This window comes from Muscardinus avellanarius (genome assembly GCF_963383645.1).
Source record: "Muscardinus avellanarius genome assembly, chromosome: 7".
NCBI classification, from domain to species: domain Eukaryota; kingdom Metazoa; phylum Chordata; class Mammalia; order Rodentia; family Gliridae; genus Muscardinus; species Muscardinus avellanarius.
Window position 1 is genome coordinate 78,109,065 of NC_137793.1, and position 144,179 is coordinate 78,253,243.

Genomic DNA, 144,179 nt, shown 5'->3' on the forward strand with positions numbered 1-144,179 from the left:
TTAGTGAGGCCCTCCGCAACTCGGTGAGGCCTTGTTTCAAAATAAAAAAATAAAAAATAGGACGGGGTGTAGCTCAGAGGTAGACTGCCCCTGAGTTCTATCCCCAGACCCGCAAAATAAATAACTAAATAAGTAAATAAATTGATTCTCTCAGTTGTTTTGTCACAGTGACAGATACAGGACACGGAGGAACTGTACAGAATGAGCCTCGAGGCTACAGGGAAGATTTATCTGTCCAGGCCCCATCAGCTGAGGGCCACCCCCAGGCATGCTAAGTCCTTACAGCTGCCAGTTTGAAAATGGCTCGGGCAGCTCTGCTTGGCTGAGGAGCCTGGGGAAGAAAGTAGAATCAGACACCAAGAGATTACATGTGTACTGAGCTGTCACGTGTTATAAAATGGAGCATAAAAGATGACTGACACAGCATGGTCTTAAATAACGCTTCAGGCAATTACATCTGATGTCCTGGACAGAGCCTGCAGGCCCAGCCTCTGCCAGGCCAGTCATTTTCCCCAGCCGCGTGGGAGCCTACGCTGGCCTCTGTAGTAAACAAGCTGTAAGTGCACAGTGCCAGATCTCAGTGAGCAAGGCCGTGGTGTGCTCAAAGCCACCATCCACTTGCTGTGTTCCCCGGGCCATCACAGCCCAGAGCCAGGGCACTTACTGCCTCACGGGGACAGGGCTCTGAACATGGCTTTCCAGCTCTGACCTCCTTGAAGAGGTGTTTCCTCCTGAGATCTGACCTCAGTCCAGCATAAGGCAAGTGTGTCACAGTTCTTGAAATGACCCCCAAGCCAGGCTCTGCCATGCTGGACTCTGGCCCTCCTTACCACATTCCAGCTGCAAATGGGGCTGCAGCTGGGTCAACAGCCTTGCTTTTCCATTGTCTTCCCTTCCAGTCAATTCCTTTCTATTCCTACCACGTTGCTTGCATAGCCCCTCCACAGGGAGAGAGACGGAAAGCAGAAACATGGACTTGAAAGGCAGCATCATCCTACCAACTATAGGCTGTCCAGGAGTCAACACGGTTGCACTTGAAAAGTCTGGCAATCATAGAAAAGCATAAAGAAGAAATAAAGGTCACTCCTAACTTGACCATCCAGGGGGCCCATGCTGACATTCAGGAGGCTTCCTGCTGGGGCTATGCGGGAAGGGATACCCAGGCAGACAGAACACTTGACCAAGGACAATAAGAAACATTCACTCTTCCCGGTTAAATGTCTGCTTTATTCAGATCTGGGTGATTCTGAGGCTTCAGGCAGCCTGGTTTGCAGATCTAGCACCTGTCCTCCTGCCTTGCTCTCCCAAGAATTTGCTCCTCCTGCAGGCGGGACATCAGAACTCGTCCTTTATGTCAAAATGGGGCTGGTCTTCAGGCTTGAAATCCAGATTGGGGCTACCATCTTCGTTGAGAATTCTCCGGGCCGTGTAGCCAACGATGGGATATTTGGCTTTGTACACTCTGGTGAAGACGTCATCCAGGGACTCCAGCTCCTTGGCCGTGAGACCCGTCTTGGGGAAGAAGGCCCAAGAAACACAGGGGACAGGGTTAAGTAAACAGTGTGGGGCTCTGGCCTCTCTCCAACCCTGCCTTACCTTCCCCATCCCCCAAGTGCAAAATAAATAATATCTCAACATGCCCTATAATGGATAACAGAATTTTAAAGGGAAGCCCTGTGTGTGTGTGTGGGGGGGGGGTTATGATGTGGGGAAAGCAATTGTTTCATTGTTTTTTGTTGTTTGATTGATAAAGACTCCAGAAAATACTCATCTTGGAGTGAGGTGTCCTTCTGACTCATTTTACCACCATTTACACTCCTACTACACATTTATGTACATTTCCTGCTAGAGTTTGAAGCTACAATGTCTTTTTTACTAAAGGCCCACACGTTGAAGGCTCCAGGTTGGCGCTATTGGGAGATGGTGCAACCTCTAAGGGGTGGGGCCCGGTGGGAGATCTTCAGGTCACTGCGCCCTGACCTGTGGGACTCCTTTTCTTTCTTTTTGTCTTCCTGACCATGAGGTAAGTGGCTGTGTTCTGCCACATGCTCCCATCATGACGTACTGTCTTGTCACAGCCCAAAAGCAATGGTAGTACTCAATCACGAGCTGAAACCTCCAACACCGTGAGCCAAAATAAACCTTTTCTCTTTGTAATTAATTATCTGAGGTGTTTTTGTTATAATATCAGAAACTTATCAGCACGTTTTCCCTTTCTTAATGCCTTAGTTTGTTTCTGTTATGGCTTAAGAGTTTGATTCTCAGTTGGTCTCCATGTCAGTTAGATGTCGAGCTCAATCGGGGCGAATGCCAGCCTTACTGTGGGGATTACATTTTAATGCCGTTTTTTTTTTTCCTCCACAGAAATGCCAGCTTAGAGGTGACCTTGCTTCCCAGCCCAGGTTATTCACTAAGCTACAAGTGTGGCTTGGAGGCTAGGGCTCAGAGATGAACAGCAAACCTGAAAGGAGCTGAATAGGAGGTGCAGCCACGAGAAGAACCCGGCGGCCAAACTGAGAAGATCACTGAGCTGGATCACAAGTTCACAAAAGTTTGGGCTTGACTCTGTTGGCAGTGGGGAACCATGGAATCTTTCTGAGTAGACGTGACATAGGAAGATTATCTACTATGTGGACTGAAGGGTACATAGGCTAATTAAGAAGCTTTGCTATTTCCCAGAGATTTTTTTTAAAAAAAGTCCTATCTAAGGGTATGTTGCATTTTGAGAAAAACTCATAAACTGGCTCACAGTATCATGGGTGAGGTCTGCAGGATCCAGGGACATCTTGGCCACACCTCTGGTGGAGTCCTTTCCAGCCAAGGCATGGTAGGGGGCTCCTCGTCCATAAAACTCTGGAATGGAGAGGAAGGGAGACGTGGGTGTGCACATAGGGCAGCCAGGAGCCTGTACATGGGGGCGTTGGAGGTCCCGCCCACTCCTAAGAAAGGGTCCAGGTCTGAGGGCAAACAATGAAGACATGGAGCCCGGCACCCACTCCCAGCCACCAGACTAGGTTCCACTAATTCAAAACATGGAATAAATCACACACAGCTGAGAGTAGTTTCTAGAAAATACAGAATGAAAACAGTCCCTTGAAAATATTAAAAATGCAAACAAGAAAAATGTCAGGTCTTCATAAATGTTGGTGGAAACCAAGTCTATTTGTGCCTAGCAGTGTTTAGAATCAAATAGAAGAAGATCCAACCAGGCGTGGTGGCGCACGCTTGTAATCCCAGCGCTTGGGAGACTGAGACAGGAGGATCACACAGGTTCGAAGCCAGCCTCAGCTACTTAGTGAGGCTCTCAGCAACTTAGTGAGAACCTGTTTCCAAATAAAGTATAAAATAGGTCTGGGAGTATAGCCCGGAGGTAGAAAAGCCCCTGGGTTCCACCCCCAATACCACCAAAAATAAATAAATAAATAAAAGATCCATTACAAAACTACCTCCATGATATAATTTATCCTCCACAGAAACTGTAGTAACTATTAGGGAAATCATCAAATGTTATTAAAATTTATTCTATGGGGTCTATGATGCCAACTCTTTGCTAAGAGAAAATGTCTGCTGAAGTAAAACACTGACAATGATTAACTTTAGTCATTTAAGAGGGAAGAAATGGGCTGGCATGGTGGCACACACCTGTAATCCTAGTACTTGAGAGGCTGAGACAGGAGGATCGCAGGTTTGAGGCCACCCTCAGCAACTTAGCAAGACCCTCATCAACCTAGTGAGACCCTGTTTCAAAATTAAAAGGGCTGGGGCATAGCTCAGAGATAGAGTGACCCTGGGTTCAATTTCTAGTACCAACAACACACACCAAAAAAAAAAAAAAAAAAAAAAAAAGGAAGGAAAAGGATTTGGTCAATGCTCTCTCCCTTCCTTTGCATCTCCAAGTACCCACTTTGGCTTCTGAGCTCCCCAGAAATAAAGGCTCAATACGCCAAGCTACTCACCTTTTCCTGAAGTGACATCAAACACCACTCCCTTCACTGCCAAGTAGATGGGCTGATCTTCCTAGAAAGCAAGGGAGGAGCTCTGAAGAGGAAGTGAAGAGCCCAGCTCTTGAAGGGAGAGTCAGCAAGATCCCCTCCCAATCTGTACAGTGGAGACGGCCACAAAGCCTGGTCTTCAGCAAGCCTGCCACCTGCCTGGGCCATGCCAGGCCCGCCCGTAAAGCATGGGGAATTCACAGAATGTTGTGGCAGGAACAAGGCGACCCCTTCCTTTTGAAAAGTCAGAAACAACCGTGCATGGTGGCGTATGCTTGTAAACCCAGCATTCCGGAGGCTGAGCCAGGAGGATCACGGTTCAAGGCCAGCCTCAGCTACTAAGTGAGGCCCTTCACAACTCAGTGAGACCCTTTTTTAAAATAAAGAATTAAGAAATAGGGCTGGGGGTGTAGCATGGAGGTAGAATGCCTCTGGGTTCCATCCCCAGTATCGGAAAAAAAAAAAAAAAAAAGGTCAGAAACAGGAGCAACTTTTTTTTTTTTTGTATTGGGGTTCCTGGCAACCCTTCTACCTCTAGGCTACACTCCCAGACCTATTTCATATTTTTATTTGGAAACAGGGTCTCTTAAGCCAGCGAGGCTGGCTTTGAACCTGAGCGAACCTGTGCAATCCTACTGTCTCTGCCTCCCAAGCTCAGGGATTACAAGCGTGCACCACCACGCCCAGCTAAGAGCAACTTTTTACAGGTAAAAATTCAAAAAGCATATTAAATGATGATTTTAGTCCAATTTCCTCATCATCAATGAACATGCATAGATGTAACCAGTATAAGTGATCTATTTTATGTTTTGCTTTTTTTGAGTGTGTGTGTGTGTGTGTGTGTGTGTGTGTGTGTGTGTGTGTTGCTGGGGATTAAATCCAGGGGCATTCTACCACCAAGCTATTCCTTCAGTCCTATTTTATTTTTTATCTGGAAACAGGGTCTCGCTAAGTTGCTGAAGCTGGCTTTGAAACTGTGATCTTCTTGTCTCAGCCTCCCAAGTCCTGGGATGACAGGCATGTGCTTCCATGCCCTGCTACCATGGTTTGGTTTTTTTTATATAACATTACTGCCTACACATATTGGAAAATAATGTTTGTCACTTAAACAACTGTGTGAGACCCATTTTACATAAAGCGATAAGGTGCACCTGCGCGTGGAGTTATCTTCTACTTGGTATATTTGGGTATTTACAGTCCTTGGAACTATAAATGGCAGCATTATTACTATCTTTCTGCAAACTGCTTTCTATTTTGGTGAGTTACTTCCTTAGGGCTGTTTCTATATATGGAGTTCCTGATCTGAAGTAAGTACACCAACAACTTAATCACTTGTAATATTTTGTCAGTTTGTCCTTCAAAAACATCAAGCATGTCCAGTGCCAGAAATATGCCAGCAGTGTTTTTCACCCACAGTTCTACTAACAATGAGTTTTATAATTTAGTTTTGCTATATTAGCGGGTATAAAATGTTACTTCGGAACCCCACCACCATTCCGTCCAGTCCCCCTCAGGCTGCCATGACTGGCATCACTTCAGAATCCCAGGACCAGGTCTCCTCTCCATCTCAGCCCCACAGGACTCAGGGGACATCAGCCAGGAGAGGGTGGGAGTCACGGCTGTGGTTCCAGCTGCTAGGCCTTCTCTCTTTCTGTTCTTGTCCTTGTAGAGCTATGGTCCAGTGTTCCCATGACCACATTTAGCAGAGGCACTGAGGCCTAGAATAGTTAAGTAACTTACCCAAGGAACCATTTCCCGCTGCCCCATAACCTCTCGGGCCTCAGTTCCTCTAACATCCATGAGGATACCACTGGCCTGCCTCACAGGAACACTGAGGGCAAATCACACGAGCACCTAACCGGCACAGCACGGGACTCAGCGCACAGCTGGCTTTTATAGTCCCTGATTGGCTCCCAAAGTGTCCCCAGAACTTCCCTTGACTGCGCTGACACCTGCTGCGCCTCATGCACCTCACTACCGCCAGCTGCACTTTTCTTTGTAATGATTTACCACTTTCCTTCACTGATCACTTCTTCCTCAGCTCTGACTGCCTATCAAGTGGAGTTAAGTATTAATATCAATTTTTAAAATATATAATAAGCCAGGTGTGGTGACACATACCAGTAATCTCACTGCTTGGGTGATTGCTGAGACAGGAGGATCACAAGTTCAAGACCAGCCTTGGTAATTTAGCAAGACCCTCAGCAACTCAGTAAGACCTTGTTTCAAAATATAAAATAAGAGTAGTATTTTGTCAAATTTTCCATATTCCGAGCTGGGCGTGGTGGCACACGCTTGCAATCTGAGCTTTTGGGAGGCTGAGACCCAAGGATCAAAGTTTGTGGACAGCTTCAGCTACTCAGCGAGACCCTTCACAACTCAGTGAAACCCTGTTTCAAATTAAAGAATAAAAAATAGGGCTGGGGGTGTAGCTCAGAGGTAGAATGCCCCTGGGTTCCCTCCCCAGTACTGCTAAATAAATAAATAAATAAATAAGTGTTTATTTAAATTTTAAATTCAAAATTAAAAGGACTAAAAAAATAGGGCCGGGGGAGTAGCTCAAAGGGACAGTGCCCCTGGGTCCCATTCCCAGTGCCACAAAAAAAAAAAAATCCATATTTCATTCTGTTGCTTTTTTTTTTTAATATATATCTACTACTTTTCCACATGCAGTCATAACAGCCAGGCATGATGGCACACATCTGTAATCACAATACCTGGGAGACTGAAACAGGAGAATCGCAGGTTCAAGGTCAGCCTCAGTGACTTTGTGAGACTCTGTTCCAGAAAAATAAAAATTAAAAATAAGACAGGGCTGGGGGTGTAACTCGGAGGTGGAATGTCCTGGGTTCAATCTCCAGTACCAGGAAAAAAAAGTCATATAAACATAACATTCAGGTATGGAAGATATAAAGACCCACATTTTGTCACTAACACTCAGATTTCTTCAGTAGTAAAATATTTATCTCCTGGTGAAACGACAGATTGGAAATGTAGGCACTAAGAGGAAGTCAAGAGCCAAAGGGTAGAAGGCATGCTTAGCGCCCCCTTGAGGCATGGCTGTAACAGACACCAAGAGGTCAGGCAGCATCTAAACCCCAGTATGTGGTGGGGGAGTCTTCTCTGCTGAGTTGGGAATCCACCAACAGCAGCGCCCTGGCACAAGCTTTCAGGCCTGGGAAATGGCAATTGAGAGGAGAGAGGCAGGCAGAAGCTCCAGGAGCGTAAATGCAGGCTCAGGAAAAGAAATGTCTTAGAAACATGATAGAAACAGCCACTTGGCACCAGCTTCACCTTCCTGTTCTCCTCAACCCCTCATCCACCTGCACAGGTGAGATCGTCTGTGACTTAGAGGTACATACATAGAGATATCATTTTACATACTTATGCTCACAGCAGGTTACAGGTAATAGCAGGAAGGCTGTCTTTGCCAAGAAAGCAAAGGAGGAGTCACCATGATGCCTCCAATACATATATGTCTATGTGTATACTTTTTTTTTGGGGGGGGGGAACAAGGTCTCACTAGGTTGATGAGAGTCTCATTATTTTCCAAGGCTGTCCTTGAACCTGCAATCCTCTCTCAGCCTCCCAAGTACTGGGATTACAAGTCTGAGCCACCACACCTGGCTCATATTTTATATTTTGAAACGGGGTCTCAGTTGTTGAGGATCTTGCTAAGTTTCCGAGGCTGGCCTTGAACTTGTCACCCTTTTGCCTCAGCCTCCCAAGTAGTTGGTATAGACATGAGTCACCGCACCTGGCTTTGGTTATTTTTCTCTAAAGAAAATATTCTTGCCTTCCAGCCGGGCGTGGTGGCTCACGCTTGTAATCCCAGTACCTGGGAGACTGAGAAAGGAGGATCAAATGTTTGAAGCCAGCGTCAGCCACTTAGTGAGGCCCTCTGCAACTTATTGAGACCTTGCTTCAAAATAAAAGAATAAAAAATAGGGCTGAGGGTGTAGCTCAGAGGCAGAATGCCCCTGGGTTCAAACCCCAGTATCGCAAAATAAAACATATATATTTTTTCTTGCCGTCCAATGGTCTAAGGCTAAGGCTGTTTTTCTAACTACAAATTGGTAACCTATTTGTGGGTCATGAAATAAATTTGCGATTTATCAACAGATTTCTTTTTAGAAAATGAAATAGAAAATAGCAGGCAAGACTGAGTTAGGAGTTGATTTTTCTTTCAATATCCTCAATTAGCTTTAATAATAGGCCAATAAAAATAATAATAGCTAACATTTATTAAGGTTTACTATGCTAAGCATTATGTCAGGCTTGTGCTAGGCACTTGGTGTATCACTATCTCATTTAATCTTTCCAAAACACTTGTATGGAGTAGGAAGTCTTGTTATAGCCATTGTGATAGTGAGTTTTATATGTCAATTGGATAAGCTCTTCTACCCAGTTATTTGATCAAACTCTCATCTAGGTGTTACAATGAAGGTATTTTAGATGTGCTAACATCTACAATCAGTTGATTTGTATAAAGGACAGTACCATGGATAATCTGGGTGGGCCTGATCTAATCGGCTGGAAGGCTCTGAGACTTCCCTGAAGAAGAAGAAACTCCACCTGTGGGCTGCAGCATCGGCTCTGGCTGGAGAGCACCCATAAACCTTCCTGACAGCCTGCCCTACAGATGTTCAACTCTTTCGGTCAGCCCCTACAACTGTGTAAACAATTCCTTGCAATGAGCCATTTATCTACCTGTCTGTCTGTCACCTACTGGCTCTGTTCTCTGGCAGATCCCTGACTGATGCCAGCATCCTACAGATGGGAAAAATGGAGACTATTGAGGTTTAGTAATTTACCCAAAACCACTCAGCAGAACAGGGACGCAAACCCAGATGTTATTCAAAGGTATGGTGCTCCAGGGTAACCACATGATGTATTATACAAACTGTGACACTCTGTGAGTGAAGGAAGATGCTATTAATTATCCCTGGATGACAGGTGTAGACCAGAACCTCTGGGACAAACCTCAGTTCCACAGAGCTCTGCACAGCACCACCTCCCTCTCTTCCCTTGCTCTTCTCTCTCTCTGGCTCCTCTGCCCATAGACACCCTCAGGGCTCCACCCTCAACAACTCTTCCCTTAACCTGTTTCTGTGTCAAGCTTCTTTCTTTCCTTTCTTTAGCTAAGTATCAATCTGCAACATCAACATTAAAAAAAAAAAAATCAAACCAAGGGTCATTTCTCAGTTCTCATTCTGTCTTGTTGCTGCGCCCCCCCTTTTGAATTCTCTCTTCCTTGGATTCTGTGCTGGGGGTCCCCAAGATAACTCTCATGTATATGAGATCTCAAAGAACTCAGCACATGGCTGTACTCGTAGGTAGGACAGGGAAGGCAGCAGGAGTCAGGAGATCAACGTGCAAGCATTAGGCCTTCTGATTCCCTGCATAGATTCCTTTTTTTTTTTTTTTTTTTTTTTTTTGGTACTGGGGATGGAACCTAGGGACAGACATTCTACCTTCAAGCTACGCCCCCAGCCTTATATTTTTATTCTTTATTTTGAAACAGGGTCTCACTGAGTTGCAAAGAGCCTCACTAAGTAGCTGAGGCTGTTTTCAAACGGTGATCTTCCTGTCTCAGCCTCCCAAATGCTGGGATTACAAACATGTGCCACCACGCCTGGCTCTCCTTCTTAGATTCTTACCCCAGCAAAATATGCAGCAACCAGGGGTATTGTGCTGCCCATGGAAGCCCATCAGAGACTCAGCACCCAAGACACACAGCATAGGCTGAATGCCACCCTCATCAGTCAGGGAAGGGTGGGTACCGGGAAACACAGGACCACCCTGGCAAGAAGGCTGCTGTGCTAACTCTTCTGCATAGATCCCCTGGCTCTGAGGCATCTGGTTCCCTCTGCTGCCCCCGAGAAAGGCATCCCTTAACATCCAGCCACATTCTTGTCATGGCTCCCTGCTTGTTCTAAGGCATGGAGCCTTAGAACCATGTTCTAAGGCATGGAGCCATGCCTCCACGGGCCCATAGTTCTAAGGAAACTCTTACAAAGCCAAGGGCCAGGTTTTGGAGTCCCCTTGAGACCCCAGTCCATCTAAGGCCAGGGCTAGAGAGTCTCATCAGAGGGTTCCAGCAAGCCGACATCCTGTCTCCTCCTCCTCTACCACTGATGGGGGGGCATGCCTCAGTTTCCCCATCTGTAAAAGCAGGACACCGGTTCCCCTCCGCTCTGAAATGCCACTGTACTATGCTGTCCCCGCCAAACTCGGTGTCTTCACCTCCCCCATCTAATACCAGCCCTCCATAACCCTTCTCCAGAGCAGCATCCTGTTCCCACACTAAACAGCCATGCACTGGGCCCCAACCTTGATGGGCAGGTGCTTATGAGTTCCCAGGGGCCTCGGGACTACTGGATATGTGAGTGAGTGTGTGTGTGTGTGTGTGTGTGTGTGTGTGTGTGTGTGTGTGTGTAGGGGGGTGGGGTCCCGAACTTGTTTCCCCCTCTGAGCTTGCTCCCGGATCCGGGCGAGAGTTTGAGGAGTGGGCCGAGGAGGCCGGGGGTAGATCCAGAGGCAGGAAAAGGAAGTGCACGGAAAGCCTGGCTCAGCCCTGGACCTGCCCCGACTCCACCGCACCAGGGAGCGGGCTGCCTCCCTCCTGGCCATCCACTTTCCCCAGAAAGTAGGCCGAGTGAGCGCCCCCAGGAGGTGCTAACGTTAAAAACAAAACAGTCCTGAGGTTCGTCTTCAGACCAGCGAGAGGAGGCTGGAGGCGGCCTCCGGGCAGAGCCTGGCCCAGCCCGGCCGCCCCGGCGCGCCCCCCCGCCGCCTACCTCCTCCCCGCCGTAGCGCGCCAGCTCCTCCTCGGTGAACAGCCGCACCGGGGGCCCGCGCTCGGCGGGGCGCGGCGTCCTCCCGGCCAGGGCCAGGGCCAAGGCCAAGGCCAGGGCCAGGGCCAGGGCCAGCGGCCGCCACCCGGGCGCCCGGCCCGCCATGGTGAGCGCGCAGCGCCGGGCGAGGGCAGAGCGGCCGGCGGGAGGCCCGGGACCGCCCCGGGGCGGGGAGCCCCAGCCCCAAACCCAGCCCCAAGCCCGCCTCCCGCTCCACGCCCGGCGGGATCGCAGCCCCGGCTCCCTCCTCCAACTCCAGACTGAGAGATAGCAAAGACCCCCCGGTTTAGTTTCTTCCTTAGGCGTGGAAGACACAGACGCATGGCGGGGGGCAGCTTGCTCTTTGGGGCCACCAACATTTTGTGGTTTGCAGAACTGGCAAAAAGATCACAGAAGGGCTTGCTGTGCAGGCAGTGATCCCAGCAGTGAATGAATCCCAACTCATTTAATCCTCTCTCTATCCCTATAAGGACTACGATTGTCTCCCCTTTTACACATTTTGAAGCTGAAATGCAGTGGGTGATGAGCCAAGACCAAGGCCAGACGAGGTGTCCCCGGGTCTGTCTTTCTTTCTCTCACACCCACAACTAAGTCAGCAAATCCTCCTGGTTCTATTTTAAAAATGGAAGCCCCAGGCTGTACCTTCTCTCACCATAGGAACCAAATGTTTACCAGTTCAACAGAAGGGGCACCCAGTGCAGGCTGATCTCGACAGGACCTGTCTACTGACCCTCTGCCTCAGTGACAGGCCCCCCTCTTCCTGCATGGGATTGTGTTGAGACCAACAGTGATAACAGGTTTATAAACCATGCAGTGCGTTATCTAGTTACACCGTGTTACTGGGACTCTGCATTGGCAGAGGCCCTGCTAAGCCCCTGAGTACAGTATCACAGCCTTTCTGAGGCACGCAGTTCCTTGACAGTGTCTTTGCTGTACCTGTGCTGCTTCTCTGATGGGGCCCATTCTCTTTCTACAGTTCTGCGGGCCTCAGGACCCTCTTTAAGTTGAAAGATGTGCCCTTAATTGTTACTGATCACGTGTAGCCACCCCCTCTCTAGAGGGCTGGGGTGTAGTTCAGAGGTAGAATGCCCCTAGGTTCAATCCCCTGTATTCTCCCCACACCCCAAAAAGAAAAGAAATCCTGGTGATGGCTTATACTAGGATGGTCATGGCAGAGATAGTAAAAGGTGCTCATATTCTGACTACATTTTAATAATACAATCAATTGGATTTGCTGATTTAGTTGTGGGTGTAAGAGAAAGGGAGGAATTGTGATGACTCCAAGTGTTTTAGCCAGAGCAAATGGGACCCTGGGGTTTAAAACCATGAAGAGCAATGGCTTAGTGGTAGAGCTTGGCTAGCGTGGGTGAGGCCCTGGGTTCAATTCCCAGAGCTGCAAACAAAACAAATAAACAAACGCAGCCAATGAGAAGGTCCGTGGGTGGAGCAGATCTAGAGTAGGACTGTCCCCAGGTTGAGCTTTGAACCTTACAATAACCACTAACTCTAATATACTAGTTAACAGGTGCTAGATGGTGCTCTAAGTACTTTACATCTGATAACTCATTTAGTCCTCCCAGAGTTCTATGAATAGGTATTAATGTTCCTATTCTACATATGTGGTGACTGAGGTACAGACAGATTACACTTCCCAAGATCACAAAGTCAGGAAGAGGCCAGGCTGAGCCTGAGGACCAGGCAGTCAGGCCTCAGGGCTCCTGCTTTCAGTAACTGCTCTCTGCTGCTGCCAGGTGGGCATCCAGGGGAGCAGTGGGCTGCTGGGCGTGCCAGCCTGGGCCTCAGGAGAGAGCTGGAGGCTGGAAACAAGTGTTCACATACACTTTGTTTTGTTTTGTTTTGTTTTGTTGGTACTGGGGGTGGAAGCCAGGGGCTTTCTACCTCCAGACTATACTCCCAGACCGACTTTCTATTTTATTTGGAAACAGGGTCTCACTAAGTTGCTGAGAGCCTCACTAAGTAGCTGAGGTTGGCTTCGAACCTGTGCGATCCTCCTGTCTCAGCCTCCTAAGCGCGGGGATTACAAGCGTGTGCCACCACGCCCGGCTCATATCCACTCTGGAATTGTGTTGGTGTTCTAGGGTTGCTGCGCCTAGGATCACAGACTGTATGGTTTAAAACAACAGGAGTTTATCCTCTCTAGGTTCTGGTGGCTAGAAGCTTCTTTTTATTTCCTTTTGTGGTATTGGGTATTAAACCCATGGGGGACCTACCTCTGAGCTATATCCCCAGCCCTATTTTTTACTTTAATCTTGAAACAGAGTCTCTCTAAATTGCTGAGGCTGTCCTTGAGTCTGTGATCCTCCTGTCTCAACCTCCCTAGGACTGGTACTACAGGCTTGTGCCACGATACCTAGCTAAGGCTAGGCTTTTTTTTTTTTTTTTGGAAACCAGGGGCATTCTACCTCTGAGCTACACCCCCAGCCCTATTTTTTATTCTTTATTTTTTGAAACAAGGTCTCACTGAGTTGCAAGGGGCCTCTCTAAGTAGCTGAGGCTGTCCATGAACTGAGATCCTCCTGTCTCAGCCTCCCAAATGCTGGGATTACAAGCGTGCACCACCAGGCCCGGCTGAGGCTAGACATTTTAAATTGACATGTCAGCAGGGTTATGAACCCTTGGAGACTAGGTGGCTCTTTCCTTGCTTCTTCCTAGCTTCTGCTGTTGACTGGCAGTCCTTGGGACACTGTCTGTTGCTTGGTCAGGGAATGGAGCCTGGTCCCCAGAGCTGCAACCTGTAACCAGCACGTGAGTGAATGAAGCCATTCTGGCTTGTAGCTGCGTCCCTCCAATCCGTCTTCTGTCACCACGTGACACTCTCCCCATGTGTCTATCTTCCTATCAACTTTCATCTTTGTATAAGGACATAGAAAGTTTTCCTATTCCGAATAAGGTTGTATTCAGAGATGCTGAAGTTAGGACTTCAACATATTTTGAAGCCACACCAACTTAGAGCAGGAATCGCTAGGGTCTAGGTGGCAATTCGAGCCATGAGACTAGAGGGGACCACTTCAAGAGTAAGTGGTAAGGAGAAGGAAGAGTTAGTTTAGTCGAAGGCCACCTGATAGAGCTGAGAGGAGGAGAAATCGGCACAAGAGATAGAAAAGGAGCAGCAAATGAGGTAGGAGCAAAGCATATGGTGTCCTAGAAATCAGGGAGGAAGGATCAGTGAGTCCAGTGTAACAAATACATGGAGAAAGAAGCATTGGGAAATGGCCTTCTGAACTGACAACACCATTTGTGACCTTGACAAACACAATTTCCTTGGAAAGCCTGATTGATAGGTGCTGGGAGAAAGTGGGAGGAGAGGCCTTGGGGACATCAAGGACTGAAAACTATTTGTGTATGGTATTGAGGACTGAACCTAGGAGCATTCTACCTCGGAACTACACACTTGGCCCTATTTTTATTTTTATTTTTATTTTTGTGGGTCTCAGGATGGAACCCAGGAGTATTCGACCTCCAAGCTACACCCCTGCCCTATTTTTTATTCTTTATTTTGAAACAGGGTCTCACTACGTTGCAGAGGGCCTCACTAAGTAGCTGAGGCTGTCCGCGAACCACAATCCTTTGGTCTCAGCCTCCTGAATGCTGGATTACAAGCGTGCATCACCACGCCCGGCTCCTTTTTTTTTATTTTTTTATATAGAGTCTCACTAAATTGCTGAGAGACTTGCTAAGTTGCTGAAGCTGTCCTTGAACCTATCATCCTTCTGTATCAGCCTCCCAAGTACTGAAATTACAGGCCTGTGCCAGCATGCCCGGCTAAAAACTCTTATGGTCCATTTCTCCATGCTAGTATGGAAGAGCCCCAGGAGCAAGGTTGGTGGGGTACCTTATTCATTTTGTAGTCCAGGGCTTGGTACATTTTATTGCTAAACCAAGTTGAATACTGGATTATCTAGTATCTCCTTCAAATGTGGGAGCACATCCATCTTTTCCAGTTTGGTCACAATGACAAAAAAACAGAGAGGAATAATAAGACTGGAATAAATTTCTTTGGTTACTTCCAGCTTAAAATTCTGTGGTAGTATGCCATGTCCTATCAAGCATCCTTGTATTAATGTAGCAAGAAATGTAATTGTTGCTTGTTGTTTTTGCTTTGGCCAGCAAGCACTCCAAAATGAAATGCTAAAGTATTTTATTCATAAATTTAGCAAACATATGCTGACCCCTACAAATGTTAGCTGTGTTATATACTATCTCATTCAACAGATGTAAGGGATTTGGGGGTAAGGGAAGGTAGAGGGGGTGATGGGACCTCCCACAGCTAAGGCTCCAGAGGGCCCAGGGTGTTCTGATGTGCTTGCCAGAGGAGGGAAGAGGCCTGGTGGGCTGAGTGGAGGGAACTGCAGAGCTGCAGCTGCAGGGTTCACAGAGCAGCATTCAGAGGCCTAATAAGCAGCCTCTATCTGCTTTACCACTTAGCAGCCCAGGGTGGCCGCCCAGAACAGCTGTTCAGGCAGTGGGAGGGGAGGAGAGACCTACCCTTACATGGCCAGCACCCAAATTTTCTGCCACTTTTAGGGCTCAGGGCTTCTGATGTGGTCAAATAGCGCCTATGGGTGTTCGTTGCATGCACACTTTGGCCTCTCATAAGCCCTGTGAAGAAGAGCAGGGTTTAACAGTCGTGCCAAGGCCGGCAGGAGGGCTCTGTGAGTTGAAAGATCTATGGGTGAGGGGCTGATCCAGGAAAGGAACTTGGGCTCCTCACTCCAAGTGTGTGCCTCAAGAATAATGGAAAAGAAACATCGATTCACTCCTGAATGAAATCATCACTTGATCACCGCTCTCCTTCTATCTTATTTGAAACAAGGTGCCTCAATTTCTTCATCTGCAAAATAAAATAGGGAGAAAAATATTCTCCTCACAGGCTTCCTCGCAGGATCAAGGACATAAACAAGTGAATGTTCTTCTTAACATCCAAAGTGCTCTACAGGCATTTATCCCCAGTCAAGCTTTCTCTTGCAGTTACAGTTTAGGCGCTCCTACCCATTTGATCTGGCCTCCTTGTTCCATTTGGCATTCATTTCCTCCATCCCTCTCTCTCCAACGAAAAGAGGAAGTGAAAGACTAAACCGTTAGGGCTTTGGGCCAGGAGTCAGCCTGGACTCTGCACAGCTCTCCTGCTTAGGCGCCCCGCCAAAACTACATTTCCCAGCAGCCCCTTCGCAGCCCGGCGGAAGAGAGCGAGGCGCACGCGCAGAGCGCGCCACGCCTGTCTCGGACGCAGTTCGGAGCCCGCCTCGCTAGGCGGAGGCTGCAGGTCCAGGCGCTGCCGCTGCACTTCCATCTCTCGACGCCGCCCGGGCCGAAGCGGGCTCAGGTGTGCCTTCGCCCCACCAATGCCATGATCGGGCAGGAACTCTCCACATCCTACCAGGAGGTACGAAGGAGAAGGGGGTGGCTGCAAAATTTCTTGGGAGGCGGTGGAGCGGAATCTCGGGGTCTGGACCTTTGGAGCTCGGGGGACTCGGGCTGCGCAGCCCCGGGGGACGGGGTCAGCGAGTCCGCCGGAGGTCGCGGGGCACCCACGAGCCGCAGCGCCGGCAGGCAGGAAGGGGGCGGCCGCCCAGCCGCCTCCGGATGCTGCGGGTGGATTGGCCGAGGGATGGAGTCCCTGAAGCCGCGGTCTGTAACCAGCAGGTGAATGATTAAAACCACCTCGGCCCCAGCCAGTGGCGCGGCCCATCGTCCGGGCCTCTGTTCTGTGCCACGAGTGGAAACAGCTGCATCCTCCTGCGGGCGAGAGCAGATGCGCATTTGGCATCAGCCTTCCTGCAAGCCCAGGGCCTCGCGGCCACCGCGGCTAATGGCCGGGATAATTGCCCCTCGTCTTGGTGGCCGCCTACTTTGAAAAAGTGCCTCCACCGTCATTGCTGCTTCGCGCTCCTCTCAGTCTGACCCTTCTGTGTCTCCTCCTCCCACGACTTTAAGAATCGCTTTCCAGTTCTTTTGTCTCTTGCCTGACCTGCGTCCAGGCTGAGCTCCGGCTTTTCCTTAGAGCAGCTCTTCCTCCTGGCCCCCTCATCTCCCTTAGTGCCCGCCTGCCGAAAACCTTGGTCACCTTGGTAACCTTTCTCTCTTGCTCTCCACTGTGCTCCTCTCACTTGCCAAGGGTAGGAAATTCCACATTCTCACTCCTCCAGTTTGTGGTCCTGTGTCTGCTGTAATCACCTGAATGTAAATCTATGTTACCACTTCTTTCTTCAGTCCTTTCTTAATTATCTTCATATTTGTTTTAAGCCCTGGCCCTGACCCCAGAGCATTTTGTTTTCATAGTTCCAATGCTGCCCTCCTTCTTATCCAGAATAATCAAAACTCAGCAAACTCAGCAGTTTATTACCTTGGCTATCTTCCTACCCACCTAGGTTCTGCTGCATTGTGAACACACTGGTTAAAAGCGAATGGTACATGGAAAGTGCTTAGCTCAGTGCTTGATGACCCTCTGTGAAGAACAGGATGTAGGCAGCTCCTGCTTCATATAAATTATTTACTAAAATATAGGCAGCTATCTTCTTGCGGAGCAAGGCCACTGGTGAAGTCTGTTGCTCACTGGGGGTATCCCCATGGTGGAAGGTACTGGAAGGACCCTTCCACTTGACTTTTTAAAAGGCTGTTCTGAAGTCCCAAGAAGACTGCCCAGAAATGACCTGCATCTTTTTTAGAGCGGACCTAACTCTGAGTTGGTTGTCTGCTGAGGGGGGATTTTGGCTTTGGGGACAGGGCATACTGAGGATTTGGCCAGGGTAGGCAAGGAGGTGGGCTCATTATGGCTGCAGGTAGTCAGGAAGGATCTGGATGGGAGGGTGTTGCTACCTGGGTCAGGGTGAACCTAGATGAAGCTTGAATCAGATAATCATGTGTGTTTCCAGGACCAGTGAAACTGCACTGAAGGCCAAGGCCCTCTGTTTTGCCATGTCTTCTGGCCTGTGTCTCATGATGCCTTCTCCAGACTCCCAGTCCTCTCCTACTTGCAGTTTTTATTTTTTTATTTCTTTTATTTCTGCTTGGAGGGCTTTAAACTGAGGATATTTGTCTGATTTAAGGAGTGAATTCTTAGATAAAGGGATGGGAGCAAAACATATGCATATGAGCTGGGTTTTTTTTTTTTTTTTTTTTTTTCCGGGTCTGGGGATGGAACCCAGGGGCATTTGACCTCCAAGCTACACCCCCTGCCCTATTTTTTATTCTTTATTTTGAAACCGGGTCTCACTGAATTGCAGAGGGCCTCACTAAGTAGCTGGGGCTGTCCGCGAACCACGATCCTCCGGTCTCAGCCTTCCAAATGCTAGGATTACAAGCATGTGCCACCATGCCCGGTTTATATGAGCTGTTTTTTTAACTCGACTCCTGGAGATGAATTTTTAAGTGAAATATCTTGAAACCTTAAATGATGATACTATGAAGCTGAAAAAGCGCTTGGGAAAACCATTCTCTCTCCCAATTCAATGATGTATCCTCCTCTAATCTCTGACTTCTCTTGCCCTCCTTCCTAGTCCTGTGGAGCCTGGTGATTAAAACTGTATCCTTTCTGCTTTTCTCAGTGGCATGGTTTCCTCCATTTGACAGGTGAGAATGCTGACAAGTGAGATGAGGTTGCCTGTTACAGGCTGTTAATTAGCACCTGTCACCTGGACTACCCTTCCCACCTCCTGTCATTTACAGCCTAAGTCAGGGAACTTTAGCTGGAGTCTCGGAGAGCTCTACAACAACTTTACCATCCATCCCCCCACCTTTTCCCCTCTCTCGGCAGACTCTAAGTCATATTTCCTCTTCTTTTGAGAAGTGGTGAAGACCTTGGGCTTTGGAACTAGACCAACTGGGATTTGACTCCTACCTCTGTGTTGCATTGGCTTCATGGCCATGAAAAATGTAGTAGGTTGAATTGTGTTTCCCCAAAACAAAGATATGTTGAAGTCCTAGCCTCCAGTATCTCAGACTGTAACCTTGTTTAGTAGTAGGGTTTCAGTATGAAGTACTAACTCATACTGTTAAGAGTTAGTAGGGTGGGCCCCTAACCCAATATGACTAGTGTCCTTGAAGAAAATCAGGCTAAGACAGACTCAGGGAGAACACCTTGTGAAGATAGAGGCAGAGACTGGAAATCAGACGCATGTATCTATCAGCCAAGAATTGCTGGCTGTCACCAGGAGCTAGAAGAGAGGCATGGGCATATTTTCCCTCACAGCCCTCAAGAAGAAACCAACATGTCAACACCATCAGTGTGCAGCAGCTTCTGCTTTTCTATTTTAGTCTAGAAAAGCAAAGCAGATGCAGCTAACCTGTTCACTCACTTTGCTTCCTTCTCCCTTTAGCTGAGTGAGGAGTTGGACCAGGTGATTGAGAACTCAGAGCAAGCAGACGAGCAGGACAAGCAGACCGTCAAAGTCCAAGGTCCAGGTGTCTTACCAGGTGAGGAGGCTCGGTGCTGGGGTGGGAGTGCTGGAAACAGCTGTGCTCTTGCTGTGCCTGAGGACCTAGTCCAGGTGCCTTGCTGACTCTGGGAGTGGAAGAGCCCCTTGCTCTGCACCTTGGTGTCATATCTCAGGTATTGCCCTAGTTTTCTACAGCTATGCATATTTAACTAGCCGCAAGACAGAGGATACATCTAGGCTGGTGTCTGCTCCCTCCCTCCCCAAGGTCATCAGTTTTATTATAAGATTCATAAGGAATAGAAAAAAAATTTTTTTTTCCTGTGGTACTGGGAATGTAACCCAGGGGCATTCTACCTTCAAGCTACACCTCCAGTCCTATTTTTTATTCTTTATTTTGAAACAGAGTCTCACCGAGTTGCAGAGGGCCTCACTAAGTAGCTGAGGCTGTCCGCGAACCGCGATCCTCCTGTCTCAGCTCCTCAAATGCTGGGATTATAAGTGTGTACCACTGTGCCTGGTTAGAAATTTATTAATAACCATCTCAAGGCAGGAGGAAGTTTCCCAGGAAAAGGTCTTGCACTTTTCCCAGGTGGGGCAAGGGTGCCCCCTCATCTCTAGGAGGCTCCAGGTGGCCTGGTGACTGCAGTCCCTGTGGAGAAGCCTCAGGGGGTTTGTGTGTCCCTCCTGCAGCTGCCTGAGTCCAAGGGCTAGCCGAGGTCAGGGTCCAAGGAGTTGGTTTTGTCCATCTTAGTGGTCCTTTTTCATTGGAGACACTTTGATGTTAAATAGTCCGTGGCGCCTCTGTTCCCTTTCCACTGGAGCTGCTTGGTTGGGTCCAGGGTGTATCTTTGGGGCCAGCACACAGTAGCAACACATTTGTATGATGCAGGTCTTGATTCTCCGGGTTACCTGCTTCCAGCCCTGACTGCTGTCCTGGTTCTACACGGCAGGCCCAGCGTATATGGGGCTGCTGGGTGGAGGGGAAGTCTTTCTGCCACTGGTCCCTGGGAGGACCATCTGCTCTCAGCCTGCCCTATGCTGCTGCTCCTTGTGCAGGGACTTACTTGGGGTCCTCAGAATCATGCTAGGGGCTATGCTGGGACTGGGGGGGTCCTCTCTCCCTGGGCTGCATAGAACAGCAGGCAGACGATCACTACTCTCCCCCAGGCTGGGAAGGAGAATGGCAGGCAGGCTCTCTGTACTCTCCCCTGGGCTGCACAGGGGAACAGCATGCGGGCTGTCTCTACTTTTTCCCCTGGGCTACACAGAGGAATGGCAGGCAGCCTGTGTCTTCTGCTCAGATTGCTTGTTCTCCTCATTCAGTGAATGCTCAGAGGGCAAGAAGGGGGAGGTGTGAGGGGCAGGCTCTTGCTGTATTCTTTGGGGGGACAGTGAAGGCTGAAGGGTCTGCTGGGGATGGGGGCAGCCTAACTCCCCGATGCTTGGGCCCAAACTGGAATGAGCACCCTGCCCCCCACCCCCGGCTTGATTTGTTAGACAATTAAATCTGTAGCCATATCTTTGTCAAAGTAATGAAAATCATACTTGTCAGTCAGGAATCCTAGAGTCAGCAAAAGTGTCCTTCCCACAGGAGGAGGGGTTAAAGGCATCCCCAAATACTTTGGTCCCTTTATACAGCTGTAACAGAATACCGTAGGCTGGGTAATTTATTAAATTATCCAGATCAGTTATGAAATTGATCTCTGCTGTTCTGGAGGCCAGCAGGTCTAAGGCCAAGACCCCAGGATATTCAGTGTGTGGAGAGGACTGGCTTCCTCCTCCCAGCACGGTGCCTTGTAGCTGTGTCCTCACATGCCGGCAAGGCAGAAAGGTTGAACTCGGTGTCTCAAGCCTTATCCTTTTTTTCTCCTTTTTCCTTAGTTTTCTCTTTTCTTTTGTGGCACTGGGGATTGAACCTGGAGTATTCTACCACTGAGCTACATTCCCAGCCCTTTCTATCTTATTTTCAGAGATAGGGTTGCTAAGTTGCCCATACTGGCCTCCAACTTGGGATCCTCTTAGCCCAGCGAGTAGCAGGGATTACAGGCTTATGCCACCATATCTGGCTTAATATATATATATATTAAAAAAACGTGCGTGGCTGGGCATGTTGGCGCATGCTTGTAATCCCCACACTTGGGAGGTGGAGACAGGAGGATCGTGCAGGTTCAAAGCCAGCCGGGCTGGCTTAAGAAACCCTGTTTCCAAATATAAAAAAAGTATAAAATAGGTCTGGGAGTGTAGCCTGGAGGTAGAAGGGCTTCCAGGAACCCCAGTACCACACACACACACACACACACACACACACACACACACACACACGTGTGTGTGTTGCCATGCGTGGTGGCGCATGCTTGTAATCCCCACGCTTGGGAGGTGGAGACAGGAGGATCGTGCAGGTTCGAAGCCAGCCTCTCTGGCTTAAGAGACCCTGTTTCCAAACAAAAATATAAAATAAGTCTGGGAATGTAGCCCGGAGGTAGAAGGGTTTCCAGGAACCCCAGTACCACACACACACACTTTTGTGTGTGTGTGCAATATTGGGGATTGAACCAGAGCTTTGTGTATGCTAGATGTTTCCTTCCTCTTCCTTTTTTCCTCCCTTCCTCTCTCCCTCCCATCCTGGGGATTGACCCAGGGGTGTCCTACCTCTGAGTGACACCCTCAGCCCTATTTTATTTTTTATTTTGAAACAGGGTCTCAGTAAGTTGCTGAGGGCCTTGCTAAGGCTGGCCTTGAACCTGTGATCCTCCAGTCTCAGCCTCCCAAGCCCTTGGACTATAGTCACATGCCACACAAATAATCTTTTCTAAAGGTACGCATCCCATCCATCAGGTTAGAGCCTCACGGCCTGGCCACCTCCTGAAGGCCTCACCTTTCAATACTGTTGCATTGGGTTGACATTTCAGCAGGAATTTGGAGGGACACATACATTGAAACCACAGCACCAGATAAACAAGAGCCAAGGAAGTTGGTCACTAGATGTATCCTACACGAGGGGAGACTTTTAGGTTGAACTGAAGGACACCAGACAGGAACTCAGAGCTCTGGGATGGAGTGGAGTTGGGGATTCCAAAGAGGGGCAGCCCAGCCTAGCCCAGTGGAGGTTGGAGTGTGTCCAGGCTAGAGAAACTTTATCTTACATCACAGACACCAGCCAGGAGGTAGCCAGGAACCACTGGATGCATCTGACATCCGAGAGCTTTCTTTTTCAGACTTGCCTGCTGTGCCAGCTGCTGATCTCCGGGATGGTGCTGAGCGCTGTGGGCGGGGCTTGGGCACTGGGTTCTGGCAGCCCGGTGTTGCCCTGCTCCTGCGGGTGACCATCTTGTGGCTCAGCCCTGCCTCTTGGCTCTCCAGCGTCTCAAAAGCACCACGGCTGGTGCGCCAGCAGCTCCTGCTGCACCACCAGTGCAGGTCAGCTCCTGCACGTACTTGCTTGGCCCAGGGTCGGCACTGGCCATGGTCCCTGCCAGGCCGCTGTGGCAGGTGAGCAGTTTGCCTGCTCTGCTCTTTTTTATGTGTGTGGTACTGGGTATGGGTGTTCTACCCCTGAGCTATACCCCCAGCCTTATTTTATTTATTTTATTTTGTTATTTTTGCAGAACTGGGGATTGAACCCAGGGGTGTGCTACCTCTGAACTATACCCCAGCCCTACTTTTTATTCTTTATCTTGAAACAGGGTCTAGGTTATGGAGAGCCTCTCTAGGTAACAGGCTGGTTGTGAACTTGCAATCCTCCTCTCTCAGCCTCCCCAGTACTGGGATTACAAATATGCACCACCACCACACCTGGCTTATTATTATTATTATTTTTATTTTGAAACAGGGTTTTTTGCTAGTTTGCTGAGTCTCTCTAGGCTGTCCTTGAAACTACGAATCTCCTGTCTAAGCCTCCCAAGTACTGGTATTACAGGTGTGCGCCACCACACCTGGCTTTTTTTTCTTTTTTTCAGTATTGGGGATGGAACCCAGGGACTTTCTACCTCCAAGCTACACCCCAGCCCTATTTTTTATTCTTTATTTTGAAACAGGGTCTCACTGAGTTGCAAAGGGCCTCGCTAAGTAGCTGAGGCTGTTTGCAAACCTGGATCCTCCTGTCTGAGCCTCCCAAATTCTGGGATTACAAGAGTGTGCCACCACGCCCAGCTTTGCCTGCTTGTTTTGATACTCCAGTTCGAGCTAGTTCCTGAGGTCAGGTCATGGGATACAGTGGTAGATGTTTTGGGTCTTTGTTCTTCCATTCCTCCTGCCCTGGGAAGCTTCAGGTAGGAGAGCCTGTAATATCACAGCCCAGAGCCCTCTGGGAGCCGTCTCAGGCTGCAGTGCGCAGATAGCAAGGCCTCTCCAGTACTGCTGCCCAGATGGATAAGCAGCCTGTCAGTCAGCTGGCGTCTTACTGAGCTTCAGCCCTGCGGTCACGTCGACACAGTTGACTGCTTCTTTCTCTTGGACGCTCTCTACTTCCTTGGCTTCCACAGAGTACCTCTCAGGCCACTCTGCCCAGACTCCTTTGCAGCTATGCTCCAGTGCTTGGGTGTTGGGTGTTTCTTTGGCTCCTTCTGTCTCTCTAGCAGGTGATCCACCTAGGCCTGTCCCCTGTATCAGGCATCGCTTGCTCCTATGTGAGTCTCATGTTTCTGTCTGTCCCAGAGGTGACCCAGGAGCTCTTGGGCTTCCGGCTGATCGTTTTTCTACAGGGCCTTCTCTCAGCTCCTTGGGAGTCACTTATCCTGCACGCTTCTCCTTTGCAGCTCTTGCTTTTGCAGTAAGTAATATATCTTTTTGACTGCAAAATGTTCATCTCTTCTACTACCAGACGCTCCGTGAGGGCAGACATTAGTCTGTTTCGTTTACCGCTTTGGCCCTGGGAATAAAGATTTATGGAGTGAATGAATGGAGTCCCAGCTTGCCCCAGCCCCTTGAGGGAATTTTTGGAAGTGGGGTTCTGTTCTTTTTGGTATCTATATTTGTGTGAGAGAAAAATGGGCCATGAAATTCTATCATTCTGCCTGCTGCTTAATCAGAGAAGACTGTGCAGAAGGAAGGACACTTGAAAAGGCAGCTCGTGTTTCCTGAAGGCTTCTTCTGTGTCCGGTTCTACCAACTCCTGCCACATTTAATTCTCATGACAACCCTGAGAGTTGGCTGCTCTTTCTTCTTTTTTTTTTTTTTTTTTTTTTGGTATTGGGGATTTAACCCAGGGCCATTTCTACCTCAGCTACACCCCTAACCCTATTTTTTGTTCTTTATTTTGAAATAGGGTCTCACTAAGTTGTGGAGGGCCTCAGTAAGTAGCTGAGGCTGGCTATGAATCTGTGATCTTCCTTTCTCAGCCTCCCAAGTACTGAGATTACAAGCATGTACCACCACGCCTGGCTGAGAGGCAGTTATTATTTTATAAACAAGGGGTCGTGGATCAGAAAGGTTAAGTAAAGCAGGAGAAGATTGTATGGATGGTGAACAGACAGACTGAGATAAACTCTGTCTCACCCATACTTTTTCTACTCTACCAGAGGAGGAAAAGAGTCCCTCCCTCCCTCCCTCCCTTCCTTCCTGTGGTGCTAGTGAATGAAGAATGAACCTCACTCATGCTAAGAGCTCTCACCGAGCTACATCCCCAGCCCTTTTTATTTTGAGACGGGTCTTGCTAAGTTACCCAGGCTGTACTGGAATTTGCTGTTCTCTTGCTTTAGCCTACACAGTCACTGGGATTAGAGGTGTTCTACCACCATGCCTAGCTGCCTGAGTTTCTTTTACTAATCTTTTATAGGTTTCAGTGCATTGTAAATGGGATTGTTTTCTTGGTTTGCTTTTCAGCTAGTTTTCCGTTTGTGTATAGAAATGCTACTGATTTTTATGTTGATCGATGTTCCTTTACTGAATCCATTTATTAGTTCTAACGGGTATGTGTTGCACTAGGACTGTTCTACCACTGAGTTATGCCTCCAGCCTTATTTTACTTTTTATTTTGAAGCAGGGTCTCGCTAAGTTGCTGAAGGTCTACAGGGTGTGGTGGCACATGCTTGTAATCCCAGCATTTGGGAGGCTAAAACAGGAGGATTACGGTTTGTAGCCAGCCTCAGCTATTTAATGAGGCCCTTTGCAACTCAGTGAGACCCTGTTTCAACATAAAGAATAAAAAACAGGGCCGGGCGTGGTGGCGCACACTTAAAATCCCAGTAGTTGGGAGGCTGAGACAGGAGGATCTCAGGTTTGCAGCCAGCCTCAGCTACTTAGTGAGGCCCTTTGCAACTCAGTGAGACCCTGTTTCAAAATAAAGAATAAAAATTAGGGCTGAGGGTGTAGCTCGGAGGTAGAAGGCCCCTGGGTTCCATCCCCAGTACTGCAAATAAAATAAATTGCTGAAGGTCTTGCTGAGTTGCTGAGGCTGGCCTTGAGCCTTGAACCAGCAATCCTCCCATCTCAGGCTCCAAGTACTGGGATTACAGGCCTGTACATCCACTCCTGGCTCTTTTTATTTTTTTTTATTTTTGTGGAGTCTTTAGGGTTTTCTCTATATAAGATCATCATGTCATCTGCAAACAGTTTAACTTCCTCCTTTCCAGTTTGGATGGTCTCTATTTTTTTTCTCTTTCCTAATCTCGGGCTAGGACTTCTAGTATTATGTTGACTAGTACTATGTTGACTCGAAGTGGTAAGAACAGCCATCCTTGTTTTGTACCAGATTTTAGAGGGAAAGCTTTGAGCTTTTCCTTGTTCATTATTATGTTAGTTAGCTATGGCTTTTATTGTGTTGAGGTATATTCCTCAGTTTGAGTTTTTTTTAAGGGGGGTGTTAAATTGGCCCCCAGCCAATGGTTTGAATATAATTATTTACGTATTGGGGAGGTTCATCCAGTATGTGTCTTGTTCTTGTCAGGATTCTTCTTAGCTTTCTGACTGCTCTTCCAGGCCTGAACTCTGTCACCTAGAGCCCTGTCTTTTAGACATTGGCTGTACCCTCAGGCAAAAAGTTACAAATTTACAGATCTCACCAGGGACGGTTCTTCTTCTTCAAAGTTATGCTTTCTTTGAGTTCTGACCTGCTTTGGGCTGTTTTTTAGTTGAATTGAAAGTCAGTTAAATTGAAAGTCAATTGAAACTCAATTCAAATCTCAGAAAGTCAGATTGTCCACATTTTATAACTGCTATCTGTGGCAGGGTGGTATAACCAAGCTTCTCTGTCACTGTTGGAATTCAGAAGCCACACATACTTTTTTGGGCTAGCATTCAAATTCCTTCCTCATTTCCAGTCTTGCGCTCAGCTGTGTTACGCAGGGAGTAGGGCTTTCCTTCAGGGACCCGGTCAGGGAGCAGAGGGTGCACCAAGGGAACGTCAGCGCATGCTCCAATAGAAAGTGCCACAGCCTGGGTGTCTTAAGCAACACCGTCTGGAGGATAGGAACCCAAGATCAAGGTGCCTGCTGGTCTCTGGTGAGGGCTCTCCCCTGGGCTTGCAGAAAGCCACCCTCCCACTGCATCTTCATGTGCATTTCCTGTGTGTACACACACGGTGGTGGCCTCTTTCTCTTCTTAGAGGGACTCCAGTCCCACTAGATCAGGACCCCATCCCTACGACCTCATTTAACTTAACTAGTTCCTTCATGGCCCTATCTCCAAGTACGGTCACAATGGGGTTAGGACTTCAACATGGGAATTTGGGGGAACACAGTTCAGCCCCTAATAGAATAATCTACGGTCAGGATGATGTCTGAGCAGGTAGGGATGGCAGAGCTGTGTTGCAGGAATGACATCAGGACGCGTGTAGTCACCGTGAAGCACCAAAAATTCAGTTATGGATAAAACTAGTCTTGTTCTTGCCTTTATGGAGCTCTGAGGGTGTAAAAAATAGGAAAAAAATAGACATTGCTGTGTGATGAAATAGGGGATATGTAGGGCGTCCTGAGAGCACTGAGGAAAGGGTTACCTAAATGAAGTTAGCAGGTCAGAGAAGGATTCCCTGGGAAAATGCCTTTCTAAATGGAAACCTGCCTTAGTCGCCAGCGGTGGGAGGGAAGTGCTTCAGACCAGGCACAGGGAATGGTACCGTGAGCGGCTCCAGAGTCAAGGAAGACACTGGAGAACAGAAAGTCGTGAAGTAGAGTGGAACCGGGGGCCTGGGAGATGGCGTGAGAGTTAGGCCAGGGAGGTAGCTTGGGCCGCTCACTGTTGGAGTGTAACCGCCTGTCCCTGAAGAGAGTAAACTCCATTAACCAGACTCCATCACCCATGCTGTGGTGTCCTCTGGCGGTCAGGGTGGGCGTGTAGTGTTTACAGGTGCCCTGTGCTTTGGCTTGAGGGGGAGGTGGAAAGGCCGGTGTGGGGTGACCTCACCTCTTGCTGTGGACCTGGAGTCGCTGCCTCTCCCTGGCTGCTCCCCGTCCTGGGCCCTGCGTCACATCCTGCTGCTTGTTGTTGGCAGGTCTGGACAGTGAGTCTGCCTCCAGCAGCATCCGCTTCAGCAAGGCCTGCCTGAAGAACGTCTTCTCGGTCCTGCTCATCTTCATCTACCTGCTGCTCATGGCCGTGGCCGTCTTCCTGGTCTACCAGACCATCACAGACTTTCGTGAGAAGCTCAAGCACCCTGTCATGTCCGTGTCTTACAAGGAGGTGGATCGCTATGACGCCCCAGGTAGAGCCTGCCTGGGCCAGGTGCCAGGGCCCGAGCTCTGGAGCAGCCTCTGGTAAACCCTCCCAGCACGGGCAGTGGAGGAGCCGGGTGCCAGCGGGACTGTGGTGTGTGCAGTAGAGGCACAGGGCCAGGTGGCGCCTGCAGCACTGGGTGATCACCAGAGCTTTGCAGAGAGGTGGGGTTGAGCTGGGCTTGCGGAGCACTCAGTGGGCAGTGAGTTTCTGGGAGGAGGAGGAGGAGGAGGAGGAGCCAGGAGCAGGTGGAGGCTTCTCTGGAGAGAGCTGACAGGGCTGGCTGGAGCTGGTCGCAGGGGATGAGAGGTGAATTCCAGGTGGCAGTGGGTGGGGGAGTGGGTGGGGGAGAGGACAGGCCTGCCTGGAGAGGGGCTCCAGGCCACACGTATGCCTTTCCTGCTCCTTTGGGGTGCCAGCCTCCCAGGGGGAGTCATCTGCCACATGTGGACTGTGCTCTAGGACTGGGGCTGGCACTGGCTCTCTGAAAGCTTGAAGTGAATGGGAGCCCTGAGTTCTGTGGGCCCAGGCCCCGCCCACCTGCTGTGCTCCCGGATGCCTGCTCCCAGGATGCCTGCTCCCAGGTGGGCAGAGCCAGAGTCAGGACCTTCTGCCCCAGGACCCTGCCGGCGCAAGTGCAGCTGAGCCTGCCGGTCAGGACCTCCCCACCTGCACTGCCGTCCTGTTTGCCCTTTGTGTGCCCACTTTGGTTTCTGTCTACGGCTCTTGCGGCCTCTCATCTCTTGTCTCTGAATGTGACACGTGCGGCTCTCAGCATTTCTACCCTTGAGGTTGGAACAGCTCCCCCAGGAGAGATACTCGGAGCTCCCAGTCAGAGCAGGCACAAGTTCTGGGGAATCCCAGAGCCCTCAGTGGGCAGCAGGAGTGACCAGCGTGGGGCTGCAGAGCCAGGCTCTGCGAGCAGGCTCCCTCTGCTGGTGCCGCAGGCTGGGCAGAGTCTTTCCGAGGCTGGCGTGTACCCTCCCCTGGAGTAGGGCTTTCTCAGGGCAGCAGGTGTGCTCCTGCGCCGTGACTCTTCTCCCTTCTCAGCAGTCACTCAGGGAGGCTGAGATATGATTTCAGGTGTGAAATGATTTCAGGAGTAGTCAGAGGTTCAACTTCTGACATTCATTTTGCCCTGTTTGTGTCCCCAGGTATCGCTCTGTATCCTGGTCAGGCCCAGCTGCTCAGCTGTAAGCACCATTACGAGGTCATCCCACCCCTGACGAGCCCTGGGCAGCCCGGTGATACGAACTGCACCACCCAGAGGATCAACTACACGCACCCTTTCTCCAACCAGACCGTGGTAACTGCACCTCCCTGAGCTGGGTCTGCCGGTGTGCTCTGCCAGCCCCACACCTGAGAGCCTGTGACCTCCTCCTCAGGAAGCCCCTCCACCCTGCCTGTGGGCCCTGGTCCCTGAGCAGACGGGAGGCCATGTCAGTGGACACGTAGCTGTGGCTGGCTCACCCGTGTGCAGGGAGAACAGTGGGCCTTTGTCCATCTCTGTCAGGATCTATAATAGAAACTCTTGGACCCCAGCTCTCTCCATTCCGTGAAACACGGGTGAATACCCTTGGCACAGCCAGGCCCCTCCTGGGGACAGCCCTTCTCTTCTTCCCAGTGAATAGTAGCTTACCAGGAGTCAGCTCTCTCATTCCCAAATCTGTTTATGCCAGATGTACTTGTTACAGTAGTTCAGAATTTAAATATTATAAAAACTCAGGAAATATGGCTGTAAAGAGTAGTTTCCATGAAAATGAAGTTACCTGCAGTTACTGCCCTCACTCAGCTTCGAGTGATGGTTGGTTTTCTCCATCGTCAATTCCTTGTAGCCTGCGAGCTGAACTCAGAGAGGAGTTATGTCCTCCCTGTGCGTCTGTTCCCGAAGCCAGTGTTTAAACTGAAGCAGGAGGAGGCGGGCATGGTAGCACATGCCTACCCACCCAGTGCTCTGGAGGCTGAGGCAGGAGGGTCACTTGAGTCTAGGAGTTGGAGGACAGCCTGGACAACATAGCAAGACTGTCTGAAAAATCGCAGGAGGAGAAATAGAATCAGCGCGCCAGAGGGTCCTGTGTGAAAAGGGGCGTGGCCCAGGCAGTGGCCAGCTCTGCAGCAGTGGGGACACTGAGGCAGGACCCAGCCCTGCCTTGGTGCCAGGCCAGCTCCTTGGCTAGACCTTACTGCTCTCCTCTGGGGGACTCCTCTGGGCTCTGGCCTAGTCCCTCTGGCGGTCTACTCTGTTGTAATTCTCAGTGGCCCCGCCTGCAGTGGATGTTAGGAAAGCTGCCCTCCCTGGGGTCGGCACAGATTTCACCACCCATCCTGGCTGGTGTCATTTGAGACTCGCTGGGCTGAGATCGCAGAGGTGTGGAGGTGGCTTGTTAACACCCTCTCCTCCCCCCATGCCGCTGCAGTGAGCACTTTATAGAAACACACAGACCTCTGGCTATTTCTGTTGCGTTCAGATGAAAGTGACCCCCGTTGAGGGTCTCAGCTGGTCACATTTGGTAGGTCTTTAGATTCGTATTGATTTTTCTGGTCTGTCTGTCATGTTTTAAATCTGGTGATTGTTTATTTTTATCACATGCTTTGCTCTGGTGCAGTAAGGGGCAGGCTTTCCAGCCCTGGGATCCGTCTCTGTCTCCTTACCGCTTAGTTTTCTTGCCACCCGAAGGTTAAGCTGGTGCCTCAGTCTAACAGATTGTGCAGGTCAGAAAGTGAAGCTTTGGTGTAAAAGTGAAGGCTGCAGATGCAGCGGCTGAGAGACGCCACTTGTCAGTGGGTGGTGCTGCCTCGTGGGATCGTCTGACTCCAGCGCTGTCCTGTCCCTGTGCCCCTGGGTGTTGTCTTGGTCCACGTGGCTGGCTTCCTGGGCGGGAGTGAGAAGCGGGGCACGTGTTCCTCCTTAATGCGGTGACTCGGAACTACATGAGTCACTTTCCTGCATGTTCCGGGAACTTCATCACATGGCCAAATGTGAGGCCAGAAATGGGGCTCCAGGGAGGTGGCTGTGTTCTGCTGAGGGCTCAGATTTCTTGTATTAAAGGAATAAGTAGATAACAGAGACTGGGGGCAGTTAGCCTTCTCTGCTGCCCACTTAAAGGGACATGTCACGGAAAGATGAAAACGAGCAGGTGGACGAAGGCTCTCGGGGAAATGCAAGAGTCAGCAGAAGAGGCAGGGTGGCAGTATTCTTACCAAAGGGGAGTGCCGGATGCACAGGGTGAAAAGGGGTGGTGAATGTTGATAGAAGTTCAGTTCCACTACTGCCCACTAAAGTTTAAGTCACAAATCTTTATGTACAAAAATGAATGTTATTTTTGTACTTTAAGTAAAACTATTAGAAATAAAAAATACCATCATTTTAAAGTGTGATTTTAATGCCCCTCTCAGAAACGCACAGATCTCCAGTAATAAGGATAAGAATTGACTAGCACATTTAACCGAGTTGGAGTATACTTGTACACATATGTATGTGTGTACAAACCTTTGTACCTGGCTGTACACCCATGAGCCTTTCAAAGATCTGTAGAGCATTTGTAAAAGTTGATTTAAAGATATTTTTTTCTAATTGATCCATCATTTGAATTTCATCCCAAAGTCCTAATCAATTTTTTAGTTTTAAAGTACATTTAGCCGGGGTGGGGGGTGCCCACTTGTAATCCCCACGCTTGGGAGACTGAGACAGGAGGGAGGATCGCGCAGGTTCAAAGCCAGCCTCAGCTACCTAGTGAGGCTCTTAGCAACTTAGTGAGGCCCTGTTTCCAAATAAAGTATAAAATAGGTCTGGGAGTGTAGCCTAGAGGTAGAAAAGCCTGTGGGTTCCACCCCCAGTACCACCCAAAAAAAAAAAAAAAGTACATTTAGAAGAACATGTACAGTAATGACCCAGACAGAGGTGAGGTGGGAAGCCTCGGGAGGCTTTGGCCAGGCAGGAATCACTGTCCAATTATCGCAGAGATAGAGAAGCACCCTGTGGCTGTCTTCGAGCTTACTTTGCTTACTAGCAAGTAAAACTCAGACACCATAAAGAAAAATAACTTCCAGATTTCACCGTATTAAAGTTGAAGCATACATAGTAAGTAGAAGTCAACTTAAAAGCAAAGTAACACATCGAAGAAAACATTTGCATATACAACAGATGAAAACGAACGTCCTCGCTAAATAAAGATGAGCCTTCATAGCTTAGCCAGCCGGTAAGGAAAAGGAACAGGATGTGTGCATTCGGCTTGGCTCTGGGCGCTGCGCAGGGTCTCCAGGGCTGTGCGGGGAGAGGAGACGGGCTCTCTAATTTTGTACCATGAGACTAGCAGCCTGTGTGTCCAAGGCGAGGGTCAGGACCATGCAGCTCTCCCGGGACTGAGATGCTGACCTTTGTCTCTGCAGAAATCCGCTCTGGTTGTTCAGGGGCCCCGGGAAGTGAAGAAGCGGGAGTTGGTCTTCCTCCAGTTCCGCCTGAACAACAGTAGCGAGGACTTCAGTGCCATCGACTACCTCCTCTTCTCCTCTTTCCAGGAGTTCCTGCAAAGGTGGCCTTTCAGAGTTCACGGGGCTCTCACATCTGCTTTTTAACTTATTCTAGCCTTGCACATCCCCAAGCTGGGGGTGCAGGGTGAGGACAGGGAGAGGGCGGTGCTGCCAAGGCCCCACTGGTCCAGGAAGAGACCCCAGCGAGGTCAGCCTGTTACTAAGCTCATTGCAAACCAAGCAGACCTGGTGTGGAGCGTGTTCTCCTCCTTGCACGTAGTGCCTGCTCTGAAGACATGGTTTGGTCTGGCTGCTGCTTGGGGCAGCCAGGTGGCAGGGAGGCCACACCCTGACCAAACAGGAAGCCACTCCGCACACCACCCCTTGTCCTTTCCACCCTGGATCCTGGAGCCTCTGCCTTAGCATCTTCTGCCCCTATGGTTCCTCTCCCTTTGCTGTTTAAAGCTGGTCTGTCTTGCCATCCTTTTTTATTTTTTAATTTTTTTTTAAATTTTTTGAGGATCTGGAGATGGAACCCAGGGGCATTTGACCTCTGAGCTCCACCCCCGCCCTATTTTATATATATAGTTTTTTTGGTGGTACTGGGGTTCCTGGAAACCCTTCTACCTCTGGGCTACACTCCCAGACCTATTTTATATTTTTTATTTGGAAACAGGGTCTCTTAAGCCAGCACAGCTGGCTTCGAACCTGTGCCATCCTCCTGTATCCGCCTCCCAAGAGCAGGGATTACAAGCATGCACCACCACGCCCGGCTTATTCTTTATTTTGGAACAGGGTTTCACTAAGTTGTGGAGGACCTCACTAAGTAGCTGAGGCTGTCTGCAAACTGTGATCCTCCTGTCTCAGCCTCCCGAATGCTGGAATTACAAGCATGCACCACCAAGGCTGGCTTTAGTTTTTAAATTTTGTATTGGTGGATTGTAGTCATATATCTTAATGGAATATAAGATGGTGGAGACATACATGCACACATCACATCACCCAATTAGCCCTGACCCAGTTCCTGCCCCATTCCTTCCTTCTCATGTTTGGCTTAGTGATTGACACTGATATGTCTTGCCATCCTCCCAGAAGGCTTTTCATCCTGGGATCCTTCCATGAGCTTCCTCGTTCTGTATTGGGGTTTCTGCTTCTCTGCGCGTTGATGCTGCTGCATCTGTACTGCCTTAAGCCAGATGTGGTAGGCGTCCCATCTGGCTGAGCATCAAGAAACCCCCTTTCCCTCCCTGGACCTTCCAGAGGAAGCTGAGAAGCCAGTGAGAGCCACCTCAGGCTCACTGCGCTGGAGTTGTCTGCAGAGCCAGAGTGGAGCACCATGATGCGGGGGCTTCTGCAGATCTAAGCGCTGAGCACTGAGGCAGGAGGGAGGAGTGGGAGGGAGGAGGATCTCTCCCCTGGGGAGCTGCAGGGACCAGGTTGCTGCTCCAGGCTGATGACAGCTCCCCCTCCGTTTGGAAGCTTAATAGAAAGAAAGCAGGGATGGGCTTTGCTTTTGCTGTTGGCTGACAAATAGCCCTGTTAAGGCAACCAGATTTTGGAGAGGAAGCAGGGAGTGGGCAGCATCCTCTTGTGCCAGCAAATAGACCAGCTTGATGTAGGGGCTGGAGTTTGAGTCTGGCCATGTTTGGCTGCTGCTATTAGGCCTGGGTTAATGTAGACCTTTCTTCTTTTTGTCTCCCAAGCCCAGACAGGGTGGGCTTCATGCAGGCCTGTGAGAGTGCCTATTCCAGCTGGAAGTTCTCTGGGGGCTTCCGCACCTGGGTCAAGATGTCACTGGTGGAAACCAAGGAGGAAGATGGGCGGGAAGCAGTGGAGTTCCGGCAAGAGGTAGGCGGCCCTGGGCTTGCTTGGCACTACTGGTGGCTTTCCCACACTGGAGTCTGGGTGGAGAGAAGCTGTGCAGAAGAGAGTCTTTGGAGCAGGGTCTTAGGTTGAGTAGACCTTCACTGAAAGGAGATGGGACCCTGTGTAAGCTTTATATGCCACACTAGGGGCCTTTGTGCTCTCCTGTGGGGAGGGGTGTGTGTATATATATAATATAAAACAAGCTGGGCGTGATAGCACACACTTGTAATCCCAGTACTTGGGAGGCTTGAGACAGGAGGATTTCAGGTTTGCACTCAGCCTCAGCAACCTAGTGAGGCCCTCGGTAACTTAGTGAGACCGTTTCCAAATAAAAAAATAGGGCTGGGGTGTAGCTCAGAGATAGAATGCCCTTTGGTTCCATCCGTATTAAAACACACACACACACACACACACACACACACACACACACACACACACACACGAGACCAATAAAAATATGTTATATCACTTATAGAATTATACATTTAAATACATTGAATGCGTGCTCAGACTTTTTTTTTTTTTTTGGTATGTGGTAGTGGGGATTGAACTCAGGGGCATTCTACCTCCTAGCTACACCCAACCCCATTTTTTATTCTTTATTTTGAAACAGGGTCTCACTAAGTTGTGGAGGCCCTAAGTAGCTGAGGCTGGCCGCAAACCTGTGATCCTCCTGTCTCCGCCTCCCAAATACTGGGATTACAAGCATGCACCACCACAGTTGGCTGCTCAGATACTTTTAACAAAAAGGAAGTCTGATTAAAAAGCTTTCAGCCCACTGGCCTGGAGCCAGGAGGCCTGAATCTCTTGCTGTAGCCATGTGAGGGCTGGGCAGGACTGTGGGAAAAGGCGTGGTGGAGGTGGGCGGCCTGGGCTGCCTCCACGGGCTGCCAGTCAGTCATGAGTGAAAGCAGCGGCCGTTTCTGCCTCTGGGGCTTCCACCCAGGCAGTGGCTGGCGGCCCTCCACCCACGTCCACACTTGGAGCGAAAGCAGCCGAGTGTTGCAGTGGCAGTGGGAGGAGACAGCCCTTGTCACCCTTTGTCCCTTGTGGAAGGTGTTGTTTGGGCTGGACTCTTGCTGAAAGGGCTGGGTTGGAACGGAAGGACCGTTCAGTTGGGTGTCTGGCCAGAAGTCATGCTCTAGGCCATTTGGGGGCTGACTTGGGTTAATCTTGAAACTGCTCCTTCACGAGCCCTGGCTTCTCAGACTGTTCAAGGAACATCCTGTCATCCTGCCTTCACAGGTGACTGTTGCCTCTCCCTGTAAGTTCTTAAAATATTTGGTAAGATAACTCGCATCCAGATTTGTCATCTGTAGTGTCTTCTATACTTTGCTAACAAGAATTAAGTTCTCATCTAGCCCCACAAAGGCTCGGGAAAAGGCGTGTTGATGGCCTCAGTTAGGTGCAGCCTCACTTACTCCCATCTCCTGGCCTCCAATTGTGATCTGAAACTAAAGGGGTGAAACCCCCAGTGAACTTACACATTTGAGGATTTTTTTGAGCCTTTTATTATTGTCTAAATTGGAAGTCTTTGGGGGCAGGATCATGAGCTTTTTTGAACAAAACTCATTGTTACAGTTTAAAGTTGTTTTAAGTAGATTGTTTCATTTGGTCCTCATACCTTAGTGAGTATTTTGTCCTGTTTTATGGGTGGAGGAGCAGAGGCTTAAATAGTGGATGCAGGCCCTGGGCTGGGGCTGGCCTTCTGCTCTTCGAACCCATTCTCTCTCTCCTTCTCCCTCTCTTTCTTTGCCCCCACTCCCAGGGATGGAAGCCAGGGGCATTCTACCTCAGAGTTACACCTCCTGCCCAATTTTATTTTGAAACAGGGTCTCACTAAGTTTCGGAGGGCCTCACTAAGTAGCTGAGGCTGGCCATATACCGGGATCTGGTACCATTCTCAGTACCACACTGAAACAAAACACTTACTGTACATCCCAGATCCTATCTGTTTCCACAAATAAGTGTGGAAACCACAGTAAAGCCTTGACCCTTATCAATTTTAGTATCTATGAAGTTTTCAGTGCATGTATGCTTGCACTTTTCCCCTCTTTTTGCCCCACCCTCCTGCCCCTCTTTCTCTCCCTCTCTCTCCAGAAGATGGTGTCAGGAGAGCCCAAGTGTCAGATCCCCTTCCTACTGTATCCTCTCCCAGGGCCCCTGCAATGGGAGGCCCAGAATAGTAACACTTTCTCTTCTCTGTGTCTAGACCAGCGTGGTTAACTACATTGACCAGAGGCCAGCTGCCGAGAAGAGTGCTCAGTTGTTCTTTGTGGTGTTTGAATGGAAAGATCCTTTCATCCAGAAAGTCCAAGATGTGAGTATGATTTAAGACTACGAGAGAAAATTCCGTCCTGAAGCATTCTGGCTTATTCTTGCTGGCTTTCCACCTGGCTGTTCTCTTCTCTGAGAGCATAAAACAGCTTATAATTTGTGGCAGTGATGTCACTGATCTTCATCACTAGACTTCTGTCCCTGTAAAGGCAGGGCCTTTTGTCATTTTACTGTTACCTGGTACCCAGCGAGAGCTTAGCACAGAGGAGCTGCTTAGTAGTAATACTAATTGGCAGAATTAAGTAGAAAGACCCACTATATACATACATACATACCAGAATTCACTCTCTTCTGTTGGTTCTGTGTACGACTGGCACTTACTTGTGTTATGTCATCAATGTTAAATCTTCGGACTTAACATCACGGGAGGGGAGAGATAGTCAAACAGCCTTACAAAAGGAACATTGCTGGCACAGCATTAACCTAGAGCCAGGCCCAGATCTAATGGTCACACAGTGTCCTGACGTGATCATGGCTGAGACTCAAACATGTACACTGGCTCCAGCGAGGGATCCTGTGAGATGGCTGTGCCCGTTGTCACTGGCTACCACAGTCAGAACTGACTGTCAAGGCTGCCTACCAAGGCGCAGGCCAGAGGCTTGCTAAAGGCTAGGTGGAAGGATCTTAGTTTTTAGCTCTGTGTGCATAATGTGCGTGCAACTGGGGATTGAACGCAGGGGTATTCTACCTCCAGGCTGCACTCCAAGCCTTATTTCTTATTTTGTAATGGTCTCACTAAGTTGCAGAGGGCCTCACTAACCTGCTGAGGCTGGCCACAAACCTGTGATCCTCCTGTCTCAGTCTCCCAAGTACTGGGATTACAAGTGTGTGCCACCACACCTGGCTTCTGTACCATTTCTTAACGTAATGTATTCAGTATGAGGTGCCTGTAACAGGCCAAGTAGAGCCCCTCGCTCAAGGCCTGCTTTTCTTACGTTGTCACTCAACTTCACAGCAGTCCTGGGCACTGGTGGTGTTAGACCCATCTTGCATATGGGAATACTGGGGTTTACACTGTCTCAGGTCACCCTGCTAAACTAGGCTTACAGGTGCTTTATTTTTTACCATGCTTGGGAATTCAGAAATCAATAGACCTCCACCTTAGAACTTACATTTAGTGAGGGAGATATTTATTGCTTAAAATGACTAGTACCAGATAATAACTGTCAAAGAACTATAGGATACATAGCTCTGCTGGAATTCAAGAAGTTTAGTAGTTAGAGAAGGCACTGAGATCTTGCAGGATTAGTAAATCTAAACAGAGGAATAGATGACAGGCAGGAGCAGAGAGCAGTGGAGATAGGAGTCCATGAAGTCCGTTTGGGAGAAGACACTGGCAACTGAAATAACTGTGAGATGGGAAGAAAACAAGAGGAACTAACCTTATAGGTTGGGTATAATTTTAGGGAAATTTATCTCAAAGCAAAGTCACTTGTTAATGGATTAGACCACAAACTAAAAGCTCAGTACTGATTATCTTGTTTGTGCAAAAAAAAATTTTTTTTTTTTTTTTGGTGGTACTGGGGGTGGGAACCCAGGGGCTTTTCTACCCCTGGGCTATACTCTCAGACCTATTTTTTATATTTTATTTGGAAACAGGGTCTAAGTTGCTGAGAGCCTCACTAAGTAACTGAGGCTGGCTTAGAACCTGGGTGATTCTCCTGTCTCAGCCTCCCAAGCGCTGCGTTACAAGTGTGCACCATCACACCCGAAAAAAAGAAAACATTTTTTCTTTTAGAATCACTCTAAAGTGTTTGTATTTTTCTCAGACTGATCTGGAGACATTAAAGGTATATCCTGAATGAAGTACAGAGTTAGGACAGTTACAGAACACAGGTGTTTTTGTCACGGTCTAACTTGGGAGCGTTCCTTGATGATGCTAATCTGACTCAAGGATCAAGACTGAAGCCGGCCAGTAACCCCACTATTGTTTTGTTTCACAGATAATCACAGCCAACCCGTGGAACACAATTGCTCTTCTCTGTGGGGCCTTCTTGGCATTATTTAAAGCAGCAGAGTTTGCAAAACTGAGTGTGAAATGGATGATCAAAATTAGGAAGCGATACCTTAAAAGAAGAGGTCAGGCAACAAACCACATAAGCTGAAGAAGCCACCCCGTGCTGTTATAGAACAGAAAGACCTTACCACTTCTGTGCTGATACACAGCCACCAGCAATCCTGTGCTCACTTGAAGAAAGGGACCGTGCAGGGAGGAGCAGCCTGTCAAACTGGAACTTGTATCCTGGCTCAGAGAAAGACTATTTTGAGCCCAATAGAAATGACCCAGTGGATAACCTGAAAGTTGTTTAAGTATTTAAATTATCAGTGAACATTTAATACAGCTGTCCAATGACTTAAGAATGGGTTTATGAAGATGCCTTTCTTCTCATCTAGTTCACGGTTTAGTTAAGCCCAGTAGGATAATAATTAAGGCTCTACATTTTACCTTGGGTTTTTCCTGGAGGGTGTTTTGTGTGTTGGGACAGGGAGGGGGGCACTGGAGAAGGAACCAGAAGTGCTTTACCACCATTCCCAATCCTTTTAATATTTTGAGAGACGGTCTTGCAAGTTCCAGGCTGGCCTGCGACTTGGAATTCTTCTGCTTGCATCTCCTGAGTAGCTGAGATTACAGGCACGTGTCACTGTGCCTGGCTGTTTGAGGTTTTTAAAGTGAACAGAAAAGAGAATTATTTTCTTTTACCCAAATCCTGACTATCAGGATGTATGAGTACGCTCTGGAACCTATGCACTATACCCAAAGAAAGGCAAAAACTCTTGTGACTTGATATAATCTACCATATGTATTGTCCAGGCTCTGACAAGCTCTCATTTGTTAAACAAGACTAAAGGTTACTAGAAACTAGTGATTAAATTTCTCATGAACTAACTAGCCATCTTGTTTCCTGGCTGGCATCTGTGTTAACGAAGGTCTGAGTTTAGTGATTAACATGCAAAAGCACTACGCAGTACATTGTAGGGATCTACTCAGCGTGTTCTGATTTCATTAACAGGTAAATAAAAGTTGGGTTAATACAAAAGGAATGAGTGTGTCGGTATGAGTATCTGCTAAATCAACAGGCACCAAACCCTCCAAAAACAAGGTAGTGTGAACCTGGACTCACAATATGGATGGACCTGACTCTGAGGTATGTGGTACCTGCCTCCAGGGAAGGTAAGTTGGGCATGGCAATTGATGGCAGGTAGCCAGGAAGACGGATCTATAAGCCCGACACTGTCTAAAACCAGCCATCTGAGAAAGGAGGACTCAGTGGACTTCAAAGCTCTTGGCCTTGCCTTTGACAGAGATGAGTACCGTTTAAAACCTAGGTATTTTTCATATCAGCTGAGGATTATATTCAGAGTTTTAAAGTATTTACATGCTCACTGCATCCTCAAGAGAATGTGGTAGCATTTCTTGAATACACAATCTGGCTTTAGATGATGCAAAGAGAACTCAATTGTCTGGTCTCTAGTAGGATCATCCTTTTAGCTGCTAGCCTGGGGTAGTGGATAGCCCAGAAAGGAAACTTTGTAGGGACAGCCACAAGGCGGCTCTGTGACACTTGCCACTTGAGAATATGGCAACACGTGAGCCAGTGTGCTGGAAAAGAGAGATTCAGCCAGGGCACAGAGCAGAGGCTTGGCTTTCACAATGGCGTAAGAGTAGTGTACAGAGCCATGCTGGTTTTTAACTGATGTTAAAGTACCAGTTTTGGGGAGGCTGAGACGGGAGAATCGCAGTTTTGTGGCCAGTCTCGGCAATTTAGTAAGGTCCCACAACCTAGTGAGACCGTTAATAAAAAAAAAAATAAAATAGGGAGCCGGGTGTAGTGGTGCATGCTTGTAATCCCAGCATTTGGGAGGCTGAGAAGGAGGATCCAGGTTCAAGGACAGCCTCAGCTACTTAGTAAGGCCCTTTACAACTCAGGCCCTGTTTCAAAATAAAGAAAAAATAGGGCTGGGAGTGTAGCCCGGAGGTAGAATGCCCCTGGGTCCCATCACCAGTACTGCCAAAAATAAACAAAGGATTGGGGTGTAGCTCAGAATGCCCCTGAGTTCAGTTTCCAGTACCTTCCTCTCCCTATCTTCCCCCCCCACACACACACATGTGCACGTGCACACACACACACACACAGAAAAAAGACATAAATGTCAGTAGTTGACAACATACTATGTAAGTAATGTCTGGCTTCTAGCACAATCTCCTTGCCCTACAGAAAAAGTGTTATTATTTCTTGTGGATTATGAGAGTCACCTTCCTACATGTTTTAATTAAAACTAGCTTTAGAGTTAAACATGAAAGGAGAAGGACATCTTAGAATTTTATACAAATATTCTACAGGACAGATATGTATGATAAATGGCTGAAACACCAATCTGTGGCCTATGATCTTCCTATTTTCAACTAGAATGTATCTCACAATTTGTCTTAATTTTCTGTAAATATGTTTATATGTGTATGTTAAAGGGGAACAAGCTTCTCCTGGATGCTTAAGCTTAGAGCTGAAAAAAGCAAAGATCACATAAGGCAAAATACAAACATAGACTTTATTAAATGCTGCTCAATCCTCCAATGAAGATCTTTCATTACAAAACAGTTTTCCACACAACTGTAAGTTAAGAGATTGGAATGGTACTCTGATAACAAAAGATGTGAGAAATACGTGACCAGGTAAAAACATACAAGACCTCTATGTAGTCACCTTTTCCTGAACTCTAGAGGAAGCCTACTACGTTTCATTTCCTTTAAATAAAGCCAGGCAGTGACAAGTAGCAATTGCATCACCACACTGTGGGACTCCAGCCACCATGCCCAGTCAGGAGGGCCTGGGGAGGGGGGCGGTGAGGACTGGAAGGCCCTGCCTCCAGCCTGGGGGAGGAAGAGGAGGAATGAACGGAGAGGAAAGCGCGTGAGTGCTGACCTGTGCAGCCGCTAACCTTTGTTCACACTCTGGGGTGTTGCCGTTTAAGGGGGATGTACACGAGGAACAGTCTTAACAATTTTGGTTTACTTTCCCAGCTTTTTATTTGTATTTTGTGCTTCAAAAGGCTGGAGATTAAAGTTTTGCTTAAATTCCAGAGTATAGTAATACTTTTAATGAGCGGGCTTAGGGCAGGTGATCCCACCATCATGATTTTGGGGGAGACAAGGGTAAGAATGATACCTTAGTTTTATTTCAGGAAGTATTCTTTTTCTTAGGATGTAACTAAGGTCTGCAGCAATGTCAAAAGCACATTAAAAAAGGGAAAAAATATACAGAGCGGACTACTCGATCTATGTGCAACACAATCAAAAAAGAATTCAAGTCATTATTCTTACCACTCCCATAATTATCTCACTCATATCACAGATGATAAAGTTCATTCATTTCTGTGAAACTTCAGAAGGGACACAATAATATCAATGATTAGACAAAGGTTACAATATACTGTGGCCATGATATAGCACAAGGCTACATTTAGTCCATATATTTTTTCATTTACAGTTGCCAGAAAAAAAATTGGCCTTTTAATTATATTATACTGATGAGGTTTGCTTTGCAATTTACATATTTCAAAAAAGTGTACAAAACTGTGCCTACCCAACAGAGGTGGTAGGCTGTTTTTTATTCGGCACTTGTATTGCTGAGAATACTGTGCATGTTATAAGCACTGTTCTGTTTTTCTAAAGCCTTCTTCAGCTTTAGCTCCTCTAATTTTTTCCATAATTCTTCACGTTCCAATTCCTTCTTTTTCTCTCTGTAGATAAATAAAAATTTTTATAGTCAGGAATTATTTCAGAAGTGACGATGGGTGCTGTTGGACAGACTATTAGCAAATACCCTGTGCCCACATTTCACTTTAAATCCCTCTACTAACATGCTGATGTGCAGTTACTACATCACTCTTCCTACTGTAAGTACTCAGTTTGTACATTTCTTGTGCCAAATGAAAATGACTACTAGCTTTCCCCTCCACACATTCCTACTACATCTCAACACTATGCTTTATTGTAGACGTACATAAAATGTCTCACTTTAGCTTCTTGTGGTCACTGTAGGAGCATGGAACACTGTAACAAAGACCAATGGTGCTGGCACCAGAGCAATCTGGGGTTCTTTTTTTTTTTCTTTTCTTTTTTCTCTTTGTGGTGCTTGAGATTGAATCCAGAGGAATTCTAACTCCAAGGTACAATTCCATCCCTTTCTATTTTTTACTTTGAAACAGGGTCTCACTAGGTTGCTGAGAGTCTTGCTACCTGCTAAGGCCATCCTTAAACCTGCGATCCTCCTGTTTCAGCTTCCCAAGTGCTGGGATTACAGGTGTGTGCCACCATCCTAGCTCTGCTTGGGCGATCTGAACCCTCCTGCCCAGTACCAGTTGGCATCTTACTATCTCCTACCTCACACATCACAAGACAACCTCTAAGAATCTCTCAAACAAAACCAAAGTCAAAATATTTCATATATTGCTTAAACTACTTAATTTCAAATATAAGAAAAACATTCTGAATAACTTGGACCACACTATTCCCAAGTTATATGAACATGTAAAATACGACTTTGTATTTCTGTAGTTATATATAATTTAAAAGGACAAATCCTTTTATTAATTAAAAGCTTTGTCATTTTATGCAGATAGTAAGAAATAATACATTTTAGTCAAGTGAAATAATGCATTTTTAAAAAATCCAAGTTTCATATAATTCTAGTCATCTTTTCTTTCTTCCCACCAATTCCTAGGGCTCAAATCATGTACCCATTTCTGTTCCTGCCTCAGCAGCTACTGATGGGCTAGCATGGACTTCAAAAAGGCTAATTTCTCCTTCACAAAAGAAACCATGGCTAAGAACTTGTAGTTAAAAACCAGATAAGCTTTTCTAAACAAAACAAGTAATACAATTATTAGAAGTTGTAAGTGTTATCCTCAAATAATGGGTAGACTCAAATACAGTGGTTACTGCCCATCTTCTTACATTTTAAAAATCATTTCTTCATATGTCTATTTCTATTATCGTCATATGTCTATTTCAAAGATCATTTTGTAGTAATTTATAAATTTCTCAAAAAGTAATTGCTAAGCCATATTTCGAAAGGCTGTCCTCTAAAATATGATACAGGGAACAACATAACACTTGTAGCCAAGCTAGAAATCATTATGTGAATTACCTCTCACCAAGGGAGAACTACACTGACCTTAACCCCACTTTCTGATGATCTGCAGCATCAGAACTGTCAAAACTATCACTCAGGAACAGGTGAAGAATGACGCTCGCTATGGAAACCCATGTGGACAAAAGTGGTTCCCATCAGTATAAGAAACAAATTGTATAAACTGATACTGAAAATTAACCATAAATTGTATTTCACAATGCAGATGTTACCAGACTGATGAAATCTTAGGCTCAGAATGAGATAAACAGAATTTATGATCCACATTAAAATCATAATCTATCCACTAAGAGAAATAATCTATGTAATAAATGTCACTGCTGCTAATGCTTAACAAATGTATAAAAATACTGGAGGGCTGGTTTATCTGGAAATGACTCAAGCGTTCAGACTTTCAACTATTATGCCTAATGTAATTGACTTTACAGACATAACTCAGACGACAACCCTTCTGAATGTATTTACGTTCAACTAACTTAAAATGTTAGATAATTTTATAATTCAGAACATAAAATACCTCTGTCTTTCAGCTTTATATGAGCTAGTAAGGTCGTCAAAAAGCTTGCCATTCATTTCCATTAGGGTTTTCAGCACATTATATACCAGTGCTACAATGGTCCTAAAATGAAAACAAGTCAGTCCTGGGTTATTGATGCTAGCAGATAGGAAATATAATACTCATTTCTAAGGTGGCTGATTCACTTAATTTTATGATAAAACTGAGGTTCAAGAAGTTTGTAATGTGTTGACACAACCAGTGGCAGCTGCTGAGATAGTCTTATTCCAAAACTTACATCCTTCCCATGTGAACATCCATAAAATCTAGCTAAGAATATTCTGGTTATCTTTACTTCTGCTCTAAGGTCTCACATCTGAAACTCTGAATGACGACATTAAGAGAAGATGAAGTGGATAGCACACACTGGTAATCTCAGTACTTAGGAGGCTGAGACAGGAGGATCACAGATTTTCAGCCAACCTCAGCAACTCAGTGAGGTCCTCCACAACTTAATGAGACCCTGATTCAAAATAAAAGATAAATTAAGGCTGAGGGCATAGCTCAGAGGTAGAATGCCCTGGGTTCAATCCCCAGCCCCCCCCCCCCCAAAGTTCCAACTACTATAAATCAAAAGAAATGGAAGATAAAAGTAAATGAGGATAAAGATATACACATCACTGTCAGTCACCTAAAGCACTTCAGTTTCTCCTTGGGGCAGAGGTAAGACTACATACTAGGAGCAGATCAGCACAAGCCCACAGTACTCAGAAGTTTGTGTATCCACAGATGTTTGATGTTTGGCCGATTTCCTCAACAAAGTTTAACCACACACTGGAAGGTTACACCAAATGGTATTACCTCCAGGGAGATTTGCAATTTTCAACGAACTTTAACACCATATACCAAAGGACATACTAATACACTTAGAACTTTATAAAGCTGTATGTATATAAAACACAGAACAGAATAAAACTGATATATATAGTTTCATGTATAGATTAGATAATAAAATGGCAGATAACAAGAGTATGAAAGAAAATGACAAGAAAAACATGATCAACATAAAATTACTTACTGATTCCAGTGTTCTTTGGAAATTTTATACAAACTGGCAAACATAATTGGCAGAATTTTATCAATATTCTCCTCAATCAAACTAAGAATATATTCATTATTCCAGAAGTACAATGCTCTTTCTGCAACCTAAAACAGACATTCAGAAATGTCAAAACTCAAGAAGGAAGGAACTACTAGTATAAAATAAAAATGGCATAATAGAAAACATCATACCTGAAAATGAGAACTGGAGACACACTTGGATATCTGCTTAAAAAGTGGCTCTTCAATTTTTTTGAACTGTGTTGGTTCAATGACATCTAAGATTTCTTCAATTTCTCCTAAAAACATCACCTAGGTTAAAAAATTTTAAAAAACATAATAGGACATATTATATGTCAATACAGATCATTATCAAGTTAATCTATAAATTACATGAGCTAAAGGGTGTGGGTGTATATACTCTTGTAATGCAGAGCTGCCACACCAAGTCTCCCTACATCTGTAGCAGCAGCAGCAATACAGCCAACTCGAAGAAGCACAATTCATAGCCTGGGACTGATAGGTTCTACTAAAATGTAATACTTTAGTGACTTAGAACCCACCTCTTTCTGACTGCATGTTTTTGGCCAAAATTTCAGCAATCCTCTGATCACCTGCAGAAAAAGAAGAGTTCAGAACAAATTAAACAATGAAGCTAGAAGGATATTTTCAACTTGTGATTACATCAATATTCATTCTGAAGTAAAATATCTAAGTGTATACCCACATTATCTGGTTCGCTTTGGATATATTTAACAAATATTTACCTAGTGACTACTATGTAACAAATACTGTTCTACCTACTAAGAACATGGATGAACAAGAGATGAAGACTCTGATTTTCATGGAGTTTATGTTCTAATAGAAGACCAGAAAGTGATCAACTAACTATATAAATAATTGTGTGTAGCCGGGCATGATGCTTGTAATCCCAGCATTTGGGAGGCTGAGACAGGAGGATTGCAGTTCAAGGACAGCCTCAGCTACTTAGTGAGGCCTTTGCAACTCAGTGAGCCCCTGTTTCAAAATAAAGGAAAAAAATATGCCTGGGGGTGTAGCTTGGAGGTAGAATGCCCCTATGTTCCATCCCCAGTATACCCCTCCAAAAAAATTGTGCATGCACTCTGAGGGGGATTTAAACTGGACATTCTACCTCTGAGCTATACTCTCAGCCCTTTTTTGAGCTCCGAGCTATACCCCCTGCCCTATTTTTTATTCTTTTTTTGGGGGGGTGGTACTGGGGTTCCTGGAAACCCTTCTACCTCCAGACTACACTCCCAGACCTATTTTATACTTTTTTATTTTTGGAAACGGGGTCTCTTAAGCCAGCACGGCTGGCTTCGAACGTGCACGATCCTCCTGTCTCCGCCTCCCAAGCGCAGGGATTTACAAGCGTGCCCCACCATGCCTGACTCCTATTTTTTATTCTTTATTGTGAAACAGGGTCTCACGTAGTTGCAGAGGGCCTCACTAAGTAGCTGAGGCTGTCCGAAAACTGCAGAAAACTGCAATCCTCCGGTCTCAGTGTCCCGAATGCTGGAATTACCAGCGTGCACCACCATGCCTGGCTAGCCCTTTTGAATTTGAATTTTTATTTTTTGAGGTACTGGGGATGGAACCCAGGGACATTCTACCTCCAAGCAACACACCCTGTCCTATTTTTTATTCTTTATTTCTATTTTTTTCTTTTTTTTTTTTTTTGCAGTATTGGGGGATGGAACCTAGAGGCATTCTACCTCCAGGCTATACCCCTAGCCCTATTTTTTATTCTTTATTTTGAAACAGGGTCTCACTGAGTTGCAAAGGGCTTCACTAAGTAGCTGAGTCTGTCTGCAAAGGTGATCCTCCTGTCTCAGCCTCCCAAATGCTGGGATTACAAGCATGTGCCACCATGCCCGACTGCTTATTGTTTATTTTTGAAACAGGGCCTCAGTAAGTAGTAGCTGAGGTGGCCCACGAACCACCATCCTCCTGTCTCAGCCTCCCAAATGTTGGGATTACAAGCGTGCACCACCACTCCCAGCTGTCAGCCCTTTTTATTTTGAAACTAGTTCTCACTAAGTTCATGGGGGTCTCACTAAATTGCTGAGGCTAGCCTCAAAGCTGTGAACCTGTCTGAACTTCCCAAGTACTGGGATTACAGGTATGCACTACCACACCCAGCTTAAGTAAACTTAATAAGCAGCAAGTGCCACTTACTACTAAGAAAATATAGGAAGACAATGATAACCTGGTGAAGTGAAGAAAGGAGGTATCTATACTATGTTGAAGCATACACACACAGAAAGAACTTCCCAATTTATTTCATAGACAGCACACTATAGGTACCAAAATACAACAGAAAGGATACTATTTAAATGAACAGTTGCAAGGATTTCTATTAAACCAAATCCAACAATATATTAACAGTATTACATTGCTAAATATAACTCACTCTAGAACTGTTCTAAAACACAAGACTGTATAATCTTAAGTGATTTTAAATAGTACTTGATATGTTTCTTTGACTACACATCCTGATAAAAATTAAGCCAGAATAAGAGATTTGGGGGGACAGTACTGGGGCTGGAACCCAAGGGCATTCTACCTCCAAGCTACACCACCAGCCCTACTTTTTATTCTTTATTTTGAAACCAGGTCTCACTGAGTTGCAGAGGACTCACTAAGTAGCTGAGGTTGTCCGCGAACAGCAATCCTCCGGTCTCAGCCTCCCAAATGCTGGGATTACAAGCGTGCGCCACCACGCCCGGCTTCTTTGCCAATCTCTTAAGTTACATAAGAGTTTACTGTTCTGGTCCAGTATTGAGAAACCTGCATTCAAATTAAAACTGGGAACAATACTATTATGGAACTAATTCAGTAGGATAAAAAGAATTTGCGGGGAAATGGATGGAACTGGAGAACATTATGCTAAGTGAGATTAGTCAATCACAAAAAGTAAAAAAGCAGATGCTCTCCCTAATGTGCGGAAGCTAGGGAGAAAAGAGGCCATAGGAGGACCTCTTTGGAGGAGAAACTCTAGATGAGAGGAGGGAAGCAGGAAATTCCCTAATGTACAGGACGTACATTTACAAACATGTCAAAGTCATTCACTAAGCCAAACATGAGAAGGGGGGAAGGAATGGGTTGGGAATTGGGGAAGGACTAAACCTGTGATGTGTGTATGTATGTCTCTACCATCTTGTACTCCATTAAGATGTATGACTATAATGCACCAATAAAAAATTTAATCATATGATAATACAAATATAAAAAAATTTTATGAATGTTAGAAAGGAATACTGGAATCATACTTATTTGTCTAAATATATATTTATATACTTCCTAAATATTTAAAAACCTGAAGTTACTAAAATTAGTAGGAAAAATTCAGTATGTAGCCAGGTAAAAGATAATACATAAAAACAAATTCCTTTATAAAACAGTATTAGTAATAATCAGATTAAAATACTTTCAGGGAGTAAGTTTTTTTCCTTAGGATGACTTAAGAGATATATGCTATAAGTGATTTTTCTTTTTAGGTTTTTGGGTTTTTTTTGTGTGTGGTACTGGGGGTGGAAACCAGAGGCTTTTCTACCTCCAGGCTATACTGCCAGACCTACTTTACACTTTATTTGGAAACAGGGTCTCAACTAAGTTGCTGAGAGCCTCACTAAGTAGCTGAGGCTGGCTTCGAACCTGTGCGAAACTCCTGTCTCAGCATCCCAAGCACTGGGATTAAAAGTGTGTGCCACCACACCCGGCTTTCTCTTTAGTTTTATAAGGCATATTAAAAACAATGTATTTCGACAGGAGGATCTGGTTCGCGGATAGCCTCAGCTACTTAGTGAGACCCTTTACAACTCAGTGAGACCCTGTTTCAAAATACATAATAAAAAATAGGGCTGGGGGTATTGCTTGGAGGTAAAATGCCCCTGGGATCCGTCCAAGTACCACAAAAAAATAAATAAATAAAAATAAATATAACAATATATTTGAAGTTAAGGGAAAAACTCCAAGTGGGCAAAATTTTTTTTTTGCAAAATCTAAAAGTAGGGCACAGAAATATAAATAATTAATACACATATGAAAAGATGTCCAATCTTTATAATAAAATAGCTAATTAAAGTAATATTTCATATTTACAAACTAAGTTTTTTTTCCCGAGGTACTAGGTCAACTCAGGGTATTCTAACTCCAAGCTACATCCCCAGCCCTATTTTTTATTATTTTTGAAACAGGGTCTCACTGAGTTGTGGAGGGCCTCACTAAGTAGCTAAGGCTGGCCAAGAACCTGCAATCCTGTTTCAGCCTCCCACGTACTGGGATTACAAGTGTATGCCACCAAGCCTGGCTTAGTTTTTATTCTTAAGGTCTTGCAAAGCTGTTCACACTAGCCTTGAATCTGTGTTCTTCCTGTCTCACCCTCCTAAATCTGGGATTACAGGTGTGTACCACCTCACTGGCTATTAACCTTTTTTGAATGCATTTTTTTTCCCCCCAGTACTGGGGATGGCACCCAGGGGCATTCTACCTCTGAGCTACACTCCCAGCCCTATTTTTTTATTCTTTATTTTGAAGCAGGGTCTCACTGAGTTGCAAAGGGCCTCAACTAAGTAGCTGAGGCTGTCTGTGAATTGCGATCCTTTTGTCTCAGTCTCCCGAATGCTGAGATTACAAGTGTGTATCACCATGCCTGGCTTGAATGTAATTTTTTAATATATTAAAATTTGTACTTATTTTGACATTCTGACTTGGCAACACAGTGTGTGTGTGTGTGTGTGTGTGTGTGTGTGTGTGTGTGTGTGTGTGTGAGAAGATTGAACCCAGGGGCATTCTGAGCTACACTCAGTCCCATTTAATTGTGATTGTAAAACAGGGTCTAAATTGATGACACTGGCCTCCGTTTCATTCTCCTGTTTTAGCCTCCCAAATACTGGGATTACAAGTGTGAGCCACCACACTTGGCTCCTGATTTATTTCGTTTTGGTGGTAATGGGGATTGAACCCAGAGGCATTCTACCCCTGAACCATACACTCAGGCCCCCCCACCCCCCGTTTTTAATTTGTTTTGAGCTGGACTGGTGGCGCATGCTTGTAATCCCAGCATTCAGGAGGCTGAGACCGTAGGATCGTGGTTCGCGGACAGCCTCAGCTACTTAGGCCCTCTGCAACTCAGTGAGACCCAGTTTCAAAATAAAGAATAAAAAATAGGGCAGGGGTGTAGCTTGGAGGTTGAATGCCCCTGGGTTCCATCCCCAGACCTGCAAAAAAAATAATTAATTAAATTTGTTTTGAAACAGCATCTCACTTGGTTGCTAAAAGTCTCACTAAATTGCTAAAGCTGGTCTTGAAATTGTGATCCTCCTGTCTCAGTCTCCCAAGTACTGGGATTACAAGCGTGAGCCACCACACTGGCCCAATTTGTCTTTAAAAATTGTTTTCAGCTATTTATAGAAAGAAGTATGCATCTAAAAGTTGAACACCTAAAAAAATCCAAGAGTGGAAAAACTTTATCTTTTGTTCTTTTATGAAAAGTTTAAGTGAAAGGAAGATTACTTAAGTATGTAATTTTTTCAAGCATATCTAGAGAGAGCCTAAGATGGTTTATAATTTTTTTTTAATCTTGTAATTTTAATCCTTCAAACCTTTTGCTATTCTTTAAGAACTATCTTAGTTTAAATATTTATTTTTGTGGTGCTGGGAAGTGAACCCAGGGGCAATCTACCTCTGAGCTACACCCCTAGTCTGATTTTTTTTAATTCTTTATTTTGAAACAGGGTCTGACTAGTTGTGGAGGGTCTCATTAAGTAGTTGAGGCTGGCCACGAACCCTGATCCTCCTGTCTAAGCCTCCCAAATAATGGGATTACAAGTGTGTGCCACAATGCCCAGCTATTAGTTTAAATATTTAACTTAAAATGCCTAAAAAGCACTCCCAAAATACTTATTTCATCAAGGTTAAAATGTTTTCTGTTTTATAGTCTTCTTTTTCACCCTAGATGCTTTTTTTTGAATTTTCATAACTACTTTTTACTTTCTCCTAAATTTTAAATTCATTGACAAATAATAAGTATTAGAGTTCAAGACTAAATTGCTATGCTGACTTCATTAAGTAAACAATTTTTATTCTAAGATTATGCTAAAGGCAAGGAGATTTTTTTAATCCTATTTTGTGGTTTATCATTAATAAGAGGCAAAATCCTATTTCTAAAAGCAAAACAAAACTTTATAGGAAAAGTTTTCAGACCCTCACAGCATATTTCAATCCTAAAAAGTGAAGTGAAAAGATTACCAGTTAGCCGGGCGTGGTGGCTCACGCTTGTAATCCCTGCGCTTGGGAGGCGGAGACAGGAGGATCGCGCAGATTCAAAGCCAGCCACGCTGGCGTAAGAGACCCTGTTTCAAATATATAAAATAGGTCTGGGAGTATAGCCCGGAGGTAGAAGGGCTTCCAGGAACCCCAGTACCACCAAAAAAAAAAAAAAAAAAAAAAAAAAAAAAGATTACCAGTTAAAATAATATGTATAGAAAATCTCACTATGGTCATCTGATCCTATCATTAAACATTTCAACTATCAGTATTAATCTTTATTTACATTATTCAAGACACATCTGATAACTCTTGAACATATTCCCCTCCTGACCCTGTTCTCTGAATGTAAATTAACCTCACATTCCTCCTCCTAAATTATTTTAGCTTTAGTACACTATTACTACTGTTTGGTAACTCTATGAGGCCATACAGAAAGTTACAATGAAATGCTATTAATGCAGACCAAAAAACGTGAATGGGAATAGAATACTTACTGGTTCTGTCAGTGTTGTATCTTTCTCTAGGAACTGTACAACGCAGTACGCTAGCTAGAAGGTAAAGAAAAGTTTGTAAATATTAATGAAGTATCATTTAGGGATGGAAGTTTTTTATATTTAGACAAAAAAAATATCATTGATAAGTTTTATTCTAGTTTACTTCAACATATAAAAATGGAAATACAAATGCGACTTTTTAATCATATAAGTAATTTCTAGTTCAAAAAAGATTGTTTTTTTTGTTTTTTTTTTTTAGTAAAAATTTCTGACTATAAAGTTAACTGAAATAAATCTGGAACTAGCAATTTAGTTTTTTAGCATGTTTCTAACATGTATGCCTATGCTGAGAGGATACTGTTCTAAAATTTTTCTAACTAGTTACTCATGATTAGAAGTAACAGTCAATAGATATGTGGGATTCATTCAGAGTCAGGTGCAAATTAGGTCACAGCCTGGACCAGAACATAGGTAAACTTGATTTTTTCCCCCTGTATCTATATTTAGAGTACATTGCTCTTACTAGCTAATCATAATGCTTTTTTTTGGGGGGGGTGGTACTGGGGATGGAACCCAGGGGTCCTCTACCTCTGGGCTACACTCCCAGACTTATTTTTTTATATTTTATTTGGAGACAGGGTCTCTTAAGTCAGCTGAGGCTGGCTTCGAACCTGCACGATCCTCCTGTCTCAGCCTCCCAAGCGTGGGGGTTACAAGCGTGCGCCACCATGCCCGGTTTAATCATAACGCTTTATTTAAACTTAAAATTTTTGTTTTGAGTACTTTATAAAGCAAATTACTTAATTTTGCTTAAAACTATCATCTCAGTTATTTCTCCATTATATGTCTTTGCAAAATTCATTTCACTTAAACATTTTCTGAAACTTACCTGAGCATGAAACAGAGCTAATCCTTTTGCAGTATGCATAGGAATAAGAACCTTCATTAGAAACTGTTTGTGTTCTGCTTTCAGTGGCAATGCAAAGCCATTGATAATACTGGAGAAAGAAAAGGCAGGGCAAGGGTTAAGTAGTTAGGACTTGTTTCTAAAAATTACCCTAACCATGACTACCTAAGAAACAGTGTTTTGCTTCAATTCTGGTGTTGTATATTCATCTTCAAACTACTTTAGAAAGTATGAATTCTGTTTGGTTAAATCATTCAGTAATCCCAGAGGAACATCATAACTGCTAACTAATATTGTCATATGTAATACTGTTTCATTTTTATGCTTTTGCGTTTAGCTTTCCTCCGTAAAGCCACAGGAGAGTCATTTAAACAAGACCATTAGAATTTTCAGTTTTCTGAAGTAAATAGTTTCTCTTGCTTTGTTATTTAAAATTAAAAAGTAGTTCTCTTGCCGGGCATGGTGGCGCACGCTTGTAATCCCAGCATCTGGGAGGCTGAGACCTGAGGATCGCGGTTCGCAGACAGCCTCAGCTACTTAGTGAGGCCCTCTGCAACTCAGTGAGACCCTGTTTCAAAATAAAGAATAAAAAATAGGGCAGGGGGTGTAGCTCGGAGGTTCAATGCCCCTGGGTTCCACCCCCAGCCCTGAAAAAAAAAAAGTAGATCTTTCCATAGCCATTTCCTAAATATTAATTTAAAATATTAATTTAAAATATTAATTTAAATATTAATTAATATTAATTAAATAATTATCTATAGCCAGGTGTGGTGGCACACACTTGCAATCCCAGTACTTGAGAGGCTGAGACAGGATGGCAGGTTTGCAGCCAGCCTCAGAAACTTAGTGAGGTTCTGTTTCAAAATAAAAGAATAAAATAGGGCTGGGTGTAAACGAGAGGTAGAATGCCCCTGGGTTCCATACTGAGTACCACCTCCAAACAAACAAACAAACAAACAAACGAAACTCTACATAATAATAGAGGGTTCTAAATTCTCTCAAGCTGTTCATGCAAACTAAAAACCAAAACACTGAAGATTTTTCTAAAATAAACAGATGGATAAGAACGGTCTGTCAGCATCTCAACATCTGAAGACTTCCTGTAACTTCATCAAAGATTTGTTATAGCTGGGCATGGTGGCACACGCTTGTAATCCCTGCGCTTGGGAGGCGGAGACAGGAGGATCTTGCTGGTTCGGAGCCAGCCTCGCTGGCTTAGGAGACCCTGTTTCCAAATAAAAAATATAAAATAGGTCTGGGAGTGTATCCCGGAGGTAGAAGGGCTTCCAGGAACCCCAGTACCACCAAAAAAAAAAAAAAATTTTTTTTTTGTTATAGCTTGAAGCCGGGCATCATGGCACACACCTGTAACCCCGTACTTGGGCACCTAAGGTAGGAACACTGGTCTGAGGCCTCAGCAATATAATGAGACCCTCAGGAGCTTAGCCACTATTTCAAATTTAAAAATAAAATAGGAGCCGGGCGTGGTGGTGCACACTTGTAATCCTAGCATTTGGGAGGCTGAGACAGGAGGATCTTGGTTCGTGGACAGCCCCAGCTACTTAGTGAGGCCCTTTGCAACTCAGTGAGACCCTGTTTCAAAAAAAAGAAAGAAAATAAGGCTAGAGGTGTAGGCCGAAGGTAGAATGCCCCTGGGTTCTATCCCCAGTACTGAAAATAAATAAGTGAGTAAATTAAATAAATAAAAATAAAATAGGGCTGGAGGTGTTGCTCAGAGGCAGAACATCTCTGGGATTAATCCCCAGTATACTGCCCAAAAAAATTCATCATAGCTTGAGAAACTACATTTTGTGCTCTGTATTTATTTAACCTCCTTTTTCCCCTTGCAGTGCTAACGATTGAGCCCCAGGGCTCTTGCATTGTGCTCTATACTTAAACTCTAAAATAGGAAACAATTTATTCAACTCTGGCTAAGATTTTAGTACATGAAACATTCAAAATTAATTAGTAAAAAGAACATAAATACCTAACCTACCTTCCTAATATTTCAAGAAGTTCAGCAACACCATTGAAATGTTCTGTTTCATATATAAACCTGAATTTAAATAAAGATAGGTATAATAAGAATCAAACATCAGAAAACTAAGAGAAACAGGCAAGGAGATATATCAATCCAGTGGGCAGCAGTAAGAAACACACAGCATGCTTTAGGTTTTCTTTACAAGCTCTTTTGCTCCAAATCAGTTAATTGATAGCAATTTTAACAAAAGATCTAATTCCTACTAAATCATACAGCTCTGCTTAAAACTTGCCACATGTGAAGGTAACAATATCATTTCACCCGGAATAAATTTATTTAATGATCTATAAGAAAGGTTCTTTCAAAGCAAAACTCTTCAAAATAGGAAACCTCTATTCAGGGAAATCTGAGAAAAGGACCCATATATAATAAAGCCACTTTTGTTCAGAATTTCACTGGACTTCAAATGACATACACTGCATAGCTTTCCAAGACTAGGATCTCCTTTAAAACAGGGAACTCCCAGCTGGGCGTGGTGGCGCACACTTGTAATCCCAGCATTTGGGAGGCAGAGACGGGAGGATCACAGTTTGCAGGCAGCCTCAGCTACTTAGTGAGGCCCTCTGCAACTCAATGAGACCCAGTTTCAGAAAAAGAATAAAAAAAAAAAAAATAGGGCTGGGGTGTAGCTCGGAGGTAGAATGTCCCTGGGTTCTATCCCCAGTACAGCAAAAAAAAAAAAAAAAAAAAAAAAAAAAAAGGAACTCCCCCTCAAAAAAGAGAAAAACAAACAAAACAGGGACTATAAAATGACAACAGGACAAGGCAGGTGTCATACATGGCTAATGGATTAAGCAACGACTAAACAACTAGAGGGCTGTGGAGTGGAGAGGTGCTCTCTTTAGTGGAGGCAGCTATCACTCATCTGTTACTATTAAAATGTGGGAACAGCAGCCTTTTTTTTTGGGGGGGGGGCAAGTCTCCATCAACTCATTAAAACAAACCTGAAATGCAGGTGTTAATGTGAAATCTCCAATTTGAAGCAGGTATTTAACAGATTAGCATTTATAGTCAAATGATAGGCTTTGTAGAATTAGCCTTGTCAGAGAATCAAAAGTACTTCTAAGAGCTGTTGGTTTAAATACTATTTATACAAAGCTGGGCATGGTGATGCATTCTTGTAATCCCAGTATTTGGGAGGCTGAGACGGAGGATCACAGATTCAAGTCCAGGCTCAGCTACTTAGTGAGGCCTCCGCAACTTAGTGAGACCCTGTTTCAAAATAAAGAATAAAAAATTGGGTAGGGGGTGTAGCTCGGAGGTCGAATGCCCCTGAGTTCCATCCCCAGACCAGCAAAATAAACAAAGAAAGAAAGAAAGAAAGAAAGAAAGAAAGAAAGAAAGAAAGAAAGAAAGAAAGAAAGAAAGGAAGGAAGAAAGAATAAAAAATAGGGCTGTATGTGTAGCTCAGAGGTAGAATGCCCCTGTACCACAAAATAAATAAGATAAAAATAAATAAATGCTATTTATAAAGCCGGGCATGGTGGCGCATGCTTGTAATCCCTGCATCTGGGAGGCTGAGAAAGGAGGCTCTGAGTTGATGGACAGCCTCAGCTACTTAGTGAGGCCCTTGGCAAATCAGTGAGACCCTGTTTCAAAATAAAGAATAAAAAATAGGCTAGGGGTATAGCTCAGAGGTAGAATGCTCCTGGGTTTTCTCCCCAGTACCCACCCCCACAAAGTTATTTATACAAAAAACTTTTTAAACAAAAAAATTCAAAGAAATAGAAAACTAGATAAATTCACTCCTCAATAAATCTTAAATATGAGTAACACTGGCATTACCTGTAAAAAATTAACCTCATCACTTAGATAAATAACTTACTAATTTCTAAGATGCAATCAAACAATATCCACAAGAGGCGACAAATAATTCAAATAATATCTATTAAATTTGCAAATTTCAGATATTAAAAATTAACTTAAAAGAAATTTGAAGAAGGTAAAATATGTGTGTGGGCAAAGTGCTACCCAACTACTTTACCTGAGGAAAATGTTGTTAATTTGTTTTCTGATGAATGCTCTTAATCCAAGAAATTTTCCATAAATTCGATGCAGAACAGTCTTCAGGAAGTCACGTTCTCTGGGATCTTCACTATCAAAAAGCTCCAGGAGCTTTAAAAAAGATCTGAGAAATTACTTTTAAAAAATAATCGAGCTAAAACTTCACTTTATTCTGACTTTAAGTTTGTCCATGAAATCTTTTATGTTTTTCCTAGAGATTCTGCCTTATCAGCTTGATTTTTTTTCTTTGCTCAATAAGTGAAACTAAAGAAAAGCCTGAGTATTTCTTTTCATGAATTTCATTTTTAAATGGCACAATAAATAATATAAACACTTCAAAAAATTTTATCTTAGCTGGGTGTGGTGGCACATGCTTGTATTCCCAAGAAGCTTGTAAGCCTTGAGAGGCTGAGACAGGAGGAGCTCAGGTTTAAGAACAGCCTCAGCAGGTAGAACTCTCATCAAGCCAGGAAGATTCTGTTTAAAAAAAATAAATAAAGATAGGGTTGGGGGTATAGCTTAGAAGTAGAATGCCCCTGGGATTAATCTCTCCAGTAAAACACACACAGAGAAATAGTATCTTGGAGGGGCTGGGCATATTGTGGGGAAAAAAATTCTTTGCCTTGACCCTGATTTTTAAAATTTAGTCCTCTTGACTACTAAACATAGCTTATAATTTGTTAAAATTTAAGAGAAAGCTGGACGTGGTGGTGCACATTTGTAATCCCAGCGCTTGGGAGGCTGAGACAGGAGGATCGCATAGGTTCGAAGCCAGCCTCAGCTACTTAGTGAGGCTCTCAGCAACTTAGTGAGACCCTGTTTCCAAAAAAAGTATAAAATAGGTCTGGGAGTGTAGCCCGGAGGTAGAAAAGCCCCTGGGTTCCACCCCCAGTACCACACACACACCAAAAAAGAAAAATTTAACATGTTTAATGTTTTTTGAGAGCTTGTTTGGAGGTCCTAGCAGGGGAGCGCAGCTACTCTTACACCGTTGACCGAAGACTGGTCCTCCTCTATTCGGGGAAGGTCATTCACTTCAATAGCGCAGCTTCGGGAGGGACTCACATGGAGCGGTGAGGGAGGAAGGGGACACCAGCCTAGCCAGCCAGATCTGCCTAATCAACCTTGGCAATCAACGGGGTGACAGATGTCACAGCCAGATCGCCCTCACGTCCTGTTTTTTAATAGTAAGTTTAAATTCTAAGCTTTAAGACTGCAAGATATCGAATAAATAAAACTTACTTTGTGATACTGGGGATTGAATCCAGAGGCATTCTACCTCTAAGCTACACCACTAACTTTTTTTATTTTGAAACAGGGTCTTGCTAGGTTGCTGAGGGTCTCACTAAGTTGCTAAGGCTGGTTTCCCACCAGCTACAATTCTTCTACCTCAGCCTTCCAAGTACTGGGATTATAGGCATATGCCACCATGCCAGGCTATAAATAAAGTTTTTAAAATGTACATGTGTAAATATATGTAGTATTAGAATTGTCATGAAATTTTATATTCTGAACTTTGGTGCTGATAATTACACTAAATTTATAGGGAAAGCGCTCAACCTCATCCAAAGGTCTTATTTCATTCTGCCTTTAATAATAACCCAAGTATATATTTTGAGGGTAGTGATATATATATATATATATATATATATATATATATATATATATATATATATACACCCCCACAATAAGTGATCTGCTTATAGTTTACACTTTGTTGGCTAAGTTTAGACAATGCATGAGGCTCCAGTAAAAAATAATCATGGAGTATGCGAATTTATGTTAATAGACCAAATACATTCAGTTCAAATTATTCTAATTAAAATGACTAAGCTGGACTTCCGGGAAGATGGCGACCGAGAAAAGCGGGTCTTAGGAGCCCCGCTAACAACAAATCTCCATTACCACAAAATCAGCGCCTTTCATGGCCAGAAAACACCATCACCAGTGAAACAGAAAGTCACCAGGCTCCAGAGAGAAAGCGGACTGAGAACAGAGCCACAGAGGAGATACACCGGCCTCGCACCCGAGGACGTGGCAGACGCGGCGGCAGCAGCGCCATACTGCCGGCGGCAGCGGCGAATTCACTAGACAGCCACAGCAAGCCGAGGTGAGCCACTGTGGAACAGCTAGGCGAGATTTCTCCGCGCAGAGAGCATCTACAGCTCCCAGTGGCCGAGCTCAGCACACGCTGCAGGGATTCAGAGTAGAAATCAAAATCAAAAAGAAAAATGCCAGCCCCACAGCCGAGGGCATAGCAGCGGCGCCATATTGTTACCGGCGGCAGCAGCAGCGAATTCAGCGAGGCCAGTACAGCTACATCTGCGTACTCAAGAACAGTGAGTCAAATTGCGGGCCAAAGAGGAGAAATCCCTGGGACTTGACCCAGTGGGGGAGTGGCGGTGGCAGAGATATCACACCATAGGAGAACGTGCAACCTGGCACCCCCCACAGTCTAAAGCAGCCTCTATCGACTCTCTGGGTCGGAGACTCTGTCATAAAACCCAGTAAAGGAGTAGTGGGGTCTGAGATACTACTGACTCGAGATCCAGAACACCTTAAGGGAAGTCATAGTGACACAAGGGAAGAACCCAGAGAAGGCACAAACTTCCGAAATCATGGGAAAGAGGAATAATACTGGAGCAATGAATGCCCACAACCCCACAACATCAGAACCCGATAAAACAGAAAATCAGAGATTTCTAGAAGATCAAATCAGGAAAATAACTGTAGAAATAATAGAGGTGCTTCGAAAAGAACTCAGAGAGAGCCAAAAAGAGATAAAGGATGCAATTAATGAAGTAAAGGCCTCAATTCAAAGCACAAACAACCGATTAGAACACATGGAGAACAGAATCTTGCTCTTAGAAGATGAGCAATCCAAAAATGAACTCATAGTTTCTAATCTAGAAAAAAATATCCGACAGCAGGAATCTGATATTGAAGAAATATGGGCCCATTTTAAGAGAGCTAACCTAAGAATAATTGGAATAGAGGAGGGAAAAGAAAGTGATACCAAAGGGATCAACAATCTCTTCAAGGAAGTAATAGCAGAAAATTTTCCAGACATAGAGCAAGAGGTCGATACACAGGTCCAGGAAACTTATAGAACTCCCTTCAGACAGGATCGGAGAAGAGGATCCCCACGCCACATAATTGTCAAAATGACCAATGTGGAAGCCAAGCAGAGAATCTTAAAGGCAACAAAAACAAAGGGCCAAGTGGCATTCAGAGGCAAACCAATTAGAATCACTCCAGACTTCCCAAACCAAGTCATGAGAGCCAGAAGGGCTTGGAGTAACATATTCCAAACTCTGAAAGAAAACAACTTCCAGCCAAAAATTTCCTATCCAGCAAAACTTTCTATCAAATTAGATGGAGAAATAAGAAGCTTCCATGACAAACAGAAACTGAAGGAATTTATGTCTTCAGAACCAGCACTAGAGAAAATACTCAAAGAGATTAACTACAAAGAAGAAATAGGTAACACACTCCAGAACTAGAGAAACAAGACTTTCCATTCAACAGACAACTAAGATTGGTTATCTGTGGAGATTCATTATTTATGTTAGTCTTTTACCTATCTCTAAAGGGTATTGTTTGCCTTTATTGTTGTTAATTTTTAGGATTTCTAGTTGGAATATTAATATACCTTCAGATATAGCATTTGGAAATATTTTATCCCATTCTATTAGTAACTGTTAACTCTGTTTACATTGTCTTTGGATATACAATTTTTTTTTTTAGGGAGTTTGTATACTCCTCTGTTGCCTGTGCCATTGAAATCATAACCAAGAAATCACTGCCAATTTCAATGTTGTGAGGTTTAATGACCCAGATTTTCTCCTAAAAGTTTATAGTCTTAAGATTTATATTTAGGTCTATTATCTATTTTGAGTTAATATTTGTATATGGGATTAGGTAAGGGTCCAATTTTATTCTTTTTCATGTAATTATTATTTTTAACAATATTTAGTTAAAGGATTTTTATTTCCACCACCAAATGTTCGTGGAAACCTTGTCAAAAATAACTTGACAATATAGGGAAGAATTTAGCTCTAGGCTTTTATTTAACTCCAATGGTTTATATATCTGCCTTTAAAATAGTACTACACTGTTTCAATTATTGTAGCTTTATATGGTTTGAAATCAGAAAATATATATCTTCTAGCTTTGTTCTTTTTCAAGATCGTTTTGGGTACCTAGAGTCCATATTCCATATTAGGATAGATTTTTTTCTGAAAAATAAATATATAAATATATGATAGTTTCACCTAAAAAAAATAGAAAAAAATATTCTCTGGTAAGAAAGAAAGCAAAAAGAAATATTGAAATGTTATCTTTAAGTCATCAAAAGCTTGGTATCAGACAAATGAAACTGTTATGTGAGATTATCATTTTTAATTTTAGATAAATTGCCATAATACTAGATGTCAACTACTAAGCCAAGCATGGGAGGGAGGGACAGGGAGAGAATGGGGTGGGGATTGGGTGGGGGCTGACTGGGAAAAGTGTGCATGTATGTCTACAAAAGTATGTATCCTACTATGATGTATGAATACAGTGCACCAATAAAAAAAAATTAAAAAAAAAAAAAAAAAAAAATGACTAAGCTACTCATTTAACACTGAAATTCCAAGTTTCTGATATTGGGTTTACTTGAATATATGCTTGGAAATGAATAAAAAGGGCCTTAAACTGTTAAGGTCAGAATGCATAATTCAAGAATATCATTTAATACAAGTTGATTTTTAAGAGGGAAATATTATAGAACAGCTGTTAGCTAAATTTCAAATCTATTTAATCTATTTCCAAATGTTAAAATCTAAATGAATAATCTATTTAAAAATATAGTACTCACATGTTGAAACACACACAAAACCAATCATCAGGAAACGTCTTTCTTATTCTGGTTCTGATCCTAATATTAAGCCTCTGTGCCTATGTTTTTTCACTGATAAAATGAGAAAGGATGAAGCCATTTTTTTTTTTTTTTAATAGAAGGCACTGTCATGGCTAGAGAGTCAAGCTCAAATCTGTACTGTGCCATAGACAAGCTGTATGAAACTGGACACAGCCTAGCTCTTGCTCTTTATATGGAAAAGCACAGACAGACAGCACTTGGCACACAAGAATCACTCTGTAAGTATTAGTTTCTTTCCTTTGAAATTCTGATTTGAACATAAATTGAAATTAAGCAAAACATAAAAGTTGGATATGAATTTATTAAAGCAACACCTTAAGAATACCTCAGAAGTGATCTGTGAAAGCAGTGCCATATAAACTGCTAAAATCAAAGTACTGGGCTATAGCTTCTCAGATAAATCAGGTTCAAAGTAGAAAATAGGTCCCAGCCTCCAGTGTTATTCTTGCTACCCTCAAACCCACAGAAGAACCCAGCACCCTAAGTACCTCAAGCTCCACCAGTTTCCCAGACTTATCTGGCTTAATGCCTCCTTTTCAGAAAAATTACTCAGCCCCCCACAACCTACCTTCTTTAAAGCAAATAAACAGAATGATGCAGTAACAAATTCACATTTTTATGTATCTATACTTTGCTTCGGAATTCTCAGGGTGGGGATGAAGGGGAAGATATTGCCCACTTTGGGAACCTATGCTCCAGACTGAGAAAACACCAAAACAAGGTTCTTTTCAATCAGCTGTTTTCTGAGATACAACTAAATATGGCAATACCAGAGTTCCATTAATATATCCCACATAAGAACACAAAGAAATAAAAAATGTTTTCATTTGCAATTACCCAAATAACATAACTCCACTTCATCTGACTGATCTTTGCTTATGAATGAAAAGTACATTGTAAGCCAGGCACGGTGGCACATGCCTTTAATCCCAGTACTTGGGAGGCTGAGACAGAAGGATCACAGGTTCAAGGACAACCTCAGCAATTAGTGGGGACTCTCAGCAACCTAGCAAGAACCTGTTTTAAAGTAAAAAATAAGAAAAGGACTGGGGATGTAGCAAAGAAGCAGAATGCTCCTAAGTCCAATCCTCCATACCACCCCACACACAAAGAAAAGCACACTGTACTGTTAATACATACTTAATATTTCTGTATAGTTTATGAAGAGCTACTTGAATGCTGAGGGTGACAATGTTCTTTATTTCTCAATATCCCATAGCAACTAGTCAGAATACTTTACATGAGGATGAAAGTTATTACAAATGTTCAAAACTGAACTCCAATTATGTGGATTTCATGTTTGTAGAACCTTTATCATAGGGACACACAAAGGTGGTCTGAAAGATAGAAAAGGTCCTTAGAATGATTTTAATCCTGGCCTCAGCATCAAATTCCTAAGGATTTATATACTGACCAGTGTTTTCAAAGAGGAAATGGATCTAGATAGGTTTGGTCGGTTGCATAATTTTGTTTAAGGCCAGGCAATTCTAAATAGTTAAAAGGAGGCCTCTAAATTATTGAGAGGATTTTGAAAATAAAAGTACAATTAATGCCGGGCGTGGTGGCCCATGCTTGTAATCCCCGCGCTTGGGAGGCCGAGACAGGAGGATTGTGCAGGTTCAAAGCCAGCCTCACTGGCTTAGGAGACCCTGTTTCCAAATAAAAATATTAAAAAAAAAAAAAAAATAGGTCTGGGAGTGTAGCCTGGAGGGAAAAGGGTTCCATCTCCAATACCACCAAAAAAAATAAAGTACAATTAGAGAACACATTCTCAGGAACTAACTGGAATGCACTGTGAGTATGTAGGCTCCAAAAATAAGAATAACCAATTTATAGAAAGAGGTACTATGTTTTTAACTTTATCTTGTATACATGTTGGCAGGGGTGGAGATATTGAAAATTCAACCCAGGGCTGTTCTGCCTCTGAGCTATACCACCAGCCCTGTTTTTGTTTTTGTTTGAAACAAGGTTTCACTAAGTTGCTGAGGTTGACCTTGAACCTATGATCTTTTTGTCACATCCTCCCAAGTACTAGAATTACAGGCTGTGTCATCTTGCCATGCTTCCTTTTCTTAACCAATTTTATTGATGGTTTAGGATTTGGGTGGTTAGGATTTCTAAGGGGAAAGGATGAGGGAAAGGGAATTGATGACAGAACAGGAGCCCTAGGCTCCAACTCTTAACAATGACTAAATTTCCCTCACCAGTTCAAAATCTGAATGTTTAAAAAATTCCTCAGGTTAGGCCCAGCGTGGTGGTACAAGCTTGTGATCCTAGCTCCTAGGAGGCTGAGGATCACACTGGTTCAAAGCCAGCCTCAGCTACTTAGTGAGGCTCTCAGCAACTTAGTGAGACCCTGTTTTCAAATAAAATATAAAATAGGTCTGGGAGTGTAACCCGGATGTAGAAAAACCCCTGGGTTCCACCCCCAGTACCATAAATAAATAAATAAATAAATAAATAAATAAATAAATAAGACAAGTTCAAAGAGTTAAAAATTTAAAACAAAAGTTTTGCTCTTTGGATGAATGGTTATACCAAATGTTCTCAGATATTGAAGAAAGGATAGTTTTTCTAGTCTTTATAAAATAAGAGAATTTAGGACTGGATAGAATAATTTGATTGACTTCATTAAAATCTCAATCTTGGTAAAAATATTCATTTTCAAAGCTACTTCACTTTTATCCTAATTGTCTGGCAAGAATGTCAGGTTCTGTCAAATTAAAAATAGCACAGTTAAGTTTTGAAAGACTATTTTAATCATAAGTTAATAAAATCATTGCTAAGATGAATATAAGAAAATTTAAGACATATGAGTTCCTTACCTGTTGTACAAATTTCTGGTCAATGTATCGCTTTGCAATGCTAGGCTGGAAATCAGGGCTCTCCAAAAATCTCAAGAAGAATTCATATACCAACTATAAGAGAAAATCAAAGAACAGCAAGGATGATGCCTACTAAATTGTACCCTAAACTATATTTCATATAAAAAACACACTTCCCTTACCACCTTAGGGAGATTTCTGATTTTTCTTTTTTTTTTTTCAGTACTGGAATCCAGGGGACATTCTACCTCCAAGCTAAACCCCCAGCCCAATTTTTTATTCTTTATTTTGAAACAGGGTCTCACTGAACCCTGTCCCCAGTGTACTCTCTTATCCACCCCTTATCCAAAATTATTGTTTCTTGTACTTATCACACCCTGACATCGAAACTCTTTATTATTTACAAAGGTTTACATTGTAAAATATGTAATTCCACTCCACAAAGTCCTTTACACCCCCAGTGTTTAGAATGCCTGGCACACAATTGATACTCAATAAATATTTACTTAATGAATGGAAATTATAGTTATTGACTGTGTTTCTATGTACTGGGGTTTCTCTATGTTCTTCTATATGAAGAAATAATTTGCTCCAAAAATCTAAGAAACAGTATTGCAAAGAATAGCACACACTTCAGCAACGGATTCAGTTCACTAATTAGGAGCAAACTTCACATTTGCTTGATGTATGGCTGGTCCTTCTAGCTCTATTCACCAAAACATACCCTTAAAAATAACTAAAAAGCACTGGAAAGGAGGGTAATCTTACTATGCTGCTCAGTTCTAACCGTTTTCCTAAGAGTCAAAATAAAATTCTGGTCTTTCCCACTAGAAAGACAAAAAAACTAGAGAGGAAAAGACTGAAAAGCAACCTTAATGATCTATGAGTACACAAAAGCCTCTTTCTAAAGATTATGGTGTCCATGTGCTTTCTAACCTCTACTAAAAGAAAATGAAGGTAAAGAAGATTTTTATTTGATTTAATAGATAAAATAATTTATATAATAGTCAACATATATAGAACTATTTAAGATATTTCACATGAAGTCCCTAGAACATTGCCTGAGACATGGTGAACATGAAAAAAATCTTTGTTTTCTAAGTAACTGTTTTTTTCTCTGTAATCCCCATGAAAACAGAACAGATTCTACATGAGCCTTGAATAATTTAAATACAGTAAACCTAGGTTTTACCCCTCTGATCTTTTATCCATAGAACTAAAAAGATGCCAGGTGTGGTGGTACAAACCTGTAGTCCCAGCCACTTGGGAGTTCAAAGCTAGGGTCACTTAAGGCCAAGAGTTTGAGACTAGTCTGATCACCCAGTATGGCCCTACCTCAAAAACCACAAAGCTAAAAAGATAATAACTTCATAATTAAAAGTTTCAAAGATTTCTCAACCTAATATAAAAAATGACTTTATTTCTATGTCAATGTTAATGCACAGAAAATTACTATAATCTTGGTCTTCAATAAATAGGAATAACAAATAAAGAAAAAAAGTCATTTTAAACTGTTGCACATCAATAATTACCATGTAATACTGTTTAGTAAATTAAAAGACATAGCCAATCCCCTAATACTAAAGTCTTTTTGTTCCCTTCTGCTTTCTCTATTTCATTGCTCATTAGTATTTCCATTACAGTGTGAAAAAAAGTAGAAAGAAAAACTGTAAATGTATTATGAAAGGAAAACTGTATTCTTAGGAAATTTAAAAAGATTAAGGAAATAAAGGTTTGAAAGGTTCAGGGTTTACTATGATTACTACTCCTCAAAACTGTATTTAGTGTCTGTCTTTCTTTCTTTCTTTCTTTCTTTCTTTCTTTCTTTCTTTCTTTCTTTCTTTCTTTCTTTTTCTTTCTTTAAATTACTTGGGTTAGAACCCAGGGGCATTCAACTTTCGAACCTCAAACCTGTAGCCCTATTTTTTATTCTTTATTTTGAAATGGGGCTCACTGAGTTGCAGACAGCCTAACTAAGTTGCTGAGGCTAGCCACAAACCTGCAATCCTCCTGTCTCAGCCTCCCAAGTACGGGGATTACAAATGTGCACCACCACACCCGGCTTTTAGTGCTTATTTTCTACCCTTCAAATGAATGTCTAGCATTAAGGATCTGATAAGCTAAATATAAAAGCAGCAAGAGAAAAATGACTCATCACATAGATTTTAAGATCTTCAATACAATGAGTGGCTGGCATGTCATCAGAAAACTATGGACACAATAAGATGAACTTCCTCAAGGTTTTCAAAGAAAGACTGTTAGCCAAAATCCTATCCAGCAAAACTCTCCTTCAAATATAAAAGGAAAATTAAGGACTGAGGAAAGAAACAATTCAAATAATACTGTGGCAATAAAAATATTACTATCAGCTTTACTAACATGTAGAGGGAGAGTGAAGAGGGAATGGGGTGGGATGCAGAAGGAAATACAACAAGAGTTGTGTGTGCATATTTTTATCACATTGAACCTCACTATGATATACAATTGCAATGCACTAATAATGGTATTTAAAAAAAAAAAAGACATTCCTAAATAAACACTGAGTAAATCTGTCACTAGCAGACCTGCCCTATAAGAAATAGGAAAGGAATTCCTTCCAGCTGAAATGAAAGGATACTGTATGTTTTCTTGAATCCACAGAGAGAAAAAAAAGCATGTTAAAAGTAACTACAAAGGAAAATATAAAAGATAGTATAAATGTATTTTTATTTATAAAGCTCTTATTTTCCTCCTTTATATGGCAATAACATAGAGCAACTAATTACAAGATTGTGTTGGTAGGCATATGATGTGTGTGTGTAAAAGAAATATATATATATTTCTTTTCTCCAGGAAAACCACTAAGAGAATAACTCCAAAAAATAAACAGGGAATTAAAATGATACTAGAAAATGCGTATTTAAAGCCAGGTATGGTGGCACATGTAACCCCAGTACTTGGGAGGCTGAGAAAGATGGATTGAAGGTTCACAGCCAGCTTTAGGTACTCAGTGAGACCCTCTACAACTTAGTGAAATCCTGTTTCAAAGTAAAGGATAAAAAATACACTAGGGTATAGCTCAGAGGTAGAATGCCCCTGAGTCAGTCTCCAGTACTGCAAAAAATAATTTAAGTAAAGCCAGCCGTACATGTCTGTAATCCCAGTAATTGGGAGGCTGAAACAGGAGGATCAAAGGTTTGAGCCCAGCCTCAACAAGTAGTGAGACTACCATCAACCTAATGAGACTGTTTCAAAATAAAAATAAATATAAGGCTGGGGGGCTCAGAGGTAGAATGCCTCTGGGTTCAATCCCCAGAACCATCAATCAATAAATCAATTTATTGATCAATCAATCAATCAATGGTTTAAGTAGTCAAAGTTATTTTAAATATGTTTTCTTTATCACAATAAAAAATAGTTGCTGGGCATGGTGGCATTGTAATCCCTGCGCTTGGGAGGTTGAGACAGGAGGATCGCACAAGTTCAAAGCCAGCCTCGGCTACTTAGTGAGGCTCTCAGCAACTTAGTGAGACCCTGTTTTCAAATTTAAAAAAATATAAAAATATAGGTTGGGAAGTATAGCCCGGAGGTAGAAAGCCTGGTTTCCACATCCAGTACCATAAAAAAAAAAAAAAAAAAGTTATTTTGGGAAAAGAAAATAATGTTAAGAAAACATTAGAAGTTAAAAATTTTAAAGACAGAATCAAATAGAGTGAACCATTATTTTTAGGAGAATATTGAAATGTAAAAAGAGTCAATACATAATTATGTTCCATACTTGTATGTGAGGCCAAGATGCCTCAAGCGTGGGTTCATCCTCTTCTGGATCAAAATCTGGATTATCACTTGGAGGAAGAGTACGGAAGATGTTAGCACTGATCTGTAAAGAAAAATAAATTTAGATTTATGTTCTTTGATGTGTAACTGCATTCAACAATGCAAAATTAAGTATTTTAAGACCATTTTACTTAAGAAACAAATTGTGGCTGGGCATGGTGGCATGTGCTTATAATCTCAGTACTTCTTGGGTGGCTGAGACAGGAGGATCTCAGGTTTGCAGCCAGCCTCAGCAACTTAGAGGCCCTGTGGAACTTAGTAAGACCCTGTTTCTTTTTTTTGTTTTTATGCTTGTTTGTTTGTTTGTGTTTGCGGTACTGGGGATTGAACCCAGAGACATTCTATTTCCAAGCTATACTCCCAGCCCTATTTTTTGATTCTTTATTTTGAAACAGGGTCTAAGTTGTAGAGATCTCACTAAGTAGCTAAGGCTGGCCAAAAACCTGGAATCCTCCTGTCTCAACTTCCCAATTACTGGGATTACAAGTGTACGCCTATGAGACCCTGTTTCAAAATAAAATAATAATAGGGCTGGGGGGTATAAGACAGAAGTAGTATGCCCCTGGGTTCAATCTCCAGTAAAACACACACACACACACACACACACACACACACACAGTGACTATAAATTTAGTTCAAAAGATATGAAGAAAGCAAGTATTTATTTCTTTTCACTCTGCAATAAAACTTTGACTTCCTAAAGCTACAAAGATTATAGATTACCTTTTTTGTGTGTGGTATTGGGGATGGAAGCCAGGGGCATTCTATCTCAAAGCTACACCACCAGCCCTATTTTTTATTCTTTACTTTGAAACAGGGTCTCACTGAGTTGCAAATGACCTAAGTATCTGAGGCTGTCTGAAAACCGCAATCCTCCTGTCTCAGCCTCCAGAATGCTGGGATTACAAGCGTGCGCCACCATGTCTGGCTTAGATTTCCCTTTCTTCAATTACCAGTTGTTCTTTCCAAGTTTTGCTTAAAATGAAGAGGGGAGGAAAGGAGAGAAGAGAGATGTGGGGGGAAATTACTAACTTTACCTATCTCTAACTTCATTCTTTTCATCTTCCCACAACTCTTCACATATCCTAATCCAGCCATATTTTATGCTTACAACACAAGAGTTGTATAAAATATCTCCATTCTTATACATACATACCACGCTAAGATAAGAGGGAGAGGGAGAATGCCTTCACTGTGATTACAGACATAGTTTATAATAACTCTGTCATGATTTACTTTACTGTTATTTCATCTACTCTGTAACTTTAAAAGTACTTATTCATCTCTTAAATCAGAATTTGCTTTGATATTCCTTATTTTTAGTTCAATGAAATATGGTATTTACAATTTCATCTTTTGCATCATCTGTTTCAGCACAAGGTAACCCATACATCCTTTTCTACAGAAAAGGATAGATTGTGGTCGTAACCTCACATTTCTTTTAAAATGATGAACAGAGTGACAGACCAAATAGTTTAGTAAACATTTAAGGCCAAACTGTTGAGGGGCTGATCATCTGAGACAAACTACCTAGGGGATAAAAGATAAAACAAGCCACATTTGATGGTGCAGACAAGTTCCAACAGTTTTCATGAAGTGGTATCTATGCTGGGCAAATAAGTGCTAATAGTATTACTTTAACCTAAGACATAGGAGGTAATACTCTAGACTTTGGTCATCTAGAATTCAAAGTAGTACTCCAGGGAAAACCCAATAGTTTGATGGGCATTCATTTCAAAAAGAGTAGCAGCAGAAAGTGACAGGCTTTGAGAACAAATACATCTCATAATTATCAAGAGTAAAAAGAAAACAATCAACCTTGTAGTCACTAATAAAATTACCTAACTGTAACAAATATTAAGAGCTTTGGCCAGGCATGGTGGTACACACCATAATCCCAGTACTTGGAAAGCTGAGACAGGAGGGTCACAGGTGCAAGGATAGCCTTAGCAACTTAGCAAGACTCCCAACAACCCAGCAAGATCCAGTTACAAAACAAAATTTAAAGGGGTGAGGATGTAGCTTAGAGATACTACGAGAGAGGAGAGAGGAGAGAGGAGAGAGGAGAGGGGAGAGAGGGAGAGAGGGAGAGAGAGAGAGAAAGAGAGAAGAAGGAGGAGGAGGAGGAGGAGGAGGAGGAGGAGGAGGAGGAGGAGGAGGAGGAGGAGGAGATGACGACGACGACTAAGTGGAAAAATAACTCAAACATTTTTTTGAAATTAAGTACCCAGAAGTTAAATGACCACAAAAAACAAACACACACTTTTGTCCTTGAGCAAAGAAATTAAATTCCAGAATTTAATATATGAGAAATTGTAGAATAATGATGCAAATATATAAGTATTTTCAATATCTACTAAGTTTGTAAAGATTCAAAATAAAGTATCTTTTGCAGGATTTAAAAAATTCCTGAATATAAACCATTGTTTATTTTTTGTACTAGAGGCCTTAACAACCCCGGGCATTCTACCTCTGAGCTATACCCCCAAATTCTATTTTTTTCCTTTTCTTTTTTGGGGTACTGGGGATTGAATCCAAAGGCAGGGGCATGCTACCTGTGAACTATACCACAGGTCCTTTTAATGTGGTGTGTGTGTGTGTGTGTGTGTGTGTGTGTGTGTGTGTGTGTTTGGAGTACTGGGGATTGAACTCAGAGGATTCCACCTCCAAGCTATACCCCCAATCCTACTTGTCATTCTTTATTTTGAAACAGTATCTCATTTAAGTTGTGGAGGGCCTCAGTAAGTAGCTGAGGATGGCCAAAAACCCATGATCCTCCTGTTTCAGCCTCCCAAGAACTGAAATTAAAAGCATGTGCCACTACGCCTCGTCTAATTTTTTGTTTTTGAAACTGGGTCTTGGTAGGTTGCTGAGAGTCTTGCTAAGTTGCTGAGTCTGGTCACAAACCTGAGATCCTGTCTCAGCCTCCCAAGTACTGGGATTATAGGCATGCACCACCACACCTTGTTACTCTTGGATATTTTTAAATGATAAAATAAAAATTTTAGCTGGGCATGGTGGTGCACACCTTGTAATCCCAGCATTTGGGATGCTGGGACAGGAGGATCACAGTTCGAGGACAGCCTCAGCTACTTTGTGAGGTCCTTTGCAATTCAGTGAGATCCTGTTTCAAAATAAGGAATAAAAAATAAGGCTGGGGAGGTAGAATGCCCCTGGGTTCCAGATCTAGTATCACAAAAGAAAATAAATAAAAATTTAAAATTTAAAAGGACATCAATGTTTAATATTTGTATTTTCAAACTGTCACTCCCTTTTTACTATCTATATAAGCACAGGAAGTCAATTTCATTTTTATTTAGCTACATTTCTGTAGCTAATCTTTGAAAAATTTTAAGACTTTTCTTTTAAAAAAAAAAAAAAAACCAAAATTTTCTAAGTCCTTTTGATAGGTCTTCTTGTAAACTGTGATGAAAGAAAACCCAACTACTATATTAGAGTCAAATTTATCTTTCTCCTACCCATTTTGCTCTTTACCCAGAAAATATATTTGACACGAAGATAGTAATCAAGGCATCAATAGCTTATACTTGCTATTAGCTTCTATACTCTGGTTTAAGTTCAAATTATGTACTGAGCTACTCTAATTATCCCAACTAAAGTTTTGTATTATATTAGTATACAATATAAAAATCACAAATCTTAGCCAAAATTTCTACCATTTGATGGAGAATAAGGTTGAATTACTAAACAGACAGGATCCTAAGCAATCATACTTTAAAGTTGGCAATGATTAATTTTTTGCATCACATATTCCAAACAATTTATACAAGCTGAGTATACTTGATCACCAAAACTCTTAGAACAATAAGTGTTTTGGATTTTGGAGGATCTGTATATACATACTGAGATATATTAGGGATGGGACCCAAGTCTAGACATAAAACTTACTTATGTTTCATATATATCTTATAAACAGTCAGAAGGTAATTTTATACAATACCTTCAAGTACACTTGCGTTTGCACTTCAATCTACCATTGAGGTCAGGTGTGGAATTTTCCTCTTGTGAAATCGTATCAGTGCTCAAGGTTTTATACTTCAAATTTTGGATTTTCAGATTAAGAATGTTCAAAAAGAAGAATTACTTAACTTCTTAAAGGTCCCAACTTTCAATTAAAGTACTATAGACGATAATATATTAAAATGTCATAGGTAGGACTCCCTCGTACACTGCTTAAATGTGGAGCTTCCCAGAAGTTTTTCACTGGTCTTCTCTTCCCCCTTTACAAATTCTCACTAACTATTAAACTTAATGACTTCATCTATTAATCTATATAATCTTGAGCCTACATCTTTCTCGTAAGCTCAAGATCTGTACTATCCAATATGACAACCACTAGCCATTGTGGCTACTAAATTCCCAAAGTCCTAAAAGCAATGATAGCATCCATGAAATGGATGGATAATCTTTCAAAGGGACTATTTTTAAAAACATTCTTTTGGGCATACTAATTATTTTTTACATTTTATTAAAAATCAGTCTCTAGTTCAGAATTATACCTCAGATCTTACTTTGAATTTATATAAATCTGAGGAACATAAGTCTAGAGGCTTACCATTTTTACTATATCAGAATACGCTGATTCAACAATTACACCACGATTAGTTGAAACATACTCAACCAGTTCATTCAGTGTTGCTCTTTTAATTTCTTTGCTCTTCAAGTCTGAAACAGAGTCCATGAAATCAAACAGTACACAACACTGCTGCAACTTCTGACAGAAAAGCTCTTGTTGTTCATTTGAAGTGGCATCTATAAATAAAAACAAAAAAACTTAGAATAACCAACTCAAAAATTACCTTTATATATTGTTCAAGTTATTCACATATATAAAATAAAACTCTCATCTAATCCTATCGTTTAGGGATTTATGCTGGTCTCACTGCCCACAATCTATTACTAAATGTTACTGATGGTTTAATATATCTGCAATCCATCCTTGTCATTACCACTGTCGTTTTAGATCCTCATCATCCTTGCCTGGACTGTAAATGACAACTTAATTGTTCTTTTGCCTCATCTTAAAACCACTATCATTTCTGGTTTATCTTCCAAGCTACTTAAAAAAGCTAAAATAAGAATCAGTACGATAATACTCAATACTTTTCAATGGTCCTCCACAATGAAGAGAATGGAATCAAACTTCTCTGAATTGTATACAAAGTGCAGCTGCCTACTGTCAGTCCTCTCTCAACTCTCTCTAGTCTGCCCCTTCACTCTGGTTAAACCATACTCCCTGCAGTTTCCTCTGTGTGACCTGTCCTTCCCACCTTCCCATTCTGGAAACTCTACCCATTTATTAAGTTTCAGCATAAATTCTTCCTCAGAAGATTTCCTTATGGCACTGACACTAAACTGGTTGGTTAATCCACTATCACTCAAATGTATTTTAGGTATGTCTTTTGTATTTACTGTGCTACACAAAAATTGTATTTTACATATCTAACACTCCTAGACTATATGACCCTAAAAGCAAGAACTAAGAGTTACTTACCTAATTATCTCTATCTCTTTGACTCTCTTTTTAGTGCCTAGGACTGTGCCTGGCACACAATAGGTACTCAATAAATCTACTGTTTAACTTTCTGCTTATTACAAAAACACAGGCACATTAATTTGATTCTAACAAATATTTTATGTTTTCCAACATTCAAAAAAATAAAATTTAAAGTTTAAAACTTCAATCCATAAACAGTTCGATTATCTGTTTTTAACCTTTGATACGTCAAATCCATTAATAGCTCAATTACCTAAGTAGTATCTTGGGCTGAGATTAAACTTTGTTAAACCATACATTTTAACACTAATATTTAGCTCATACTATGCTAAACGATTTCTCTATTCAAAATCAGTACCTACTTTATATAAAGATAAAAGTAAAAGTTTTCATAAAGGCGATAACCTCACCAAAGATGCTTTTTAATTTGTCTGGGGCAGGAAGCTATAAGATGGCTTTGCAACTATATTCAAGTTATTGATTTTAAAAAGCTGACTTAGACAAGGTACTACTAAAATATAGCATGTCAGATATTCTAAGCCCACTCAAACAAAAGACAAATACAATACCATCTTTCATTGATCAATTTTACAAAGTGATAATTTAAAACAAAACTTTTACCAAAACATTGTGGTTATATTATAAAGTAGCATATTTCACATGAGTTTAAGTAAAAAAAAATAAAGATTCTAAATAAATTTTGAATTTGCTGCAGCCTGTTTATGGCTATGCCAGTAAAAATTCTTGTAAGATAGCTGCATACTTACAATGAACTTGTATAGCATTCTCTGTTTCAGAATAATGACCTTCTACTTAATGAAGGGTATCATAAGATAAGCATTCATAGCCCATATAATACTGAGTAAGAATATATCACATTTTTCACACCATTTTGATGAAAGATTTCTATTTTTTTGTGGTACTGGAAATTGAACCTAAAGACATTCTATCTCTGAGCTATATACCCACTCTAGTTTATATATACCCACTCTAGTTTGTTTTTAATTTTGAAACAAGGTCTTACTATGTTGTAGAGAACCTCATTCTAAGTTGCTGAGGTTGGCCAGGAACCTGCCATCCTCCTCTCTCAGTTTCCCAAGTGCTAGGATTATAAGCATGTGCCATCACACCTGGCTTAGAGTCACCTTTTGTGAAACTGTTCTGAAGTGGGAATTATTTTATGTGTTCTTTTTAAAGACTATTAAATTTGCTGTTTTAAATAGCATTGGCTGTTTTTAATACAAAGTTTGTTTATTTGCTTGGTTGGTTTTTTGGTGGTGCTAGGGATTGAACCCAAGGACATTCTACCTCTGAGGTATACCCCAGCCCTATTTTATTTTTCTAAAACAGGGTCTATTAAAATTGCTGAGGCTGACCTTGAATCTGCAATCCTATCTCAGCCTCCCAAGTATTGGGATTACAGGCATCCACTAAGTATATCTTAAACATCTAGCTCTAAGTAATATCTTAAACAGTTGTCTTTGCCCCACAATTAAATATCATTCTGTCAGGTGTGAAAATGAAGCACCATCGGACATATGTACTACCTAATCCCAACAGCCCTGTATTTATTATCATTGTTCATCCCAAAATGACGCTAGGTCACTAGAAGCAGAATCTACTCATTCTCTGTGTAAATTATATTCTGAATTATCCTTTATTTAATCCCCCAGAGTTTTTGCCCATAAAGTTACAATGGTTAGATGCATTTTAAATTAATAAATGATATACTCTAATACTGACACCTAGTTGATTTTAATTAATATAGAGATATTTGCTTAATACTGATACTTAGTTTAAAACCTAGAAGATAGAGGAGACCTCTCCTTTCTCTACGCTCCCTGACTGCTTCTCAAATTGTACAGGAAATCACTATAGTTCTCTCGGTTACTCAATAATTTTATTTCCAAAGACATCTATGTCCTTATATGTAAATTTTATCTTTATTATAAACAGATAATATACCTATATTGTATCTTCATAATTAATATAATTCCACTGTAATGGTGCCATGGAAAATAGGTAGCATACAGATTCCACATTCTCCAAAAATTTCCCCTCAATAGGTCAAGATTATCTATACATCTAAATATGACCTAGAGTGCTCACACCTCAATTATTATTATTATTATTATTTGTGGGGGGGTACTGGGGATGGAACCCAGGGGCATTCAACCTCTGAGCTCCACTCCCAGCCTATTTTTTATTCTTTATTTTGAAACAGGGTCTCACTGAGTTGCAAAGGGCCTAAATAGCTGAGGCTCTCCGTGAACCCTGATCCTCCGGTCTCAGCCTCCCAAATGCTGAGATTACAAGCGTGCGCCACCACGCCCAGCTCACAACCTCAATTATATAATTGAGTATATATTATCTTTAGGTCTACAGGTCTATAAACAATGAGTTTCATTTGTCAATAACCAACAGTTGAAGCTCCTCAAAGGCAAGTATCATCAGCAAACAGGGTTTCTCTTTTCTTTCATTTATATCTAGAACAGAATACTCAAAAGAGTTGACAAACACTTACTTGCTACCTGAAAAAAGGACTCTGAATTTGAACAATAAAAATTATGTACTAGTCTGGGCACAGTAGTGGACACCTGTAATACCAGTACTTGGGAGGCTGAGACAGGATCGCAGGCTCAGGAACAGCCTCAGAAACATGGCAAGACTGCTAGCAACCTAGTGAGACCTTGTTTCCAAAGATAGATAGATAGATAGATAGATAGATAGATAGATAGATAGATAGATAGATAGATAGATAGATAAATAAATAAATGGGGCTGGGGATGTAGCTCAGAGGTAGAAGGTCCCTGTGTTCAATCCTCAGTATCACAAAAGAAAAAGAAAAAATATTATGTGCCGAATAACAGACGGTCGAACAAGAAGTTAAAAATCAGTGCTGAATAGCAAATTATGGCATAAATAGCAAATTATTTATACCATGGCTGGGTTTAAGAACTGATAATGATGACCATTTTTATCAACAACCATAAGGAAGAATTACATGAATTAAATGATGTCATCATAAAATTGAGTGCATATACTTCAAAGTGGATTACAAATGAAAGTGTTTTTTTTTTTTTCTTACCTCACAGGCAAGTATCCTTTAGCTAACTTGACAGAATACACAAAATGGTTTTAAGATTGGCATATAGTAGGTTTAAAAACATATACAGCCAGGCATGGTGGCGCACGCTTGTAATCCCTGCGCTTGGGAGGCGGACACAGGAAGATTGCACAGGTTCAAAGTCAGCCTCGTTGGCTTAAGAGACCCTGTTTCCAAATAAAATAATATAAAATAGATCTGGGAGTGTAGCCCAGAGGTAGAAGGGTTTCCAGGAACACCAGGACCACCAAAAAATAAATAAATAAAATTACACATTAACAAGGAGTATTTCTTTTTCTGAGTACCTCTCAAGTTTCTCCAGATGAATTAATGTTTTTCATAGTTTTTCCATTCAGTATTCCAGAAAGCAGTTTACATTTCAACTTTGTTGGTTTGGGGTTAAAAAGAAGTTTCCAATTTTAAGTATTTTTAGGTATTATGGAATAGAAAAATCTCTTTATGTGAACTTTCCTGTGAGTATATGACATTTATTGAGTGGTCTACTGTGCTATATAATAAAATACAGCATTATCACTAACTCTCACAATAACCCTTTGAAGCAGGTGTTTTTTGTTGTTGTTGTTGTTGTTGTTGTTTCAGTACTAGGGATTGAACCCAGGAGCATTCTACCTCCAAGCTACATCCCCAATCCTATTTTTTTAATCTTTATTTTGAAACAGGGTCTCACTAGGTTGTAGAGGCCTCACTAAATAGCTGAGGCTGGCCATAAACCAGCAGTCCTCCTGTCTCAGGCTCACATATACTGGGATTACAAGCATGCATCACCAAACCTGGCACTGGAAGCAGGTTCTAAAAGGACAATTTCCTACCTTTAAGATATTAGAAACAGGTTGGGAAGGCAAGATAACAAAATGTGAAAAGATAATGTGATCAATCTAACTGCAAAAGGTACTGCCATTTACTATACACACAAAGCCTATTCTTCACACAATCTGAAATTTTAAAAATTGAGAATACTTACAAGATTAAATACAAACAAAATATCAGAATTAATTTAAAAAGGAAAATATTATCTATCAAAAAGTATTTGACTGTTATATTTAAGAAATTTCTTTGCATTGAGTTTCTTGGAAGCTTAGGTCAAACAGCTGTGGAAGAGTGGAATTTGACTGTAAAAGGTTAGATGAAAGAAGAAAGGAAACTATGATCAACTACTATTGGTTGGTCTACTTGTAGGTTCAAGTCATCCAACCTTTTTTTTTTTTTTTTTGGACTGGGGATTGAACTCAGTAGCATATAGGCATTCTACTTCCAAGCTAAACCCCCAGACCTATTTTATTTTGAAATAGGATCTTGCTTGGTTGATGAGAATCTCACTATTTACCGAGGCTGTCCTCGAACCTGTGATCCTCCTGTCTCAGCAACCCAAATACTGGAATTATAGGCATGTACCACCATGTTGGCTGGCACCCAATTTTTTAAATTTTTTTCTGATAGTGAGGATTGAACCCATGGGCACGCTAACCCTGTGTCACATACTCAGGCTTGCTTATTTATTTATTTATTTATTTATTTATTTTTGGTAGTACTGGGTTCCTGGAAGCCCTTCTACCTCTGGGCTACACTCCCAGACCTATTTTTACATTTTTATTTGGAAACAGGGTCTCCTAAGCCAGCACGATCCTCCTGTCTCTGCCTCCCAAGTGCGCACCACCACGCCCGGCCTTATTTTATTTTTTGAAACAGGGTCTTGCTAAGTTGTTGAGGCTGGGTTTGAATTTATAAGCCTCCTGTCTCAACCTTCCAAGCACTTGGATTACAGACGTGCACTACAGCCCAACAGTTTTATATAGGTCAGTAGCATGTATAGTTATTTTAGGAGGAAGTCATATGATGATTATAGTTTTCATCATTAAAAAACCATGGGAGCTGTGCATGGTAGCCTGCCTCTGTAGTCTCAGCACTTGGGAAGCTGAGGCAGGAGGATCACTTGAACCCACAGGTTCAAGACCAGCCTGGGCAACATAGTAAAATAGCATCTCAAAAAAAAAAAAAAAAAAAAAGAAAGTCATCGCCAGGCATGGTAGGACAAGTCTATAATTCCAGTACTTGGTAGGCTGAAACAGGAGGATCGAAGGTTCAAGACCAACCTCAGCAACTCAGCAAGACTCTCAGCAACCTAGAGACTGTTTCCAGAGGGGGAAAAAAATAATGCCCCTAAGTTCAATTCCCAGTAACACACACACACACACACACACACACACACAGAGCCAGATGTGGTGGCCCATACTTATAATCCCAGTACTTGGAAGGCTGAGACAGGAGGATCACAAGTTCATGGCCAGCATCAGCAACTTAGTGAGGCCTTATTGCAAAATAAAAAACAAAGCCAGGCATGGTGGCACACATTTGTAATCCCAGCATTTGGTAGGCTGAGACCAGAGGATCGCAGTTCGTGGACAGCCTCAGATACTTAGTGATGCCTCCAAAACTTAGTAAGACCCTGTTTCAAAATATTTAAAAAAAAAAAAACAAAACAGCCGGGTGTGGTGGTGCATGCTTATAATCCCAGCATTCGGGAGGCTGAGACCAGAGGATCATGGTTCGCAGACAGTCTTAGCTACTTAGTGAGGCCATCAGCAACTTAGTAAGACCCAGTTTCAAAATAAAAGAATAAAAAATAGGGCAGGGGGTGTAGCTCGGAGGTTGAAATACCCCTGTTCCATCCTCAGATCCCCCCCCCAAAAAAAAAGGGAAAGGGGTGTAGCTTGGAGGTCGAATGCCTCTGGGTTCCATGCCCAGACCTAATCAATCAATCAATCAATCAATCAGCCGAGCATGGTGGCGCACGTTTCTAATCCCACCATTTGGGAGGCTGAGACAGGAAGATCACGGTTCACGGACAGCCTCAGCTTAGTGAGGTCCTTTGCAACTCAGTGAGACCCGGTTTCAAAATAAAGAATAAAAAATAGGACAGGGGGTATAGCTCAGAGGTTGAATGCCCCTGGATTCCATTCCCAGACCTGCAAATAAATAAATAAATAAATAAACAAACAAAATTAAAAAAAACTAAAGTAGGGCTGGGGTGTAGCTCAAGAGGTAGATGCCTCTGGGTTCTACCAGTAACTTTCTCCACACACACACACACAAAGTTAAAAAATCAGACTAAATACTTTGGCTGTATTTCATAAACATAAATAAATAATCAGAGAAAAAGAAAGCATAATAAATCTGTTTGTCAATGTAAAGAGCATTGACAATATCTATACCAACTACTTTATTCTTCAGCTTGTCCACTGTAAGAATTCTTGCAAATGAAGTCTTTCATACATTCACTGGTGTTTCTAGCAATGTCTTACAATAATGTCAAATATTTTTGTTTGTTTGTTTTGTGTGTAGTACTGGGGATGGAACCCAGGGGCCTTCTACCTCCGAGCTACAATCCCAGATCTATTTTATATTTTATTTGGAAACAGAGTCTTAAGACAGGTGAGGCTGGCTTTGAACCTGCGCGATCCTCCTGTCTCAGCCTCCCAAGCGCGGGGATTACAAGCTTGCGCCACCACGCCCGGCTGTCACATACTGTTTTTACCTGGACATTTTCACTGAAATGATGTTAATTACCCATTTGCCATTCTCAATGTACATGATAATGCCCATTCTGATTCACAGGCTCATGGCTTCCTCACCTGGAATTCTTCTTGTAGTCTTAACTATATTATCTACTGTATTTTACTTAAAGGTTTAAAAATCAAAACATCTCTGGAAACACACAAGTTCACAGGAAAAGTTGAAAACACCTTATAGTGCAACATCATGCAACAACTAGAACTGTGGATGCTCACCACGTAATTGTTTTGTATCTTGCTTTGAGTACAACAACATAGGAATAAAGCAGTAAAAAAAAAAAAAAAGTGGTATGCATCCAGCAAAAACTTTACTGTTTCTGCTATTTAGTTAAACCTGCTGTTTAGCTTACCCCGTTTAGTTATTCCTGAACTAGAGATCCTGGTATGACAGTCTTTCACAGTGCTGGAGAGCAGCACCAGGGAGCACAATTTCCAGCCAGTCATGTGATCACAAGGGTATACAACCAACAGTCTACAGTGCAATGTATGGCTGTCTATGATACTCATTCAGTAGATTAGGCATATTAAATGTACTTATGAAAGTGTATTTTTACTGACAACAGGCTTGCTGGAATGTAACCTCATAAACTGCTGAGCATCTCTATTTGCTCAGTCACCCTGCAGTTAATTAGCATGAGACCAAAATTTTTGTTGGGGCAGTTTTAGAAAATTCTTCTTGAACTGATAACAAGTTTCTATTTCAAGGGGCTATTAATTTTTTCTAAAACGTATAAATGAATCATGAGTAAATAAGGAATAAACACTTAATATCCGAGGTAATTCCTTTTTAGGGGTGGGTTATTGGGGATTGAACCCAGGGGCATTCTACCTCTGAGCTATACCCTAAGATGTTGAAATAGGATGTTGTTAATGGCCTCTCTAATTGCTGAAGCTGACTTCAAACCTGTCTCTCCTGTCTCAGCCTCCCAAGTACTTTATAGGCATTTGTCACCATGTCAATGTAGTTAATTCCATTTAAATTAAGAAAATACCTAACCCTACATATAAATTCCTATATATATATATGTATATACATAGGTGTATATACATATATATTTTATCTCCCTAAGTAAATTCACAGTATTATTACTGTACACCATATTCAATAATTTCAAGTGCTTTAAGTTTTTACATTGCTTCAAGAAAACTTGATCACCATCTTAAGATTACGATGTAATACTCAATCCCAGGACCACAAAAGCAATATCAATTTGTATTCATCTCTTCAACAACAATGTCACAGCTAAGTATTTGCCAAAATAATTCTTCTAGCCAGGTGTAGTGGTACACACCTTAAAATCCCAGTACTTGGTAGGCTAAGACAAGAGGATCATACATTTGAGGCTGGCCTTAGCAACTTAGCAAGACACTGTTTCAAAATAAAAAATAAAAAAGGCTAGGGGTATAGCTCAAATGTAGAATGTCCCAGAGTTCAATATCCAGTACAAAAATAAATAAATAAAAAGTACTCTTCTAGAAAATATTACTAAGCCCCTAATTAAAAAAAAACCTGAGTGAATATTATAAAACGTACAAGAGAAACTGCACAATCAAGAAATTATCTAAAAAGAAAAACAGATGTGTCTTACTTTCAAAATATATAATTAAATCTGGCTGAAAGACTAGTTTTTATTTGTTTGTTCATTTGTTTGTTGTATGTGGGGTTTTTTTTTGCAGGTCTGGAGATAGAACCCAGGGGCATTTGACCACTGAGCTACACCCCCTGCCCTAATTTTTATTCTTATTTTGAAAAAGGGTCTCACTGATTTGCGGAGGGCCTAAGTAACTAAGGCTGTCACAAACACAATCCTCAGGTCTCAGCCTCCAGAATGCTGGGATTACAAATGTGCATCACCACACTGGGCTTGAAAGACTAGTTTTAAAATGCATTTTAAGCCAGGCATGGTGGCAAGTAATTCCAGTACTTGGGAGACTGAGACAGGAGGATCGGGGTTCACAGCCAGCCTCGGCTACTTAGTGAGGCCCTCCGCAGATTAGTGAGACTGTTCCAAAATAAAGAATAAAATTGGGCTGGGGATGTAGCTCGGAGGTAATATGCCCCTGGGTTTAATCTTCAGTACCAGAAAAAAATAAAATAAAATGCATTTTAAGTATGTTTATGTAATTATGACTTCAATTTGATCCCACTAAAGATTTCTCCTTATTGTTAAAAAAAAATTCCTGGATGGTGTCAAGTAGAGGGAAAATAAGATGACTACAGGAAAGCAAGGTATTTTCACCTTTGGAGAATTAATAACATGCCTTTTAAAACTCCCCAAAATCCTGGCAGGTCTTTCTTCAGTGCTTAAAGTTTCCTTTTTTCTTCTTTCCCACACAAAAATTAATTCCAAGAGAACTACTAAACGTGCACAGGAAAATTGTAAAGTATTTAATTTTACAATCAGCAAATAACTATAACCAGAATATACAAAGAAACACCTACAAATCAAAAAAAGGCAAATCAAATCTTTAGAGAAAAAATCATGATACATAAATGACCACTAAGCACATGAAAACATATTCAATCATACTGGTAAGCAGAAAAATAGAAATATGTAGTTGCATATATGAATGCATGTATGAAACGCCGTGCATCGTTTTATATTAAAGATGACAGAGTGCAAAACTTCTAGCTGTAAACTACTAAAAGCTGGACAAAACATGAATTACCTTTTCTAGGACCTTGATCCCTGAAAGCAGGGGAAAAAAATGAACCCTACAATCATATCGGTGCTCTATCTGGTAGCACTTTCTAGACAGAGAAAGCACAGGGAAAAGAAGCCCCCAAAGGAAAAGTAGCCTTAATAAGCTAAATACACGAAGATTAGAGATCAAAGGCTACTGAGGCAGCTGGTATTTGCAAAGAAAAGTGCTTAAGACAATACACAATAGGAACTATTTGTTCATACTGATGTTATATTATTTTTCTCTTTTATTCTACTTTTGTAATGAATCATTATTACATATAAAACCAGCCTTGCCGGGCGTGGTGGCGCACGCTTGTAATCCCCACACTTGGGAGGCGGAGACAGGAGGATCACACAGGTTCAAAGTCAGCCACCTGGCTTAAGAGACCCTGTTTCCAAATAAAAATAGGTCTGGGAGTGTAGCCTGGAAGTAGTAGAGTTTCCAGGAACCTGAGTACCACCAAAAAAAAAAAAAAAAAAAAAAAAAAAAGCCTTGAATTCTTGGCCTAAATCCCACATGATCATGATAGATCGATCATCCTATTTGTATATTCTGGTATTCAATTTACTAATGTTCTATGTAAGATTTTTTTTTTTTTTTTTTGCAGTACTGGTGATTGAACCCAGGGGCAAGCTACACCCCAGCCCTATTTTTTTATTCTTTATTTTGAAACAAGGTCTCACTGAGTTGCAAAGGGCCTCACTAAGTAGCTAAGGCTGTCCATGAACCATTATCCTCCTGTTTCAGCCTCCCAAATGCTAGGATTACAAGCATGCGCCACCACGCCTGACTTCTATATAAGATTTTAAAATTTATATTTCATAGAAACACTGTTCTGTAATTTTATGGCAATGTTCTTGTCAATGTTTCTAATTAGGAGCCAGGTGTGGTGGCAAATGTTTGTAATCCCAGTACTTGGGAGGCTGAGACAGGAGGATCTAGGTTTGCAGCCAGCCTCAGATACTTGGCAAAGCCCTTAGCAACTCAGTGAGACCCTGTTTCAAAATAAAGAAAAAAATGGAACTGGAGGTATAGCTGAAAGGTAGAATGCCCCTGGGTTCAATCCTCAGTACCACAAGAAAAGCTTTTAATTAGGATTCAATCACATAACTACTTAGATTTTTGTTTCTTCTTATTTCAGTTTTCTAAAGCTTTATTTCAAGGAATGTTCTCATTTCCTCTAAGACATCAAATTTTCTAAATATTTTATTGGTGCATTGTATTCATACATCATAATGGGGTAAAAAACTTGTGTGGACATACATGTACACATAGCCCATTTAGCCCCTACCCAATTCCCACCTCATTCCCTCCCCATCCTTCCTTGGCTTAGTGGTTGACTTCGACATGTTTAAGTACATTGTGTTCTTTAGAGAAATTCCTTCTTCCCCTCTCCCATCCCCTTGTCTTGTTTGCTCTATAGGATTTCCTTTTTCATCTAGAGTTCCTCCTATGACCCATTTCTCCTTAGCTTTCACATATTAGGGAAAACATCTGATTTCTTATTTTTTGTGAATAATCTCGCTTAGCATAATGTCCTCCAGTTCTATCCATTTCCCTGAAAATGATGTAATTGTGTTTTTTTATGGCTGAGTAAAATTCCATTGTGTACATATCCCACAGTTTTGTAATCCATTCATCTGTTGATGGACATCTTGGCTGGATCCATAGTTTGACTATGGTGAATTGTGCAGCTATGAACATAGATACACATGCATTAGTTTGGTAGTTTGATTTCCTTTCTTTTGGTTAGATACCCAGAAGAGGTATTGCTGGATCAAATGGTAGATTTGTTCCCATTCTTCTGAGGATTCTCCATACTGTTTTCCAAAGTGGTTGCACTAATTTGCAATCCCACCAGCAATGTTTTAAGTTCCCACTTTTCCACATCCTCACCAGCATTTGTTGTTGTTTGACTTTTGAATGATGGCCATTTTAGTTGGGGTTAGGTGAAATCTCAGAGTAGTTTTGATTGGCATCTCTCTGATTGCCAATGATGTTGAGCATTTTTTCATGCATTTATTAGCCATTTGAATTTCTTCTTTCGTGAAGTGTCTATTTAGTTCACTTGCCCATTTTTTGATTAGATTGCTTTTTTTAGTGTTGAGTTTCTTGAGTTCTCTGTATATTCTAGATATTAGTCCTCTATCGGAGGGGTAGGTGGCAAAAATCTTCTCACATTCTGTTGGCTCACAATTGAGGTCTTGATAGTTTCCTTTGCTGAACAGAAGCTCTTCAGTTTCATGCAATCCCATGTGTTGATTCGCCTTTTACAGTTTGCTGTGCCTTTGGGGTCTTGTTGAGAACGTTTTTTATCTGTGCCTATGTGTTGCAGTGTTGAACCTATGCCCTCTTCAAGGAGCCTCAAAGGTCTCTGGTCTAATTTCCAAGTCTTTGATCCATCTTGAATTGACTCTTGTGCAGGTGAGAAAGTGGGATTAATTTCCAATTGTCTGCATATGGTTAACCAGTTTTGTCAACACCATTTGTTTAACAGGCTATCTTTTTTCCAGTGTATGTTTTTGGCCCCTTTGTCAAAAATCAATTGGCTGAAAGTGTGTGGATTTGTATCTGGGTCTTCTATTCTGCTCCATTTGTCTATGTATCCGTTTTTGTGCCAGTACCATGCTGTTTTTATTACAATGGCTTTGTACATAGTTTAAAGTCAGGTACTGTGATTCCTCCTGCATGTTTTTTGTTGCTGAGAACTACTTTGGCTATTCTGGGCTTTTTGTTATTCCAAATAAATTTAAGGACTGATTTTTCTATGTCTGTGAGGAATGATCTTGGTAATTTAATGGGCATTATGTTAAATCTGTAGATCACTTTTGGAAGGATGGCCATTTTAATGATATTTATTCTGCCTATCCATGAACATGGAAGATCTTTCCATCTTCTAAGATCTTCAATTTCTCTTTTCAATGTTTTATAATTTTATAATAGAGATCTAGTGTTAGCAGGACTCGTCAACGCTGCTTTTCTTGGTTGCCATCTTCCCGGAACTTCAAATTTATTTATGATTATATACCTGAAAGCTATGAAGACTTAGATAGAATAAGGTACTAGTTATTACAATAAAAAAAATTAAATTTGTAGTCCAGAAAGACAAACTTCTGGAACAATCCCCAGGGAAACTAAAGTTATATTTAAAACAACCAGAGCCGGGCGTAGTGGCTCATGCTTGTAATCCCAGCATTTGGGAGGCTGAGACCGGAGGATTGCAGTTCGCCGACAGCCTCAGCTACTTAGTGAGGCCCTTCGCAACTCAGTGAGACTCTGTTTCAAAATAAAGAATAAAAAATAGGGCAGGGTGTGTAGCTTGGAGGTCAAATGCCTCTGGGTTCCATCCCCAGACCCCCGCAAAAATAAATAAATAAATAAATAAATAAATAAATAAATAAATAAATAAAATAAAAATAAAACAACCATTTAAAGCCTCTGGAAATAGTCCCAAGGGCAAACAGCAAATAACTGCCTATCCAAGACTGCATAAAAATCAGTTTGTATAGTAAGAATCTATGGTATCTGAACCAAGACAGCTCATTCCCACTTGGCTTAGCTAGGCAGGAATGCCACTTCAAAGAAGTATAGCCAAGTACGCAGGGATCCCTCTACCTCCAGATCCCTGACAGTTTTTTTCAAGTTAAGAGCAGGACACTGGCACTCCTCATCCTGTCCAAAGTAACCTGTTGCTAAGGCTAAGTTCTATGCAAGTGCAGTAGAGAGGTGAATGCTCCCTTCTTGTGCCTAATCACTCATGGGACAGATTTTTGGGGCAGTGCCACTGAGAATACAAGGGCTCCAATCACTCTAGCCCAGTCTCTTTCTGGCAAGCCAAAAAGACCTCAGGCTACTCCTCCCACCCCATATAAACAGCTTCCAAAGGAACTGACTTTATTTGCAACAGAGCATGAAAAACTTCAAGCCTAAGTGTGTCTGCATAAACAGAGGACACAATGAATGGGAATGAAGAGATTCTAGACTGAATGAGGATATAGTCTAAATTATAGGTCAATTCATTTTCAGGAAAGATTCAGGAAAAGAAGCAGCTTGGAGAAGACCTCCTAATATCAGAATGGATACCAAATACTGACCTTTGGAACTATTTCATCAAAGCCTGAGTATGACTGGATTAGTCTACAGAACAATTTATGCCCCAGACTATTGATGAAAACAATTGAGCAGTCAGCTGGAAAACAATGGAACTTAACAGCTAAGAGTATGAATAGGAAAAGAAAAAGAGAACCCTGCCACCATCCTACCAGAGTAACTGTGGGCATAAACATAATCTCTGATGTTCTGAGACCATCAGAGGCTTAATATAGCATTGGTAAGGAAACTTCATCCAGTCACTAAGCAAGTAAACAAGTAACAGTAACAAAGCCCCAAAAGACTTGGGATCAGTAACCAACATTGCTGAAACATATTGAGTATACAATATACACCCCCCAAAAAGAAGATGTGGAAAGTATAGCTCTTAGGCAAGGAAAAAAGAAGAAAAAAAAAAAATGAGGCAGCAGAAACTGGCTGTGAGACTGACCAGATGTTGGATTTAACAGAATATGACTTAAAAGAGAAATTATACATCTGTCTAAAGAAAGCCATGATTAAAGAAGGTATGATGCCGGGCGTGGTGGCGCACGCTTGTAATCCCCGCGCTTGGGAGGCAGAGACAGGAGGATCGCGCAGGTTCGAAGCCAGCCGCGCTGGCGTAAGAGACCCTGTTTCAAAAATATAGAATAGGTCTGGGAGCGTAGCCCGGAGGTAGAAGGGCTTTCAGGAACCCCAGTACCACCCCAAAAAATAAATAAATAAATAAATAAATAAATAAATAAATAAATAAATAAATAAAAAAAGAAGGTATGATGACACTGTCAGACCAAATAAAAGATAAAAAGGAAATTCTTTAAAATAACCAAATTCTAGAGGTGACAAATAAAAACAAGATGAAAAACTCATTAACAGGATTTATCAGACATAAACTGGCTTTATAAGAATTAGGAAACTTAATGATACGTCAATAGAGACCATGCAATCTGAAGAATGGAGATAAAAAGGATAAAGAAAATGAACAGAGCTTCAGAGACCTAAAGGACACTATCAAGTATACCAACATAACAAAATAGGAATACCAGAAGAAGAGAGTAACAGAAAAAATACTTGATGAAATAGGACTAAAATTTTCCCAAATGTACTGATAACTCTAAGCTATACCCCCAGCTCTATTTTTTATTTTGAAATAGGTCTCATGAAGTTGCTGAGGACCTGGATAAGTTGCTAAGGCTGCCCTCAAACCTGCAATCCTTCTGTCTTAGCTACCCGAGTACTGGGATCATTGGTTTGTGCAACCACGCTCAGCTTTAATTTGGTTTTGCTGGTACTGTCTCAAATGCATCTTAGAAAATCTAGTCTATATTCTTATCTACTAAAGTATGACACTAAAATTTTGGTATATTAACTATCATATCATCTTCCTCTTCTTGCTGATCTTCATTAAAGTCAAGGTGATATACTTTTTAGGGATAGCCAAATTAGTTATTTGTTATTTCTCTATATTTAAGGATATCTGAAGTAGCAGTTATCAGTTGTAACCGAAATAATAGTTTTATAGATATAGTATTACTTAAAGAAAAAAAGTATCATATCCCTGATTATTGCTGCACATATATGTGAAATCTCAAGTACAATCTCATATAGGATTCATGGTACAAATTATAGAACAAGCACCGTATCGTAGCAACCCAGCAATACCACTACAGTGACATGCTGAGGATGCAATCCAAGATTCTTTTTTTTTTTTTTTTTTTTTTTTTTTTTTAATTTTATTTTATTGGTGCACTGTATTCATACATCATAGTGGGATACAAACTTTTGTAGACATACATGCACATATCGCCCAGTCAGCCCCCACCCGATCCCCACCCCATTCTCTCCCCATCCCTCCTTCCCATGCTTGGCTTAGTGGTTGACATCTAGTATTATAGCAATTTATCCAAAATTAAAAATGATAATCTCACATAACAGTTTCATTTGTCTGATACCAAGCGTTTGATGATTTAAAGATAGCATTTCAATATTTCTTTTTGCTTTCTTTCTTACTAGAGCATATTTTTTTCTGTTTCTTTTTTAGGTGAAACTATCATATATTTATATATTTATTTTTCAGAAAAAAATCTATCCTAATATGGAGTATGAATTCTAGATACCCAAAACGATCTTGAAAAAGAACAAAGCTAGCAGATATATATTTTCTGATTTCAAACCATATAAAGCTACAATAATTGAAACAGTGTAGTACTGTTCTAAAGGCAGATATATAGACCATTAGAGTTAAATACAAGCCTAGAGCTAAATTCTTCCCTATATTATCAAGTTATTTTTGACAAGGTTTCCACGAACATTTGGTGGTGGAAATAATAATCTTTTAACTAAATATTGTTGAAAAATAATAATTACATGGAAAAGAATAAAATTGGACCTTTACCTAATCCCACATACAAGTATTAACTCAAAATAGATAAAAGACCTAAATATAAATCTTAAGACTATAAACTTTTAGGAGAAAATCCGGGTCATAAAACCTCACAACATTGAAATTGGCAGTGATTTCTTGGATATGATTTCAATGGCACAGGCAACAGAAGAATATACAAACTCCCTAAAAAATAAATAAAAAAAATATTGTATATCCAAAGACAATGTAAACAGAGTTAAAAGTTACTAATAGAATGGGATAAAATATTTCCAATTGCTGTATCTGAAGGTATATTAATATTCCAACTAGAAATCCTAAAAATTAACAACAATAAAGGCAAACAATACAACTTAGAGATAGGTAAAAGACTAACATAAATAATGAATCTCCACAGATAACCAATCTTAGTTGTCTGTTGGATGGAAATTCTTGTTTCTCTGGTTCTGGTGAGTGTTACCTATTTCTTCTTTGTAGTTAATCTCTTTGAGTATTTTCTCTAGCGCTGGTTTTGTAGACATAAATTCCTTCAGTTTCTGTTTGTCATGGAAGCTTCTTATTTCTCCATCTAATTTGATAGAAAGTTTTGCTGGATAGGAAATTTTTGGCTGGAAGTTGTTTTCTTTCAGAGTTTGGAATATGTTACTCCAAGCCCTTCTGGCTCTCATGACTTGGTTTGGGAAGTCTGGAGTGATTCTAATTGGTTTGCCTCTGAATGTCACTTGGCCCTTTGTTTTTGTTGCCTTTAAGATTCTCTGCTTGGCTCCCACATTGGTCATTTTGACAATTATATGGCGTGGGGATCCTCTTCTCCGATCCTGTCTAAAGGGAGTTCTATAAGTTTCCTGGATCTGTGTATCAACCTCTTGCTCTATATTTGGAAAATTTTCTGCTATTACTTCCTTGAAGAGATTGTTGATCCCTTTGGTATCACTTTCTTTTCCCTCCTCTATTCCAATTATTCTTAGGTTAGCTCTCTTAAGATGGGCCCATATTTCTTCAATGTCAGATTCCTGCTGTTGGAAATTTTTTTCTAGATTAGAAACTATGCATTCGTTTTTGGATTGCTCATCTTCTAAGAGCGAGATTCTGTTCTCCATGTGGTCTAATCGGTTGTTTGTGCTTTGAATTGAGGCCTTTACTTCATTAATTGCATCCTTTATCTCTTTTTGGCTCTCTCTGAGTTCTTTTCGAAGCACCTCTATTATTTCTACAGTTATTTTCCTGATTTGATCTTCTAGAAATCTCTGATTTTCTGTTTTATCAGGTTCTGATGTTGTGGGGTTGTGCACATTCATTACTCCAGTGTTATTCCTCTTTCCCATGATTTCGGAGATTTGTGCCTTCTCTGGGTTCTTCCCTTGGGTCACTATGGCTTCACTTAAGGTGCTCTGGATCTCGAGTCTGTATTATCTCAGACCCCACTACTTCTTTACTGTGTTGTATCACAGAGTCTCCGACCCAGGGAGTCGATAGAGGCTGCTTTAAACTATGGGGGGTGCCAGGTTGCACGTTCTCCTATGGTGTGATATCTCTGCCACCACCACTCCCTCACTGGGTCAAGTCCCAGGAGGCACAATACTGCGATTTCTCCTCTGTGGCCCGCAATTTGACTCACTGTTCTTGAGTACGCAGATGTAGCTGTACTGGACTCGGTGAATTCACTGCTGCTGCCGCCGCCGGTGGCAATATGGCGCCTCTGCCACGCCCTTGGCCATGAGGCTGGCGTATTTTTTCTTCTCTGGTTTCGTTTTCCACTCTGAATCCCTGCAGCGTGTGCTGAGCTCAGCCACTGGGAGCTTTAAATGCTGTCTGCGCCGAAAGATCCCGCCTGGCTGTTCCGCAGCGGCTCACCTGGCTTGCTGTAGCCGTCTGTTGAGTTCGCCGCTGCCGCCGGCAGTATGGCGCTGCTGCCGCGTCCTCGGGCGCGTGTGTCTCCTCTGTGGCCCTGAGCTCTGTTCTCAGTCCGCTTTCTCTCTGGAGCCTGGTGGTTTTTTTTGTTTTTCTGGTGATGGTGTTTTCTGGCTATGAAAGGCGCTCTTTTTGTGGTAATGGAGATTGGTTGTTAGCGGGACTCTTAAGCCCCGCTTTTCTTGGTCGCCATCTTCCCGGAAGTCTCCCAAGATTCTAATTTAAGACACTGGCACAGAATATAGGACATGTAGCTTTTTTTGGCAATACCCCTAGAACATAAATAACTAAGAGTCTAAAATTAGCTTTTATTTGAAACTTTAGAGATCAGCCTATTATAAAGTAATAATGGAAATGCATATTAACAAATGACTCACAACACTGACTAAATATGACTTAGTTTAAGCTTTGGTAATTTCATAAAAATTGAAAATGGTGAGAAAAATTTGTATAGACACCACATTTTAGGAAATTTGAACACATGTGCACTATCAGTTTGATAATATTCTACTATATAAATGTATATCGTTTTAAGAAAATTCTTAACACTACATAAAACTTTCAAAAGCATAAATATTTCCATATTCTAATCAATTGCCTTTCAAACATAAGTATATTCATAACTATTCATTATAGAAGGGTTAAAAAATACTGATCGATTTTTATTTCAAAAAGTTATCTATATGTTACCTTTTACATTAAAAATATTTTTCAGTGCATTTCCTGTCTCATACCTGCCCCCTCCCATTTTTTTCTCCCTCCGCATTCACATTAGTGAGACTGGTAGTGAAACCTTGTATGGACATAACCCTATTTTAACTGTTTCCTTCCTCAATCCTCATTTCTCCCACCCATACCTCTCTCCCGCAATCCCCTTCCATTATTTTACTGTTTTTCTCTCCACATTTGATTGAAATCCCTTTTGCGTCCTATTTTAGTTCTAGCTTTCACATATAAGAAAAAACTTATGACTCTTGATTTTCTGAAACTGGCTGATTTCACTCAAAAACCGTATCAATAAAGCAGAAGGAACAAGAAATGAAGATGAGCTAAAAGGATATGTCATTATAGATTACTTGGGATGTGGAACCTTAAACTTTGGAAAGCAGAATGCTAAAAACAGTCTTTCCAGCTGGGTGTGATGACACACACTCAGTGCACACTCATAATCCCAGCATTCGGGAGGCTGAGACAGGAGAATCCCAGTTCAAAGACAGCCTCAGCTACTTAGTGAGGCCCACTGCAACTCAGTGAGACCCTGTTTCAAAATAAAGAATAAAAAATAGGGCTGGGGGTATAACTTAGAGGTAGAATGCCCCTGGGTTCCATCCCCAGTACTGCAAAATATATTAAATTAAATTAATATACACATTCTGTCCTAGGAGAGCAAGTAGAAGACTTAATTCTTTTAAAATACAAAACCTGCTATTAATTACATAAAACAAGTTTTTATAAGTGTCTGGGACTGTTCAAGAACAAAAAACACCATACAGGTATCTATAGTTGGAATGGAGGCCTTAAGTATTCTTGGTTTTGATGGCTTTGGTAAGGTTCTACCTTGCAGCTACTTCTATCTGTAACTCCTAAGAGACACCTACTTTCAAATGTTAAGAAAACGATTACTTTCTTTAACAAGACATTCAAAGTCTCTACAGCAGGGCCTAAGCTCTACAGGTACCCCATTTCCCTCTACCATCACCATACATGACCTTTGGAGTGGTAGTTGTGGAAATCTAAGAACCCTGAAATTACATACAGAATTCTGCAGATATTTTCTGAAAAGATGGTGTATTCTTTTAATTGGGCTATCCAAGAGATCTATTGCCCTAAAATTAAATTACAGTATTCTCAGAAATGATTTCCTCTTCTTTTAATTTAAGGAATTTATAACTAAAGTTTCAAATGAGCTGATTCATTATTTCCAGAAATAACTATTCAGAGACAATTTTTAATGATTTTATTTTTCCTTTTAGAATATTATGCTATTTAATATTCTATTAGGTGAAAACAATGGGTTACATAACAATAAACCGTATACTCTATGATCCCACTAACAAGAAAATATGGGAAGATGCTCAAAAATGAAAGAGGTTTACTCTGGATGGGGATTTCTATTTTCTGCCTTTGTAATAGAATCTTTTGAGTTGTTTTACTTAACAGTCTATAAATTTTTACAAAAATAATAAAGCAATTATAAAAGAAATAGTATGATAGTTATCATTGCATATTCTTTAAATGGGTTTATTTTAGAAAACCATGAAAAGCCTCAGTATGACTCATGGCTAACATTATATCCTAAAATAGTCATTCCTATTCCACAGGAGAAACTACTTCTCTATATCTTACAAAAAAATAAATAAAAAAGCATTTCTCAAAATGTTATGTGTAGGATCATCCAGGTGATCCAAATTAAAAAGATATTATAAAAATAAATCAAGTACCAAAACCAGATCCTGGATATCTGGTAGCTAGGTAAAAGCTGAGTTGTTTTTATCTTTCCTACATGAATAATCAAAATTACCTATGAAAAAAATGTGACTATAGTAAAAGTATTTTTTTAATTTTTTTATTTTGTGTGGATCATATTGAAAATGGCATACATTCACTGTGCTTGGTGCCTTCCCCCTCCACTTCCCCTCCCCCTCCCAACAATGAGTGTCCAGGTTAATCATGCTACATTCACACATATACACATAATCGAATGTAGCTCCTCCATTAATCATTAACCTCAGTCTTCTTCCTCTCCTACCTTTCCATTCTAGCTTTGCTGAGGTTTCCCCTCCATTCTCTGGAGTCCCTCTGGTATTCCTAATACTCCCTAGTTTGGGCATATTAGAGAAAACACAAGTCCCTTCTCTTTCACAGTAAAAGCATTTCATTGTCACATTTGCTACTGTAGTTTCACTTTGGATACAAAGTTTGGCTGGTTCATTCATGGGAAGCACAAATGCAACTGAAAAACTCAAGGAGAAGACATATAACTGTCTTAATTTTATCTTGCCTGGAGGTTTTAGTAATGGAGAATAAAATCCATAGAGTGATAGATGAAATTCAAGTCTCAACTATCTTGCTCCAATTCATATTACTCTCCTATATTGGGAAAAATAAATTAGTACACTGTATGACCACAGTATAAGAAAACTTCAAAAATCTTATCTAGGAGACTAAAATATACTTAGCATTTCCAAATGAGAGGCAAAAAAAAGTAAAGTCTAATCAGTTCTTGATCATCTATAATAATCTATCCAAGCTTCTAATTACAGATTATTATAATTTTGAGTGGTTACTGACTCTAAATTATAAACCTAACAGTGACACAAATATGCTATATTATTAACAATTTACTTCATCTTGTTTTTCAGTACTCATAAAAGAAAAGGTTTCTTTTTTTCCTGAAAAAAAGTTTTAGATTACTTAAGAGGCTAAGAGAGAGAGAGAGTGCTAAAAGGGAAACCACATACAAGATCAGTGACACTTTTAATATCAGAACATTTTAATCCCTAGTTGTGGAGGCACATGTCTGTAATCCCTGTACTTAAGAGACTGAGACAGGAGGGTCACAAGTTCGAGGACAGCCTCAGCAATATAATGAGACTCTCAGCAATCTAGCAAGACCCTGTACAACAGAACAAAAAATAAAAAGGTCTAGAGGTATATACCTCAGAGGTAGAATGCCCTTGCATCCAATCCCCACCCCAACCCCGCACAAACTAATTTTAAGATTCTCTGCTTTAAAGTTTCTTAGAAAAACTTATGTTCAATAATGTCCCACCTGCTTAGCACCTAAAGAAACCAGGATCTCTCTTGTTAAAGCTCTTAATTATAAATATTTGTTTCGAGCCAGGCATGGTGGAGCACGCTTGTAATCCCAGCATTTGGGAGGCTGAGACGGGAGGATCATGGTTCGCGGACAGCCCCAGCTACTTAGTGAGGCACTCCATAACTTAGTGAGACCCTGTTTCAAAATAAGAATAAAAAACAGGGCAGGGAGGTCGAATGCCCCTGGGTTTCATCCCCAGACCCGCTAAATAAATAAATAAATAAATAAATAAATAAATAAATAAATAAATAAATATTTATTTATTTTGCACTGTTCAGAAATAAGGTATTCGATTTTACTTTAGTGTGGTCAATACACATCTTCAGTTTAACACTATAGAAAGAGTTTAGCCAGGCGTGGTGGCACACGCTTGTAATCCCAGCGCTTGGGAGGCTGAGACAGGAGGATCGCACAGGTTCGAAGCCAGCCTCAGCTACTCAGTGAGGCTCTCAACAACTTAGTGAGACCCTGTTTCCATATAAAATACAAAGACAGGTCTGGGAGTGTAGCCCGAAGGTAGAAAGCCTCTGGGTTCCATCCCCACCACCACAAAAGAAAAAAAAATGAAAAAGAAAAAGAGTTCATAACCATGTGAACTGGGCATGGTGGTGCACACCTGTAATGTCAGTATTTAGAAGGCTAAAACAGGAGGACTGAAAGTTCGAAGCCACCCTCAGCTATTTACTGAGGCCCTCAGTAACTTAGTGAGACCCTGTTTCAAAATAAATTAAAAGAGCTGGGGGGTATAGTTCAAAGGTAGACTGTCTCTGAGTTCAATCCCTAGTACCAAAAAAAAAAAAAATTGAGAGAATAAATGATTTACACAAGATATAACCTACCAAGTTTGACATATATAAACATTAGTTATAAATCATAAAGATGTGGACTATTCCATGTTACAAAATGACATTTTTCTGTAAATCTTACTTTAATAGTGTTCACTTCATTATTTCATTCAATAAATATAAAAACAGCCTGGCTCCCTAAATGCTATGTAGGAAGATACGAATATCTAGTCTCAAAGCACTTAACTTACAATGGAAAGGCAGAAAGCAGGCAATTAAGCAACTATAATCTTACTCATACATTTCTGCCAACATATTTTGTGATCTTTCATGCACACACAAAGAATATCTTGCCATCAGATATACATAGAAAATATTCCATTGTATGGGGAATAAATGGTCCTAATTTGGCCAGAACATCAAGTGGCCAGCAACCCACATTATGGACATCTTTTATAAGAAAACTTTAAAGTCTTGGCAGGCCACTGAATACTAAAACTAAATACTAAAGAATGCAATTAATGTTTGGAAGGCACAGAAATTACCAAATGGGCATTCTTTGAGTTACATAGCCAAAGGTCTGTTTGGTATTTATAACTGGATTTCTAAAAAACATCTCAAATATAAAGTTCCAAAAATAAAACTCTGCATTTTCCCTCTATACCTGGTTCCTCCTCTAGTATATTCCTTTTCCAGTAGTAGTAATATACCCCTAACTCACCTAAATAAGCTAAAATTTGGGTATCATCCTTGATGTTACCTTTCCCTTTCTTTCTGTCCTCACTCCCAAACAATTCATTAACAAGTTCTATCCAGGACATATCTCAAATAAATCTCTCCATCTGTACTGCTAACACACTAGACCAAGTTACATCATGTCTTAACTAGCCTATTAAAATAATTTTCTAACTGGTCCTCCTTCTGAAAATCTTGTTCTGCTACAATCCATTCTCCCCTAACAGCTACAATATTATTTTTAAAAACTGCCAAACTTCCTGAAAAAATTGTTCATACTGACTTGGCTTACACAAATTCCACCCAGTCTTCACCTTTCAGATACCCTGTTTCAAGTCTATCAATCTTATAAAATGCCTAGCAAGTCACCAGTAATGCCTGAAGACTGAAACTCTTTAGTCTTATTTGACTTGTCCATTTCTTCACTGTTAATACTTCCCCTCTACTCATCCCTCAGTTTTTAAGACTCTCTTCCCGGGACTGCCTCATCCCTGCTCACACTGTCTCTTATCTCTTGGTTGCTCCTTTTCCTTTAACCATCATGCTGGTGGTTCTTGGCCTCTTCCTGTTCTACACTTCTTCACCTGGGTAGTCCCTTCAACTTCCATCACTTCAAAGACAACCCATGAGCTAAAGACTTGCAATTTATCTCATTTTAAATGCAACCTATAAGTTAAAGGACTCTCAAATTATCTCTAGCACAGATCTACTTAGCTTCAGACTCAAATTAATATAATATCCTATACGGCAACTTTAATTTCCCACAGCACTTTAACCTGTGCCATAAAGAGTTATTATTTTCTCTTCACAATCTGATCTGTCTTCCCTCTTTCAAAAAACTGTTATCATATGTCTAGTTGCCCAGGTCAGAAATGTATCATCATTGATTCTTCCTGCCTAATACCACCACATCTCTACTGAGACAAGACCACTTCCTCCATCTCTTGTCTGGATTATTGCACCAGCATTCTAACTAGTGTTACTCTCTTCTCCCAACACACTTTCTTCCCCACAATCAGGTATATATGCAGCATAATGCTCAAACCTATTCTTTGACATAGCATCAGTAATATGGCCTGATTTTTTGCTTCAGTCTCTTCTCTAAACAGTCTCCTATTATATTTTATATCACCACCCACAGAAACTGCTAGCAATTCCCCCAAACATCCTAGGTTCCTTATGAGTCTGCACATACTGTTTTTTAACCCCTATCTATCTTGCTCTAATACCTTCTCAGTTTACATATTACTTCCTCCAGGAAACTTTCTTGCCTTGATTTCGCCACTTCCATATCAAAACTAGGTTTAGTTTCTCACATACCCCCTAATACCTTACCACACCACTTAACACACTAATTGACTCTGCCTGCTTAGTCTGTATTCCCACCAACAATAAGTTCCTAATACATTTAACTTCAAAACAAAAAGCATTCATTGTTTTATTCACTTTATTGATTGGGCAAATTTTTAATCTCTACAATGATTCACCTACATCTTAAGCACTATGGGAAAAAATTTAGTACTAGATTTATTTATGTGCGGTACTGGGGACGGAACCCAAAGGCATTATACCTTGGAGTTACCAGCCCTATTTTTTATTCTTTATTTTGAAACAGGTCTCAGTGAGTTGCAAAGGGCCTAAGTAGCTGAAGCAGTACTAGATTTTTTGGAGTGTACTAGGGATTGAACTCAGGATCATTCTACCTCCAAGATACACTCCCAGCCCTTTTTATTGTTTTGAAACAGTCTTGTTAGGTTGTTGAGAGTCTTGCTACAAGGCTGAAGATGTCTTTGAACCTGTGATCCTCTATCTCAGTCTCTTAAACACTGGGATTACAAGCACATACCACCATGCCCAGCTTAGTACTAGACTTTTGAAAGCAAAAGAAATGTGTAATTTCATAACAGGCAAACAAAATTTTTCTTCTGGCCAATTAAAAGAAGAATGGTAGTGAAAGTTTCTTAAGTCTGATACATATTTCTACAGAAGTTATGTATTATTTTATTTATAATTTCAACAGATGTTCATCTTTAGAAAATGCTGTCTCAAAAATTATGTTTCTTTAGTTGTTGTTGTTATTTTTTGCACTACTGGGGATTGAACCCCAGGAGCATTCTACTTCTGAGTTACACCCCCCAGTCATATTTTTATTCTTTATTTTGAAATAGAGCCTCACTAAGTATGGAGGGCCTAAGTAGCTGAGGCTAGCTGAGAACCTGCTATTCTCCTGTCTCAGCCTCCCAAGTACTAGGCTTACAAGTATGTACCACCATGCCCAGCTAAAAGTTGTTTTAAAACTCACCCAGTTTTGCTAATCAAATTCAAGGAGTTTATTAATTTTGTTTGTTTGTTTTGCGGGTCTGGGGATGGAACCCGGGGGCATTAGACCTCCGAGCTACACCCCCTGACCTATTTTTTATTCTTTATTTTGAAACCAGGTCTCACTGAGTTGCAAAGGGCCTCACTAAGTAGCTGAGGCTGTCTGCGAACCCTGATCCTCAGGTCTCAGCCTCCCAAATGCTGGGATTACAAGCATGCGCCACCACACCCGGCTGGGGTTTATTAATTTAAAGGCACAGGACTGGCTGGGTGTGGTGTCTCACACTTGTTACCCCTGCATTTGGGAAGCTGAGATAGAAGGACTGCAGGTTTGCGGGCAGCCTCAGCTACTTAGTAAGGCCCTTTGCAACTCAGTGAGACCCTGTTATAAAATAAGGATTAAAAAAGAGAGCTGGTAGGCTGGGCGCCCGCGCTTGGGAGGCAGAAACAGAAGGACCACACAGGTTCGAAGCCAGCCTCTCTGGCTTAAGAGACCCTGTTTCCATATAAAAATATAAAAAAAAAAAAATAGGTCTGGGAGTGTAGCCCGGAGGTAGAAGGGTTTCCAGGAACCCCAGTACCACCAAAAAAATAAATAAGAGGGCTAGTGTAGCTCAAAGGTAGAATGCCCCTGGGTTCCATCCCCAGTACCGAAAAAAAAAAAAAAAAAAAAAAGGCACAGGATTAACAATGAGCTGACATAATCTTTGACAGTAACTAATTCTAGAACATCCTTTGCCAGTGTAAAACAAAGGCAAAAACAAAATGTAGTTTCTGAAGTTATGTTTGATTTGATATTCCTAAACCATGAGTTCTAATCTCTTTAGCCATTACCTATACAATTTATTCATAAACTAAGCAAAACCTGAAAGAGTATCTAAGAGCTAAAAGCCCTGCATCTCCATTCATATATTCATTCATTCATTCATTTATTATTTTGGAGTGCTGGGAATTCCTTTCTACTTTAAAGAAGGTTTCTCTGATAAAATTATTAGAAAACTAATTATTTACAACAAGAGTGAAATAAATTCCAGGTGGAAGGTAAACAGTTTTGAGGTCCCATTCAGCACTACAAGGCTCAACTAAATAATACATTCCAGTAGGCCTAAAGCTTATAGTAGGTGCAATTAACATCACCATTCCAGTAGGAGGAGTATGTTCCCAAGAAATCTCTTGCCTCCGGTATCCAAGTTAGACCCACAAAATCCAAGTCGAATACTTTAGGCAAAATTGAAGTATTTCTAAAACTTTTCATTATTCATTCAAAAAGCACATAAAAACAAATTTTTAAAGAAAAAAGTTAAAAAAGATACACATTTAAAAAATACTCCTGAAACTGCCTATTAGTCAATTATCCTGTTCAGACAAGTCTATTTTGCATAGAGCAATCCTGTCATGTAAAACTCTTTCAGCAATTAAATTCCTGTTACACAATAATGTACTAAAAGTAATTACATATTTTAAATATGTTCCTTTTTTCTCCTTCAAGGACATTCTTATCAATAAAAACTGCACCCCAAATTTAGAAATTACTAAAAACAAACCATTTCATTTTATTCAGTTTTGAATATACATATCTATGTCTGAGTCAACCCAGTATTACTTTTCCACACAAACCTTATACAGTAACTTTTCAGCAACACATGAATAATGTTATCACTCACACTTGTCACTGGCAAAATAAAAGGACTAATCCTTTGTTTTAAATCCACCTTTACTATCAAAGTATTAAGAACCTAGAATTAATTTACTCTAAGCTTGAAGCAGATTTAGGAATAAATACATTACAGCAAAAAACAAACAAAATAGAATCAATCTTTGGTAGATAGCATCAAACATCACTGGAAAAAGCACAATCAGTGGGGATATAGAATCAATCTTTGGTAGATAGCATCAAACATCACTGGAAAAAGCACAATCAGTGGGGATAGGGGAGGGTAACTAGAAGACAACAGAAAGGTAATTTCCTACTCAAAACAGGGATTCTATCTACATGATCACATTTCATATGCACAAAGTACTATGTTAGGTACTATAATGAGTTCTCTAAAAAACAGACATCTGTTTAAAAAAAATTACATTCCTGATATCTCTCTCCCTCCCTCCCCTCTCTTGACTGAACATGAGCCCCAAACAACAAAAATATTGTACAAAATGGTGAGCCAACAGGCCAAAGACAAATATAAAATTGTTCCTGGATCCTTGTTGCTCTCTCTTTGTTTAAAAAAAAAAAAAACTGTGGTTGGGATTATGTAAAATGATAAGACTTTTCACTCCGGAGAGAACACTTTTTTTGTGGTGCTGATGATGAAACACTGGCATTCTTCCTCTGGTGTTAAGTCCCTAAATCTTTTGCTGTTGTTGTTTTGAGACAGGGTCTCTAGGCTGTTAAGAGTCTTGCCAGGTTGCAAAAGATATTTCTCGATACAAAATAATTAGAAGACATGACCAAATACACAGGTAAGTTCCATAGTTATTTGTGGAGTACCTTTTATTCAATATATCCAGTAGTAACATTAGGTACTCTAGTTCTTCAAGAAGCAGAAAAATAGGAATAAAAAAAAAATTGTGTGTGTGTGTGTTTCTGGGGATTGAACCCAGAGGCACTATACCTCTGAGCTACATACCCAGCTCTATTTTACTTTTATATTAAACAGGGTCTCATGAAGTTGTGGAGGGCCTCGATAAATTGCTGAGGGTGGTCTCAAACCTGCAATCTTCCTGTCTAAACCTCCCAAGTACTGAGATTACACACATGCACCACCACAGTCAACTAAGAAATCAATTTTATGTTCCAGAGTGAATGGAGTCATCACCTGTTACCCTGAGTAATGAGATTAAAGCTAAGCAAACCTCTACCATATGTTCTCAATTTTACCCGCCTATTCAGCCGCAGCTCAAAATCAGAGGAAAGAAAACTGACCATCTGACAATGAATGACAGTTGGGCTTTAATTACAATAAAATGGCAAAATTTAATAGAATCACCTTATCATACCTAAAACTCCAAAACCTAACAAGCACTATTCCCTTCAGGGAAGCAGCTAATGAGCCATAGGGGGCAGCAAAGTTAAGAAAGTGAGATGTAAGTATCAGGAGGTGAAGCGAGGGTAGGAAATGTTAATAGACAGGGTAATGAGCCCTGAGTATCAGAGAAAAGGACAAAGTCTCAATTAATGAATTAAATCAATAGACAGATAATGCTAAATCAGGGTGATTCTCAACCCTGAATGCACACTAAAGTCACCCTGGGAGCTTTTGACCAATTAATTTAGAACCTTTCATGAATGGAAAACAGATATTGATATATTTTTCCAAGCTTTCTAAGTATATAGCAAATACTTAGAGAACAAGAGTGCTAAACACCATAAAAATAGAAATTAAGATGGGTGTGGTGGCACACACTTGTAATCCCAGCATTTGTGAGACTGAAACCAGAGGGTCGTGGTTCACCAGCAGCCTCAGCTACTTATGCCCTTTGCAACTCAGTGAGACCCTTTTCAAAATAAAGAATAAAAAATAGGACTGGGGGTGTAGCTCGAAGGTAGAATGCTCCCGAGTTCCATCCCCAGTACTGAAAAAAAAGGAAAGAAATTAGTCTCTATACAAGTTATTTACAATTTAAGAAGCTAAATTGAAAATGTAACGCTGGGCGTGGTGGCACATGCTTGTAATCCTCGCACTTGGGAGGCGGAAGAAACAGGAGGATCGCCCAGGTTCCAGCCTGCCTCCCTGGCTTAAGAGACTCTGTTTCCAAATAAAAATATAAAATATTTGGAAACTCTGTTTCCAAATAAAAATATAAAATAGGTCTGGGAACTTAGCCCAGAGGTAGAAGGGTTCCATCCCCAATAACCCCCCCCAAAAAATTGAAAAAGTAAAACAAAAATCTGTTATTTCCCAAATCTATTATTTTTGTTTATAAACCTATCTTTGAATCCAAAAGGGTGCTGGCATGGTAGTGCATGCTTGTAATCTCAGTACTTGAAAGACAGGAGGATCAGAGGCTCACAGCCAGCCTTCAGAGGTTTAGTGAGCACTGGAAATTTAGACCCTGTTTCAAACTAAAAAATAAAATAGGGCTGGGAGTGTAGCTCCAAAGTAGAACACCCCTGAGTTCAACCCACAGTACCACAAAATAAAAAAAAAAAGGAAGAAAGAAAGAAAGAAATACTAGAGGGCAATAACTCATTAAAGACTAATTCATTGTGATTTTTATCAAGAGAAAATGTTATTCTTGCAGGGGAAAATGATTAAACTGAAGTTCAAAGAGGTTAAAAAACTAGCCCAAAGCAATTGTGAGTCATCACTGATACAGGAAAACAACTTAAATTTACTATTTGTAAGATACTACTCTAGAGCCAGGCATGGTGACGCACACTTGTAATTCCGGCATTTGGGAGGCTGAGACAGGAGGATCACAGTTCTCAGATAGCCTCAGCTACTTATTGAGGCCCTTTGCAACTAGTGAGACTCTCTTTCAAAAATGAAGAATAAACTGGGCATGGTGACACACACTTGTAATCCCAGCACTTGGGAGGCTGAGACAGGAGGAGCGAGGTTCAAGGACAGCCTCAGCTACTTAGTGAGGCCCTTTGCAATTCAGTGAGACCCTGTTTACAAATAAAGAATAAAAAATAGGGCTGGGGTTGTAGCTCGGAGGTAGCATGCCCCTGGGTTCCATCCCCAGTACTGGGAAAAAAAAATGGATACTGCTCTACTCTAATGGTTAGACCAGTTTGCCAAATACATTAGTCAATTAGATACTTCATAAAATAATATAAATTAGCCAAGCATGGTGGCACACATATGTAATCCCATTATTTGGGAGGCTGAGATAGGAGGACCACAGGTTTGAGGCCAGCCTCAGCAATTTAGTAAGACCCATAGCAGCTTAGAAGAGACTCTTTCCAAATTAAAAAATATACAGAGTTGGAAAGTACTGGACTTACAAGCATGCGCCTCCATGCCCAGCTTGGCAAAAGATCTTTACTACAGTTTTTAACATCTTAAACAATCTGACTTTACCCTATTTTCACTGTACACACATGCTGAAAATGCGAGCGGCTTCAGCTCACTTCACATAAATCACATCTGAAAACTGGTTATAGATAAAACCATACTTTAAATACATTTAGGAAGTTTACCACAAGTAATCCTATTGATAGCCTTTCATTTACAAATATCTTTAATCTGGATTTTCAAATATCAAAGAGAATAGGAACAAACATTCTTTACCTATTTTAAAGCACTTAAATTTCACTTAATCCCCTCAATCCTGGGAGATAGAAGGTATTATCCCCATTTTGCAGATAAGGAGAATAACTCTGAAAAATTAAAAATTTACCTTTGACCCAGGACTAACCCAAGTGACCCAACTTTTTCTATCATATTGCTTCAAATTTGGATAAAACAGGTTAACAGCAAAAATTCTGAAAACTCTTGACCTGAGTCCCAATGCCAGTTGTAACACTATCCAGATAAATAATTACAGGTTTGAAACTAATATGTTTAAGCCACAACTTTCTCACCAATGGGAGTAATCCTGGTCTTGCAAAAGTTGCTAGGATGATCCAATGAAATATAACAAGTTGTAAAAAGACTCTGAGCCATGACTGTCACACAACAGCATTACCTTAGTAGGTGTGAAAAGGCAGATAACAGGGTTTAAGGATTACACATCTTTGGACTGTTCCACTTCCTATGAGCAATATACTGTTTCATAATTAAAAAATAAAACAAAGGGCAAAACAATTTGAAAGTGCTAAACTGTTGGCTGGGCGTGGTGGTGACCGCTTGTAATCCCCGCCCTTGGGAGGGGGAGACAGGAGGATCGCGCAGGTTCGAAGCCAGCCGCGCGCGCTGGCTTAGGAGACCCTGTTTCCAAAATGAAAATGTAAAAATAGGTCTGGGAGTGTAGCCCCGAGGTAGAAGGGCTTCCAGGAACCCCAGTACCACCAAAAAAAAAAAAAAAAAAAGTGCTAAACTGTTAAATAAAAGTAAGGCAACAACTATCCCCCCCCCACACACACACACACTGGGGATGGAACCCAGGAGCATTCTATCTCCAAGCTATCCCCCCAGCCCTATTTTATTTTATTATTCTTTATTTTGAAACAGGGCCTCACTGAGTTACAAAGGGCCTCACTAAGTAGGTGAGGCTGTCCAGGAACCATGATCCTCCTATCTCAGCCTCCCAAACGCTGGGATTAGAAGCCTGGGCCACCACACCCAGCGAGGCAACAACTACTTTACCAAACCAATCCTTCCAGAAATGTAAGCAGAAATTGGTTGAATAGACTGAAAAACTTCCAATTCTAACAGCTTTTTAAAAGTTGACAGTTTCCTAATTGTTGGTTCCCAGATGAAAAGGGTAAAGTGGAAAAATTAAGTAACATGCCAGGGTAAATTTTAAGTATATAAAAGACTACTGATAAAATGTTCCTAATTTTATTTTCTTTTATCTAGCTCTCAGGTGAGTTTATAAAATAAGATAACAAGAAAAAAAGTTTAAGCTTTACAATATAAGGCAGTTTAGTTTTCAGGACCCGAATAACAGTTTTTCATTAAAAAAAAAAAAAAACTTTTATCAAAGTTTATTTAATAATTTCTCTACAAACTATTTTTAACATTTCACCATTAAAATCCTGCAACCCCTTTACTAAATGATTCTGCAAATATAAACTACTTACAGATAAAAACATGAATTATTTTGTTAATCCTTATTCACAGTATGCTTTGAGGAAAACTCATTGGCACTTTTCCAGTTTAGACTCATGTGGACAAAGTGTAACATAAGCAGTTTGGAATAAACACTTAAAAGATCTTGGATGCCCACGGATATCTGAATCACTCTCCAGTAAGATTATATTTCAGAGCAGGAACAAAATTCTTTCATACACATACTAAGGGTTTTCCACTGTCTTTTTTGGTTGTTTTTTTAAAGCCACAAATGGGAAAAAAAAACTACTGACAGAAAAATACACAACACTGTAGTACTAAGGACACTGCCAACGTAGCAAGTAAATCAATTGTTTAAAAAGAAAATCACTTTTCAAGCATTTTGGCACCTGGAATAAAAGTAGTTTTTCCTATTGGTGAATAATCCCAGTAAGCTTCTAATTTTCCCATTTACATCTGCACAAATTTATCTCGAATAATTTTCCTATGAGAAATGCTATTATTATGCAAATACCTGAAATGAATCTAAAGTTTCCATTTTATTTTTTACTATGAGTAACTACATACTATAAATAAAGACATTTATTGTACCTTCAACTTGTTGAACCAAGCATTATATAACTTAGATGGTTCTGATCTTATGCATATTTTTGCCAGGCTTGTATGTGTAAAATGTATATAAGCTGCATTTCCTGATTGAAATTAACCTTTTTTTTTTTTTTTTTTTGCAGTACTAGGGATTGAAACCACGAGCATTCTACCTCTGAGCTATACCCCCAGCCCTATTTTTTATTCCGTATTTTGAAACAAGGTCTCATTAAATTGCAAAGGGGCCTAAGTAGCTGAAGCTAACTTCGAATTTGTGATCCTCCTGTCTCAGCCTCCCAAATACTGGGATTAAAAGCATGTGCCACCACACCCGGCTTTAATTATTTTTACTAAATAAAACTGGGTATAAGCCAGGAGTGGTGGCACATGCCTGTAATCCCAGTAGTTGGGAGGCTGAGACAAGATCACAGGTTTGAAGCCAGTCTCAGCAACTTAGGCTCTCAACAACTTAGTGAGACCCTATTTCTAAATAAAAAATAAAATAGGGCTGGGGGGTGTAGCTTAGAAAATTCAGTCCTCAACACTACCAAAAAAGGGGTATAACAAGCTAATATAACAATATATATCAACAAGTAAAATACTAGAAACCGAATCTTACTAAAAAAGCAAGTTCAATAAATATAAAAAGAAAATGCTTGCACCAGCAGGTCATGGTAGTGCATACTACCATGTAATCCCTGTACTTGGGAGACTGAGAAAGGAGGATCACAGGTTCTCAGCCATTCTCAGCAATTTAGTAGGGATCTCCACAACTCAGCGAGAGCCTGTTAAAATAAAAAATAAAGCCAGAGGGTGTAGCTCAGAGATAGAATGCCCTTAGGTTCAATATTCAGTACCACACACATTAAAAAAAAAAAAAGAAAATACTAGCACCAAACCTTCAAACTTCAAACAAAAATTAATCATTTAAAATTAAAAAAATATAATAATTAAAAGGGAAATCAAAAGCATAAAAATAACTATGTTTTAATTATGTGTAAAATTTTAAACCTACAAATAGCAATTCAATATCCTAATAGGTAAGATGATATTCTTTCTTACATATGATACATTCAAGAATTAAAGTCTTAGCAATTCCTACCATTGTGGTCTACCATAACTATATGTAAATTTTAACAATTTTGGTATGCTCAAAACCAATCAAATGATAAACGTGATAGCACTGATTAAATCTCTTGTCAAAAGCCAGTTTACTCTAGCTGGGGAATGTCCTTGACTTAGAAGCACCCCAAGAGGAAGGGCAATGTAGGGTTTGAATGGGGTTCCAAAACTATTGTAGGTCAACTGTGATAGGATCTGGGATTTTCTTTAGACTCCTTGCCAAACCAAGGCTAGATTCATAGGCCCAAAGACAAATGAGAACCAGATTGGCCTTGAAGGAGACGCTGGACATTTTTCAAGCAATTGAAAAATCTGCTGAACATTTATCTACTTTAGTTTGAAACTTTAATTTCCTGGTCTTGTAAAACAGAAGATGTAGATTTTTATCAGGTTTCTTTTATTGCAAGAATTTTTTTAAGTGTTTAAAAACATACATATCATCTTCTATATTGGATTCTATCGCATAAAAACAGTAAAATCACAAAATTCAAAGCCTGTAATTCTCAAAGAATAAGCAAGGATATCAGAAAACAACTTATGGAAAAAACCTCTAAACTTAGTGTGGAGAGTGTGCCAAAAGGAATGCCAAGTACTCCTGCAAGACATTAGGCATGGATACCAATCTGAATTACTGTACAAACCTTACAAAGTTCCTGGAACCACTGCCTGCTGAACTAAGTTCTCCACGACTGCAAAGCAATGCTATCTACTCCTCATACTTCCCCAAACAGGCCGTGTGTACCCTTCTCAGGCGACAGACTAGTTTAAGGCATAACGTTTCAACCTAATGATCTTCAGTAAATAAACTGCTACACTGGTGCGACTTTTTAGACTTCTTTTTTCTCTAAATACATCTAGAGACCAGCCAACTTTTAACCAGTTTGCATTCAGATTCCTAGTCTGATGACTCTTGGGGAATAATCAATGGAAAGGGGGCTGAGAAGAGGCGGTGCAGACAGCTTTAGAAGAGAAAAAACATAGGACTCTCTGCTCCAGGTTAAAAAGAGGAGCAGAGACTGGGATCAAAAAAACGAGACAGGATGTCAAAGTTAAGCAAAGGGCAAGATGAGGAAGGGGGACGGGTGGGAAAGTGAATTAAGTCTACCCGCCAGGTCAGAAGCGTCCCAATTGGAAGGGCAGGTTAAGCGAGCGTGCAGGTGGGAAGGGGTGTTGGCCTCCAAGATGAGAAGAGTTAAGGTCGATCGGGGATGAGCCAGACTCTTTGCATTAAACCTGTTTGAATAAAAAGGCGGCGGGGGGAGCGGAGCTCGGTGCGCCCGCGGGCTCGCGCCCTACGACCCCGGCGGGGAGGCGAGCCGAGCCCCGCAGCCGCGCCGCGGGGGTTACCTTTGAGCTGGGGCAAGGGGTGCAGCTCCGCCTGGCTGCCCTGGCTGCGGAACTGCGACGAGCCCTGGGAGCGCTTCTGCCGCTGCGCCTTGCGCACCGATTTCCGGGTGAAGCCGTCTACTTTCTCCGAGGCCGAGATGGCGGCGCCGGCAGCCCCCGCCGGCGGCGACGACGACGACATCTCCGCGGCCCCGGCGCTCGGCGGCTGCTCGCGCGGCTCGGGCGGCGGCAGGAGGCGGGCGAGCGCCCCGGGCCCGCCGCTCCGCGCCCGCCGAGTTCTCCGGCCGCCGGCCCCGCCTCACGGCCGCATGTCGGCGCCCGAGGCCGGCCCCGCCGCGGCCAAGTCCGGGCGGCGAGGGAGCGGGGCGGAGGCGCCCAAGTTGTTGACGCCGCGCGGCCGGCGGAGGTGCGCGCCCTCGCCCTCGCCCTCAGCTGCTCGCTCGCCCGCCGGCGGCCCGCGCCTCAGCGGCCACTGCCAGCGCCGGCCGCCCAGCCCCGAGCCTGCCCCCGGGGCGCTGCCATCGCGGGTGCCCGAGCCGCCGCCGCGGTGCGCTCCTGCCTGTCAGCGCGGGCGCCGCATCGCCGACCCCCGGCGCGCACTCTCCGGCCCCTGGCAGCGCCGCGCGCCCGCCGGCCGCCCACGAGAGCCCCGGGCGAGCGGACGCTACAACTTGAGAAGGCGGCTGGCTGGTACCGGCGAGGGGCACTGTGGGCGCGCGCGCGCGGAGGCGCGCGGCCAGGGGGAGGGCCTCGCGGGGGGTGGGAGGGAGGGGTTTTGACTGACAACTTCCGCGGGGTCCCGCCAGCCTCTAGAGGCGCTGAAGGGGGAAGGGGATGGGGAAGCATGCCAGGTCCCTCAGCCAATCGCAGGGCTAAGCGGCAGAACCCGGGGAGGCGGGGCCTCCTGTCTATCAAAGATCCCGAGATAGGAAGCGAGGCGGGGAGGGGGCGTGGCTACGTGACGGGCTTGGGCTATAGCCAATTGCAAGTGAAGGCGGTGTGCGGGGCGCTCTCTGCGTCACAACGGGGTAATGAATTCTCTCGCGAGCGAGGGGAAGTGCTCCTCCACCCGAGGGACCTTTTGCACGCCTGCGCGCACCTCCGGTCTAAAATTGCTCTCCTGACAGAGACAGATTAGAGAGGGTAGCTCCGAAGTTAAAATAGAGTGGCCTTTCCCTTCCCTCTCTACCAGCCAATGAGGAACTGAAGCGACGAGTGGGGCTTGAGGGCTGGGGCGGGAAAGGGCGCCAGATTTACGTCACTGTGAAGGGGCGGGGCAAAGGTGAAGTGGGCGCACGATCGGTGAGATTGACAGGCGAGAGAGGGTAGGCGGGGAAGAGAGTTCTTCCAATCGAAGCGAGCTACCCGACTTCCAGGCGGGCTTTAAGAGTTTCACCCACCCTAAACCGCATAATTGGTAGCTGGGTAAAGAATTTGTAGCTTTATAGGCACCGCAAGTCCCTGAGACCTTCTCTCAAGTGAGGTTTGGGCAGTCAGTCTAACATCTAGTACTTCACAGAGTTCTGCAAGTCCACAATCCCCCAAAAGAAGTTTCTCATTTTCAACTCAATAGCCCACTAATTTTCACCCCAAGGCCTCAGGACTCCGATGCAAGTATTCTCTGATAAGTGGTTTGTGGGTTTGGAGTCCTGCCGTTTACTCTTGGGATCTTTTTCCTTGGAGGTTCCGTTAAGATTTTTAGTTTCCTAAAGGTAGGATTGTTCACCTAAGTTTTTTTTTTTGTGCAGTGCTTTCATATAATAATATTTAAACAATAAGTAATTTAAGCAGTCTGCCTCTGTTCAGATGCATCCAAATCTGCAATTCTGTCCTGGGAGTTTCAGACGTGTTCCTTTCGACATAATATAACTGCCATAGAGTTAAGTAAAGCTACCTGCTGCTTATGCAGAGAAGATTTTGACTTTGGACAGGAAGTTGAGTTCTAGTAGACCTCAAAACATTTCCTACTCAAACTCACACAGGGTGGTAAAGTTGTACTCAATCTTCCCAGTCAAGGAAGACTGGAAATGTCAGAAATCTAGGACATCTTTTGAAAAGTTTCTTACCCATTTAAGCTCCAGATCTTGTGAATCTACCTTCACAAAGTTTAGGAACATTCCTCCTTCCCCACAGTTCGTACAACCAACCACCAAATAGTTCCGGATATTCAAAGTCACTGCCAGATGAGTCTTTTTCCATTTGGTACTGGGAGTTGAGCCTAGGGGCTCTGTACCACTGAACTACACTCCAATCTTATTTTATTTTTTATTTTGAAACAGGGTTTCACTAAGTTGTTGATGGTCTCACAAAGTTGCTGAGGTTGGCCTGAAACCTATGATCCTCCTGTCTCAGCCCCCCAAGTACTGGGATAACAGGCATGTGCCACCATGCCCAACTAATTTTATTTGTATATTATTTATTGTTTGTTCGTACTGGGGATTGAGCCCAGGGCATTCTACTTCTTAGCTACACTCCCAGCCCAATTTTATTTTTTATTTTGAAAGTTGCTGAGGGTCTCACTAAGTTGTTGAGGCTGGCTTCAAACCTGCAATCCTCCTGTCTCAACTTCTAAAATACTGGGATTATAAGCCTGTGCCACTGTCTGGGGCTCAGATCAGGCTTGAATATGGGACATTGATCTTATCTGCATAATTAAGGAACCACCCAGTAACTACAGAATATGGTTCAAACTAAAGGATCTCTTCAATCTGAGTCCCAGCTTTCTTTTCAAGCATAAATCCCACCATGTGTATACATAATTTCATTTTTTCAGTTCAGATGTGTATTTCACATACTGATTTCCTAAAGTAAGGATACTTTCTTGACACTTAGTTGCTGTCCAAAATCTTGAAATAATCCACTTTCTTCCCCATCTTGTTGGCTCCTAGCTTCTTCAAACCCTGCTCATCCCCTGTCATGAAGCTGTGATGCTTCCCTTTCTTATATTCCTCTTTCATGTAGCATTCCATCCACATCATTCTCATGGCCCATTCTCACATGTTGTCTGAAATGGGAGCCTGGCAAGGCTGTGCAGGCCTCTAATCCCAGTACTTGAAACAGGATGCTCACAGGCTTGAAACCAGCTTCATCAACTTAGGCCCTCAGCAACCTAGTGAGACTCTATTTCAAAACAACAAAAATAAATTTAAAGAGCTGAGGGTGTGGCCATAGAATGTCTCTGGGTTCAATCCCAAGTACCAAAGAAATGGTACTATGCTCTATCTACTCTGAGTATTTGTGAACCCCAAGAGAATAAGGACTGAGTTATTTTATGCCTTTGTCTTCTTCCCCCAGTGGAGCACAGGATAGATAAATACACAATATAGAGCAATCTGCTTTTTATCTCTCAACAGCAGAGTTTCTGAAAGTATGGTTATTTGCCCACATCAGAATTCTCCAGGTACTTGTTTAGAATCATTCCTGGAGAAGCACTGAGAACTCTTTTTTAATATTCCTCTTAGGTTGTTCTTATGCACACAGAAGTTTGAAACAATTACCATCATCGTCTGAATGCTATTAAAAATAGATGGAGCCAGGCATGGTGGCACATGCTTGTAATCCCAGTACTTGGGAGGCTGAGACAGGCGGATTGCAGGTTCATAGTCAGCCTCAGTTACTTAGGTCCTCCACAACTTGGTGAGACCCTATTTTAAAATAAAGAATACCCGGGCATGTAATCTCAGCATTTGAGAGGCTGAGAAAGGAGGATTCAGGTTCCCGGACAACCTCAAGTACTTAGTGAGGCCATTTGCAATTCAGTGAGATCCTTTTTCAAAATAAAGAATAAAAAATAGGGCTGAGGGTGTAGTTCTGAGGTAAAATGCCCCTGGGTTCCATCCGCAGTACCACACACACAAAAAAAATAAATAAATAGAATAAAGAATAAAAAATAGGGCTTGGGGTGTAGCTCGGAGGTAGAATGCTTCTGGGTTCCATTCCCAGTACCACTAAATAACTAATTAATTAATTAATTAAAAAATGAAAATGGAAATGTCCAGAAGATAGGGGTGGTACTATTATAATAAAGATAATTTACATATAATAAGAAGGAGCAAAAATAACAGAAAGTAACCAATACAATAAAACTAAAATTTATTTATTTGTTTATTTGTTTTGCAGTACTGGAGATGGAACCCAGGGGCATTCTACCTCCAAGCTACACTCCCAGCCCTATTTTTTATTCTTTCTTTTTGAAAGAGGGTCCACTGAGTTGCAAAGGGCCTCACTAAGTAGCTGAGGCTGACCGTGAACCACGATCTTCCTGTCTCAGCCTCCCGAATGCTGGGATTGCAAGTGTGTGCCACCACGCCCAGCTCAATAAAACTAAAACTTATACTGGAATATGACAGATAATAGACACTGGAAAATAAATACTGAATAGAAGAGTTCGAAAGGAGATACTAGACACAAGTTGTTGAGAGGCTTGGAACTAGCAAAACTGTCTGGGCTTGGTGTAAATGGCCTCTTGGGAAGGATTTTGAGCACAGTTTTAAAGATTGGATCAAAACCTGAAAAAAAAAAAAAGGGTAGCGTCTCAGATTCAAGTCAACAAACATTTTAGGGGGAAAAGAACAAAAACCCAGGAGTCAAAAGTCCTGACTTATTTATCAATAGCATGATCCTATCAAGTCACTCACCCTGTTAGACCCTTAGTTTCCACTTCTGTACATCAGGGGGGGAAAAATAAGTGAGTTCCTTCTCCACAGGGTTGGCAGGGGATTTAATTACAACAGGAATAGGGTGAGGAACAGAGAGGAGGAAAGGATAACCCCAGTTACCTGGATTGAGTTTCTGGGTGGGAAAGAGAGGGGAGGAGGAGTTACACATAATTAGTCAGACACTTTGAAATTTGAGTGACAAGCAGTAAGCAGTTGGATAGTGCGGTCTGGCAGGAAATAGAGAGTGAGTGAGTTGGTAGTCATTAGGACACCGATAGTAAATGCAGCTCTAGCAATGCCATGGTTCTTCTGGGCAGAGTGTATAGAAGAAGAAGGAAAGAAGGTGAGAAAAACTCTGAGATCCCACTGTTGAGGAAGCAGCAGAGAACAAGATAGTATCCGATTCTGGAGTGGCAGTAAACTGGGGCCTGATCCTGAAGATAGGTGTATTTAGTGGAAGATGCTGAGGAATATTTGAATGGAAGGTGTCATGTTGAAAGTAGTGTTTTAAGAACAATGGGTAGGAGGAAGTACAAGCCAAAAGGATGGGTTGAAGATGATTGTTAGGTAGCAGGACCTGAATGAGTGGTGCAAGTGGTGTGTTTAGCAATGCCCAGAGAGCTCAGCTCCTCCCTCCCTCCCTCCCTCCCTCCCTTCCTCTCTCTCTCCCTCCCTCATTTCCTTCCTTTCTTCTCTCTTTCCTTCATTGAGGAGTAAACCCAGTGGAGCTGTGCCCTTTTTATTTTTCATTTTGAGAAAGGGTCTTACTAAATTTCCCAGGCTGGCCTTGAATTTACAATTCTCCTGCTTCAGCCTCCTCCCCGCTCCCTCCTTACCTTTCCTGAGTAGCTGGAATTACAGGTGTGTGCCTGAAGAGCTTTTTCAAGCTATCTATCCCTAGCTCCTCAAGGGAAGTAAGAATCTTGTGGTGAAAGAGGCTCAGTCTGTATTTTTAAACAAATTCTGCTAGCCTTACCCTATCCCCCATTCCTTGGTGATGAGTGACTATAAACTAGAATTAGCTTTGAGAAGCCAGGTGTGGTGGCACATGCCTGTAATCCCAGCACTTGGGAGGCTTAGATAGGAGAATGACAGGTTTGCAGCTAGCCTCAGCAGCTTAAAAAGGCCCTTAGAAACTTAGCAAGACCCTGTTTCCAAACCAAAAAAAGAAGAAAAATAGTGCTGGGGGTGTGTGTGGCTTGGATGTAGAATACCCCCTAGCAAAACACACACACACACACACACACACACACACACACACACACACACACACAGCTTTGAGAATAGATATGAGGAGACAGTAAAAAAGAAATGCTAGAGAGATTTTATTAAAGGTAAGGTTGTGGGCTGGCAAGTGAAGAGAAAAATTATAAATTATGCCAAGGTTGTGAACTGGTTGATCAAATGGATTTGGAGCCTTTAACAAAAGTCCAGAAACTGAGTCTGTTTTCTCTTGTAGGAGGGGGAGAAAAGGGGTATCAGAGGAAGGAAGAAAACGGGAAAAATGAATCCAAGGTGGGACATGTTGAGTGAATAGAGTTTTTTTGTTTTTTTTTAAAGGTGACTGAAGCTAGAGAGCTGGATTTTTAATTTTGAAGAAGAGGTGATGACATGTTATATATTAATTGAGGGAAAGAAGATTAGACTGGGCTAGCCTGGAGTAGGCCAGAGAAAAGAAGGAAATTATACAAACAACACGAGCTTCATTTTCCTTTTTAATGGGGAAAAATGATGAAAGAAACAGGTGAGCAAAAGATGCATAAGTCATCAAGTCCCTCAGGGTTCACCAACACCAAACGGTCAGCAGAGTCACATGGCAGAGAAACCTAGAGCCCATGGTGGCCTACTGCATCTGCTGTGACAGTGGGCCAAAGATCAGGAGCAGGCAACTCTCGCTATTCACAGATATGGCTGACATAGCTATCCCATATGTAACACACACACACACACACACACACACACACACACACACACAGCTTTGAGAATAGATATGAGGAGACAGTAAAAAAGAAATGCTAGAGAGATTTTATTAAAGGTAAGGTTGTGGGCTGGCAAGTGAAGAGAAAAATTATAAATTATGCCAAGGTTGTGAACTGGTTGATCAAATGGATTTGGAGCCTTTAACAAAAGTCCAGAAACTGAGTCTGTTTTCTCTTGTAGGAGGGGGAGAAAAGGGGTATCAGAGGAAGGAAGAAAACGGGAAAAATGAATCCAAGGTGGGACATGTTGAGTGAATAGAGTTTTTTTGTTTTTTTTTTAAAGGTGACTGAAGCTAGAGAGCTGGATTTTTAATTTTGAAGAAGAGGTGATGACATGTTATATATTAATTGAGGGAAAGAAGATTAGACTGGGCTAGCCTGGAGTAGGCCAGAGAAAAGAAGGAAATTATACAAACAACACGAGCTTCATTTTCCTTTTTAATGGGGAAAAATGATGACAGAAACAGGTGAGCAAAAGATGCATAAGTCATCAAGTCCCTCAGGGTTCACCAACACCAAACGGTCAGCAGAGTCACATGGCAGAGAAACCTAGAGCCCATGGTGGCCTACTGCATCTGCTGTGACAGTGGGCCAAAGATCAGGAGCAGGCAACTCTCGCTATTCACAGATATGGCTGACATAGCTATCCCATATGTAACACACACACACACACACACACACACACACACACACACACACACACAGCTTTGAGAATAGATATGAGGAGACAGTAAAAAAGAAATGCTAGAGAGATTTTATTAAAGGTAAGGTTGTGGGCTGGCAAGTGAAGAGAAAAATTATAAATTATGCCAAGGTTGTGAACTGGTTGATCAAATGGATTTGGAGCCTTTAACAAAAGTCCAGAAACTGAGTCTGTTTTCTCTTGTAGGAGGGGGAGAAAAGGGGTATCAGAGGAAGGAAGAAAACGGGAAAAATGAATCCAAGGTGGGACATGTTGAGTGAATAGAGTTTTTTTGTTTTTTTTTAAAGGTGACTGAAGCTAGAGAGCTGGATTTTTAATTTTGAAGAAGAGGTGATGACATGTTATATATTAATTGAGGGAAAGAAGATTAGACTGGGCTAGCCTGGAGTAGGCCAGAGAAAAGAAGGAAATTATACAAACAACACGAGCTTCATTTTCCTTTTTAATGGGGAAAAATGATGACAGAAACAGGTGAGCAAAAGATGCATAAGTCATCAAGTCCCTCAGGGTTCACCAACACCAAACGGTCAGCAGAGTCACATGGCAGAGAAACCTAGAGCCCATGGTGGCCTACTGCATCTGCTGTGACAGTGGGCCAAAGATCAGGAGCAGGCAACTCTCGCTATTCACAGATATGGCTGACATAGCTATCCCATATGTAACACACACACACACACACACACACACACACACACACACACACAGCTTTGAGAATAGATATGAGGAGACAGTAAAAAAGAAATGCTAGAGAGATTTTATTAAAGGTAAGGTTGTGGGCTGGCAAGTGAAGAGAAAAATTATAAATTATGCCAAGGTTGTGAACTGGTTGATCAAATGGATTTGGAGCCTTTAACAAAAGTCCAGAAACTGAGTCTGTTTTCTCTTGTAGGAGGGGGAGAAAAGGGGTATCAGAGGAAGGAAGAAAACGGGAAAAATGAATCCAAGGTGGGACATGTTGAGTGAATAGAGTTTTTTTGTTTTTTTTTAAAGGTGACTGAAGCTAGAGAGCTGGATTTTTAATTTTGAAGAAGAGGTGATGACATGTTATATATTAATTGAGGGAAAGAAGATTAGACTGGGCTAGCCTGGAGTAGGCCAGAGAAAAGAAGGAAATTATACAAACAACACGAGCTTCATTTTCCTTTTTAATGGGGAAAAATGATGAAAGAAACAGGTGAGCAAAAGATGCATAAGTCATCAAGTCCCTCAGGGTTCACCAACACCAAACGGTCAGCAGAGTCACATGGCAGAGAAACCTAGAGCCCATGGTGGCCTACTGCATCTGCTGTGACAGTGGGCCAAAGATCAGGAGCAGGCAACTCTCGCTATTCACAGATATGGCTGACATAGCTATCCCATATGTAACACACACACACACACACACACACACACACACACACACACACACACATTTAAAAACACCAAGGTAAAAAACTAGTGATTTCTTAGAAGCAAGAAGGTGAAAACAAATTAAAAAGAGGACCTAACTTGGGTGAGTGTTTGTTATTTTTAAATTTTAGAAGAAAGTAGGGTCTATTTTAGTTTTCTTTCTTTTTTTTTTCTTTCTTTGTGGGTCTGGGGATGGAACCCAGGGGCATTTGACCTCTGAGCTATACCCCCTGCCCAATTTTTTATTCTTTATTTTGAGACAGGGTCTCACTGAGTTGCAGAGGGCCTCACGAAGTAGCTGAGGCTGCCCGGGAACCACGATCCTCCAGTTTCAGCCTCCCAAATGCTGGGATTACAAGCTTGTGCCACCACGCCCGGCTCAGGGTCTCTATTTTAGAAATGGTGGGCTTGAGCTAAGATTTGGGCTTCTTACAAAAAGAGAAATCAATATGGAGAGAATCATTTGCTGCTTGCATTTGATCCAGTCAGCAGAGAGAATGACAACCCTCCTACACCAGAATAGGGATCTCCCCCAAAAAAGAGCTGGATAATGAAGGAGATAGAGCCTCAAGCACCTCCACAGAGAATATTCATCATAGAAAAAGTGACAGTGAAGGCGCACCAGCAGAGAAGCTGAGGAGCAGATGGGTTCATACAAGAAAAACAAGGGAAATGCAATTCCTTAGATTCCTGGGGAGTAAGACACATAGACGAGGAAGTAATAGCCTGTGAGTGGCAGCAGTGAAGAAGGCTAGATAGAGAAGACAGTCTGAGTCGTCCAGAAAAAATATTTTTATTGACAAGAATATTTGTATTTAGCAAGCTACGAAGAAAATTCTCCTTTCAGACATGAACATTAACTGAAACTGGACTTTGCCTTCTCACCAGTAAACAACTAGAAAACTAAGCAAAATGTATGAAACAATTGTTTTCATTGGACAACATACAGTGCAAGATTGTGATCCCTGAGAAACAAATGAAATGATCCCTACAATATTCCTGGCTCTCTGCCTCGAGGCATTTTCCAGACCATAAGGAATGGAATCCAAGTAGACACGACAGTCTTTCTGAGATGAGGAGGAAAATATCAGATCCGGGAAGGCTATGGTAGCTGAAATCTGTGAGACAAAGCACCCGCAAACAGGGAGGTAGGCAGAGAAAGAGCTCCAGAAACACTGAGCCTCCTTGAGCCTTAGGCTGGATACTAAGAATATTAATTTCATAAAGTTCAACTCTATGAGACAGGGCACTGAAAACTCCTAAAAAACTGTAAGCAAAACAATCTCCAGGGCTGGGAGACATTCAGGTTCTATCCAGGCAGATTAGAGAGAACTTGCTGACCACTTGTAGCATTCAGAAGAGATTCCAGAGGAACCTTGTTTATGGAGTATGGCTGAACTAGACCTTAAGTAAAGGCTACTTTAGACTTTCCCTAAAAACTATTAACAGCATGCCCTGAAAGATAAAACTAATCTACAGTTACCCTATTGCCCAGACACCAATCCATGTAGCAAAATAATGTCCAACATCCAATAAAGATTTATTAGACATGCCAAGAAGCAGAAAAATTTAGTTTGTAGATAAGACAAGGGCTAGGGGTATAGCTGGATGCAAAAGGCCCTGCATTTGATCCCAAATACCACTTAAATAAATAGACAAATAGAAACAGACTCAAGATGGGCCTTTGTAATCCCAGCATTCGGGAGGCTGAGACTGGAGGATCGCGGTTCACAGACAGCCTCAGCTACTTCGTGAGGCCCTCCACAACTTAGTAAGACCCTGTTTCAAAATAAAGAATAAAAAAATAGGGCTGGGGGTATTATAGCTCAGAGGTAGAATGCCCCTGGCTTCCATCTGCAGTACCACACAAAAAAATGTTTATGTGAATATTTTATGCAGACAGTAATATCTATGTAAGTCAAAACTGGTAATAAAATTGGAATATTTATTTAATTTTAAATATGATCTAACAATTTATGTTCCTATTTAAAAAGTAAATATGAAAAAATTTAATAAACGAAGTCCTCCTGCAAATACAAAACTGAGTAAGTACTATGACTAGAATAGTACAGAACAGACATTGAAAAAGAACAAGTCACAAATTACAAAATGAGTGGTGTTATGGTTTGAATGTCCCCTTGAAAAACACTCCTGTTGAAATTTAATTGCCCCTGCAATGATACTGGGAGGTAAGACTTTTACCATTATCCATGGGAGTGAGAACATTTCATGGGAGTAGGTTCATTATCCTGGTAGTAGCTTTGGTTAAAAGTGAACTGTTTCAGCCAGGCGTAGTGGCGCACTCTTGTAATCCCAGCATTCGGGAGGCTGAGACCTGAGGATCGTGGTTCGCAGACAGCCTCAGCTACTTAGTGAGGCCCTCTGCAACTCAGTGAGACCTGGTTTCAAAACAAAGAATAAAAAATAGGGAAGGGGCTGTAGCTTGAAGGTCGAATGCCCCTGGGTTCCATCCCCAGACCCCCACACACACAAAAAGTGAGTGAGCTGTTTCTCCACGTGCTCTCTCTCTTTTTTTTCTTTTTCCATGTGCTCCCCCCTCCCCAGGAAGAACAGATAGAAGTGATGAGGGTGTTGCAAGTCCTTATTATGTATGCAGAGATGTTAGTCATATATCATGCCAACTGCAGTCATTATACAACTACAGTCTGCCCTCCAAGAGGAGGAACGTATAAGGATTATCCAACCTGACAATACCAGTGCTCTCTAGATCCCAACTCCTCTGTCTTGGTCATGGGCTTCTTCACCTTGTGATGCTGTTTGCCATGTTGATACAAGGAGGCCTTTAACAGATGTTGGTGATATGCTTTTAGATGTCACAGTTTCTGGAACAATGAGAAATAAATTAATTTTTTCTCTCTCTCTTTTCTGTTTTAGGTACTGAGGATTGAACACAGGGACATTCTACCTCTGAGCTACACCCTCAGCCCTATTTTCTTTTTCTTTTCTTTTTTTTTTTTTTTGTGTGTGTGTGTGTGTGTGGTGGTACTGGGGGTGGAACCCAGAGGCCTCCAGGCTATCCACCCAGACCTTTTTTATTTTATTTGGAAACAGGGTCTCATTAAGTTGCTGAAAGCCTCACTAAGTAGCTGAGCTGGCTTCGAACCCATGCAATCCTCCTGTCTCAGCCACCCAAGAGCGGGGATTACAAGCGTGCGCCACCGCGCCCGGCTTTATTTTTCATTTTGAAACAGGTCTTACTAAGTTACTGAGGCTGGCTGTGAACCTGCAGTCCTTCTAACTCCGCCTCCCAAGTACTTGGATTATAAACATGTGCCACCACACCTAGCTAAATTTCTTTATAAGTTATCTAGTGTGTGGTATTCTGTTATAGCAGCAGAAAACAGACTAAGACAAATGGCAACAATTTGCTACAACAGAGCAAAATGAAGCTTTTTTGTAAAAAAATAAAATAAAATAAAATAAATTGGTGGGCATGGTGGCGCAGGCTTGTAATCCCCGCACTTGGGAGGCGGAGACCGGAGGATCTCATAGGTTCAAAGCCAGCCGTGCTGGCTTAAGAGACCCTGTTTCCAAATAAAAATATAGAATAGGTCTGGGAGTGTAGCCCAGAGGTAGAAGGGTTTCCAGGAACCCTAGTACCACACACACACACAAAAAAAATAAATTAAAATTAGACAACAGTAGACATTAGACATTTCCAGCAAATATATAATGAATTTGATACAAAGTTTTCTCTCAACAGTTAAAATGGACTCAATATTTGTTGCCTGAAATGAGTATTAGATGTCCAACAAATATTTCAAGACAATTTTTTACAGAATCTGAGCTATAATGTTGGCCAACTATAAAATCACTTAGATACTTACACAAAAGAGAACCATTTTTAGATGGAGAGGTAGTCAAATAAATGACTATTTTAATTATGGAAATTTTGTTGGAAAAGTATAAGAAAAAATTTAAAGCTATTTTACAAATAGTGAAAGCTTGGTACAGTCATTATGGAAAACAGTTTGGAGGTTCCTCAAAAAATTAAAAGTAGAACTACCATATGGTCCAGCAATCTCACTTCTGAGTATATATCCAAAGGAAATGAAATCACTATTTTGAAGAGATATCTGGACTCCATTGCAGCATTATTCATAATAACCAAGATATGAAAACAGCCTAAATGCCTATTGATAGATGAATGGATAAAGAAAATTTTATACATACATATAATTATACACATATAAATTCCTGAGCAACTATATATATATAAAATTATGCATACATATATATGTATATATATATATATATTCACCCTTTTAAAAGAAAGAAATCCTGCTATTTGATATAACATGATAAACTTGGAAGACATTATGCTAAATGAAATAAGCTAAACACAGAAAGACAAATACTGCTTGATCTCACTTGTCTGTGGAGTCTAAAAAAGTTGGGCTCATAAAAAAACAGAGTAGAGCTGGGACAGGTAGTGAAACCCTTATAATCCCAGTACTTGGGAGGCTGAGATAGGAGAATCACAGGTTTGAGGATAGCCCCAGCAAGTAGAGATTCATCAAGCTAGGGACACCTTGTTTCAAAATAAAAATAAAAATAAAAATAGGGCTGGGGATGTAGGTCAGAAGTAGAATGCTCTTGAATTCAATCTCCAATACCCCTTCCTCCAAAAATAATAATAATAAAGCAGAATAGAATGGTGGTTACTGGGGACTGGGGGGTAAGGGAAGTGGGGACATTTTGGGCAAAGGGCACAGGGTTTTTATAGGATGAATAAGTTCTAGAAATCTAATGTATAGCAAGCAAGGTGACTATAGTTAATAATAATATATTGTATACTTGAAATTTTCTAACAGAGTAGATCTTAATCCTTAATCTGAAGGATTCTGTGTCCTTATGTAAAAAAGGCAAACTCATTGTAAAAAAAAGTATGTAAAAAAGGCAAACTCATTGTAAATAGACTTTTAGAGAAGTCTATTTTTTAAATATACTTTTATTAGTGCATTGTAATCACATATCATAGTGATAGGGACATACATGTACACAGAAGTCTATTATATTGTTAATTTTTATTTAAGATTTTCTTGAAACAAAAGGAATACTTGACAAATATTCAATAATCAAAGAAAGTAGTGTGGTTTATGTTTGCTCACTGATATCACACTGCATATAAATGAGTTATATTTGAAGTTCCAAGGAAAGGAAATACATATCTGTGACCTAACTTGATAGGTAAAAGAATTTACATTGAAATTGAAATTTTGTTTAATACAAATCAATAACAACTTTACACATCTTTCTAACACTATCAGTATGCATATTTTTATTTTAACCAAGAACATTATGCAAATTAGTTGCAAAAATTAAAAGAAAAATATGCAAAACGCATTAGTATTATTGATGAATTTATTGTTACTTTTCAGTGTATACACTACTGCTTTAAATTCAATTTTATTAATACTGAGTTGGTCTAGCACAGTGGTGTCTACCTGTAATCCCAGCTATTTGGGAGGTTGTGGCAGGAGGATTGAAAATTTGAAGCTAACCTACTTAGCTTCAAATTAGTGGGACTCTATCTCAAAAATAAATAAATAAATAAAAAGGGTGAGGGCTGGGATATAGATTTGATTTTTTTTTTTTTTTTTGGTGGTACTGGGGATGGAACCCTTCTACCTCCAGGCTACACTCCCAGACCTATTTTATATTTTATTTGGAAACAGGGTCTCTTAAGCCAGTGAGGCTGGCTTCGAACCTGCACAATCCTCCTGTTTCCACCTCCCAAGTGCAGGGATTACAAGCGTGCGCCACCACGCTGGGCTGGGATATAGTTGAGTTTAGCACTTGCCTAGTATGCATAAGGCCTGGAGTTCAATCCCCAGTACTGTGGGGGAAAAATAATAAAAATACTGAGTTTACACAAAAGTTAGTGGATAACTTAAACAGTTTTGAAACTGATAGGGCTTTGCTTTAAAGATAAGTCAATTCTAAAATAAAGTAACTAGATTTGACAATATGGATGCAAATATTAAAAGAGAGGAAATTATTTTTGGTACTCAGTTATTGGGCAACTGTTAAATATGTTGGAAATAAATTAGGTATGTGAATCTACTTTTTCAGCTATATATTGTGAGATATAAATGCAGATCAAGTATTCCTGATGCAAATTTAGCATTTGAATTAAAATATGCTGCAAGTTTAAAATATATACTGGATTTAGAAGATTTCACATGAATAAAAAATGTAATATATAGTTAATACTTTTATATTATTTACATGTTGAAATGATAATAGTAGGGAATATTTGGTTAAATAAAATATGTTATAAAGTGAATTTCACCTGTTTCTTTTTACTTCTTAGTATGGTTACTAGAACACTTAAAATATTTATATGGCCCACATTATATTTCTATTGGCAGCTTTGCTGTAGAGTAGGGGCTTCAGAGGCTGGGCTCTGAAACAAGATGGCCTGAATTATTTAAGAGTCTAATCTCTGACACTTATTAGTTTTATACATTGGACAAGCTTTTAAATATCTCCATGTTTCTTTTTTCCCATCTAAAAATGAGGCTAACAATTGTTCTTATTTTGTGTGGTTGTTTTAAGAATACTTAAATAGTATCTGGCACATAGTAATTACCAGATATAATTGCTATTATTATTATCATTATTATTAATTATGTAACCTTGAGAAGTTCCTTACCATTAATTTACTTATGTGTAAAATGGTGATAACATCAACCTCATGAGATTCCTTCTTGAATTAAATGAGACAAGATATGCAAGACTGAGCTGGATCTGGTGGTGCTGGCCTGTACTCCCAGTACTTGGGAGGCTGAGACAGGCCAGGACAGCCCCATCAAGTAGTGAGACTCTTAGCAATCTAATGAGACCCTGTTTTTAAACAAAAAATAAAAGGGTTGGGAATATAGCTCAGAGGTAGAATGCCTCTGGGTTCAATTCCCAGTAAGACACACACACACACACACACACACACACACACACAGATTGCTATAGGAGTAGGTGCCTATTGCATACTTGCTGCATCTTCCAGATTGTAGCTGGTATTCAGAAGTCTATGATCTGGCTCAGCTCACTCACCTCACCACTCTTCCCCTCCCCCCCATAGATTGAACCCAGGGGCATTTTACTTACCTCTGAGCGACAGCCCCGATCCTATTTTATTTTTTATTTGGAAACAAGGTCTTACTAAGTTGCTGAGGCTGGCTTTGAACTTGTCATCCTCCTGTCTCAGCCTCCCAAGTACTGGGATTATAGGGATGGGCCACCATGCCCAGCCTCAGCTCACCACTCTTAAATTCAATGTGTGTAGTGTGTGTGTGAGTGAAGTTGTAAACCATAAGGTGCTCTCAATTATAAACATTATTTTTCATGTTTTACCATGAAACTCCTCTTGTGAGTATATATTGCTTAAGTTTGTCCCACTTGGAGAGCCCTAGCTCTACTCTTATTATCTAGACTGAAGGCTCATTTTTCTATGAAGCCCTTCCTGTGAACATCAGCCTCAGTATTCTCTCTCTCCTTCCCCCCTTCTCTCTCTCTCTCTCTCTCTCTCTCTCTCTCTCCCCTAAAGTCCTGAAACATTTCCTGTTTAAGGTATATATTTGGCGTTTAATCCTGTGCTACCCTGTATTGTAGTATCATGGAAGTGCATGTATGTCCCTCTGATCAGGTTAAGGTGAATGTTTTGTAATTTATGAAGTCCCAACAATGTATCCTAATTGTTCAGAAAATATTTAGCCAACAAGTGGGAACATTTGAAAAAACTGATGGGCAAAAAATTTTGACTGGATCTGGTATCCTCTACAACCAACAAAAAGTGTCACTGGAAAAAGTTTTACTTAAAATTTTGAGATAAGAGGCCGGGCATGGTGGCACACGCTTGTAATCCCAGGATTCAGGAGGCGGAGACTGGAGACTGGAGGATCGCTGTTCACAGACAGCCTCAGCTACTTAGTGAGGCACTTTGCAACTCAGTGAGACCCTGTTTCAAAAAAAAAAAAAAAAAAGAACTAAAACATAGGGCTGGGGGGGGGTGGCTCAGAGGTACAATGCCCCTGGCTTCCACCCCCAGTACCACCAAAGACAGAATGAAAGGGCTGAATAGACCTGATAGGAACATTGAGAAGGGCAGAGATGGTGTCTAAGGACATAGATTAGGGTGCAAAGTGGATCCTCCACACACACACTCCCTGCCCACCACAGGACAGTCCAAGAACTCAAAGCAGAGCTCCTTCTTTGCCATATATGCTTCAACACTGATTCTGGGCAAACCCAATTTCAGAAAGTGACACAAGGCCTCCATCCAATCAGTTCTCTTTCTGACCTCAGAAACTTATTCTCAGAACTTCCTTCCTTCTGTCCTGGGAGCCTTCTTCATGCCTAGGTATTTAAAAATGTTTGGAGATCCTACCATCCACGTGAAAGGCTTTGCTTACTATCTGAAAAATGAATGGAATTAGGTGCCATCCTCTTCTGCCTGCTGGACTCACACATGCCCACTGGATACTGTCAGGATAAGACAACTTATCATCTGGGTCATTGCAGAATGGACCATTTCCAAGGCCAGGTGTGGTGGCCCACACTTGTAATCCCAGTACTTGGGAGGCTGAGACAGGAGGATAGCTGTTTGGGCCAGCTTCAGCTACTTAGTGAGGCGCTCTGCAACTTAGTAAGACCCTGTTTCAAAATAAAGAATAAAAAATAGGGCTAGGGTGTAGCTCAGAGGTAGAATGCCCCTAGACTCAATTCCCAGTGCCATTAAAAAAAAGAATCTACCATTTCCAAACACACTACAGCACCCCATAATCACTGGATGAATTAATGTCACAAATTTGATGCTTATTTGGACCACAGGAGAGGAAAAACACAGCTAACATGAAGAGAAAGAAGCTACTGTTTAACCATGACTCATGGGCTTAACACCCAACACAAGGTACAGCTTTGTTTTGCATTTTTGTGGCTCTCAAGTTATGGTGAATTGGCAAGAAGAAAAGAAGACAGTGTGGTGGGAGTCTGGAGAGGCATAATTCAGTTCTTGTTACCAACTGTAGTGTGAGTTAGGGCTGGATACCAACTCATTTGGGTTTGCAAAGTACAAAGGTGCCTTCTCACTTCAAAATTCTGTTATTCTAAAGTTAGACTGCTGTCAGTGGGTATGATGCATCTATGACAATCACACCTGTAGGGGGACTGACACTGTCCAGGGAAAAACATCACTAGCTACCAGACCTGGGGACACAGGAGATCTCAAGTCTGCTTAACTTGACTACCAGGCTCTAGAACATGGGACCAAAAGAGACCAGCACGTCTGAGGAGGGACCTGTCTGGCCTGATCACTCTATTTTCATCCAACCCAGTTCAGCCAGATCTTTTCTCTTTCCAGCCCTCAAACCCAAATCTGATTATATAATTAAGCACTTATAGGTGTTCTCTGATACTGATTTTTAATGAATTTGGACAATAATTCTTCTTGTTTAGAAAGAGACAAACCAACTTTAAAAACTAGCCTGAGGCCAGGTGTGGTGGCGCACGCTTGTAATCCCTGTGCTTGGGAGGCGGAGACAGGAGGATCGCGCTGGTTCGAAGACAGACTCCCTGATTTAAGAGACCCTGTTTCCAAATAAAAATATAAAATAGGTCTGGGAGTGTAGCCCCCAGGCAGAAGGATTTCCAGGAACCCCAGTACCACCAAAAAATAAAAAATTAAAAAAAAAACAAAAAAAACCCCCAACTAGCCTGAACCTCTAAATCTCTTGTGTCTTAGAAATTAAATGGGCATTTTAGTTATTTTAGAGGAGAAGAAGACACAGGCCGGGCATGGTGGCTCACACTTGTAATCTCCGCGCTTGGGAGGCTGAGACAGGAGGATCACACAGGTTCGAAGCCAGCCTCAGCTACTTAGTGAGGCTCTCAGCAAGTTAGTGAGACCCTGTTTCCAAATAAAATATAAAAAAGGTCTGGGAGTGTAGCTCAGAGGTAGAAAGCCTCTGCGTTCCACCCTCAGTACCACAAAAAAAAAAAAAAAAAAAGAGGAGAAGACACATGAAAATAGGTTACAATTCTCAGAATAGAAAGAGATAGCTATTGAAAATAGAAGTTTTGGTAGCAGGATAAAACTATGATACTGGCTGATCTGTCTATCTATCTACCTATAACCTAACTATGTATTCATCCTACTTGTTCTCATGTTGTTCCAGTCTCATATCAAAGTATCATGAATATGCTAACTCCTACCGCCTGACTTTTTCCTGAGATTTTGGAATGGCGGGGAAGAGATACCTATAACACCTTTTGTGGTACCTTCCTAGCAAATCATTTCTCAGTCCACTGGAATACACCTTGGAATGAATTGTAGAAATTCATGTTGAAGCCATTTAAGCTGTATTTCTCTGCCTGTTGATACTCCTTAGTGGAAGTGGAATGAAGCTGCCTGCCTGACATTCTTGGTGTTTGCACTGAATAGTTCAAAGGGCAAGAAAAAGGGAAGTTTGGGGAGTGGTAGAAAGGAAGGAGAAATAATAGGCATTGAGAAGAGGTGTTGGATTTATTCTCCATAGAAGCTGTCCTATCTTTTCACCCTAAGTCATGACCACGGCTTCAGGATTAAGCACTAACTTTATTATTTCCGTGCTCATAACCTCTCATACCAAGGATGTTTCCTCATGCATCCTTGCTTTGACATTCAAATTAAAATTTGGCTGGGCATGGTGGTACTTACTTGTAATCCCAGCATTTGGGAGGCTGAGACAGGAGGATCAGTTCACCGACAGCCTCAGCTACTGCTTAGTGAGGCCCTTTGCAACTCAGTAAGACTTTGTTTCAGAAATAAAGAATAAAAGCCAGTACTTGGGAGGTTGAGACAGGAGAATTATGCAGGTTCAAAGCCAGCCTCAGCTACTTAGTGAGGCTCTCAGCAATTTAGTAAGACCTTGTTTCCAAATAAAATATAAAATAGGTCTGGGAGTGTAGCACAGAGGTAGAAGGCCCTCAGAATATCCCTTCCTTCCTACCTTCACCTTCCATTTCTATTTATTCTTTTTCTTTTGGTACTATGGATTGAGCCCAGGGGCATCCTACCTCCAAGCTACACCCTCCAGCCCCCCCTCTTTTAAAACAGGGTCTTGCTAGGTGGCTTAGAGTCGCACTTCATTGCTGAGGCTGTCCTCAAACCTGCAATCTTCTTGTCTCAACTTCCAAGTACTGGGATTACAGGTACGTGCTCCCAAGTCTGGCTCTATTCATTCTTTAAGATAACTCAGATGCCACCGTCCCTGACACCCTTCTGAAACTGGTCTCCCTCCTGTTACCTCTGAGCACCCCAGGCAGACTTCTATCATAGTCTTTATTGCCCCGTAATCTTTTTTTTTTTTTTTTGCTTTTTAGTCTCCTTGCCTAAACTAAACCATAAGTTCTTTGAAGGTAAGACTATCCTATAGCCATTGTGGTATTTCCAATGCCTCACATAATGCCAGTCACTTGTAAAAAAAAACTTTATAAATGTTGATGGATTGTTAATTAGGTACAGGTTGGGTGTAGAGCCACCCCCAACCAAATGGCATTGGCATGGTGCCATAGAATACAGCTGGTCTCATCTCCAGACCTCTCGTGGGTGCAAGTCTGGAGTCCCAAGGGCACCTTGGGAGCTGGGTGCTATGTCTGCTTACAGCCGCACATTATTCTCTCCGTCTACACTTGAACTCTTCAACTCTGGGCTCCATGCTGTCCATCTTTTAGAAATCTGTTCCCTGTTTAAACTCACTTGGCTCCTTCCCCTTCATATTTTGGGGGGAACATGTTTCTGTGCTTATTTTTGCATGCACGGGTATGTGTCCTGTCTCTTCCACTCAGGTCAAAGTTCCATAGATGATCATGGCCCTCCAGCGAGTGTACCAGGGGCACTGTGTGCACAGTGAGGTTCCTCCTTCACCGGCCCAGATCCTGTTTGGGATCATTCACAGTCGTCATGCAAGAAGTCAATTTGTATAGCTTTCCCCCATAGCTGTATCCCAATCTCTGCATGGTAATGAGTTACTGAACACCAAGATTCTACTTCTGTTTCAGGGACATCTGACAACAAAGTGGTAGGTCTTAACTACAACACGCTTAGCACAGTTAAACAAAATGTGACATCTCAACTGGGTTGAGACAATTCTCTCATCTCCCAGTATACCTTTTGGAGAAGGAGAAAATTTAGTTTGGCCTTTCAAGGACTAGGGTCCACTGAAACACTAGGCCTCTCCTGTTGCAAACAGAAGCCTATTTTTATATAAGACTATGACTCTTGACCATCTATCTGTAGGGCATGTGTTTTATGGATTACTTATTTATTAACCTAAAAATAGAGAATTATGCTAAACCATTTTCATTCTCATCCAATGGTCTGTACTTGAGAAATGTTGGCTAAAGTTAGGAGTGCTGCTTGTGATGGTGGGGTGGTTGGGAGTAAACTGTCCCACAGAGGAATTAAATTCATGACCTTATCCCTATTGCCACTAAACCAACTAGGATGAGGGCCCAGAGGTCTGGCAACCATGGAGCTTGGTGACAGCTCTATTGAGAAAGAGCAGGCCACCCTGTAGGTGACCAATTATAAATCCTATGGCTTCTGGGGCAGTCTCAGAAGGATCTCTGTGACCAGCCTCCTGTTTAAAATGGCTTCCTTTTTGTGCGATAGGTGGTGGCACATGCCTGTAATCCCAGGACTTGGGAAGCTGAGACAGGAAAATCACAGGCTTGAGGACAGCCTCAGCAAGTAGTGAGACTCTTATCAACCTACCAAGACCCTGTTTCAAAATAAAACTAAAAAATAGGGCTGGGGGTGTAGCTCAGAGATAGAACGCCCCTGAGTTCAACCCCTAGTACCATTAATTAATTAATTAATTAATTAAATGAGCTGATGAGCTGGGGGTAGAGAATGCTCCTGAGTTGAAGTTTAATCCCCAGTACCAAAAAGAAGAAGGAGGAAGAAGAAGAGGAGGAAGAGAAGGAGAAGAAAAATGATGGTGGTAGCCAGCTGAGACTGGAGGATCAAAGGTTTATGGCCAGCTTCAACAACTTAATGAGGCCCTCTACAACTTGGTGAAAGCTTGATTCAAAATTTAAAAAATATAAAAAATAGGGCTGGGGGTATAGCTCAGAGATATAAGGTTTCTGGCTTTGATCCCCAGTATCACAGAAAGAAAAGAAATGAAAAGAAGAGAAAGAAAGAAAAAAAGTAAGTAAGGAAGGAAGGGAGACCATGTTTTTTAAAAAATAGGGCTAGAGATGTACCTTGGTAGCAGAATGCCCCTGGTTTCAATCCCTATTATCATACACACAAAAAAAATGGTGGTGGTGAGCCTTGAGTGGAGGCTGAGTGAGACTGGAGGATTGCATATCTAAAGCTAGCCTTAGCAACTCAGCAAGACCCTGTTTTTAAATAAAAAATAAAGAAGGGTTGGGGGTATAGCTTGGAGGTAGAATACCTCTGGGTTCAATCCCCAGTACCACAAAATGAAAAAAAAAAAATGTCTTTGTGTTTGAAACAGTCTTCCCCACTTGTGCAGGTAGGAATAAGCCGGGGCTGATGTTGTCACGCCCTGCACTGTGCCGGTGACGAGCAGAGGGTTAGCAATGAGGCATCTGAGGCTGCACCTGGCCCTGCACTGGGCCGCTGCCTCCTCTTGGGTAGGTTGCTTAACCTATCTAGACCCTATTTCCTCCTTTTTAAGAAAGGAATAGTAATAGTACCAGTTCGTGTATTTGCCGGGGATTTCGAAGAGAAAAGGCATGTAACAGGCTTAGTAGTTTCTTGGAAGATGGCAGGAACTCACTAAGTGGTTGCTCTTCTTCATAGATCAGTAGGTTAGTGACAGATAGAAGAAGCCAATTTAAAGTGATTCTGAGCCGGGCGTGGTGGCGCACGCTTGTAATCCCAGCATTTGGGAGGCTGAGACCGGAGGATCACGGTTCACGGAGAGCCTCAGCTATTTAGTGAGGTCCAACTTAGTGAGACCCTGTTTCAAAATAAAGAATAAAAAATAGGGCAGGGGGTGCAGCTTGGAGGTCAAATGCCCCTGGGTTCCATCTCCGGTCTGAGAAGACCGGGCCCATGTTGGCTTGCTCTCAGGCCACAACCCCAGTCACTCCTGCCTGCCTTCTCCCAAGGTGACCCAGCATGGCGTGGCCAGGCCTGTCCAGAGTTGCCGTGTGAGTAGCAATCCTGGCCAGAGTCCAGCTGCCTGGGCATGACCCTCGATGCGGTTGTGGGAGGAGCAGAAGGGGCGAGTTGGGGTGTCAGAGGGCGGGGAGGAAGTGGAGTGTGGTGGGGTGAGGGCAGGGTAAAGAACGGGAATGGGCAGAGCTTGAGAGTTGTTTTTTTTTTAAAAAAACCGGAAGGAAGGTGGTTGAGAAAAAAAATCTATCTTGTGTCTTGTTGGCTTCTTGGTGCTTTTTTTTCTGAAAATGAAGAATCAGAAAGAAGAACAAATGAAAAGCTTAGCTTATCACACACTAGGCCCTTCTTCTTGATTGTTTTTGTTTTTTTTTGGGGGGGGGACAGGATCTCATCATTATCTTCTCTATAGCTCCAAAAAAGAAAAATGGGCTGTGTTTTTACAGATGGCCAGACCTCCACACCAAGATCAAATGTGCCTTTTTTACCCTAAAAACCTTGTTGCACAACCCGATGTTATTTCCACAGGCAACTGAAGTAACTCTGCTCTTGAAACCCTGCCTCATGTGACTCTATTTTCTTTCTTTTTTTCTTCTCTTGTTTGTTAGCCCAGTAAGTAATTAAATAGCCATGACAGAAGCACAGTCCCCCAGTTCTGTGAGGCATGGACCGGGGAGGTCATCAGCACCTACTGGGGACATCTCCAAAAAGAATGTGGTTTATCCTAGGCTGCTGGGAAGGGACCACAGAGCTGGTCCCCACCCTCAGGCTCCCCATCCTTCTTCAGCTACACAATTATTCCACTGACAGGCAGCTCGGTGCAGCTTGAGGGACACACAGAGCTGTGCCCACAAAACACTGGGAAGGTTCTGCTCTCATGACGGAAGCAAGGGCCACAGGGGAGCCAGGCTTCTTCAGGCCCGTGGAGACGCCTGCTTGCCTCCTCCTCCCCCCCCTGGTTTCAAGTCTTATCTCTGCTGACCAGTCACTTTTCCATATTCTTTTCCAGACTTTAGCCTACACGCTTTTATCAGCTTTTATTTTGGGGAAGAGAGCAGAGGTGAAAGATTCAACTAGTTGATCTACTGATTCGCAGAATCAATAGCCTCCTCCCCGCCCCCAACAGCCTCCCGTTGGGAACAGTCTATTTGAAGTACCTCAGCTGGGCTCCTCTGTCCTCATCTCAGATTTTGCACATTCAAAACCAAAACCACTCTCTCACCCCCATCTCACGAATCAGCTCAGTTTCCTTATTTCTGTTAAACCGGACTACCATCCACCCAGCCATGCAAGTTTATCTTTGCCTTGCCCCTGCTAGCTTCACAAGTAGTCCCCAGAAGATCGGGCTGATTCTTGATTCATCTGAAAAATCCCTCATCATCTGTTACTCCAGTACAGTGCAAGCCCTCATCTCTTCCTTATGGCTGGACAGGAGCAACAGCCCCTAGCAGACCTCAGGGACTCACTCCTTCCTGCCCTGCGTGTCCATGTTAAGGTCCGGAGGGGAGATTGTGTCACTCTCGTGTACACAGAAGCCTCACTGCTGCCTATGGGACAAGGTCCAACCAGGCCCCAGCCTGGCATTCCTCTGCCGGCTGGCTGCAGCATTCCTCAGGCACTCTCACCCTTCCCAAACTCACCCACGCTCTGCCCTGCGCCGCTGCTTTTACTGCACCTTGCTTGGTATGTGGGAGTGCTAAGACACAGGAAGGGAGAGAGGAAGGGAAGGAGGAAGAAAGGAAGGAGGAAGGAAGGGGTGCACAGCTCCATCTCCTCACAAGCCTTTCCTCACTAACCCCCCTGCATTTCCCCCCACCACGGGGTCTGCACCACTTATGAAAAAACAAACTTCCGCCGGGCGTGGTGGCGCACGCTTGTAATCCCCGCGCTTGGGAAGCGGAGACAGGAGGATCGCGCAGGTTCGAAGCCAGCCGCGCGCGCTGGCTTGGGAGACCCTGTTTCCAAAAAATGAAAATGTAAAAATAGGTCTGGGAGTGTAGCCCGGAGGTAGAAGGGCTTCCAGGAACCCCAGTACCACAAAAAAAAAAAAAAAAAAAACAAACTTGCAAAACCAAACCCTCTTATTACAAGAATGTCCAAACCTAGATTAAAAAACAAAAAAACCTCATGAACACATCAGGCAACTTCAATAGCCATCACCTGTCAACACACTAATTTCATCCCTGCCCCCTCCACTTTTTTTTTCTCTTTTTTGCCTGGAGTATTTTGTTTGTTTGTTTGTTTAGTACTGGGGATTGAACCCGAAGGCTTTCTACCTCCAAGCTACACCACTAGCCCAATTTATTTATTTATTTATTTATTTATTTATTTATTTATTTATTTATTTATTTATTTTTGGTGGTACTGGGGTTCCTGGAAGCCCTTCTACCTATGGGCTACACTCCCAGACCTATTTTATATTTTTGAAACAGGGTCTCTTATGCCAGCGCAGCTGGCTTTGAACCTGCACGATCCTCCTGTTTCCGCCTCCCAAGCACAGGGATTACAAGCGTGCGCCACCACGCCCGGCTCCCAATTTTATTTCTTATTTGGAAACAGGTCTCACTAGGTTGCTGAGGGCCTCGTTAAGTTGCCAAGGCTAGCTTAGAACATGTGATCCTCCTAGCTCAGCCTTCTACTGAGATTACAAGTATGTAAAATAAATAAATAAAATAAAATAAAAAACAAGTATGTGTCACCGCACCCGGCATGGCTTGAGTATTTTATTTTATTTTATTTTATTTTATTTTATTTTTTGCGGGTCTGGGGATGGAACCCAGGGGCATTCAACCTTCGAGCTACACCCCCTGCCCTATTTTTTATTCTTTATTTTGAAATGGGGTCTCACTGAGTTGCAGAGGGCCTCACTAAGTAGCTGAGGCTGTCCGCGAACCACGATCCTCAGGTCTCAGCTTCCCGAATGCTGGGATTACAAGCATGTGCTGCCATGCCCGGCTGGCTTGAATAGTTTAAAGAAAATTCTAGATATTGGGTCGATGTACTCACAAGGACTTCATGCATTTCAAGAGAGGACATCTAAGCTGGGCGTGGTGGCACACACTTGCATTCGGGAGGCTGAGGCAGGAGGATCCGGGTTCACGGCCAGCCTCAGCTACTTAGTGAGGCCCTCTGCAACTCAGTGAGACCCTGTTTCAAAATAAAGAATAAAAAATTGGGCTGGGGGTGTAGCTTGAAGGTAGAATGCCCCTGGGTTCCATCCCCAGTGACACACACACACACACACACACACACACACACACACACACACGGGCATCTACTTTTATAGCCACAGTGCTGTTATCACCCCTAATAAAGTTGATAACAATCCTTTTACTCAGTCTCTAGTCAAGTTTCCTAAATTGTTTTTTGGGAAGGTTTTGTTTTTGGTACTGGAGATTGAACCCAGGAGCATTCTACCTCCAAGTTACCAGCCCTATTTTATTTTTATTTTGAAACAGAGTCTGGCTAGGTTGATGAGAGTCTCACTTCTTGCTGAGGTTGTCCTCAAACCTGTGATCCTCCTATCTCAGCCTCTCAGGTACTGGGATTACATTACAGGCGTGTGCCACCAAGCCCGGCTGGAAAAGGTCATTTTTAGAGTTTTAATTAGTGCTTCAATCAGGATCCAGAGTCAGGTCTCTGTTAATTATATTCAGTTGTTTATAAGGTCTGTTTTAACTGTGTGTGTGTGTGTGTGTGTGTGTGTGTGTGTGTGTTTACACACATGCACTAAGGATCAAACCCAGAGCTTTATGCATGCTGAGTACACACTCTAACATTGTGCTACACCTCACCCTTCGTGTGTGTGTGTGTGTGTGTGTGTGTGTGTGTGTGTGTGTGTGGTTCCGGGGGTAGATGGAACCCAGGAGATTTTCTACCCTCTGGGCTATCCTCCCAGACCTATTTTATACTTTACTTGGAAATTTGGAAACAGGGTCTAAGTTGCTGAGAGCCTAAGTAGCTGAGGATTGCTTCAAACTTGTGTGATCCTCCTGTCTCAGTCTCCCAAGCACTGGGATTACAAGCGTGCGCCACCACGTCCGGCCTCTCACCCCTCTTTTAATGCCTTTAAAACTAGGATAGTCTCTCCTCTACTTTTTCTCCTGTGCTACTAACTAAATCAATAAATAATAAACCAGGTTAACTGTTTGTAAAATGTCCAACATTCTAGGTTTGCCCGATTGCTTCCTCATGGTATGATAACCTGTTCATTTTAACCTTTATACCTTGCCCTGTCTTTGACCTGACTTTTATATTGTATGTGCCACTGGTTCCCAGTGGAACTATAGCTCCCAAAGAAAGTCTACTGTAGCCTGGTGTGGTGGTGCACACCTGTAATCCTGGTCCTTGGGGGGCTGAGACAGTAGAATTGCAGGTTCAAGGCCAGTCTCAACAACTTAGTGAGACCCTATTTCAAAATAAAAATAATAAAAATACCTCTGGGGTCAATCTCTATTACAATAACAATAATAATAATGGAAAGCCTAATGTGTGTGAATGTGTCTTTAGTACTAAAAGGATCTTCCACATATTAGATGTTCAACAGGTAACCACTGAGGCACATTTACTGAACTATCTGCAGAATTGTATATGAGAGAGAGAGAGAGAGAGAGAGAGAGGAGAGAGAGAGAGAGAGAGAGAAGAGAGAGAGAGAATGATGATGGTCTTGCTTAAACCAAGACCAAGTCTTTCACAGATTTGCCTCTCACCCAATTTTTGAAATGTCTTAATAATTAGAGCTTTCTCAAATCCTCCTAGGCCATTCCCAATACTGTACACTCAGTACCAAAGAAGGAAAAAAAGGAAGGAAGAAAACAAACTGGAGGCTTAAAATTATTAAGGAACTTGACTGAGGGCCCCTACCTCTTGGTAAGCATTGGCCCAGAGCCTGTGTTCTTAACCACTGCCAAGATATGTCTCTGAGTGTCCCAACCTTGGTGGCACAACAAAATCACCTAGAGTATTTTTTCTTTTTTCTTTTTTTTTTGTGGTACTGGGGTTCCTGGAAACCCTTTTACTTCTGGGCTACACTCTCAGACCTACTATATATATATATATATATATATATATATATATATATTTTTTTTTTTTTTTTTTTTTTTTTTTGAAACAGGGAGGGTCTCTTAAGCCAGCGTGGCTGTCTTCAAACCTGCGTGATCCTCCTGTCTCCGCCTCCCAAGTGCAGGGATTACAAGCGTGTGCCACCACGCCCGCCACCTGAGGTACTTTTAAAGACTACATTACCCCAGCCCCATCTCAGACCAATCAAATTAAAGTTGCTGAGGCTGAGGCCTGCAGGGTATATTAAGAAGTGCCCGTAGGCAATTGTCCTGGACAGACAAGACTGCCTCCTGCATTACTGTCTCTGTGTGACCGCCTTCCCTGCTCCCAGATGCACTCCACTTTCTCCAGAATGCTGTACAGTTGTTCTTTTAAAACCTTACTGTGAGCCGGGTGTGGTGACGCATGCTTGTAATTCCAGTACTTGGGAGGCTGAGATAGGAGGTTCGAAGGTTCAAAGACAGCCTCGACAAGTAGTGAGACCCTCACCCACCTCGACAAGTAGTGAGACCCTCACCCACCTCGCTAGACTGTTTCAAAACAAAAAATAAAATTGTGCTGGAGGTGTAGCTCGGAGGTAGAATGCCTTTGGGTTCCATCTCCAGTACCATATAAAACACAAACAACAAAAAAACAACCCTGGCTGGCTATCTTACTGTCCTGCCCAAACACCTCGGTCACCTCTCTATACAATTAAGGTCAAATTGTTCAGTAAAGCACCCAGCCCCTTCACAGCCTGAGTTCTCACCTCTGAACCTCCTAGCCCTCACTCCCTGCCCTGGCCACACCTGCACTTGAGATTCCCAGCCCCTCTGAGCTTGCCCTTAGCTCAGCCTAAAGAGGCCCCTCCTCCCTCCCACTCCACCCTAACTCTAACAAATAGCGCTGTCTCGCTCTTGCTCTCTCGTCCCCTTTCTCTCACTTTTAGAATCAATTAAAATGTTACCTCTCTAATTTCCCCAGGTAATATGAGTGGTTTCCCCTTTCTTCCCTTTGTAATTTGCCCAATTACTCTAAATTGGGATAATTTATGTACTTTTCTACCTAAAAAGACTTTGAGTCTCAAGAAAATCTGTGTCGTCTACATATTTTTACCCTGTGATCCAGTCCGTGGTAGGCATTCTGTAGATTGTGAATGAATGAATGAATGAATGAACTCGAAGACCCTTGCCCAGTCGTGCTGCCTACTGTTGTCTGGTATTTTAAGTTGTCTGGTTTCATTGGACAGTGATCAAAAGCAGTTTCTGGAATCTGCTGGGTCTAAAACCCAGTTCTGCCCGGCGTGGTGGCGCACGCTTGTAATCCCCGCGCTTGGGAGGCGGAGACAGGAGGATCGCGCAGGTTCGGAGCCAGCCGTGCTGGCTTACGAGACCATTTCCAAATAAAATATAAAATAGGTCTGGGAGTGTAGCCCGGAGGTAGAAGGGTTCCATCCCCAGAACCACCAATTAAAATAAAAAAAACCAAAAATCCCAGTTCTGCCCCATTAGCAGGGAGACTAACCTTATCTACTCTCTCGAGTTTCCATCTCCTCGTGTGTAAAGTGGGGATATGATTGTACCTACCTGCCTCAGAGAGTGGCCATGAGGATTACGTGAGATCTATCCATGTGAAGGGACCGACTGGAGGCCTGGAACCAAAGACACATTCAATAGCTGTTTGTTATTATCAAAAACAGCCTTCCTAGCCAGGCGTGGTGGCGAATGCTTGTAACCCCAGTATTCGGGAGGCTGAGACAGGAGGATCACGGTTCGCGGACAGCCTCAGCTACTTAGTGAGGCCCTCTGCAACTCAGTGAGACCTGGTTTCAAAATAAAGAATTAAAAATAGGGCAGGGGGTGTAGTTCGGAGGTCGAATATCCCTGGGTTCCATCACCAGACCCGCAAAAAACAAAAACAAAAACAAAAACAAAAAACAGCCTTCCTGCTGCCGGCTGTGAACCTGCTCTGTGAAGGGCTGAGACAGGAGGATCACGCAGGTTCGAAGCCAGCCTCAGCTACTGAGCGAGGCTCTCAGCAACTTAGTGAGATCCTATTTCCAAATAAAGTATAAAAAATAGGTCTGGGAGTGTAGCCGGGAGATAGAAAGCCCCTGGGTTCCACCCCCAGTACCAAAAATAAACAAACAAACAAACAAACACCAACAAAAAACAGCCTTCCAAGTATATTGATAACTCTAAATGGGAAATTACATGTTCCACATGCATGTGTGTATGTGTGTAGAGATTTGGAAAAAATGTTCAATATAGTAAAAATAGAGTCATTTTTAACTTATATTTTTGTTGTTTGACCATTTTACTATAACGATTTTTATATATACTTAGCCACTTCAACTGCCAAAATACACACACCCGTATATACACACACTCCAGTCCCTAATATGCATATACAAACCCCAGAAATACACACTGCAAACCACAAACACGATACTCCCTTAGGAGGCAGAAATTCTGATTCCAGATGTGACCCAGCTTCAGGGACATGGAGAACGTGCCTGTTAGAGAGAATGTTTCGACCCTGGGCCGTCTCTGGCTGGAAGCCGGTAGGGGTGGACAGGCACTGTGCCAGCCCTGGAACCAGGAAGTGGCATTCCTTCCTATTCATCCAGGCCAAGTAAACACCCAGCCAGGGCGTGTGCAGACGCTCCCCTTAGGAAAGAGACCCAGGCAGAGAGGGCAGCGCGGAGCCAGGGCTGGAGCCAGCGCAGCGCACAGGAACAGTGGGAGGCTAACTGTCTTCCTGACCATGATTTTCAGAGGAAAAGGAACTAACTAGTGTCAGAAAATGATTTATTTTTAGCCTCCAATGTTTGGGAAATGCAGAGGGAACTGGATGGAGGGAGTTAAATTCTACCTTTTAATTGAAAGCTCCCCCCACACCATTTGTTTGCTTGTTACTTTGGTACTGGGGATCGAACCCAGGGGCATTCTCCCCTGAGCTCCACCCAGCCCTTTTTATTTTAAACCCAATCTCACCAAGTTGCTGAACATCTTTCTCAGTTGCTGAGGCTGGCCTTGAACCTATGATCCTTCTGTCTCAGCCTTTCAGGAACTGGGATTATAGGAGTGTTCTACCACACCTGACTCGAAGCTCCTTTTTCTTCCACTAAACAAGGAGCTTTGAACTGACCTCAGATCTTAGGCTACAGTTTTGCTGGGGTTTAATATCAGCTATGTTATCACAGCCAGCCCTCTCCTTATTAGAATGTACTGAGAAATCAGGTCACCACGACCTTCTGAAATCAAACCCGCCTTTTTGTTGAAGGGATCAAATGATACCAGGAAGTATCTGGACAGAAATGGATCTGTGAACCACTGGATCCGTGAACCAACATTCAGCTTTGGAGAAGAATCTGGGGATATCAGCAGCAAATAGACCAGAGCCCTGTCCAGGAGCTTCCCAGGGAGAAACTTGGCCAGCCCTTCACAGGGCAGGCCCTGGTGCCAGGCCCCTGGCATACATTCAGTTTAGAGTCAGGTAGGGAGGTTACAGTATCAGGCCTACAGGTTCCTGGTTTAGGGAAGGAAAGGAAAAGGGAATCCTTTGCCTAAAAATACAGTACCTCTACTCTCAAAAAGTTGACACTATAGTTACGGGCACCCATGAAACAATTAGAAAAATGTACTTGGAAGGCTGAGAAAAGAGAGTCCCAAGTTTGAGACCAGCCCCAGCAACTTAATGAGACCCTTAGCAACTTAGTGAGACCCTGTTTTAAAATAAAAAAAGGGATTAGGGGTGTAGCTTAGAGGTAGAATGCCCCTGGGTTCAATCCCCACTAAAAGAAGAGAGAGAAAGAGAAAGAGAGAGACAGACAGACAGACAGACACCAGTGCTCTGTCTTGGGCAATGGAGATCCTAAAGTATTGAAGACATTAAAAAAATATCTATCTAGCCAGGGCCACCACATACACCACATGTACACAGAGATTGTATAGTGTATTTCTTCAGCACCGAGAAATTGTGCTATACAATTTAGCTGAGTTATGTATTTCATCATATAACACCAATGGTCTCAATTATCAGGGGACAATTCAGGCAATAAGAGAAGGGACAGTCATAACATTATTAATCAAAATTTTACTAACTTGTGGCCTAACTTTCCTGACTTTTACAAAGTCTGCTCTGATAAATCAGGACCTCAGCCCATCTTTGACCACTGCAAAGTTTCCTAGTTTTTTCTTTTAAAAAATTGAGATATAGCAGGTGTGGTGGCACACGCTGTAACCTCAGCATTTAGGAGGCTGAGACCGGAGGAACGCGGTTCGTGGACAGCCTCAGCTACTTAGTGAGGCCCTCTGCAACTCAGTGAGACCTGGTTTCATAATAAAGAATAAAAAATAGGACAGGGAGTGTAGCTTAGAGGTAGAATGACCCTGGGTTCCATCCCCAGACCTGCAAAAAAAAAAAAAAAATCAAGATATAATTAGATATCACCAAGTTTAGCCTTGTGAAGTGTACAATTCAGCAATTCAGTATATTCACAAAATTGTGCAACCATATCACTGTCTAGTTCCACAACATTTTATCACTGGAAAAAAAAACCAGGAGGATTGCAGATTTATAGTCAATCGTAACACTTTAACAAGGCCCTCTGCAACTGCTTCAAAATAAAAAATAAAATAGGGCTGAGGGTGTAGCTCAGAGGGAGAACACCCCTGGGTTTAATCCTCTGTACCACAAAAAAGAAAAGAAAAGAAACCCCATATCAATCAAACACGCCCACCTCCTCCAATCACTAATTTGCTTTCTGTCTCTGTGGATTGCCTGTTTTGGATAATGCATATAAATGGAAACATATGATCTGTAGCCTCTTATATCTGGATTCTTTACTTAACGTTATCAAGGTACATCCATGTCTTAGTAAATGTTGGAGCTTTCTTCCTCTTCCCAGTTATTTCTGGACGTCACAGACGATGGGTCCCAAGTACTTGGATAGGAGTCTGCTCATGGACATCTGCTCCCAGAAGCCACTTGGAAGAGGGACCTCAGAGCTTTACCCCTGCCCACTTTGAGAATGTTGTCCTCCTGCCTCGGTTCCATCTCTGGGTGTTTCCAGTGTCAAATGATAAGCAGTTCCCAGCAGTCCTCCCTTCTCTGCCAGAGATTGATTCCATGCAGCCTTGGAGGCAGCGTCTGCCCAAGCACACACTTGTTCCTGTTCCCTAGGAAGGAACCGTCCTCAGCCTTTAGTCACATCTCTCCGGTGCCTACAGGCAGGCCTGGTCTTCCATTCCCTCAGGGCTCTTGCTCACTGTGATCAAGACACCTGGGTTGGGAGGGAGTCCAGGACTGAAGACAACTTTGTCTTTGGCTGGGTTTTCCCAGAAGCACATCCTAAGATGAGAACTGGTATGAGAGTGTATTTGTAGCCAAGCGTGGTAGCGCACGCTTGCAATCCCAGCATTTGGGAGGCTGAGACAGGGGGATCCAGGTTCGCAGCCAGCCTCAGGTATTTAGTGAGGCCCTCTGCAACTCAGTGAGACCCTGTTTCAAAATAAAGAATTAAAAAACAGGGCTGGGGGTGTCACTCAGAGGTAGAATGCCCCTGGGTTCCAGCTCTAGTACTGCTACAGAAAAAAAAAAAAAAAAAAAAAGGTAAGAAATTGGACTAGGGGTGTAGCTTGGAGGTAAAATGTGTCTGGGTTCAATCCCTAGCACTGAAATAAATAAATAAATAGATAAATAAATAAATAAATAAATAAATCCGTGAGTGTGAAAGGGTTTGAGAAACATCAGATGCTTACGAGTCAAACGTAGTTTTTATTTTATTTTATTTTATTTATTTTTCATCTTTTGGTAGTACTGGGTATGGAACCCTTCTACCTCTGGGCTACACTCCCAGGCCTATTTTATATTTTATTTGGAAACAGGGTCTCTTAAGCCAGCGAGGCTGGCTTCGAACCTGTGCGATCCTCCTGTCTCCGCTCCCAAGCGGGGAGGGGAGGGGGAATTACAAGCGTGCGCCACCACACCCGGTCAAACGTAGTTTTTAAATGGTACTCTTTGGATGGCTTTTGGTTTGTCCATGGACTCTTTAGGAATGAAGGAGAGTAAAGAGTAAGACTGAAAAAGTTCCCTGGGGCCCTCTGGTCTCTGCGGGAATTCACCAGAATCCCAGAGCTGGCCTGGGTCTGTACATCCTTCACCACCCATCAGAGGCTAGGCTGGTCGCCAGGCAACAGCCAATCATTAAGGTCCATGAGGGGCCCCCGGCAAAGCTAAGGGGACTGGGGACAAAAAGCAAGAAGGGAAATATAAGAAAGGGGGAGAGGGGAAAAGTGGAAAAAAGGCATGTGTGTGCTAAGTGTGTGTGTGTGTATAAACAGATAAAGAAGCGAAGGTAAATGAGGGAGAAGAAACAAGAGGTGACCATGTTGAAGGGTGACGGGTGCCACTGGTGTCCTGTGGTGCCCACAGCGTGGTCTCTTCAGGCCCCGGCTCTGTGGCAGAGGCCACACTTGCAGGATTCTAGTCCTAGCCCTGCTCTCAACTCTCCGGCTGCCTTTCCAGGTTACTTAAAGGGGAAGGAGTTGGGGAGGGTCTCGAAGGCCATCTGGCCTTGGCCCCCACAGATCTCCTGCGTGCCTGCTCAGGGGCAGCCAGGAGGGCCAGGAAGCGGAGGCTGGGACCCACCAGCAAGCAGAGGGCCCTAGGTGGGCGCGTGTGCCAGCCTGTAGATTGTCCCTTTGTTTTGTAGGCTTTGTGGAACACGGTTTTATTTCATGTGACTGTGCTATTTCAGGAGGAGTAAATATTGCCGGCGGACTGTTTAAAAAGGCCAATGACCTGAAATGTTGGGTTCTTTTCCCCTTTTCTTTTCCATTTGAATTATCTCCAAGAGGCAGGCCTGCCCAAGCATCATGCGGCTTTAACTCTCTGGGTTTCTAGTCTAACTTTCCCTTTTTATCTCATAATAGGCCAGACTGGCAAGCAAAAGAA

At 42.1% G+C, this 144,179-nt stretch overlaps 3 protein-coding genes across 4 annotated transcripts; 1 reads left to right on the forward strand and 2 right to left on the reverse strand.

Annotated features, from left to right (window-relative positions):
* Positions 1-1,335: 1,335 nt before the first annotated feature.
* NENF (neudesin neurotrophic factor) lies at positions 1,336-10,954 on the reverse strand (the record flags this gene model as incomplete). The annotated part of the gene is made up of 4 exons (XM_080698567.1): positions 1,336-1,512; positions 2,750-2,853; positions 3,957-4,017; positions 10,793-10,954. The coding sequence occupies 4 exons, from the start codon at positions 10,952-10,954 to the stop codon at positions 1,336-1,338; spliced, it is 504 nt and encodes a 167-aa protein (XP_080554693.1).
* A 5,263-nt stretch (positions 10,955-16,217) lies between these two features.
* On the forward strand, positions 16,218-38,669 carry PACC1 (proton activated chloride channel 1; the record flags this gene model as incomplete). 2 transcript variants are annotated; one of them, XM_080699154.1, is made up of 8 exons in its annotated part: positions 16,218-16,253; positions 19,186-19,282; positions 27,671-27,880; positions 29,046-29,197; positions 32,281-32,423; positions 34,065-34,209; positions 36,440-36,547; positions 38,508-38,669. In XM_080699154.1, the coding sequence occupies 8 exons, from the start codon at positions 16,218-16,220 to the stop codon at positions 38,667-38,669; spliced, it is 1,053 nt and encodes a 350-aa protein (XP_080555280.1). The 2 variants fall into 2 exon arrangements, with proteins under 2 accessions (XP_080555280.1, XP_080555281.1); XM_080699155.1 differs by lacking the exon at positions 27,671-27,880.
* Positions 38,670-42,170: 3,501 nt separating this feature from the next.
* Positions 42,171-109,479, reverse strand: PPP2R5A (protein phosphatase 2 regulatory subunit B'alpha; the record flags this gene model as incomplete). The annotated part of the gene is made up of 13 exons (XM_080698224.1): positions 42,171-42,303; positions 44,233-44,334; positions 45,290-45,417; positions 45,505-45,624; positions 45,876-45,926; positions 52,101-52,154; positions 52,990-53,098; positions 55,004-55,063; positions 57,033-57,163; positions 64,802-64,894; positions 68,559-68,660; positions 73,194-73,390; positions 109,299-109,479. The coding sequence occupies 13 exons, from the start codon at positions 109,477-109,479 to the stop codon at positions 42,171-42,173; spliced, it is 1,461 nt and encodes a 486-aa protein (XP_080554350.1).
* Between the last annotated feature and the right edge of the window lie 34,700 nt (positions 109,480-144,179).